We start from the raw sequence: 144179 nt of genomic DNA, 5'->3' as shown, positions 1-144179 counted from the left end.
TTATTCACAGTAATGACTTGGATGATAGTATGGAAAGGATCATTTCCAAGATTCTAGTAACTGGGAAGCACAGCGGTAATAAATACCAATGTAATCCAATAGCCGTTTCATTAATAGTTAATTTGAGAAGCAGAGAAGTTGCTTAGGGAAGTGTTTGCATGTATCATGAGGCAGGGCTGGGACACACAACAGCACAAAAACTGAATGACCTTCCCCTGGAAATGGTCATTCTAGAAGAGGCTTAAGCACCAGGCGTTGAGCAGCTCCTTGTGCTCTATTGATTGATGTCAATCTGTCCAGTTCCAGAGCGTTAACTTCACTTCAAAATGTGCCCTTTTCTGTCATTCTTTTCCTGTAACCCCCTAAACATGCCTCATTTCCTACACCAAAAAAATTACATGGTCAGATATTGATTTGTGACTCCCTGGCTGACATCTGAATAGTGAGAAAATGAATTGACTTAAAGACATGGGTGGGTAAATAAGTAAAGCAAGTAAAGGAAAGTAGAGGAAATAAGTAAAGAAAGCAAAAAACCCCACCCTGAAATTTCTGCTAAACTGCACTGACACAAGCTAGTGACTCGGAGACTTTCGTGATCATTCTCTTCCTTCAAATTATGGAAAGCTGTTCTAAAATAAGAAGACTGTCCCCAGATTCCCCAAAAGAGGAGGAAGGGTCAGATTCCATAAGCCACTGTGGACAAACCCTTGGTCCTGACAAAAAATTACATCATCGGTACGATTTTTTCTGACTGATGAAGAATTCATGTCTAGGTGATTTCACTCACCTCCCAGACCCCGTGAGGCACACACAGCCAGTCAAAGGAAGGGAAAAACCCCAAAATTACAGTGCTTCCTCTGTTCAGAATTCACTGGGGATCCCTCACAACCAACCACACACGCAAAACGACCTTGTTTGCCAACACTGGGATCACAAAAAAAGCAATTCATGCCAAAGTACAGAAGCTCCAACCAAGTCTCCCTGCCCTAGAAATTGAGGGTTGCAAACAAGCACTAAAAGCCCCCCCTTGCTGCCTTCCTCCTGCACTTCCCTTTGAGAGGGGCACCAAAGACTGACTCTGCATGTTTTGCTCAAGTTGGTGAACTAAGAAATAAGCAAATCTGAGTATTTTTAATTTTCTCTCAAAATGTACTTGGGAACTGGTGACCTAGCTTTAACCTCTCACTAAAATGAAATATTTCAGCTATTACCACTCAAAGCCACTCAAAGAATTTTAAACTTGGCAGTTCAAAAGAGTGCCAAGATTTTAAGCTACAGTGTATCACATCATGCCAGGGAGGGAGCAAGAGAAGAGAAGGATATAGAAGGGGCAAGAAAAAAGAGTGTGCAAAACTAGGAGTGATAAGAAGCAGAAATAAAGATACAAGGGCAGAAAATACGACAGTTTTTTCTCCTATATCCCTTTCATGAACCCTGCAGTCCTTATCTTACTTCTGCTTTCTATGTTTTTACATGCTTTTTTTTTTCTTCTGGCTGCTTCTTTCTTTCTAGGCATGATCACAGTACTCCTCAGTTTAGAAGAGTAGACTCTTATCCTCAAACTGCCTACCTGAGGACACCTTCTAGGAGTCTGCATCCCATAGACCTGGCAGAGGCAGGTTCAATGCTTTTCATGCAACAGAAGCACCAGTCCCTCCTGCTCTCAGCACTGCAGGCACAGGGAATAGAGGGGCCACTGCTCTGTCTGAGGAAGGAATTTCTTAGGAACTCATTAGTGATTCCATAGCCCTGTCCCTGCAGCAGGTGACAGCCAAAGTGCTGTTAGCACAGGTAAGGGTTCCCAGCACCAAAAGATCTGAGTGCCAGGGTGGGCTGCTCCCCAAAGGCACACCCACCCTGCACGCAAAAAAGGTCCTGGGACAGTGGCCAGCTCAGTGATGGAGACAGCTCCTGGAGAAACACTCAGGTGCATCCAGAAGGGAAGCCAGCAGGTCAGGGACCAGGATCAGCCCAGCACAGGCTCACCTGCAAGGCCTGAGCTCAAAGCAGCTCCTGAGCCCAGAGCAGGCAGCCCAGAGCTCCTTTCACATCAGCCATGTCCGAGGTTATGCAGCTGTGCCGTGCCACAGCCCGCAGTGCTCAGCGCAGGCAGCTCAACTTTGACAAGGTTCCTGACACTAGGAAGGAAAATGTTAGCTTAATCAAAAGGATTGCTGCAAATCTCACTTTAATGTCATCCTTAAATAGTCAAACACAATTTTTTGTCCTCCATTCAAGTATCTCATATAATCCAAAGTCACAGGCCAGTTCTGGCAATAGCAAATGGCAGAATGCCTGGCTGTGTGGTCCTTCTGCCCTCAATTTTCTTCACCTTCTTTCTCTCTTTTCAGAAGGTTCTACTTTTTTTTTTTTTTTTCTGAGTTACCTTTCAAATTGTGATCAGCTTTTTGGAGGAAAGAATACTACGCTTACATAAATGTATTTGATGTAAATACAGAACTCTTATTTACTTTAAATAAATTATTTTCCATAAATTTATCTTCTGCAAACAACATTTACAGAGTGTGAGAAATGCATATCCCAAAGCATCAGAGTGGCTAAAAAAGCAAATTATGAGAAAAGATCTCTCTCAAACTCCTTGTGACACTCTAAATAGTGAGGAGGGAGCACAGATGGCCTCTTTTGTGACATGCAGCTTCTAGACAGTTCAAAAGAGGTATTTAGGCCAATGTTGCCCCCTGAACTGCCAGAGAAGCTGGGCAGATAGCAGCTAATGGTATCTCCTGCCCATGGCAGGGAGAACCCTCAGCATGAGCCACCCCAGAGCCTCTCCAGACATCTCCTTTTCTCTGCAATCTGGGCTGTGGAGCTTTCAGCCTCCCAGGGCTTTGAGTGTTTGAGTTTGCAGAGTGGCACTGCTTGGCCACTCCCAGAATAAAGTCACCAGCTCAGCTGTAGGATTCCATAAACTCCCTGCAGGCCTGCTGGGAGATCCAGATTTTAGAGGCTCCCTGTTTGTTGTCTTTGCAAATACATCTTTTCCCCTGTCTGACTGCAGATACCACTGCCTGTTTTGGCACAGCCTGGTCAAACAGAGACCAAAATTTAATGTCTTGACCTCACAGCTGAGAAAGGCTGAGACAAACACCTTAGCAGGACCAATCTCCCACCTTCTGGGCCAGATTCCCCATTGTTTTAATTCAGAGTGAATCTCTAAAAATTGAAGGTCTGTCAGTTGATCCTAATTTATCAGTAATCGGTTACAGTCCTTTGAGTTAAAGCAGTCAGATTCTACTCCTATTAGCAGGGAAAACCCAACCAAAATGAAACCAATGAAATGCTTGTTGAACTGCACCAGACAGAGCCCAAGCTGTTAAATCTGGAGACAGTTTAGAGCAGCAAATATATTTATCTGTACCACCCATCCAGTGCCAGTTCCAGCAACACAAGTGGCCATTCCCAGGGCCAGCAGAGCTCAGCTGTGCCCTGTGCCACACGAGCAGTGTCCTCACAGCTCCCTGCACTGGAGGGACATCACTTCATCTCAGGCCAGACTAAGGACATGACACATTTTACTAATGGCCACAATGAATTAATGCTTCTGAAGTCCAGAGGTGGATCAGGTAACAACATCAGGCCTTTGTGTGAGGCTGGTTTACCTAATGAGCAGGAGGAAAGTCCAGCAGACCTGCTCAGAATCTGTCCTAGGGTGATTTGATGTGACAAGTTGGTCTTTTCTGACACTGAGGTTTTTCATTGTTTTGCACCTCATTTAGTCATCAGTAACAGCAGAAAAGGTGTGGAAAATGACTGTCAGTTTTCCTTCACATTTTACATCCACTCTGTGGAAGTGTGAATGACCGTACAAGGTAGACAGGACTGGGGAAGCAGAATGCCAAAGTCCAGAATGTCGACTTTTGCAAAACAGGCTGCTAAGGAGACTGGCTCCTACATGTGCTCTTGCTTTATTTCCAGGGGGAATCTGCCCGGGACCTCCTGCACCAGGGATAACAAAGATTTTGTTACAGCTTCTGTGGCCAAATGCTGCACTCAGGCACTGAGCAAGTCCCTCTTGAAATCAATGGGAGTTTTGTTTCTTTGCTGGCCTGCAGAGTTGGTTCCTAGGCAGATATTTGCAAGAAAATCCACTGAATTAAACACAGAAATAGCATCGTCCTTCTGAGCTGGAGGAGAGGCAGCCAGTCCCATTCCCACCAGGCAAATCCCCTCTCTGTTCTTCTGCTTATCCTGGAGGGTTAAGGGCACTGACAAAGTGAACCCACCGAGAAATGACAATGAGTGGAGGTAAATTAAATTCAACTGAACTAAGGAATAAAATGTTTACTGTCAGCTCCCCACGTCAGATCTCACATCCCACAAGACAACAGCTACACCAACAGAGTCAGGAAAACACCAAACTGTAAAAAAAAAAAAAGAGAAAGAATATGTTGAAGATAACTGCTCCATGATCAAACAAAAGGGAAGTGCCACTACCTCCTTTTTAATTTGAGTTTCTGTAAGTGCTGCCACATTAATTATTCACTAGCTGAGCTATCCTTTTTTAACCTAGTTAACAGCAAGTGGCGGTAGATAATGGAGGTAGTTAGCACTAACACTGGGCTTTTACAAAACCCTACGGGAGCTGTTTCAGGGTTCCAGGTTACCGGGCTGCGGCTGGAGCTCGGGTCTGAGCGGTCCCAGCCGCGCAGACACTGAGAGGGCGCCCCGGTTACAATCTTTCCTCCTGCCGCTAGTCTATGCTGTTGTATAAAGTTCGAGCAGGCTGGGGAAACTCGCTCCAAATGCTGGGATGATCACTTTTGTCTCATAGTCTTCTGAATTCAATTGCAGAACGGTTGGCTCTATTGTTCTGTTCTGTAAAGTATATTTAGCTTGCTTAATTAACCTATATTTCAGACAAGTCATGCAGGCATTCACCTAACTCCGTATATGCCTTTGTGATTAAACTTTAATGAAAGGGAGTCTAAAGTAAATTCCTCCACGCTGTGGTTCTGAAACAGACACACAAAAAAATCAAAATACTTCTGTCAGATAAATTATTATTATTATTATTGTTATTAGTCTGAATTTTACTGCCAAAGAGAAAAGAATATGGATCAGAATGAACACAGGGCTGAGAGGAAAAGGTGTTTCTGATTATGCTTAATAAAGGCTACTTCAACTGAAGATAGGTACAGAGATGTAAAACTGTTCCATGTGAAATCTGGATGGGGTGCAGAGCACAAGGGCTGCTACACAGCTGTCAGAAGAAAGTTTCTATTTCTCTGTGATATGTGTGAAAACCCACATAATTCTATATATGTGCATTTTCTCCTAAAGAAATACACAGTAGTGCTATTCCTAAATAAGAAAAAAAATCAATGCCAGGCAGACGAGTGCTCATAAGCAGCCCTACAATGGCAAAGCAATATGTGTCCATGAAGGAAGAAAAAGGGAATAGATAAAAAAATAGATTTCACTTTCAAGCCTCTAGTGGATTCTTAAAAACAACTGAAGGAAAAGATCATTTTATCCACTATTGGGAGAAAAATGCTTTGCCCAGTGTCCTTTAAACTTTCAATTAGAGCAGCTTGAGGGTCACAAAATAGACATTTGTATGCTCCTCTGTTTTATATTAAAAGATATTTTTTAAAGATATTTATTACTAGAATGTGATGAAGGTTAGTCTGATGAAACACTGGCATCATTATGATCTTAGTACATATTAATGAACTTTTAAAATGCAAATCATTGACCCACTAGGTGGTCTCATGGTCTCATAAATAGCAATCTTTTGCATTCCAGCATCCAAATACCTAGTTAGGAGCTTTCCAGAATGCACATTATAGGTGATACAGACCATAACAAGTACTTTGGCAAGGGAAAAAAAGCCATTCCAGCCTATTGTGTCAATTAAAATGAAGGGATTTTTATGTTATGAACCATATGTTCAAAGAACATTACATGTAAAATAACATACAATCCTTCTGACTCTGAAGAACACAATAATCCTGGGACATCAGTGGAATGCTTCTGGTGAAATTTGATACTGGTGGTGGTTTTTCCACTTAGCTTGTGTCAAACAATCATTTGGATGGCAGCCATTCCTTCCCCTGTGCTGTGATGCCACCAAACCTCCAGAGCAGGATTAGGGTAGGATTAGATGGGAGAGCAGAGCAGGGGTGAGATCCTTCTGGAAGGGATGGTGGTGAGGGTGTGACCACTCCCTTTTAGCCATAAATGAACAATTCCATTGGTGCTTCAGAGCTGGGGTTTAATGACAGGAAAAGACCCAGGTGGGCACACAGAGCCTGAGCCTGGCACTGAGCAGAGATGCTCAACTCCAGGGTAGCTGCTGCAGTGGGAGCAGCCACAGTTGTAAGGAAACATTTCAACACAGTTAGTGTTAAACTACTAGAAAATGTTTACTAGTTTTTAAAATTATTAATTTGGTTTTTACTGATCTACTTACCAAATTAAGCAATCTTTATTAATAACAATTAGAGAGGGAAGACATTAGTTTTGATATATTGGCTTATTTCCCCTTAACAAGAATTCATTTTCTGTCTTCAAATTAATACGTCTGAGGTAACTCAAGCACCACAGGGCCCAATTCCAGGCTTATTTTCAGTCAAGTTAACCTGGAGTAGCTCCAGAGCTTTCATGTAGCAAGAATTACAACTCAGAGGGGAGCAGAATCTATCCCTTCACCTCTGGGCTCTTTCCTGAAAATTCTTCTGGTCTAAACTCCAAGTCAAATTGTCCCACAGTACTGAAGAAATTAAAACTATCAGCAGCACTATCTTAGCTTGTGCTTCTGGAGCCCATGCAGCTACATATGCTGATTTTCACCATGTGAGCATCTGGCTTGGCCATAGTCATTAGAAAATTATTCCATGCACTGAAGTAGACGAAGAATTATTAAGAAAGGGCAGAAAAAAAACAAGGCCACCCTGGGAACCCTGTCTAGATTTCAGTGGATCTCAGGATGTTCCTCCTAGAGGTTTGTGTGAATGTCCTGGATCCAGCCATAGGGCTGGCCTGGGATCACTGCAGCCCTGGTGGGGACCAGCACAGCACAGCCTGTGAGAGCACAGCAAGGCCAGTTCACAACCTCTGGGGAAGGGGAAGCTGCCTGAAACCAGAGGTTTTACAGGCATAGAGCAGGGGAGACTGAAGCTCCCTGCCTGGATCCTGCCTTCACTCCTGTCACCAGCACAGCATGCCTGGCAAACTGGGCACTGCTGGTGGGGCCCAGAGGAGTCCTGACTCCCACCAGTCTTTTCACAACTTTCTGCCCCGGTTTGATGCAATTGTTTGGCTTCTGTCCATGCCTTTGAGTGGAAGAGAGCCTAAGATGAACTGCAAAGGAACGGGCGCTTGCCATTTTGTTTGGCTGTTTTTCCCTTTCCAAAGCTCTGGCTGTTGCTTTATAAATGCCCTTCTGACACACACTTGTGCTCGAGGAGGTCAAGGAACTTTTGCCTCTCAGAAATGATGTCCTCAGTTTATCCACAACCTCTGTACAGTGAAAGCAGCTGCAATCAAATACCCTCCTGTTACCCAGCATTTAGCACAGCCCTGACCTGACAGTGCCATCCTCTCTAGGGAGGAGAGGTAATTTAGACTCCCCGACAGCTTTCTGCTGCCCAACTCTATAGTACTGGATGTTGCCTAATTATATGTGGGCTGTGCTTTGCTTTGTGCTTTTTTCCAAATTAAACCTCCTCTCATCATTTTAGCACAGCTTTTGTACTCCTGCTTTGGCATCCCAAAGCTGCATCTGTACAGCATCTTCACCCGAGCATCATAAAAAATGCTAAATGACTTATGTAGGTCTTCTCACTTAAGGTCATTTCAATTATGGCAACATCAACAGATGTATATGTTCATTAATAAAAGTGTGATATGTGTTTGTGTCCCTCTGAAAGTTCAGTCAGAAAATTATAGATTATACTGAGACACTCCAGGAATTGCTGCTCTGTAAGTCAAATGCTCTATTATTAAAAATGTCATCCCATATGAATTTCATAAATAGCAAAGCCAAGAACAGAGTAACCATTTTAAAAAGTCTAGAGGGGATTCCATAACAACATTTAAATGCATTACTACTCAAACAATTTGATTGGATTATAAAATATTTAAAACTGCAGCTGTACTTGTGGTGTTTAATGTTGACTATTTTGATTTCTGGAATATCTTACCTAAGAAGTACAAGTTTACAAAACTAGTTATATAATTAAGCTATAAATATATAAGAAAATCTATAACCCATGAAAATACAGAGTTTCAGGACTACTGTGTATAGCTGAATTTTTCTACATACACAAATAGAAGAAAACTGAAAAAAGGACATTAGAGCATTAAAGTTCATTTAAGACATGACCCTGGAATTAGGCAGGAGCTTATTTTGCCAGAGGTATCCCAATGACTAAAAATAAATACCACAAGAGATGTAGGACAGTGTGTGCTAAATAGATATTATTGGCCAGATTCTCAGGTGGTGTAAACTGGCACTGATCCATTGTAGTTAATGATTATACTGACAAGTTTTGGCTTTAATTTCTTCCTGTGTCCTCTAACATTTTTTCCCCAGGATCTCTCTTACATATGTATTAGGTATGTTTGGGTTTATAATTAAATCTTCATTGACATTTTAAGCAGAAAGGACAATTTAAAAACCTATTTTTCAGGAGAATAGCTATGTATTAATCCACAAATATATACTGATGCCCATATGTTATAGATATCCTTTCATATGCTAACTGTACCCCTTCTGCCAAACTATCTGTCATCTGCACTGCTTTACCTGGACCAGTGTCAAGACATAATTCATCCACCAAAGTCATGTTATTGGTCACTGAACCTGCACAAAAAGCAGCCTCATTTCAGGAGCACAGTGACTACCCTGAGTCCATTTAGTAATGGCTGCTTTTTTTAGCTGGGACTTCCTGGGTTAGGCTGGGGTTAGAAGCCCAAAGCTTTGCAGCTCTGGGATCTGTTCTGTAGCAATTGTTAAAACACACCCACGTTCTTTGTGCCTGTACAGGATGCAGTGTGGAGTGCCTTGGTTTTGCCACAGCTGTCCAAGGAATGCTCTCATGTGGAAGTTGCCACAGGGACCTTGTTGCTGGTGTCCACTTGTCTCCTGCAGGACAGCCCAGCTCAGGAGTTCTGGCAGTGTCCAGCCCTGTCTGTCCTGCAGCAGGGGACAGCGGATGGGGCCTTCTCCACTTGGCATTGCTGCAGAGGGACGGGCTGGAGATGCACACATCTCACCAGGCCACAGGGAATGTCAGAGCTGTAGGGATTACCCAGCAGGCTATACCAAAACACACTCCTCAGGTGTATGGTTTAAACAGCAGCCTGGTTTTGGCCATAAGGGCACAACTGTGACACAGCACTTCAACTTGAAGAGGCACAGGGACATTGTCTCACACTCTCCATTCCTTTATGTGACTCTCATTTCTCAAGACATTTGGTTTAGGCTATCTGATCTGCACACATACAAATTCCAAATGCCCTTCTGAAACTTCTCTAATTGTGCCCACCATTTAGGCTTGGCACAGAAACATCCACACGGCTCAGCAAGCCAAATGACCTTGCAGACCCTGTTTTTCTGAGGGAGAGTCACCTGTATTTATTTCTATTAAACAGAAATTAACTCGGACCTCCATATGCAACCTCATTTGGCATAGTTAATTCCAGATTCCAGAGTTACCATTAAAACAAAAAGCACTTCTTAGCCATTGAAATCAGCGGGAATTAGGCTTCAGTAAAGCGCACAAGGCTATAACAAAGATAATCAAATGGCATAAGGATAATCCACTAATTGTTGAAATGAGGCGGAACATCTCCCTGGCTTCTCAACAGCTTGCCCTGGGCTGAGCTGTGTTTGGAGCTCAGGAAGTTTTTATCATTTTAAAGTATGTCAAGCCTGTGCACTTGAGGGCACAGCAGGGAGCGGAGGGAGGGCTTTGCCTGCCCTGAGGTTGGCAGTTCTACTCAAGGAAATGAAGATCACCCAGTTCCAGGCAAGCAAGGGAACGCTCCTTGTTCCAGATGAGGGCATGCAAATCCACCAGGCCTTCAAAACCAGGCCAGTGCCTAACTGGTGCACATTCTGCTTCCTCACATGGCCTCTGAAAAACCATCCAGTCTTTAAAAGGGCCACAAACTTGAAGTTTCTGTAATTTTCTTGGTTTCTATGTGATACAGAGGCCAAAGGCTGCTGAAGTAAATTAGGATCATGCTCTCAGTATATCTTTAAAACTATTTTGTTCTCATCCTGAAAGCAGAATTTGACATTCAGTAACCTCTGTAAGTCCAAAGAAACGCTATTGACTTCACTGCAACTACTATAAATTTGCACTCAATAGAAGTGACAGTGGAGCTGTGCCACCGTTTGGTCATTACTCTATGCATTCATATGATCCAGAACAAGCCCAGAAATTATTTGTGGTGTTTGTATTTTAAATGCCTGGCTTCTTGGCACATGGTCATTTTCATGAGTGGTCCCTTCCCTTGATCATTTCAAATGATGTTTGAAGCCTTTGGATCTTAAGGTTCTCACTGACTTCTAGAAATATCACCTCTCCTCTGGCTGATTCTGAAGTTAGAGCTGAGCCACACAAGACAGAAGTTCAGAAAAAGGTGTGCTGGAAATTTGTGCACAGAACTATGTCCATAGGTGAAAACATCACAAAATTCAAGAAAATGTAATGCCAACAGAGCTCTTAACTTTTGGCTGCCTTTACTCCTCACACTGTACCTATGTGTGGTCTTCTTGGAAAAATAACTAGTTATTTGAAAAATATATGAGCAAACATTTACTTTCAGGTGTAGCATGACAGAACCTGCAATACCTTTCTCCCTTACTACAATTGCTAGGATGATCTGCCAGCTTGTGGCACAGGATGGGCAGTTACACCTGGAGTAAGCTCAGTGCCCTCTGCATTTATATAATGTTAGGATATAATGGACAGATATCTCTCAACATTATGTACTTAAAAGTCTACTGTACTTTTGCAGACAATCCTGTAAATCTAAATTAGTCCGAAGACTATTTGAGAGACAAAAGGATCAGATATAAAAAGGCACCCAGTTTCACTCTTCACCATTAAAGAAGGGTTTGAGACTCAAGTGTTAGAGTGGAGCAGCTCTATTTTACCTCAGTGGAGTTATTCTTGATTTACACCAGCTTAGAATTAGTCCTCACAACTGGAAAAATTTATTCTACCAGGCTGGTGATGGAGGCATTGATCCCAAACAAATAGAATGACCTTCTCCTTCAATTACTTTGGTCTTCACTAATTAAAATAATTTTGCTAATGAAAGCTGCGAAAATATTCACACAATCTCATGCAGTCAGTCTGACCTTCTGCTGATGCTTCTGATGATGGCAAATACTTTACTCACCAGAAAATGTAAAACCTGTAGAGCCTCCTCTACAATGTAAGAAGACAGAAAATCTGAAAATAATTGTTCATTAAATACTTCAGTATCAGTGGCAGGTTCTGGGGACCTGTGCATGGTCACTTCAAGGTGCCAAAACATCCTCTGACCTCATGGCTTCATTATTTCTTCTGATCTATGGATGCAGTCCATGGGTATGATTTGCAAACCACACCTGCAGATCCTCTGCAAATAGAGGCTATTTTTGGTGACAAAGTGTTCCTAGGGATGAAACCACTGACTCAAACACAGGCAGTCAGAATTTAGGCAGAATCTCTTTTGAAATCAGAGTATTAAAATCAGAGTACTGAATGAAAACTGGTTTTTTGAGAGATATATTAATACAAGTATCTGTAATGTATGGCTTAATGTTGGAAAATAATGCCAGTCACATGCTTGTTCACCTTATACTGATAAATTGTAGGAGCTTTCACACATTCTTAAGAGTTAGAAATGTTAAGATCTCTTTTATCAGCACTAGCACAGATTGCAATGATGTTCTAAACAAAAGAGAGCATTTTGTTTGAGTGGACTTCACCACTCCACGCTGGTGAGCAAGAGAAGCACAGAGATCATTACAGAATTCTCACACTGGTCATTTCAACGTCTGTGTTCTACAGGTATCTCATTCCAAGTCCTGAGAAAATACTGTCATACAGAAGAAATTGTGTTAATCAAGCAGCTGCTTCCAATGCACAGTTCCCATTATGACTTTTCAAGTGGTCTGACACACTGACAAGCAACTTTTATTTTCAGCCTAAGGTCTACAGTTTACCCTTAGTGTTCTTCCAAGACAAAGTCAACCAGCTGCTGGTTGAGCCATGCACATGGAAGTTCTTCCCAAAGTCAAAGGAAGAAAGACAAAATGGAGGGGAATGGAGGTGAGGAAATCTTTGCAACACAGAAAAATGCCAATCCCCAAAACACTTTAGATGCTGGAAGCAACAGTTAAAAGGGCTTCAAAAATAAAGTTGGAGTTAAAGAGAGGATCATTGAAGGGATCAGCACTGACTCCAAAATTATCAATCCCCTCCCTACAGTTGTGTTTAAGTTTCACATGAATCTGTACCTTCCAAAGATTTAGCTGTATGTTTATCACTATCCAGAATGAAAAATATGTGCTAAATACCCTGTTCCACTTTGAGAATTTCAACCTCTTACTTTGTGCAAATTCAGCAATCACAATACCATATTTTAACAAACTTCTCCCCAGAAAAGTTCAGATCCCCCTCAAACTTGGCACCACTTGCCTTGCAATTGGAAGCAAGGATCACAGCCTTCAAAGTCCCAGGATTTATTACAGAATGCATAGAAATGCATGTATAAAATTCTTGTGGTCAAGAGACATCGACACATGGTCTGGTTGGCAAGGTGGTTATCAGTCAAAGGCTGGACTTGGTGATCTCAGAGGTCTGTTCCAACCTAACTGATTCTGTGATTCTGTAATTTTTCTTTTCCATTTACCAAAGTGAAGAAAAATGAAAAATATGTAAGACTGTGCAGATCAAGAACGCTGGTGTATTTAATATTTCCTAATTTTTTATTGACAAAGGTTGTCACCAATTGCTGCAGGCAGAGCAGCAGTCAGACCCCTCCCAGGGGTGATTGTGCATATTTTCTCCCCAGCCCACGTTAAGTAATGTCTGGCATATGCTTTGAAGCAGGATGGTTTATTTCCCTACAAAATTTTTTCCTCCTGTCTTTAAATATTTGCCATTAGAAATCTGGATAGTCTTGTTATATTTATATAAATGCCAGTCCTTAGACTTCACTGATATCTTCAGGCAATGAATTATTTATTCTACGAGCTCACTGTATACTCGTTTTTAATGTACAACCCTTCAATTCCATTGCAAGTTCCTTTTGCTCACATTATAAACACTGCGTGGTTGAAAATCAGCAGGGAAGAATCCCAGAAACCCCAATCCTAATAGATGCAATATTAACTACACATCCCTGAACATGTGTGTGCTTTCATACAGTGGGGTGTGTATTTTATCCCTATTTACTATTTGTCCAGCTGCAGCATGCAGAGAACCACACAACAGTGGATGAGGGTGACGTTGTTCCAGGTATTCTGGAGACTGTCACCTTGCTAAGGGCCTGGTGCAGCACAGGACAACAGAAAGTACAGGAGGCTGGCCAGATGTGCTGTCATTTACAGTGCCCCTTCCAATGGCCTTATGCTGCCATTGCTGTGGGAATTCATATTTTGAGTCTCACTTCTCTTCCTGCAGATGCTGAACTGCCTTGATTCAGGGAGGCAACAGGGCAGCTGTTATTTGGCTAAATTTTCTGTAAACTGGTGTGCAAGGAAGAGGAACGCAGTGAAGGCAGAGGAATGCAGGATGAGCTTCCAGCAAGGCTCCTCTGGTCCTTCCCTCTTTCACAGGAGACCACAGGCTGAGGGAGCGCCCTCATTTTCCAGGGACAGGGCTCTCACCCACTCACAGTCTGGTGTTGGGGCTGAGGAGAAGAAAGGGGGTTTTGTTTGGGATACCCCTCCATGTTTTACATAGCAAAGCACAGGAATTGCTACCTGCCTCCAACTGGCTCTGCATAACCCCACTGTTTTCTGCCTTTCTGGCATTTACAAAGGTTTGTGTGAGGCTACATCCTCCCTAAGCAAAGCCTTAATCAGTTTTCAGTCAGTCACTTTTTTTCTTCCTGGCAGCAGATATAAGGCCACACAGTCAAATAATGAACTTGTCTTTCATTTGGATATAGTTTATTAATGACAAAAACACTAATCCATTAATCAATTTAAAACAAGTTGGTAAATGAAAAAAATTCTCAGTCTCCTTTAGTAAGAGGATCACATGCATCTTAAAAGGGGGCCATTATCTCCATGGGTTTCTCAGCTGAAGTTAAAAATCTAAAAATGATTTTCATTCATTTCTCATTAATATGCAAAATTATTCAAATTAGATAGTAATTAACCATCTACTCAGTAGAAAACCTTTTCATGATAATTTATGATAAACTCAGTAGCAGCTTTGATTGAGATTGATTTTTGGTGTTGAGAAGCTATCGTGAATACAAAAAAGCACCTGAAAAAATATTTTTAAACACCTAACTTACAGCTCAGCTAATTATATGGGAACCATGTTCACAGATTATTTCAAAGGAAGGCCTATAGGCAAGATACTAATGCTGAATGAAACGGGCAAAACATCCTTTGGAGTTTGTCCTACATTTCATCTTAAAGCTCAGCTTTCTTCACATCTCCCAGCCTAATTCATTTAGAATGTTAAATGTTTAGCACTGTTTAATTCAGCAAACGGCTACAGTGGAACCAGGGCTTTGCTTGATAAGGCTTACAGGATTGCTTTCAAGATAAAACTGGTTTGAAAATCAAAATGCATTCAAGACAAACTGTTGTTTTACAACACAGTGTTCCTGGGAATACCACAATGATTTGTAAACAGACTCCAGGTCTGGTTTTGCAGATGGTGACGGGAGGTCAGTGGGTTATGGGGAGAATATGGTTTTGTTCTCACTACCAAAGATGAGCTGCAGGACTGGGGACTTGGTAGCTCTAAACACTGGGGACTGGTGTTCAGTAATGTGATTCTCCTGAGGTGGGAAAACCAGAGGGAAAGCAGCAGTGACCTTGTGCTGCTGAAGTGGTGCTCAGGGACAGAAAAAACCCCATTCAATACCTACTTCTCCTAGTGGGAATTGCTGCAAGCACCCATGCCAAAGAGGCAGGACTACAGAGGCAAGGAAAAACTGATATTCCTAAAGGCTTTTCTTCTGAACTTGATCACAGAACTAATGCAGCCAACAACTGACAATCTCATAATTCACATTCGGGGCATTTTGTGTTATTCAAATAATTACCAACAATAAGAGGAGAAACAGGAACCTTGATGCCAAACCTCTTGAACTCAGTCATCAGGGAGAAGGATGAGGGGAAGGATCAGGTTTCAGTTATGAGCTCTGGGACTGTCCCTGAGGTTTAGCTCCAGCCCAGATCCAGAGCTGTCTGCTCTCCAGGGTGAAATCAAGGCCATGTGTAAGCTGCATCTCACCTCAGGTAAATCTTTCCAGTCCTTAAACCAAGACTCAGAACTGAGTAAACAAGTAACTGGCAGCAATAATAAACACGTAACTAGCTGCAAAAGGAAAGCTTTGAGCAAATCTCCACTCCTTTAAGTACAATGGCATCAGCATCCACACACATTAGGGCTTGGCTGAGTTTTATTTACTGCCCCTCTGCAACCTCCAAAATCCTTTTCTCCATCAGTGCACTCTATAAACGTCCTGGTTCATCAATAATCCCCAAGTGGGTGTCTCAGCCCTGCATTATTTTTCACACTGCACTGTATTTGCCATCTCCTGACCTGGTACCTACACAAGCCAAAGCACACTGGATCTGACTGCATTGTTCCTCGTTATTCCTCCTGCCTGCAATTGCTTCCAGATGGGGCCGTGCTACAATGGCTCCATTCATTCCTCCCTGGAAGGTCCAGTGAGTGGCAATGGAGAACCTTTCCCAAGAGCCCTCCCTTCTGCAGGCATGGAAGGGACCACATTCATCCTGATCACATTCATCCATGGTCCTGACATGGGAATGTTTTCAAAGGGTAATAAAAAACTCTGTCAAGAAGTTACTGATGACACCCAAGTTAGTATTTCCTCTTCCAGGGAAATGGTGAGAGTCAGCTCAGATGTGGAACAATGGTTTTAGGATGTCGAAACCAAAATTCCTGCTCAGGTGACATGTCACAGATGGGCCTCAAAAAAAAAAGTCATTCTGGGGAAGAAAACCATCTCTCAGCTGACACATTTAACTACTGGATCAAAGTGAGGGGAGTGACACAGGGAAAGATGATAAAGAAGAATTTCAGAGGGACGGATGCAGTTAACAGTGCTTTCTGAGACAGCAGAGACTAAAAGGAACAACAAATTTGTTCCAAACTTCCACATCCATTGCTTTTCAATGATCTATTTTTCCTACATTTTGAGATTTGAATAAATTGAAGGTAGGCATATTTTTGACAAAAGCAGAAATAATAACAATTCTCTAAGCCCTTATAAGCCTCTTATTTTTTTCCTTCCATTGTAGTATCTATGGGGATTTCATAAGTATGAACTTCTCAAGTGCTGAAGTACAATTCAGCTTATTTTACTGGCGGGGAAATTGCAGCAAAGGACAGGTTTGGTTGTGTGTCCAATAGTTCACACAAGAAGCTTTTGTCAGAAGTAGAAACACTTACTTAACATTAACCTGAAACCCTCGGCATTAGCCACTGGCTGTTCTTTGTGGTTAGGAGGGAACAGATGCCAGCAGAGTTTAGCCAAGTGAGTTTGGAATTAAACAAGCCCTGATAAGCAGTGCTGATAGGCCATGGTGAACCACAGGAGCAGTAACATCACACTTCAGTGGGATGTGCACTTTTTAATCTGACAGACAAGAGCTGAATGACATCCAGTGGATGGCAGCAGCTCCTGAGGTCCAGCTGGAAACCAAGTGGGATCTCTCTGATCACTTTGCACCACTTGAACGAGACCAAAGGAACCCAAGCCAGCAAGGCAAAGCCATCACACCAGAAAGAATCCAGCTCAGAGAGGTTCTGCCTCCTCAGGAGTGCTGGAACAGCCCTTTTCCACAAAATGCTACACAGATCCTGGTGCTCAGTTTACCCAATCAAAGAGGACTCAAATGAGGTGGGATTGTGCATGGCCCAGCTGTGAAATTGGGCAGCAGGGACACCTCAGTAGCTACACTGGGCAAAACCCCCTCAATGTCAGCTTATTTACTCCCTGTCAGTGAATGAAGCTGTAGCTTTGTCCTTGTGGGTTTCCAGCTTCATTTCTTTCTGCTGCTTGTGGAAATGTGAAACAGTTAACAACCTTGTTTCAATAATATGCAATTCTGAGGGAGGAAAAATTGGGACCTAAGGAACCTGGCTTTTTTTCCTACCCTTATTATAAAGTCATTTTTCAAATCACCTTTCTGACACATTTGTCCATATTGATTAGCTGCTTTTAGAATGACATTGTCTGACCTGTCTAAATCCATCAATTGCTCTCCTGCTGATGCTTCATTCCCAGGCTACTTTAGCTTCTAATGGTATGGTATGAATATTATTCATAAAGTCTTTTTGCTGAAAAGATCAATAATCACATACATCTTAGGTTTGCATTCTGGGTGTTGTTCAAGAAGCCCTTTAACTGGCCACAGACTCCTCTATTTCCCTTTTATCACCATAGACTGTAAATGTTTCATTAGTAGCATTTAGAGAGTACATACTTGATACTATATCCCCAGGAGTTTCAAGTGAGTTATTAGGAACTTGTTCAGCATTAGGATTAATGCATATTCCCAGTAGTTTTCACTGCATTTCCATTCTGTGTGCCACAAACTCTACAGTTAAGTATGTTTTGTCCACTTAGAAACTGTTTGGTAGGGAAGGCATGCCTTAATTGTTCCCAAGACATTGGGTAATGCTCTACTGATGGGCCTAAGGTTGAACTAATAGGCAAGTAAGATGCAGTTTAGCTTCAGCAGGTTTTAAAGTACTAATGAGGCACAATATAATGAAGTTAAGAACTTGTCAAGACAGGCAGTTCATATAAAAAGTTGAAATAACCTCTACATATTTTTTTTCTTTAAAAAAAATTTCAAGATTACCCCATCACTGAGAGGATTTATTCCACTTAAATATTTTCTGGACTAATAGAATTTCTAGAAAAGGCTTTTTAAAACTAAATGCTCTGGTTGAGCAAGGGGCAAAATGTGTCTGCCTAAATATCAATAGGTCAAATATACTTGCAAAATACAGAGTTTTTTGTTTGAAGAAAGAGTGGGTTGGATATCCTGTATTCCAAGCTGCTTTTTATGCAACTGCTTGTCTATATTTAGCAGCTTTGCAGGATGGGAAATTTTAAAGCTTTAAAAGAACAAATACTGACTAGTCACCATTTTAACTTTATGACATTTTCCTGGAAGCCCTCTCAGAAGAAAATCACAACATTCTAGGTATTTTAGTAACTAGAGGATTGATTGGAACTTCATTGGATTTTAACTACTGCATGCCAGGCTGTTGTGCTCAGCGACATAAAATATTTCATTTTCATTTTCTGACATAAAAGTCTAAGTGTCCTGCTGCTGAGATGTATCAATCAAATCAGAGGTTCAAATAGAATATTATCTTTATGCTGGTATGAGAGGGAAAATGATGCTTTAGTTCCCAGTCAATCGGTACCAAATGTCTTCACAGTCACTAACAGACTTCTGCACACACTTGTGCAGAGCCATTACTTCAGGCTTCATAAAGTGGAACACAGCATTTCTGACAATGCTGTAGCTTTTTTTTTTATTTTTAGAACATAAAAATCTTGCTTGCATCAAAAATGAAAATCCAAACTCATTTTTCGAAGGTTCATTTTAAGACAGGCTTTGCAAACAATTAAAGCTCAAGTGTTTTGTGGAGAGAGATATTTCAGAGATGTTTGAAGAATGGTTGTAATCTGCCCAAGTCCATTTTTTTATGAAGACCAGTGGAGAGCTGCAGCAATGGGTAGGGACACTGCAGGCTAGAGAATTTTTTATTTTGTTTAATGTGACCACCTCTCTGGTCATGAAGCACATGATTGCTGTGGAGAGGTGGAATGAAGTATTCCCTGCACTTGAAAAGCCGAAACAATTTTAATGCAGAAGGGTGACAGAAATGTTTAATTAATAAATATTTTGACTTATATTGCATTTACACCTTAAGTGTGATTTTTCCTTCTAGCTTAGCTCACTACTCTAGCTTAGCACAGGCTTTACAAATTAAATTTAAGACTGTACACCAAATACCCCTTCTAGTGGCTCACAGACACTTTTCTTTCATGAGACCTATCCAGCAACATGTTAAATTTCCTCAGTCAGCTGAAATATTCAAATGAAAGATGCTGCTGCAATTAGAGAAAAAGAGGAGTTTGGGTTTGGTTGGGGCTTTTTCATGTCTTTCTGGTAGTAAAAGAATAAAAAGCTGACTTAAGTGCTTAAATGTTAGAAAAAGAAAGTATGACCTGCAGGTAGAAACCAGGTCTGGGAGAAAGAGAAAGAAAAGAACAACTCCAAAAGATGAAGTGCTCAGCCTCCAGGCTAGACTGCCTGCTGATTTCCCATGACTTGGTGTGGGAATGAGCACACACCAAAAGGCCTCTATCAGACAATCAACTCAAATTTGACTTTTTGCACCTCTCAGTACCAGAATCCTTCAGTTCCATGCTGTAGACAAGCAAATCCTCAATTTTGTAGGAATTCAGGATCTTCTTTAGTGACTCTCCCAATACAGAGAAGACCCAGGCTCAGCACCCTGTGCTCCTGAATAAAATCAGTCTGGTTTTATTTAATCAGTCCTGGAACACAGTGGGGCACAGGCAGCTTTTTGCACCTGGAAGCCACAAAGATCATTTCTGGCCATGCTTTTGCTGCTTCTCCAGGCACAACACCAGCTCTTCTCCAACCCTGCATACAGCCAGGCTGGGTAGGATGCCTCAGTGTTCACAGACCAGACATCTGAGACTGCCCTGCAGGGAGGCATCAGGGAGCAGAACCTACCCAGTGAAAATGTGCAAACTTTTGGTGGCATTAATTGCTTCTTATTGTTCCTTAATGAGTTGTCCTTTTCTAAGGCAGATGTGAATCAGAGACTTGAAGAGGCACAAATGAAGCTCCCCAGGACTGGATGCTAAGTGTTACTCTGGAGAATATTCCCCTTGGTACCTCCAACATGTGAAACATTTCCCTCCCACACACAGAAATAATAATAACACTTCACTTCTGCTGACCCCTCACAAGAGCATCTTCTCTGCAGCTTCTCCTACTCACACGTCAGTTTGAAAGTGCTGCTGGCCTGTGCTTAACCCCGACCCAAAGGACAAAAATCACTGCACTTCAAGGAATGCTGCAGCACTTGTGCTCACTTCCTCCTTATTCCTCACTTCTGCCCACCACATCATGGAGCTTTTCTATGAACTACCAAGGAAAAGAGGGAGAAATCCAAGTAAAGGAATTGTTCTGAAGCCTTGCTGCAGTAGAATTTATGATGCCTCCTTAGCAAATAACTGAGTAAGGCTTCATTAAATGTTATTGTTGAGATTTTCACAGTAATATCCTTTTTCATCTGAGGTAGATAATATTGACAATGTTGCCAAGTAATTACACCAACAGAGCAAATATATGGCACTGTGCCCTTACAATTCCTCTTCTGGCTGCCCAGCATGCAGCTCAGCAAGCAAGGATAGAGGCCACTGACAGTAGAAGAAATTGTTTTATTTCTTAATTGTGAAGCTCCAGGTTACAGAAATGCCACTCAGACTTGCTAAGCCTCCCAAATAAATAATTGATTATTTCATAGCTCAGTACAGTTACTGTACAAGCCCTAATGCAGAGAGGAACTGGCATTTGTTGGCACTTGAGAGTGTGTTGGCAATCCAGGGGAAGCCAGACTAAATTTGTTCATGTGGCTCCTTCTTTCCCCGACCATTTGATCAGAGCACAGGCTCAGTGTGGTTGTGGGGGCTGCCAGTTCAATCAAAACCCACCAGTAGAACACACCAGCACATCTTTTGCAAGACCATCTTGCTCTCTCCCTGCCAGTAGATTCTAGGAAATCTCTGGAACTCATGAATGTCCCTTCAAATGGTGAACATCTTGTCCCACCTTGAAGGTCAACCAGACACATTTATAAATCTTAGTCCCCAGATTCTGTTCAATGTCAAATCAATTTCCAGTTGGAAGAACAAACAGTGTTCCTCAACATGAGACACTTTTCTAAGATCCTCCATCTCAACCAACATGACAATGTACTCTGGTTAGAAAAGGTAAGGATTTTTTACTGTTTACTCTGGAAAAAACCCCAACAATTATCTGCTCAGTGGATCAGCTGCTTGGGTTATTTCTCCTACATGTGAAAACTGCCAAGTTGACAGCATGGAAGTCTAAATCCCCTACAAGACACACATGTATAGTAAAGGAACCAGCAAGGTATGTCTCCCCAGTGCTGAACCCCAGTGTTTTAAGGCTCCTTTGGAAGGACAAGCACAAAGAGCTAGGATATAAATCCCTGCAGTGCCATTCCATGCCTGGTCTGTGGCTCTCACTGCTAAGCACAGTGTCCATTAGTCCAGCTGTAGCAGTGGATTTGCACTACAAACACTCTTAGCTGGGAATTGGACTGCAAACCCATCCTCTCACTTCACACTGCAAACTAAAACAGTCATCATGCAGTAATAACTTTTGGTCACTGCTAACCCAGACCCCATCAATGCAGTGACCTTGAAATGAAAAGGTCTCATCTCACTCCCCTTCCTTCCATTTCTCCAGCAGAGCAGCAACACCAAGAGTTCTTAGGATTGGAAGGAATCCAAATGTAATGAGTATGTCATTGAACCTTGGGCTCTAAACTGGAAGCCAATGAGAATTTTTCCCTACCATTCTTCTCAAGGAAGATTAAAAACAACCCAAAAAATCAAACCCCCAAGGATTTTGTTTTCAGCAACAGGTCAGGACTGAGCAACACCTATGAAACTCCTCATCCCTGACCTCAGGACATCTCTCACCACCAGCTGATAACATCCAACATTTCCTTATGGCAACCCCCTTTGCTACTTTCTGATTTATACATGGAACATTGCAGATTTTGGAATCGGTCCACTGTAACTGACCACCTAAATGATTGGGTCCTTATTTATTTGAATTATTAGTTCAAATTAATTGAAGAGGTTTGTTCCTGAGCCAATGCTGCTCTGTTAGCCCTGTACAACTTGAGTCAAATGGCAATGCTGTTTGGAACAGCAGAGATGAAATTTTGGTTTGGTTTTTTTCATGTCTTTAATTTTTACTTTAAAAAGTTATAAATATTGCATTAACTGGGTTATAATATAGATAGTGATCTCTTTAATTTCCACTCCTTATGGTCTGGTTTTTGGTTGGCTTTTTTGGTACAACACTTGCTGCCTTTTCACTTTCAGAAAATGAAGCCCGAGAATTTAAAGTGAGATCTGTATATAACTATATATACATATATGTATAGATGTGCTATAAAAATTACAGCACAAATATCTACATATGCTGTGGGTTTTAAACACATTAATCCAAGGCTCTGAAAATATCCAGTATGTGAGCATTCTACTTTTAGGTCCATGGTATTTAAAATGGCCAAGGCGGGTTTTTGCATTGCACATAAGGCTTTTTTTCTGTTAAAAAATAATAACTATAAATCTGTTTTCTCATACCCAAGTAGTCTTTGATGAGACATGTGAGGAAATGCAGTGTGGATTGTCATGAACGGAGCAATAATCATAAAATTAGAAACAAAAGAATGAGACAGAACAAAGCTTTTTTTTTAAGATTCTAAATCACACACAAAACATTTGTTCTGCTCCAGCTCTTTGTGAACTAATTGGCTCTCCTGGAGGGACAGGTAATTGTACTTGACTACACAAGCTGTCCCGAAGCTCCCTTGGAAAGCTCCAGTAAGCTTCCAGTGTTAGCAGCCATCAAGGATTTCACAGGTCAGGCATCGGATCGATACAGCTAAAAGCAGCAGGGACTGTAATGTCGACAGCAGGTTTCAGAAAACGCTGCAAGTGCCAGTTTGTTCCCCTTCATGCAGAAGCTCAAGACAGCTTAATTAACCCTTGGAAAATACAATTTATCCAGAGGCTCTGCAGGTCTGTACTGGGCCTTATTGGTGAGCTGCTGGCAGAGATAGTGTAGCTGGCAGCTCTGAATTCCCATTTCCCCCCTTCATGCTGTTCAGTTAGGATGCAAACAAGCCGTGATTTTGGGAGGAGGTGCTCGCCCTGTCCTGGGGAGTGGCTGCTTTGTTAGAACTGCCTGTACTTGCAGCAGGAGCCTGGCCCAGCAGGAGCATTGATCACTCACCTGCATGTGTGGCTGTGTGTGTGTGTGAGGAAAAAAAGAGAGAGGGGGAAAGAGTCATCTCCCACAGGTCTAAATGCTTCTTTGCCCTCTTGTAAAGATGTTCCCTTGTTAGTTGTCTACTTTTACTGTCTTTTAATACCACATGGCCATGAAAAGTACAGACAAGGTAATTTTCCACATCCCAAAACACCTACATTTTAGAAGACAAAGAACTTGCCAGGGGTGACAGACCAGTAAGAAGTTAGCTTGTCTGATGTGATATTCAAATTTGTGTCTCCAATGTCAAGCCAACAGGCTGAAGGGTTTTCCTTCCACAGCTCTTTTCAAGCTGAGGAAATCTTCTAAGGCATGCACAGAACAACTGTGAAAAAATACTCGAGTTTCTGAGGCTTGGCAGTTTTAACAAAGAAATCTGCCTGTGAATTCGGTTAAATTATTTATAATATTAACTACTTTAAAACATTAACTATACTTTGATTATTTGTGGTTTTAATGTCTACAATTTCAATTACATCATGTAAATGTATCTTGTTCAGTTTATATTTACTTCCTTTAATGAATGTAAACCTGCTGCTTTTGTTCTGGAACAGTGAACTCTCACAGGAGAAAACAAGGTAGGCACCACTTTCTGTCTACTGGTTTGTTCCTGTTTCTGATGGTAAAATACTACCTGAATTGAGTAGGATGAGGGAGATAAAATCAAACTAGAAATTTGATTTTTTTACATGAGTGCACACAGATCATCACTTAGACTCACTCAGAGACTTGTGGCATTAACTATGCAACTCTGAATCCATATTTTCATCTTCAATAACCACTAAAGACATCGGAATTTACGATAAAATACAAAAATGATGAACAACAAGCAACAAGGATTCTAAAAAAAAGCCAAAGCAGCCCAGACTATATCCGTGCTTGTTGTATTAACACCCTCACAAAAATGGCACACTAAAAGAATTTGATAGAATTATTTAATACATCTGTGTCACAGTCCCCCTGTCCAAGAAACTAGATATTAATTTTTCAGGATACCTCATGAGAAACACTCTGCCAGAGGTAGTGAAAGATGCTGCTTGAAGGTCTGCAAGCAAAGGGGAATGACAGATGCTTGACACATTTCAACCTGGCATATTGCTACCTACTGGGGAGCCAGAAGGTTCTGAGGTGGGCCCACACTCATCCACATTCGTATTAATGACAGGCAAGAAAAAATAAACCAGTGCTGGAATGACAAATGCATGAATGAGAAAGGGCTGTGCTGTGCCCAACAGAAGTGTACAAAAGCAGAGGAAGAACTTGGGTTTCTTCTTGCAAAGGGTGGTTTCACATGAGCATCTTAACTACAGGCACATTGCACTCTCCTTGAGAAGAGGGGTTTGCAGAACAATCGGCAACAAAAAAAGACAGAAATAGGTGACAGAAAAGAAGTTTTATGGCTGCTTGCACCAACTGTGAGTCTGTCTCCAAAACTGGAGAAAAAAAAATCCATCCTGCTGTTTTCAAGTCTTTACTTGCAGTTTGGACTACAAGCAGCATGTGCTTGAAAAGACCACAGAATCCAGCTGGCTATCTCTGATTTGTGAGATGGAGCAGGATAAAAGAAGCATTGCTAAACACCTTGCCCCAGTTCCCAGGGAGGCTTGAAATTGGACTGAAAAATGTGCAAGATTTTGGTAGATGGTACTAAGGGAAGGAAATATGATTACTGCTAGAATATCAATTAAATAAGAGAACCTTTCTGACTCCACAGCACTGGAGTCCATGGAAAGATGCTGAGGTACACAGGTATGAAAAAAAGAGCTGAATTATTTTACCTCTACCACAATTCTCCTGCAGTTTCTGTTTTTCCTGTCACTGTATCTTTTTATTTTTATCTGCACTTACACTTCTGTTTTTACTGGTTTGGGATTGAGGTTCTTTTGCAATATTATCATTGTAAGGGCTTGACCTGGACTGGAGCTCCTTGGTGCCACCACAACACGCAGCAACATCTGACCAGCTGTGCAGTGTGGGAGAGCAAAGCAACAAAAACAACATGATGGAAACCTTTTCTTTAGGAAATGCAAATGATTTCCGGTGAAACACCCTGAAGTGCATGTTAGAATTTTCTGACAGTTCCAGAATATAGGAGGTAAAGATCCTTAAGGAGGGCTCTGCTCTGATGTATTCTAAGCAGTGTTATTCATTAGGATCTGGAAGAGCAAAATTTAAATCTGACAGAACTCAGGAATTCAATTTTAATAATATCAACAAAGAGCTTTTACATTCCCACAATACAATTTAAAACCAAAATCCTCCTGTTAATTATCAGGGAGTGCAGGCTCTCCAAGGTTGAGTACCTATTTCTGTTTAAAGGTCGGCACTTTAAGTGCTCTAAAATCCACATACTTGCTCAAATTGCCTTGAAATTTGGTGTGTCTCATGGGGAGCCAAGGGAAGGTTGGAGTCATATGCTGAGGGTCACGTTTGCCTGGGCTTTTCAAGATATGCTTGAAAAAGCAGCTTTTTCTAAGTGATAAAATTCTGATAAACTGGGTTTTTTTCTATTCTTGCATATCCTTAGTGGATCAAACCACATTTCTACACAATGTTTAAATGTTTGTAACATTCAACATTTGTCACCTTGAACAGGGAAGTGTCCAACTTCCTGATCCTAAGAGACTACAGAACATCAGTATTCTGAAATCAATGGTTCCCACCTCACTGGCCAACTTCTAAATGAGCCGGAGAGTACAGGAGGATGTCTGATATTAACCTGCTCTGTGCCTGGTGGCAGTTTGCATTTGGTCCTCCAAAGGAATTCTGAAACCAGCTGAGTTGATATTATGATTGATGGAAAAATCAAAGACATATTTTATCATGTGGGGTAAATACAATTAAAATTGGTTTTTTAAAAGCAAGTTACACATATGAATTCTTGGCTTAATGAGGCAGGAGAAAATGCTTGGAAATAGTGACTGGGGAGACTTCACTGTTTTTAGGAAAGTTACAGAAGACAAACTCACTCATTAGTTTTATATGACATATTTAAAATTCCTGTAGCCATCCCATAATAAAAAAAAAAAAGAAAAAAAAGCCCAAATGTTGGGCAATGTGGCATATTTGTGATTTCCCTGTTAGTAAGCAGGAATTTCTGATTACATAAAGCATCTGCTTGCTGATGGTGTTGTGAGGAAAATATGGTAGGAGCTGCTGACCATACGCTTCGTTATTCCCTGCAACAATTTGGTGAGGGGCTGTCTCAGCTCAGGGCATGTGGTGTCAGCCTCACCAGGAGAATGCAAACTTCAGCTTTAGTGCTGCTTAAGCTCAGAAATCTTATATTATACATAAAAGGCAGGCTTTGTTCATGCTCTGTGCCCTGGGATCTGTTTGTTTTTACTGAGAGCTTTGGAATTGGCAGTTTGGAAGAGGCAGTTACAGTCCAGTATCTTGGGCCTCTCCTTTTCCCATTAAACATGCCTGTAATTTTTGAGGGAGCAATGCTACCACAAAAAAAAAAACCCAAAACCTTTAAAGGCCTTCTACAATCTGTGTAGAATAGGACATCTATTTATGTTTCATTGTGATTAATCAGTAAAATGTTCTGAATAGTAATTGGCTCAATAATAAATGTGGTTAAAAGATCTCCAATCTGTCAGTGTAGTCAGGGTGAATTAACTTAGAAGTTCACGTGAAAAGAGTACTTGAAGAGAAAATTCTTATTGTGGTATTTTCCAAGAGGAAACCTGGCTAGCACCAAAAATGGGTTGTTTGAGGTTATGCTTGTACAAAATTTAGTCTAAGAAACTCCTGATAGGGATATCACTTTATTGTGTGACTTTTTCTGTCACTGTTTTAGAGAACAAACTTTGAAAATTATTCTATAACCTTTTGGATTTGGTCTAATTCGATTTTTGGTACTTCATTCATTTATTTCCCTGATGTATCACATAAAAATCATGCAAAATATAAGCTTATCATGTCACAAATTTCTTCCTTTTACTTTTTGTCTTTTTTAAGTTTAGTGATTTAACTCCTCTCACCCCTCATCATTATCGCCCACATAAGGTCAAATGATTCTGGAATGCCAAAAGGAAGATCACCAGAGCCATGAAAACTGACAGCCATTGCTCTATCCCAGAATCAGAAGCCATAGAGGAATGGTACAGAATTAGCACAAATTCAGGTCAGGAAAATTCACCCTACTGCTCCTTTGCTCACAGAGAAAGAGAAAGAGAAAGAGAAAGAGAAAGAGAAAGAGAAAGAGAAAGAGAAAGAGAAAGAGAAAGAGAAAGAGAAAGAGAAAGAGAAAGAGAAAGAGAAAAAGAGAGTTTTGGTACTTTTGGGAGGAACAACTGCCCTTTGCAGCAGTTTAGGAGATCTGGCCTAAACACTCCAGGTGAGATAACTTTTTAAATTTCACCAGTGTATACCAAGATATTCCTGAGAAGTGGAATGGCACGACATGAAGTTGTGTTCAGGCTTCCCTTCATTGCAATGGGGTGACTCAGGCAGTCTCTGACAGAAGGGTGAAGGAATAAAAAAATGATGATATTGGGATGATCAGGAGAAGTCACCAACACATTTCTGTAGGGACAGAAGAGCTCATAAAATAAGAAGTCTCTGCTAGCCACAGAAATTTGTTACTCTAGGTAACCACCCACAGGTGAAGTTAGTCCCAGTTTTCTTCTCAGAGGTGTTGTGGCTCCATTCTCTGACATTTTCCAGGCTGCCCCTGTGAAAGCCATCCTGGGAAACAAGCATATGTAAGAGGGGTTTTTTGCCTTGCTAGAAAGAACATAAGCACCATATGGTTAGAAAGGGACAGGCTTCAGTTTCTTTGTCAGCATGAGGACTGTGCACACTCCAGAACAGAATAAAGCTTCTGAAAGCTGTGGGAGAAAATGGTTACTGTTAGCTATTAACTCTGTAATTTTCTACATGTGCTGGGCAAGGATCCTGTGAAATAGCAGGAGTCTCTCTGCGGTTACAGGGACTATAAAGCAACCCTCAACAACTGTTTAGAGAGGAACCTGTTTTAAATCTTGAAAGCCTGGAATCACTTTATTTAGTCAGCAGTGGGGCAAAAGATGATTTAGAAATAGCTTCCTGGTGTGTCTGGAAAAACATCTGTATTTCATCATATAATGGAACAAACATGGCGTAGTTCAAATACAGGAATGGGTTATATAGATGATGTGTTCATTATAGGTACAAATTAGGAAGCTCCTTTGGGAAGATCAGTCTATTCTGAAGGTCACTGTCAGGTCAGATTTATTCCAAAGCAGCTTCTTTTTTACAGAACCTGGAACTAACACGCTTCTTTAATAGACTCAGCTTTTGTTCAGCTGAGTTTTTATTTGTGTTTTGCTTTCTAAGTTCAGAAAAGCCCTAAACTTAGGTATATTGCTGCTGTCTTTCCAGCATGGAAAGGCTTCATGCTGCAGCGTTACACCTGGTGAGAGCCAACACTGTCACTCTGCTCCTGCTGCTGCTCCTGAGCCTGCACTGGATCCTCTATCCCTGCAGCTCTACTCCAGCCACAGGGGACATTTGGGTGCACAGCAGGAGCAGCACATCTGTCCCCAGCTGGATCTCACAGCACAACAAAGCAGCACCACAACTTATAGAAGAACTAATGCTCAGCATGAGATGGAACAGCAGAGCTTTCCTGCAATGAAGTGAGAGTGTGAGTGGTCTAAAAAAGCATTACTGAGAGGCAAGGTGGGGTTTTTCCAAGAAGAGGGGGGTGCAATGGGAAGGGAAAAGCAAGGGAAGCAGAGGGTGAACCATGCTGGCAGAAAGACACACATGGAAGGGAAGGTCCATACATTTCTGGCTGTCCATACACATCCGTTGGTCTTTGATACTGGTTTCCTGTGGGACCCTGGAAGAGCACAGCTCCCTGTGCACATGGGAAGTGAAGACAGAGATTCTTCTGCCCCACAAGGGACTGGCAGGAATTTCAGCTCCTTGGCAGGAAACACGGCTGCTTATGTGGGCACAAACCCCAATGTTTCTGTGCTAAAAGCAGGGAGTGAAAGTAATCCATGCAAAAGTTCAAATACTGCATTGTGGCAAGCCAGGCTGAGGAAAACTACACAAAATCCAATCTTTCCTTCTTTGAGCAGTTACCCAAAAGCTCAGGAGTCTTAAGAGTTTACTCTGTCTAGAAGGCAGAACTGGCAATGGAGCTGTGTTCCCCCTCCAAGAAATTCTGTTCATCTGCAAAGAGCCTGGGATGCTCCATGTCCCTGAAGGTGGCAGGACTCAACAAGAAGCACTATTTTTTCTCAAATTCTCTAAGTCCATAAAACAGGCAGTAAGTTTTATGGCATGGTCACAGAAGATCTTTAGACTAACAAATATAATAAGACATTTGAACATGGCAAGAAGCTGTGGATATCTTCAGCCCGTGCTTCTGTTAGGAGTAGAATTTACAAATTCTGATTTTCAAACCTGCTCTTGTAGGCGGCTCCCTATCATGTGAATGTATAATTAAAAGGTCTTGTTGGCATAAATGCTTGGAAGAATCTTTGAAACCTTTCACAAGAATAAGTTGTGCAGGAAAGCTTCCTTTTGTTTAATAAACTAAGCTTCCATAATACTAGACTGAACAGATTCTTTAGATGTTACACAAACTTTAACAAAATTCAAATTATTGTAGATATTTTGTTCTAGATGTTACAATTTACTCTGTGTCTTTGTCATAGAAAAATTACAAATCATTAATAATTGTAATCCTTACATGACAATTTAACAAGGGGTAAAAACCAGAAAAGAAAGCAAAATAGTGAAAGAATTTTCACTTGATTTTAACAAAAAATTAAACTCTATCTAAAAATTTGTTTTTGTAGTGGGTTGGAATATTACATATCTGTCACAGAAGATACACTTCCATGAATTAAGATATAAAAATATAATATTTAATTATGTTTTAAACACTTTTGTTGTTATCTAGAAATCATCTGATATGTCACTACTTTCTTGAGCTAACAACAGCACTGACTATTTCAAAAACACAAAGCAAATGCACTTAAGACAGGCTTCTGGTTTGCTGCTTTTCTTGGAAATCAATGGTTTAATTTCAACAAAACAAAACAAAAACAAACAAATGTCCTGTGAAAAACCCCAAATTCCTACAAATTGTTATTATATACCTTGGATAGGCATCTGTGAAACACATACAAGGCTCATGAAAATCTAAATACTGGTAAAGGTGAGTTTGTTTGGTTCCCTTTGCTACCTCACACGGCCAAATATTCATTAATTATGTCATCAACTTGTCTCTGCTACCTGAATGAAGCAGATACCTGAGATGTGTTTGAATTACACTTAAGCCCTGGGAGTAACTTCAGTACTGTGATCACACCGCAAAAAGCACATGCTTGTACTCTCCTTTTAACTGCTTCCCCTTGCAAAAGTCCTTTACCAGGATTTTCCCCTCCTTTTTCTGATAATCCATAATCTTCAGCCTGCTGCAGACAAAAGACTTGCACCTCTGTAGTTTGATGCCTAAACTACAAAGCTTTTGCTTCTTTTGCAAAGCTGCAAAACCTTCAAATGACTCCATATATGAGCATTGTGTGTCACTTGGGACAGTCCATCCCATACCAGTCCACAGCACATTATAACACAGGAGTTGTTTTTTAAAAATCAAAAACCCCAAACTTGAAAGCCTGTTGTGTGCTTTAACAGAAGAATAAAACTCTGAAGAGCAGCAGAAGAATAATGCACTTGGACTTTTCAATGCTTTGCCTACATTTCTGTTTCATCTGCTTGTGTTCCTTGACTCATTCAAATATCAGCAAGAAAATGGCACTGATAAACACAGCCCTTTCTTTAAGCATTTGTGGTTTGTACTGTGCATTTTGAACAAGGTTTTTGATATTTTCATTTTGCAACCGATTAATGAAAGCCCATTTGGAGCTATAAAGAGGAAATAATGCCACATTCTGAAAGATGTTTTGCATGCATTCTGCATTTATTGCAGTGTTTTCACTTTAAAGTTGGAAAGAGTAACTGCAAATCAGATTTTGTTTATCCATTGCACCTTAAAAATACATTAGGGGAGCCCTCAGGAAAATAAATGAAATATCATCCCAAGACGCTGAAAACAAAGTTCCTTGAAGGTACAGAAGTCTGCAACATTCCTGCCCAAAAGTATAAGTTCTTTCTTGATCCTCTTTTAGTTCTCTTTTTACAATGTCTTTAAACCTGTGATGTAAAATATCTATTTCCCTTTTTCCACTTACTACACTTGGATGTCCTTTGCCTTCTGTTCCCTGGATTTCACTGCAGGAATCAGGAGGTGGATGATTGTCACCAGAACCTTCTCCAGAGGCTCAGCCTGTGTTTTTATCCCTGTGATTATTGCTTGCAATAGACTCATTAAGCTGTTTTGTCCCCAAATACAGAGTTCAGTTGAAAGGTGGCTTTTATGCTTTCTCTGTTTAGAAATAACCTCTTGTCTAATCCATAAAACTCCTCCTTCCCTTAAAAGTTCTTTTTAAAAAAAAGCTATTATTATGCCAGTAATTCTTCTTTTTCCATCAGGAAAACGATCTCTCCTTGCTATCACAACAAAACTTTAAAACTCAAGTTACCCTTGAACTTTCCCAAATGGCCTTGTACAAAACATCCCGGGCTGGCTGATGAAAAGAACATAAATCTTTTAACACTCAGACACTTGAGTTGTGCCTTTCCCAGCTGAAATGATAATGACTTTCCCACCACCCTGCCTCCGAGTGCTGCATTACAGCGCCACACAGCCGCTGTGTCACCGAGGGCAGCGTGGCTCCAGGAGGACACAGCTCAGCTGAGGAATTCCTCGGGGAGCAGCAGAGCAGTCCCTGGTGGAGCTCATCAGCAATCCCAGGCACAGCTCCATTAAGGCTCTCTGCACTGACAGCAGCTGCCTGCTAAAGGAGATGAGCACAGCCACGGGAGCAGGAGGTTTCCACAGGGCAAGGCAGCTTCTCTGCTATGGGCTGACACCAAGCTTTTGCTCAGTGCTGCCAAGAGCCTCCAGAGAGGCCCTTCTCAAAAGAGATCAAAGGTGATCTGGGCAGTTACCAAGCACTCACTCTCCTTTAATCAGGAAGGATGCACAGGAACACTGATAAAATTAAAGCCTTGCATTAGACAAATACAAAAGCATGACAGTATTGAGGAGTGCTCAGACAGAGTGTTTGGAATTACCTTACTCTTCCTTTTGCCAAAAAAATTAAGCCTGTAATAGTACAGAATAACTGGGGACAATAAATACCTCACAAGAACTAGAAATGAACTTCACTCCCTTGTGCATTTAGCTATTAAAAAAAGAGATTTAAAAGCCACAGTGAAACTCCACTATAGAGTCAAGGAACAAAGCACATGAGAGCTAGAGAATGACAAGATCATTGATAGCTTGAGGGAAACCTTGAGAACTTAGAAATAAAGTGAAAATTAAGCAATTCCAATTCAACCAATTGTAGGGAACAAGTACCTTCTTGCAGGGCAGCAATACAGACTGAACTGATTTCTTTTTGGATTACAAAGTCATGTTAACTACAGAGCACAACTGCTGTGAACCCAAAAACAATGAATATTTCTGATTAACAATACAATGTGCACAGTTGAAAGGTGTAGAAATTCCAGAGAGACGTGAAGGTTGTGACAGCCAGTGTGATCATCCATTCTAATAATCACAAGCTATAAAACCCTCTAATGTCCACACCCAACCTACTTAATGGGGCCAAATTTGTGGCCTGTCAAAACTTGGTAGGATGGAAGAGCTGACAGGAATTGACACAAAGATTATTTTTATAGTTGGGAAGAAAGACATTCATTTCACAAGACCCTTGCAAATCTTCCATACTTCATATTTAACAGTCAGCACACACAGCAAACCAAAATGGTTTCATGACATTTTAAAGTCACCCCAGTTTTGGAATGCTGAGGTATAGATCTGCTTCCTAGGACTTGAAATTCATCTGGAATGGCCTTTTTTGGCTGTGGTGCTCCTTATCCATATGTTCCTAGCATACTGCACAGTACACATAGCCCTTCTCTGATGTTAGTACACTGCAGGCTCCTCTGCTGTGAGGGTAACATTTACCTTGGCTGCATTATTGCTCCTTTACTTGCCTTGGGAACACATTTACAAAGAGCTTCTTTATAGATTTTCTGCCACCTATTAGAATAGGGAATGTGAGTCCATTTTCTTTATGCATATTGTTCCTCTCATTTGGATTCAGGTGCCCTTCACTCTGAAAGAGTAGGGTCAGCTCTTTAACACAGAGAAAGTGCAAGACTGTACTTCTCAATCCAGACTGGAGGAGATCTAGGCTGCACCAGGGGAGGTTTCCATTGGATATTGGGGAAAATTTCATCACTGCAAGGGTTGTCAAGCACTGAACAGGCTGCCCTGGAAGTGGTGGATTCACCATCCCTGGAGAGATTTGAAAGACCCTGTAAATGTGGAGCTCAGGGATGTGGTTTAGCAGTGAACTTGGCAGTGCTGTGGAAATTGTCAGACTTGATGATCTTAGGGGTCTTTTCCAACCTAAATGATTCTGTGATTCTATTCTGCGTGAACAAGGGGATGGACTGGGATAGATTATTAGAGCTTAATGACCCCTTGATGAATTTGTTGTTGACATTTGCTTAGAGGAAGCAGCAGAACCGAGAAAAGAGTCATAATCAAGGGGAAGGATGTCTCTGGAGACTGTCTGGGGTTTGGTGTGCATAAACAAAGTTAGTCCAAGCTTTCAATGGTTACGCTAAACAGCTGCTTCATTATTTATGTAAAAGTAGTGGCGTATGACGACTGGGATTCTTGGAAGGAAATCTTTTTTCTTTTCCTAAAGACATGCCTCTGGATTCCTGCAAGTGATATTTATATCCTTAAGGGATTTCCTCAAATGCCTTCCCATGGCAATCTACTTTCCATAAAGGCTCGATCTGATGAACCACTCAATTACAGTAGGTCATTGTAGTGATGTAATGACAATGTCAGGCACAGACACTTACACGAGGCAGTTTCATCTCAGACAAGTAGAAAAATTATAGTCATCTCAGCTGAATTTCCAGGTTTTTTCAGTCACAGTGCTTAATTCTGGAGTCTCTTTTATCCTCTTGGTGAAGTTTTCTAGGTGGAGCTTGACACAGTTACAAACAGTGCAGTCAGCACCAGGGTCTGTCACCATTGGTAGTGCTGCTGGAAAGTTCCCTGCACCACTGAGGAATTCCAAGATGGTCTAAACAACATCTGCTTCCCAAATTTGTCTGTTCCCAATGCCAGCAGCAAGCCCCTTCCTACCCACCTTACTGTGGGTGTCTCCCACAGGCTACTCTGTGACCCTGGCAGCAGGGTGAACAACACAAAGCCTTGAACATCTGCTCCCTATCTCTGCCCCTGCCCAGGAGAGAGTTTTGTAATCCACACACTCGTGATGATGCCTCTTGGGATTTGTGCACAGTCTGTAAAACTACAACGAGCTCTCCTTTGCTCCCTTGCTGCCAACTCTCCCCATTCTCATTTAATCTCATCTTTAGGAATGTTGCTGCCACTTGGACTCTCTTCTGAGTATCTCGCTACTCAAGTCCCCTTTGACGTCACATAGACCTCAAAGAAATGTCCAGAGCTGCCAGAATTATGAACAGAGAGTCACAGAATGGCCATCACAGCTCCTTACTGACCCTCAAACACTTGGCAGTGTCTAAGGAAACATTCAGCCCAACTTTCTCCTACTCAGCAATTCCATGGCAAGGTGGCCTCAGAGTTAATAACTGCTTTGCTTTTCCATGGGAGCAAAATTTATTAGCATAAAAAAAAAGACTGTCAGATAAACAGCCCCTCAACACTTACTGCCCCAGGCACTAAATTTTGTAGTTCATTCATTAGCATGTACAGATGAGTCATGAATCCAGAATGCAGAGATTGTCTGTGAGGTGCTGCACAAAAAAAGTAACAGAAAGATGGCTTCTACTGCCCTGAAACATCCCTGCCTAGTGATCATAAACTACATTCCAAAAATCTGACACTTCCACCTCCATGTTTGTGCCATGTTTGCTCTAGGAAAGATCCAGCCCTAACAAAGACCTGTGGATGCCACCGTAACATACGTCTGTTATTAGTGCAGATGAAAGCAATCAGGAAAAATGTAAATTGTTATAAAACTGCCAGACATTCAATAACAAACTGTTACAGCGTTCAAATGACAGGAAAGCTCTGGCCTCGAGCAATCTGATTGAGCTTTGAAGACTAATAAAGCTTCAGAACTGGTCCTGCTTTGTGTACTGGTGTTGGAACAGATGACCTCAAGAGATTTTTCTTGGCCTAACTTACACGATTTTATGAAATTGCAGTTAGCAAAGTGAAATATAAATAGTCTTGAACTTTTACACGGTATTAATTTACTCCTTTGAACTGTTACATGTATATATGATACAATTAATTCCATGAGCAATGTAAAAGCCTTCATTAGAGGTGCTGTGTCACAAAAATTTATGTATCATCTAAGGAATCAAATCCCCAATAAAGAAATTAATATAGTACACTACACCCTAATGCACAAAGAAATCAGATATTTCATCCAAAATCTTTATAACCACAGTCTTTTTATCATCATGTGCAACTCACAGACTCTCCTGTCTGGAGATGGTGGTTTAATAGTAATTCTTGGATCTGGACCTGTTCTTGCTTCTCCTTGTTTCCTTCTGAACTAGGGATGCATCTCCACCAGTATTTGGGTTATATCTTCAAAACAAAGCTCCTGATTGTCTCCCTTATCATGCTTTGGTTTGTGGTACAAACAAGTTGTGGAGCAGTAGAAGTAACTCCATTTGGAGTGAATGAAGCCACGTGAAATTTGGAGTGAACATATCTAGAAAGGCATTTCCTGGTGAGTTCTAAAACACTGATGCTGTAGAGCTGAGCTGTCTTTTTCAACACTGCACATCAAGCAGTACTGAAAAATAATCCTGCAATTTACCTAAAGGGTGAGGAAATCTGATCCATATATTACTGAGGATGGGAAGAGAAGCTGAATGTCATGGCCCACCCAGCCAACAGCAGAGCACTGGCAGAGCAGCTCACAGAGAGCCCAACTCCCTCCTCCCCTCCCTCCTTAGGCACCAAGATGGAACTGCAATGTCAGTAAATGAGAACTAATGCAAGCTCCTGCTCAGGGGGCCATGAGTTCTCTGAGTGCCCCAGCATGGAAGGAACAGTTTATGGCTTTCTAACAACCTCTGACACCCTATCTGCAACTTTGAGAGATGACTGCTGTAACTTGTCCTATTGCCCACCCCCTGGCTTGCTCAGGAATTCACAGTTTCACTGCTGGGTCTATATAATACCTTAAATATTGGCAATCCAGTCTCTATCCAGCAGTTAAAGCAAGTCTGGAGTGTACTGTAGCAAACCAAACAGCTGCACCCTACACAGAATAGTTCAGGCCTCCAAATGAAGCACTGAAATCAATCTCTCCAGTGCATCTTTATTGCACAGGGAGATGGCTCCAGGAAGACTCTATACACAGAAGCATTATTTTTTGATGGAAGGATCATACTCAGCTTTTAGAAAAGCAGTGCTAACTGCTTTTCCTGTGCTCCACCACTTGTAAGCACCATGGACCCAGCTGTCCCTCCCACACAGCTTTATGGAGCATTCTATGTATTATTTATTCTTGGAAGATGCAGAGCCACACAGAAGTCAGAACTTGTTTACATTTCAGTTATGGAATAAGCTATTGATTCTATTGCATCAAAGTTACTTCTGTTTGTTCAGCAGTTCTATGATCCACACACAATGAAAATAAAATTTAAACAATTAAAAATGAAGTTCCAATTAAAATAGAGTTGAGATAGTTTCCCCAAAATGTATCAGAGTTCTGTATTGATTTCATGGCCTGTTACTTTTAAAGTGACTGCTTTTAAAACTTTTGCACAGTTGCCTTCACATTACAAAAGCACTGCCAAGTGTAGCAGTATGAGATTAGTGTTCTTATGCTAAAGAAAATTAAGGTAGAATGCCCATCTTCTTAACTTTATGTTTCTTTAACAGACACTCATTCTTTATTTTTTCCTTTCAAATGTAAGAAAGCTTGAAAGACTTAAACCAGGTTTCATTTAATAAGAGAAAATAAGAAGCCTGCCACACAGAAAATTACTAAATTACACTCAGTTTAGGGGTTCCACTCTTCTCTTTTGCCTCAGGCTTTTGGGACATTAAGGCCATGATATAAATCCTGGTCAGTGCTTTTTTCTAAGTAGCAGAAATGAGAGTTTATTAGCATCACAGTGGTTGCCTCAATAATGACAAAACAGTTGCTCATTACTGCTCATTAGATTCATATTAGATTCATTTGCAATAGCAATACATCTTCTATTCATACTCGACTGCAAAACAACAGATATGATTTGACACCTGCTGTAGTACAGAATTCATTAGAAAGTAATAATACAAATAAGATTTCAATGGATGGACTTAGTCTTATGTCTCTGATGGGTCTAAAATTTGTCATTTAATGTAGAATTTATATAGGATAAATATCACAGCAGGCAGTCAGCTTCTCCAAATCATGTGCTCCAATAAAATATCACACACAGAAGCAGACAAGTAAAGAGCAGACAGACACACAAACAAGCAAATTAACAGTACCATAGGCAGGAACAGACATTAACTGTTTCTTTTGATATCCCTAATAGGTAATGTAGTTACTAATTTCTAGAGTCACAGAGAAGTGCAGAAAGTTGCATTTTCATCAAAAGATTAAGTCAACAAGTAAACAAGTTCGATTTTCCCTTGAAAACTTCTGGGACACACAGCCCAGGATGCTCCTGAAACACTTGTTAAGTGCCATTGTCATAATTTACTTGCATAGTGTAAAACCAATATTGTGGCTCTATGCTTTGGAAGCACCAAACTAATAACAGTGTTTAAATGAGCTGAAAATCTCTTCTTTTCCCTAGAAAATCCTATCAGGAAAAGACAAAATTATCTCCAAACTCATCAGTTCTTGCCTTCTTTTTTTCCTGTGCAAGGGATGAAAGTATATGGAAGTAAAAGGTCTTCACATCACGAAGCAGAGAGAGATAGGTTGATTGCACAATGTAGCCCTGCATATCATAAAATAATCCACATTATAATAAATTCAGCCTCATTATTACCTTTCCTGGTATTTCTGAAGATACAGAACAAATATCCTGTTTTTGTCCTCTGCCCAGCTCTTAATTCAACTATCAAGTTAATTAATTCCCTACTATTTACAGCTTATGCAAAGGAGTGTGTTCCTATCCCCCAGCACACCTAACATCTGAAAAAAAACCATAATTTTGCTTATTCTGCCTCTGGCAAGAAACTTCTTCACAACTGCTTATCAAATCAGTTTCTTACAAGAACTACTTCCCAGCGGATGGGTTCCTTTTCCACTCAATCCAGTCATAACCTGGCTCTGCTCTCCACAGAAAAACTGGGTATGGCCATTGCCCTTGCATTATTTGATATAAATTTCTTGATTTAACCCTCAAGGACTGTAAAGATGAATTCTCAGTTGAAGGCTACCACATAGGTATTGTGAATTTCGTAATAAAATACTTGATCTGATACAACCTAGAATCAGACCTGCCTTTTCTACACTTCTAAAATCACATTACAGCCCATACTCCTGTGCTTCACTTTTTCCTCCAAACCAGCAGTTTCCAAAGGCACAGACTTATATTTTGTATCCTAAAATTCTGGTTTACTTCTCTAACACCAATACCCCAGTACCTCACAACTTCATATTCTTCAGCAAATTGTTTAAGGATATTTTTTTTTTTGGTTTTGTTGCTCATGAAATTGGTAATACTGAATTAAACAGGGCACTGTTTTCTCAGGACCTATAGAAAATGTACAGTACTATTTAAAGGTTATTTCAATCTGTAACCTCTTATCCCTGCAGAATTTATAAAGCAGGATTTATAGAAAATTCACCTACAATTACACTGTGAGGAGTATTAAAAACTAACAGACTTGTCTTGGTTCAGCCAACCATTAGAACAGCAGTTCCAAGCCTGGATTTTCAAGAGTCACTATAAACACAAAAGAGAAGGAGGAAAAAATAAATAAAAGTCACACATGTAGGGCAAAACTTGAATCAAGGCAACTGCTTTTAAAAATCAGCTGTTAAGAAAATGACCAGGGTGATTATTGAAATGAGAGCCACAAATCACCAAATGATCCCATTTCTCCTCCCAGAACTGCAGTTCTGCACAAGGAGTTGACTGCATGGCAGTGGGAAGTGGAGCACAGTCAGGTTCAGACAGTGCCTTGCTTTCCTGGACAGGCTGGAAACACATCCCATCCCATCCCATCCCATCCCATCCCATCCCATCCCATCCCGTCCCATCCCATCCCATCCATCCCGTCCCGTCCCATCCATCCCGTCCCATCCCATCCCATCCCATCCCATCCCATCCCATCCCATCCATCCCGTCCCGTCCCATCCATCCCGTCCCATCCCATCCCATCCCATCCCATCCCATCCCATCCCATCCCATCCCATCCCATCCCGTCCCGTCCCATCCCATCCCATCCCATCCCATCCCATCCCACCCCATCTCATCCCATCCCATCCCATCCCATCCCGTCCCATCCATCCCGTCCCATCCATCCCGTCCCATCCATCCCGTCCTGTCCCATCCATCCCGTCCCATCTCATCCCATTCCACCCCATCTCATCCCATCCCGTCCCGTCCATCCCATCCCATCCCATCCCATCCCATCCCATCCCATCCCATCCCATCCCATCCCATCCCATCCCGTCCCATCCATCCCGTCCCATCCCATCCCATCCCATCCCATCCCATCCCATCCCATCCCATCCCATCCCATCCCATCCCGTCCCATCCATCCCGTCCCGTCCCATCCCATCCCATCCCAACCCATCCCAACCCATCCCACCCCATCTCATCCCATTCCACCCCATCTCATCCCATCCCATCCCATCCCTGTTTTATTAGATCTTTTATACACTCTGTTTGCCACCTCATCACTGGTTTTAATTTTTTAATTGAAAAAAAAAAAACAAAACACACCTCAAACCAAAAAAACCAAAACACAACAAGCTATAGAAAGGAGTATCAACAATGAGGAAAGCCAATGGCTCCCTGATTTCTCTTGGTAAAAGAGGCATTGGCACCCTGCCTCTTTTTTTCTGGTTGGGATTTGAGAAATAACAATGCAAATATATTAATATTGCATGGTCAGGGCTACTTTCTATTAATATGCCATTAATATAACAACCTTTGCACTACATTTAAAGATCATGAAGATCAATATTTATACTGAGGTCAGGGGAAAAAAATCAATCTTGCAGTAAAATGAGTCATATTTGATATATCCTATCAGCATAATTAAGTTTATATATAAAAAGTAGCATTGATATGTGAATAATGAATGCCATGACAGATGAGCTTCCTTTCCTGAACAACTTCATGTGGATAATCTCAGAAATTGAAAGACTTCCATGGATAAAATGAAACAAATATGAAATTATTCTTATAAGGTTAGGCAGTGGCTGAACCAGGATTAGGATCTCAGGAATTACTCCCATGAGGGGAATCTTCCTGATCCCCTTCTCTGTCTGAGCACTAGACAGTCTGCTCTCCCTGCAAACAACACAACCCATTCCCACAACACCAATAAACTTACATTACCTCTTCACACATTTCTGAAAGAAAATAAAAATGGGTAAGAAAACACTTTTTCTTCAGTGCTCAGCAATAATTGCTTTCTAAAGGCACGAGCAATAAAACCTCTGACATCCAAGAGACGAGAACATGCCCAGGCTCTGGCCACCTTTGCAGTTCTAGTGATAGGAACAGGGAGTAACAGCTCATCCCAGCAGCCATGAAAATGATGAGAGAGCAGCATTTTAAAATTAAAATAATTCCTCAGTGAGAAGAATCCTGACCCTGACTGGGCACATTCTGTAGCTCATTCAAGAGCCAGGCATTCCTTCTTACCTTTTTCAGGGCTTTTGGGTGCTTTTGTTGCCAGGAAGTTTGCCTTCCTTGTAATGGTTTCCTGAGTGAGTTCAGGGTGTAGAACTGAGTTCAGGGTGTAGAACTGACTGCACAACTCCATGGGAAGGGTAGCAAGGTGAGTGTTAAAGGAAGTTGAGTTCCAGGGCCTAAAGTGGCCCCTCTGGAACTGTGGGAGTCATTCATTCAGGCTACTTTACACTAAAGGAAATGTCACCTATTGCCATTGTCACTGTACTTTAACAGCACTTCTCAAATAAGCTTTGTTTATTCAAATGACAGTTCCCAGATCTCAAATCTTTTGTATTTTCTTTAAAGAAAGAACTAATTTCTTACCTGCCTTTTTCAAGTCTCTGCTTCTTTCTTCTGATCTTCTTAACACGTAAACACCTCTAATAGGTTGAACTTACCGTGAGATGCAAAATACAACAACTGTCTAAATGAAAAGCCTTAATCAGTCATGAGTTTGGTAAATGATGTCTCCATGCCATCCATATTGAGTGTCCATTACTGCTGGACATAGCACATTAACTGACTCATTAGCTATTTCAAACCATATGGACATAGGTTTGAGTGGGTTGCTCTGAGGTGAGCTTCCTAATTATTGTAATTACGTGATCTCAATCATGGGGCCAGCCACACAAAATAGAGTCAGGAGGCTCTGAAATGGGTGTCAGTGCACCCAGGCAGTGACTGAGCTGAGCAACACAGCCCCTGGGTGCTGCAGCTCCCTGGATACTGCAAGAATTACTCCCAAAGTTCTGAGGAGCTGGCAGGGAGCAGCAACAATGGAGCGAGCCCAGCAGGAGCACGGGATCTGCACAGATGCAGGGACACAAATAGATCTCCCAGCACAAACTGGGAAGCAGTTCCGAAACTTGATGCCTTCTTGTCAATGCTCTTAATATCGAGATGTTACATCTCTGGAGTAAATTTAGCCATGATATTTTAAGCATCAGTGAGATCTGGAGCAAAGCAGGGGAATTGAATGTGGGAGTGCTAAAATGTCAGTGTTAAATACCACAAAAGCATCACAATGCAATGGTGAGAGAAGCTACAAGTGCTCACCTACTGTAGGAAATTTAAGGGGCTTCGTGCATGTGACACTGCAAGATTTCATATAATTGACTGCAATCTTTTATATTCAAGCCTAGGTTTGAGCAAGGAGAAGAAAAAATTAAAATAAATGGAAGGTGGACCGAATATTTAATGTACAGTGCTTTAAGACAAAGACAGAAACAAATACAGCTTTAGGACAGGTTTGCTGTCTTATTAAACACTTAAAGCATTGGCTCCCTGAGAATCTTTAAATGCAGCCCATGATAAATCAGCACAGGTGATTGTTACTCTCCAGAACATGTGCTAGAAGGACGTTGATATTGGTGGGATTTGTGCATTTTTACTCTTATTAGCACATACACATTTCTCCTATTAGGATTTTTGAATTTGGCAGTAGTGGTAGCTGTATCACCTTGAAGGGAAATTGCTTCCATCATAATTGGGCTTTCCTGGAAAACCCAAACCCAAACCCCCACATCTCTAGTTACTGTGGTCATTCATCCCCTTTATCACCTCCCCAAACTGCTAATTTGTAGCAACTGCGAAGAGGGCGCTCGGCTTTATTTAACTCGCCTAAATGAAGAGCAGTTTTTTGGGAGGGCTGCAAATTGGTTGATTACAAGCAGGGGAAAAGAAAAAAGCCCCACCTCCAGTTCAGTCCAACAGGAAAAGAGGATTTCTTAGGCCCACCCACAAAACACATGCATGTGCTATTTAACATGGCCAAAAGCTCTAGAATCAAGCTCTAAGCAGATGAGAGCTTTTCTCAGTAAAGCCTTTGGTCTTTATTAATTTTTAAAAGTATGTATGTGTTAATTTCATTTTGAATTATCTGAAACCAAGCCATCAAAACTTTGCTGGTGATATACACCTTTTTGTGGGCCTGCTAGTTATGGCAGTTTGTTAATATAGATCTGGATTTACAATAGAAGCTCATTCTTCAGGAACAGCCTGGTATGTGCAGGAACTTTTCTTTTAGTATTTTCTTTTTAAATATGAGTCATATGACTAGTTTCTATTACATTCCTGTGTGGTTGTCTTTGAGGATTTTAACTTTTAATGACTGATAAAAGCTTGAAAATCAAAATCTTTAGCTTTGCATCTGTTCTCTCATTAAAAAAAAGAAAAACTCAAAACAAACAAACAAAAAAAAAAAAAACCCAGCATACAAAACAACCACACAAGCCCTCAGGTATTTCTCACAACTTGTAGGATAAATACCTTAAACCCTCTTCTACCACATGTTAATATTAAATTGCACAAGTTGTGATAGATCTCTAAGTTAATAAAGATGGTTCACTATTCCTCAGAACTCCATGAATTATTTATACTTAACTTGTTTGGGTTTGTTTTTTTCTTCTACCTCATCTGACTTGTTTCACTTTCTTATGAAACTTTGTCACTTTCTAGTGAAACTTTTGGGGGGGGAAAGAGCCTGGAAGCAGGAAGCCTTTCGATAATGCTTTCATTTCAGTTTAATCACGTGGATACCTCTTTGCAACTGCTGAGCAAAGAAGTTTTCTCCTTAAACAGAGGTTTGTCCTCTGATTCCCAGGCAATTATTTTCAGGTAATTTTCTTCTGGAAAGATCCTTTACCCAGGTAACACAGAACACTGATAAAGGTGATGGTTTCTTTGATGCTGAACTGGGCATCTGTGGTTGCTTTTTTAAATAAGTCAAACAACCCCAACACCACCCTCCTACAGTCTGTTTTGGCAATTGTTGCAAAGGGGGAAAACTCTACAAAATGCTTTATGGAAATTTTGAATTTGTTCCTTTTATGGCTGAGCTTTCTGCTGGTGATTCTTCAGCTGCTTTTTCAATAATGATAAAACCACAGGGCCTGCAAGACTGAAGCCAAAAGAGTTGGTACGTAACGCCTTAATTTACTGATGGCAATACAGGCTTTGTAGTTGTAATATGTGTTACTACTTTTAAGTTTACTTCCAAATTATGTGGTTGCTGATGCTTTGGATTTTGATTGTTCTTTTAAAAAAGACACAAGTCCTTTAAAAAAAAAAAATTAGGCTTAAACTTTTAAGTTTTATACCCTCTTTTCTGGAGAAGGACTTGTAGTCGTGCTGTGGTGGTTCCCCCTCAGGTCTGCCCAGGTGGTGTGTACCTGGGTGAAGGGACCCTATCGATAAAGCAAAGCTTGCACAAAATGGTGGCTCATGATCAAAGCTATGACCTGGGATCTTGGGGAATTAAAACGCACCTCACAGTGTCCTTTACTGCCAATTTACATGGGGATGGGCCTGATGGACTCCTGGCTCAGCAGCATTTCTCGTGTGTCCCTGCCTGGAACCAGCCTGAGGCGGCCATTACCTCTTCCACTGCGCTGTTCTGGGGTGAGTACCTGTGTTCTGGGTGGAAATGGTTACCCTTGACCGCTGCCAGGAAGGTCTTGAGGGAAAACCGACGTGGCCTGAGGGAAGCGTGGCACCACGACAGTTCTGTGACTTCGCTGCACCTCCTCAAAGTGCCTGGAGAACAGTTTGGGGGTTTTTTTGACTCCAAATCCTGTCAGCTGAGATTTCCTTTTTTCACCTCAGGCAGGAGGCCGTCTGATCTCCTACTTCTCTGTGCACGAAATAATTTTTTAAAAGTTCCTCCCTCGCGAAGCGCAGCCTCAGAAGCGGGAGAGCGGGAACGCCTGGGGCCGATGGCAGCGGACGCCATCTCCCTCACGATCTCCCTGCTCTATCTCTCTCCTTTTCCGTTCCCCCTAATGTCCCTGTTCCTCCGTGTCCCTTCTCCCGGAGCGAGGAGCCAGAACTCCCGGGACACACCGACTTCTGGGGCACCCGAAGAGACTCCCCGCTCCGTGCCCCTGAGCGGAGGCGGCGGCGCCTCAGGGCGGGGCTGAGGGGAGGCGGGAATGGCGCGCGCCCCGCCCCGCCGCGCTGAGGGCCGTGAGGGGGCGGCTGCGGGAGTCCCCGGCCCGGCCGGGGCTGCCCCGGCCCTGCCCCGATCCCCCGCCCCGGGTTTCCCCGCCTCGGGTTTCTCGGCGGGAAGACGGCGTCCCGCCAGCCATCCCTCCTCCTCCGGCTGCTGCGGAAGTGCCCGGCTGGGAAGTTTGCGGCCGGTAGCGAGGGGACGCCGGGGGGGCTCTGTGGAGGTGGGTGAAGGGGAGCGGGCTGAGGAACGTCGGCCCCTGTCCCTGCTCCGCGCTGGTGGGCAAAGCGCATCGAGGGATATTGTACCTTCTGGCAGCAATTTTTCAACAAGCTTTCTCTTTCGTTTTCCCCGTCCCTCAAGGTACGATGCCGCCCAAAGGTCCCGGCAAAGGCAAGCTGCCAGTCCCGCTCCCTAAAGACATGATCCTGAAAGACACCGAAGGCAAAACGTGGAGGCTGGGCAATCAGATCGGCCAGGGAGGATTTGGCCTGATCTATTTAGGTAAAACACCGCTGCTGATTAAGAGGGTGACTTGCAAATTGCCTTGTAACTTCCTGAACTGGAAAAGGCAGTAACTTTAAAAAGTGTGGTTTACATGCTGTTGGTCATCCTTGTTCAAGTGTGGTTTTCGGAGCTGTTTTTCCTGCTCCATTCCTTCTCATGATGCAGAGTATTCTCCATGGCCTGTCCAGCTCTTTTGCTGGATACTAACACGATTCTCTGTGGATCTTGAGTGGGGCAACCCAGGTGCCACTGTGTCAAAGCACCACCAGGTGATGCTTTTCAAAGTAAAAGTGCTTTTCTTAGCCAAGGTTTTGGCCTTATGCCAGCCTCATGCTCTGTAGCCCTCTTTCAGTTTCTGGTTATTGGAAGTGTTATTTTCTGGCCAAGAGTAAACTAGTTTTGATCCTGGAAATGAAACAGTAAAAATACTTAGCTGGGTGCTGCCTCTGAATTCACATCTTTTCAGCAGAGGTGGAAATGGTGTTCTGTATTTGCTCTGGCCTAGATAAGTTTCTGTGATTCCTTCAGAAGAAGCCACTGCATTTCAGTCAGTTTGTGCTCTGTGAGGAGTGAATAGCTCTGAAAGGCAGTTTGTAAAGCATTCTGGGTCACTGCAGAGGGTGTAATGTATGTTGCTGGTCTCTGTAAAAGAACAAATCCTATGTCCAAGGCAATATTATGAACTTGGGTGGTTTGGTTTTTCTTTTTTCTTTTTATGGCAGCATATAGAAACTAGTTCACAGTGTCTGTTTGGAGTGAAGTTGAGCTTGTATGGAGCAGTGAGGAATCACCTAGAAGCAGTTTACTGCATTGTCCATGAAGCCTAACATGATCTTTTTGAGTTACAGTAATATTAACTCTATTTGGAATATTAAGGTTTAAAACTTAATAAGCAAGTCACTCCTATACACAAAGCAGCTTCCTTTCATGCAGAAATCAGCTACACATACAGTGGCAGTACAGCCAAGAGGTTCCTGGGGTGAAGTTTCTGGTTTGGTTTCCTCTGGAATTTCTATAGTTCACACTATTCCTCACTGCTCTGCAGACAGAGCCAGTGGGAATGACAGAGGTTTCATGTAACAGATCAGATACAGAGTTGTCAAAGGGTAGGGTACTTGTTAGAGTATTTTCTTTTTCCTTCTGGTGTATCTTGTTACCTTGTTATGACCACCTTTAAAGCATTAGTTGTTTACATTTGAGAGGTGCTGTGAGCTGGGCACATGAGAGATGTTACCATGAGAAACTGGACCTTAGCATGGACTAAGAAGTAAAGGTGGCTCTAGGAACTTCCATTCCAAGGTAAAGGACAGGGAGGTGGGAACCTGCAGAAGTCTCCCACAGACAGAAAGCTGTGAGGGAGCTGGGGATGCAGTGCAGAGAGCAAATTTGTAGTGAGTGTAGCTCTCCATGTGTAGGACCAGTAATGTTGTGTTCCTGAATCACTCAGAATGTGGCTCTGTCATTTCCTGCTGCAGCCAAATCACACTGGACCTTGAGGATGGCTTAGCACGTGGCATTCAGACAGTTCCAGGCAGATTTGAGTCTTCTGCCTTATCACAGAACCCACCAAGGTGATTTCTTATATTGAGGTGTTTGTTGCAGTTTGGCTCCCTCTGAACTGAGGTTGAGAGCAGTCAGTGGATTAGAATGAGAACCGGGGACTTGTGGTATTACTATGCTCTGTAAGTTTTTCTAAGTTACAGCATGGCTGAGGAAATGCAGCTGCCACTTTTGTAATGGTATTTGTGTTCATTTAATCCCTTCTTTCAGCAGGAACAGTGAATGCTACCTGCAGCACTGCACTGAAGGCTCAGGTCCCCCTGTAGCTCATCAAAGAGAAAATGGACATTTATCCCTAAGTATTGACACTGAAGCTTTCTCTTTTTGTCCACCTTTTGATCTCTGATGTGTTTATATGAAATTATACCATTCAGCAGCTTTTTGGGGCCTTGATGCTACAAAATTCAGCTGTCTTTGAGAAGCAGGGGGAGTGAAGTGGATGACAGATTCTTGTGATTAAGACACAGGTGCTTGGAGACACCCCCTTTGCTCTGTGCTGTTCAGACCTGTTTTTAGAACATCTAGAGCAAGGTGTGAGAGAACCACTAAGTTTGAGAGAAGGAGCTCTAGAGAGGTAGGAGACAGGAGGTTCGATTGCCTGCCAGGTATGAAGAGCACAGCCCTTTTACTAAAGTAAAGGTTAACTTTGCCAGCTATATCTTTTAATAAGTATTTTTACAGTAGCAGTGTAAAGATTTTGATGTGGTTGTTATAGCTTAATTTCCCATTAAGGGTATTCCATACTCCATTAATCTATAACAACGTTCTTGAGAAATTTTACAGTATCTCTGCAAAATCTATTTACTGGGGGTGCATTTTGTGGAAGAAGGTTCTGTTCACCAAATCAAAGCTGCTGAAAGCCATTTACTGACCCTTAGTCCCAGGATGCAAATGCAGAGCTTCAGAACTTCTAATTGTGTGCATGAAAGTTACCATGCTCTTCAGGTTCTGCCCTGCCTCACAAATGCTTTCCTTTGTTTTCTGGTTATTCTTACTCTTTCCAATCTGTTCCAAATTGTTGTGTTGCTGGTGCTGCTTTGCTCTCAGGTTACCCCTTTGATAAGGGGAGCAGAATGAAGAGCACCTGTGAGAGGCTGTGACATTGGTGCTCTCACAACTCTCTGGTTTGTAGCCCTGTGGAGAGCAGTGGAAAATGAACCAAGAGCTGAGGAGCCTTACATTCTCTCATCTATCTCTCTGATCACAGCCAGTAATTAACACCAATCTTTATATAAATCATTCTCTAGTCCTGCTGCAAGCACTCTATTAATGCACAATTTGGACTGAAAATTTAAATGCAGAAAGGTCACACAATGTTTTGTTAAGGTTCCTCTGCCACGTGAAGCCTGCTCCATCCAGTGCTATTTACTTGCAGGCTTCTTTCTCATGGAAAGGGATGGTTCTGATAAATAGAATTTTTTTTTTTAATTTATGTACAAATGTTTGTTAGATGGTGTCTTTTACAATAGAACTTGCTACATTGTAAATGTGTTTTATCAGGAAAATAAGTATTGATGAAGTCATCATTGAATTGTACCCTGCTTGGAGATCAGTGTAGCCAGTGCACTTTTCCTTTACTTTTGAGGTTTTTTTCTCACAATTTCAAGGAAGAGAGAGAGAATTTCTTCCTGAGCAGTGATTAAATGTGTGAATATTGTCTTTTAATACTAGCAGTCCAGGGAGCCCTGCTACTGGAGGAGGTCTGCTAGGGCGTGTTCTTTTAAGCTGGGGTCATAGTGCAATCTAAGTGCTGGTATTCTGAGAATCAGGCTGAGGTGGGAAAGAGAGTTTGGTTCTGTTTCAGGCTAATTTCCATGGATAATTTGTATAGTTGTGAGCAGGGATGTACCTGTGTCAAGGAAGAGGAGCATCAATGGAAGCACACTTGGTCCTGTTGTTCATTCCTTGGTTTGCTTGGGAAGCTGCTTTAGCAATTGCTTTCTGAAAAGTCCTTCAGCAGTTGCCTAAATTAAAATAATTCAGCAAATTAATGAAAAATGCAGTAAAGTTATACCAAAAGATAAATTCAGCATGGCTTTTATTAGCTCAGTGGAAGGACAGATCATAATAGCAAAGCTCTGTAATTAAAAGCCCTAGCAGGTCACTCAGGGGTGGATTTTTCTCAACTTCAGGATGTTAAAATACCTGCAGGTGTGAACCTTAGTGTGAGAATAAATTTGTTAGTAGACAAACACCACTTGAGGAAAGGTTTTTTTGTCTAATCAGTAATAACTGTACAAATAGAGATACTGCAAGCACCCTGTTTGAAGGGAAACTAAATTATAAACTTAATATGATTTTGCTACTTAGAGGCTGCTTAGGGCTGACTGACTGCACCATCTCTCAAAGAGAAAATATTCCTTACCTTTACTAGCTCGTGCTGGTGAGTGCTTCCTCTAGAATCTCCCCCCCTTTCTTTTCTCTTTTGATCCCCTGTAAGCTGAAAGTCTAACTTGGAATGTGTAACTCATTTTTGTACAGTAGTGGAAAGCCTGTTACAAAGCCTACAGAGGTCATTGCTCTTACACTGCAGGGTTCTGCCACATCATGTGTTGGGATTCTTCCTCCATATGCTGAGTAATGCTGGGAGGTCAGGAGAGCAGTTTTGGCTGAATTTGTTTATTATTTACTTTCAGTGGGGGATGGAGGAGGAGCTTTGGAGGACAGCTAAGGTACCTGTTGCCTCACAGAGGGCACTCCTTCAGTTGTCTTTGGCACCTGTACCCTACTGAAACTGGCATTGTATCTTCTGAGTGGGCACCATGTCAGACCAGCAGATGGGCTGCAGCAGAATCTTGCCAGAAAACAGTTTGTGCATCAAGTTTTAAATATTGGAGGCCTGGGCTCCCATCTGAGAGTGCTGTAAGAGCAGGCCATGCAAAGCTTTTCTGCCTGGGGTTAAAGGATGTGTCATCCCTATTCCAGCTTGAAGTAATTAACTTTGAAAGTCAAACAATTGGCTTCCATTAATGTGGCACACAAAAACTCTGGTGAGTCAAGATTAGGGTTTCACAGAAACACAAGTAAGAAATGTTGTGAAATTGCTTTACCAGTACTAAATGTTCTTAACTTGGAGCCATTTGGAGTTACCTGCAAAACAGTAGAGCAGTTGAACACTATTTTGTCCCAAAATCAGTTTAGTTTGGTCTTGCAGAAGGTGGGTCTTGTGGAGGGTTATGATTCTGTAATCTGTATAAAACCCCTCTATGTTCTTAAAGCTACCTGGAGTAAGAATCATGAAGAAAACCTGGTCAAAACCCTGCTCAGCAAAGAGTCTGTCCAGGAAAAGATGCTGCATCTATAAAGTAACAGAGAAGCAGATCTTCCTTAGGCTGCAGAGAAAGTGGGGTGTAAACACCCTTCAAATGTGGAATGTTTCAGTTTTTGGGAAATACTGGATATTGCAGTGTCAGGGAGGGGGAGACAATGTGCTTTGTTTGCCTTGCCTTAGCACCTTCCCTATGTAGGAGATAGAAGAAGTCATGTTTAGCAAATGCTGCTTTTTATTTACTTGTGTACATTTTGTTTTTAGGAATTCTATTGCTGCAGCTTGGGTTCTTTTTTATCTTAGATGCTCTGATCAACACTTCTTCCCTGCTCTTACCCATTGAATTTAACACTTCTTGGCTTGACTTGCACAGGGTCAGAACTTCTCCAGCTTTTTTTATAGGTAGCCTGTAACTTCAGAAATGTGATATTTCTGAAATTACTTTTGATTTCTGCAAAAACTAAGCTGATATATCACTCCTCAGGATTAGCTAATGAATGAGACAAAGCAAAAATAAAATAGTAGCAACTAAAGAACTTCTGAAAATACTTTTATTTGTGTTTCTCAACAAATCCATCCTCAAAATATCCAACAGTGGCAAAGACACCAGCTGTGGACAGGAGCAGGGCTGTTTCTCCAAACTGCCAAATCAATGCTGTTTTCTTTTCCACTGTGTAAACTTTGTCAACAAAAGTGGTTCTGTGAGAGCCATTGAAAATATTTCACCATATTCCAAATGTGACTGCCACAAATTAACTGCTAAAACTACAACAAGCACGTTTGAACTGGCAGAGGGAATTGGCACATTCCTCTGTCAGGCTGCAATTGTGCTGTGTGTTTGTAGGAAATGGCAGTTCAGCCACAAACACCCTTTTGTTACCATAGCTGGTTAACATTTAGAGAGTGCCATTAATTAAGGATGTGGCACTCAGCAAGAGAAAGGATGAAATTCATGGTTAAAGTGGATGATAAGGCCATAACTGCTGTGCTGGGTGAAACCAGGGAATCCTGGATGTGGGTTAATTCTAGGTGAGATTTTTGTGCAGGCACAGCAGTTGGAAATCATGGCTGGGATGTGAATCTTACTGCACTGCTTTATTTAGAGGGCTTTTTAAAGCTGTGTGCCCCACTCTGGTGTGCTGGCTGTGACTGTGGATTGAAGGGGAGGGAGGGAAAGAAGAGCTGGGCCCTTTGCAAATGTTTTATGAGACTTCTCTTGGCATGAGGCAAAAACAGCCACAGCCTCCTTCACAACTGCATCCTGCACCAGTGCTCCCAGTTCTGCAGACAAGGTTTAGGTTGTGTGCCTGCATCAACAACCCCTCCCCAAATGTCAGGGGTTGTACATCTCTAGTTGACAAAAGCAGCAGAAGCTGGGAACTTGTGCACTTGTTATGCTATTTTAAGGGCTTTTTTTGCAAACATCATCTCACCATATAGTGCTCCTGGTACCCTCTGTGAGTACTTATCTGCCATCAGAGACCTCCTGCCTGTCAGCACTGCTCTCCTGCAGAGTCTCTGCTCACTGTCCTGCAGTCTAGCATTTAACTGATTGTAATATTATAAATAGCCATGTGCTACCACACAGAACGAGGCTAGCACATGGCTAATTACGAGTATACAGTAATTAACTATGAGCTAAACTCGCAGGAGAGTATGTGGTGGTGGTCTATGAGGTATGTAATCAGACTGTTTGTTAAACCTTGGGAGCCTTTCCAGTCTGTTAAATAACTATACATAGTAATGAGACAATTTTTAAAAAAACATTTATGTTTATTTATGGACAAAAAAATAGTCTGTCTCTTTTCTGAGCTGTGACTGGAGTATTGCTGGTTGGCATCTGAAAGGGTAATTAAAGTGGAGTAGCAAAAGGTGCACCTACAACTTCTGCTCACCTGTGTGGGTGAGACTGATTGTCCCAGCATTATCTGTGTAAAAAGTTTAGTGTTATTTGTGGGGACTGTAGTGCCTTGTTCCATGGATGTGTAGTAAAAGTTATACCTTTTCTCCTTTTGTATACTTGAATGGAACTCATTTTGTGGGGCACCTGTTTCAGTATCATGTTGAGCTTTGACTTTTCTCCCTTTTCACTTTGTAACCATTGCTGGTTATGTTTGGGTTTATTTTCCTGCAGGATGTGTGACTTTCAGTGTGACTCCAAAAGCATCCAAGCCAGCACAGTGTAAGAACCACGGGGGTGAAGCCCTTTTGCTGGGCTACCTCCTGTTAATTGCTGCCTCTTCATTACCCTGACAGCTGTTACTCTGTTCCAGATTACCATGAATGAGGCCTCCCTTTATAAAATATCAAGAAGTCTACAGGGAAGTTAGATCAGCCTTTTTCAAATACATTTAAATTTGATACTTGCCTACACCTATCAAACCTCTGTTAAGTAACTTGGTATTGAACTACATTTTCTTATCCAGAGGTTCTTTTCTGATCTGTGCCAGTGAAGGGAACACATCAAATTCTGTTTGGGTAATGTGATGTTGTTGGATGTAGTGAAAACATATGGGATGTGCTCCTTTTACTAATGTCTTCTATTAACACATTCTATATATGGCTGAGAAAAAAGAAATATATAAATGCCTGTGCCTTAATTCCCACTTCAGTACAAAAATATGGTAGGAGCAGAGTGTTCCAAAACTTCCCTTCTAGTAGATTTAATGTGTGTTCTGGATGTGACTGTTACTTGTGTGAGTCTATGGACAGTTCACACCTTCCAATACTACTGTTTTAATATTTTAATTTTATTTTAATGTGTTATTAGCACAGCAGCATTCACATGGGGAAGTGTCAGTGGGGAACCTGCGGGTGTTTGGGGTGTGTACCCTGCCAGATTCAACCAAGATGCTGAGTAGAATTGAAGGAAGATGGCAGCTGAAGGAGACTGTTCATTGTAGAAGTATTCTTATGCCCTGACCATCAAAAAAAGTAAGCTTGGATGGTTTGATTAGATCCAAGTTTACTTGATTTTTATTATGCGGATAAAAGGGGTCTATTTTTGTGTGTGCTCATGGTTGAAGTGTTTCACACCTGGACTGTTGTTGGTATTTGATCATTATCAGAAGTTTGAAAGGGACACTTATTTCCTAGGAATTGTATTCTTTTTACCTTTTTTTCAGTGATGATTCTAAAAGATGATTTAGTCTCATTAAATTTTAATCCCAGTGTAGCTCTATGTAGCTTCAGTAGTATCAGAGAGAGCTGATAGTTCTCTCAGGGTCAGAAGAAAATAGGATTGCATTGTCTGTGCACAGAGGTTCTGTCTCCTGGGCTGTAATTGGCACATGTGGTCAATTATTGTTTTGAAATCTCTACTTGCACTGAGAGGCACAATCCCTCAGCTCCCCTTTAGGCAGGTGGTGGCTGTGCTATCCCCAACTTAGGCCAGTGTCTAAATAATGCCAGAATAGAAATCAAGGTTCTAGGGCCAAATTAATTTGTGATAGAGGAGAGCAGACAATCCTGTCTAGAGGCATAATGTAGGTCAGAACTTTAAAGTGGTGTCTTTGTCACGACAGTAGATTGACAGCAACCAAATACAGTGGCTTTCCAATTGGCTGGAATGGCTTAAACAGGGTCTGTCCTAATGGAATGGCTCATTGTGGTGCCAGTGTGCACTGAGGACATCCTGCTTACTCCTTAATTAACATCCAGGGGACACTTCTGAAAAGAGGGCTTCAAATTGCTTCTCTACTTGTTGATTAAAACTTCTCTCTGTGTGTTGGTTTTGTTTTATATTTCTTTGAACTTGGCAAAGCTCTGACCTTTAAAAGCAGGAATTCAGACTATCTTTTGGTGTGTATTATTGGTTGCCTGACTCAGTGTTAGCACATTCTTTATTTGCAATTACATTTTGTTGCATACAGCTTGATCTCCATCTCTTTGTTCCTTTACAGCATCCCCTCAAATTCAGGTTCCTGTAGAAGATGATGCAGTGCATGTCATTAAAGTGGTAATGTGTAGATCTCATTTCTAAATTATTAACTTGCATGCAGTGCTTTCTCCTAATTATCCACCCTTATTTTCAGCATTGGGTCTTTATTGCATGCTTGTTGCTTTTGGTGCTTTGGGTTTTTTATATCCTTTCCCTGCTTGGGGATATATTTGGCATTTCCATGACACACAGTATTTCCTTGACTTGATTTTTTTCCTTGATTACAACCCCTCAACAGTTTAGTAAGGAAAATTTGACTATGATCTCAAACACACCTGATCTCCAATATTTCTGAAAATAATGTCTTAAATAATATCTGAAAGAATCTGTGTTGGTTCTGAAAATGCATTGCCACATAACTTTTCTTTTAAGCTACTTAAATTTCAGGTGACATGGAATATGGGAGGTGGGAGATAAAAGGGGTTTCATTCCCTTTCTTAAGAAAGTGTTGTCTTTCTAAGGCCTTTTATGATACCAACTTTATTTGTTTCTCAACAGGAGTATCTTGAAAATGGCCCCTTGTTTTCTGAGCTGAAGTTTTACCAGAGGGCAGCAAAACAAGAGCATAGTAAGTAATGTCTCAGGTAGAGGTAAGGCCAGGTTTAACTACTTTTGTTCAGAACTGTTGCTTTAGAGCTTGAAAGCCAGAAGCAGTGGCAGCTGGTGCTGTGGTAGTTCTGGATTGCTGTAGGTTTTGTTATTTGGGTGTTGGCCTTGTCCTTTCTGGTCAGAGGAGAGAACAGAAGCCAAGCAGCCAGAACAGGGCCACATTTATTATCTGTACACCAAGAATGGACTCCACAGACAGGCCAGCCCTAGGACAGAGCAAACACCCCACACCTGGAGTTCTCAGCTGCCTTTAACCCAATGTTATGTTCTTCTTTTTATTACAGTAAGAAAATGGATGAATCTCAAAAAAATAAGATGTTTAGGAATTCCTGTGTTTTGGGGATCAGGCCTGGCTGAGTACAAGGGAAAAAGGTAATGACATAAATGGTAATTAAGCCTCAGTTGGACTGACAACCCATTTTCAAAAATGGAGATTTAGTCCTTTCAATCTCACTCAAACTTGCAGTCATGTCTTAAAGGATTTCTCCCTTTTCTGTATTTCCTGATAGCTACAGATTCATGGTCATGGAGAGACTGGGGCAAGACCTTCAAAGAATTTTTGAAGATTGTGGCAGCAGGTTTAAGAAGGAGATTGTTCTGCAACTTGGGGCACGGATGGTAGGCACAGAGAGAGAGGAAATTGCTGTCTCTCAAATTTGCTGAGTTCAACTAGAGAATTATCTTGCCAATATAGCTCCTTTAGGTGGCTGCTGAGTTTAGAATTAAATGTGTAAATGCTATGTATTTTCTTATTTCTCTGGGGTTTTTTAGGGAAAAAGGTATTTAGTGGAAAATCAAGACTCCCCTACAGACTAAAATTTGGTCAAACCAATTTTTTTTCTAATAGGTTAAAACACAGACCATCTTAGTCTAGACACACTTCAACCTGTGTGTCTAGACTGAGATGTGTAAGCCTGTTCTCATGTTTCAACACGTATTGATTTTTTTTTCAGTGTCTGAAGGGTATTGTATTAGACATCCATATTTGTCAAAGTTCACAATTGCATACCTGAATGCCAAATTTTCAGTGTGTTTGCTGAACACACTGCTCATACAGGCCAGGATTTGGCCAGTCTGCAAATACCAGTTTTGTTCTCAAATGGGTGTCACTGGCACATCCCAACAGAAAGTTACATATGTGCTCCTTTGAAATGTGATTTGTGTTGTGAAATACTGTGAAATACTCCTGTTGCTGAGCAGAGGGACATAGAAAATGGAGTAGAGGCAATGGTCTTAAGTTAGAGAAGAGGAACTCTTAGACTGGATGCATCCAAAGCATCCCTTTAACCTAAATAATATTTTTTTTTAATTGAAGGGCTTTCATAGTCACATAATTGATAAATTTGTAACACTCCAAAAGTCAGGATTGGCTTGTCCTTTGGATGAGTTGCCAAGTGCAAATGTGTTTTTTAATAATTAGAGGAGCTGGAGGTGTTGATGCAGGGAGCTGTGACATGAGATGCTGGTCATGTCATAACTGGCAGGATCAAATGTATGCCAGACCTTTAGAAATGATGGAATATGATCTTCCCAAGAGCTTGGTGTTCTCAGCATCTCTTCTGGTGTTTGGAAAGTACTGGTTTCATTCTTGCTCTGTGATTTAGAAGCTGGTACTCAGGTAGTTCCACAGGGATATCTCAAGCAAAGTATGGCTTGTTTCTGCTTTGCCATCATTAGTCCAAACTAAATTTGTAGCTCAGTCTGTGTAGTCCTTGGTTTCCCTAAGTGAGCAATATTTGGGGGCAGAGTGGAGAAGATGATGATGTCTCTCCTCTGTTCTGAACTCTTTCCTAGTTGGATACTTTGGAGTACATACATGAAAATGAGTATGTCCATGGGGACATTAAAGCAGCAAATCTTCTTCTGGGCTACAGCAATCCACACGAGGTGAGCATGTTTACTTATCTGTACCTTTACTGTGTTTATAACCACTGAAAAGTTTTAATTTTTGCACATGTTTTGCTTGCACAATTCACATATTAAAAGGAATTTATGAACATTCACATCCCCTCACAACAGATCTGAAAGGGGCTCTGTGGAGCTTGAGGGCTGAGAAAGAAGCAGGACAAAGCTGGGCTTTGTTCCCTCTGTGTTCTGCTGACTGGGATACTGCTATGGATGAGTAAACTAATGAGGAGGATAAATTGTGGGACTTAATTGCTGCCCTAGGTTATACCAGTAAAGGATTGGATGTGGCCCATTGTACTTTCATTCTGGGAAGTCCTAGATTTCTAATATTGCCATGAATTGTTTCCATGCCCTAACTCTCCTGTCCTGCTCATTGTAGTGGATAGAGCAGGTAAGTAGGATTCAAGTTGCTGTTCTCTAGCACTCTGAAGTCAGCCTGGAAATGGAAGTCTTTGGGTGAAATGTTTTAAAACAAATCTTTTGGTCCTGTCATATTCCACGTGCTCTTCTGATGTCCTTTTTTTCTTCAGGTAATAAAATCTAAGTATGCTTTTTTAATTGGAAAACAATCATTTAGGAAAAAAGGACTTCTCCAACTTCACTTAAATATAATTAGCTGTAAGCAATACTTCTTTCAATTTTGGTTTCTCTGCTGCTGTGATAAAGAACCAGATCTTGCAAAGCAGCTCACTGCCATTGGAGGTGAACCATTTGAGTATATCTGCTCTTTTTAAAAGCTTCAAGTTAAATGGCTGAGTCAAATTTAACTTGTCAGCTTTCTGAAAGACATCATTTGAAACACAGCATGGCTGTTTAAGGCAACCCTGGTTTATACAGTGGGAGCAGCCAGTGCATAATCACAGTTTATGATGTTCTGCTGAATCCAGAGGAGGAGGCTCTTCAGAGCCAAATTGATCTGCAACAATTAGCATAACTGCAAATGACTTTTCTTTTGTCTTGGCTATTGTATAATTTTATGACAGCAAGAAATGCTGCTGTTTTTCAAATTGCAATCACTTTGGAAGTGTCCACTTTCAGTAATCATAAAATGTTAAGACTTGGAGCTGACTTGGAGTTGGGCAGGTTGCTGGGTGATTTTCTGATTTGTTTCATGTGTTATTTGTATGAAGATTGTGCTGCACTTGTAATTTGCTTTAATGATAGTCAATTCATTGACAGGTTAAAAATAAGGTACTTGTGAGTTACTGGACAGAGGTTTTGGTGTTTATTTTCTGGGGTTTATTAAATAAAAGAAATCAGTAGATGCTCCAGTTTGAGTAGCTCCTAACTCAACAGTACAAAGTGTACGTCACTGCTGGGAGGTTTGCTGTAGAATTTTGTTTCACCAAAATTTCTCTTCCACTGAAATTATTCTATAAGAGTCTTTAAAAAGTTCCCATTTGAGTTCAGAAGTGCTAATGGGGAGAATTTCTAATATTTGCTTGCATTTTTATGGTCTGAATTAAATTTTCATTCCTGTATGTGTGAAGTGTTTGTGCCACGTTTCTCTCTCTGCCAACACAGTGAGTAGCTCGATTGCCTTGGTCTTGGCTGGTTTTTGTTTTTTTTTAATGTAAAATGATCAACCTAATCTCATAAATAGGGAGTGAGAGCATCTAGCCTGTGGCAAACTCCAGCTCAGGAGTACAAGCCCAGGGGCTTCTCTAGCTCCAGTGGGAGTTGGCATAATAAAACTGCCTGACCTAACGATTTCTGTTATGAGGTTTTTCAAAAACTTAATGCTCATGGGTTCTTTCTCTTTAGGGTCTAGGATTTTAAGAGAAAATATATTGTAAGTGTAGAATATTGTAAGTATAGAATTAAAGAAACTTGTTTTTAAAAGAAACCAAAAACTCATATCTTAAAAATAATATTTATCTCTATTAAAAATATAATTCCATATTCTGTTTTGGTAAAGAAATAAATCTCTGTTCAAAAAAGCAGGTGTACCTTTATACTAAACTTTATCTTTTTTTGCAACTGCAGAAAGTCAGTGACTAATTTGTATCTAGGAACACACATCAACAGTCATTAAATGACAGAAAAAAAATGCAATTTTCCTGTGTTAGACTTCCTGCTGCTGGTCTCTCTTCTGTAAATTAACCTGGTGAATTTACACCATAGCCAATAAATAAGAGTCCCCTTTCTCAAAGGGCATGTGAAATCCATACTGCTCTCCCCTGCTTTCTGTGGCACAGCAGAATAAAGTCAAGGTGCTGTCACTGTGTGACCTCCACATGATGGTTAGAAATGGGGAGAGGCTCCAGTGAGTGCCCTCAGAGAGCTGCAGATGTGCTCAGAGGGGCGGTGGGGCAGTCCCTGAGTTCCAGGTCACAGGATCAATCCTGCACTCAATGGCTCTGAGCAGGGCCTGCACAGGGACTGCCAAAGCAGCACTGATGGACTGAGGGGACTGCACAGCCCATGAATCTCACACAGGCCTCACAGGAAACTTGAAATCATCAGAACTATCAATTACAGGTGAAGCACAGTCCAGGGCTGGGGAGAGTTAAAGATAATTCGTTGTATGGTCCTGACTGTTTGTATGATAAAGCAGAACAAGCAGCATGGATAGAGACTCTGAAAGAAATTTAAATCCATTCATCTCATTTAAATGGTGATGCTATTAAGAGGGGAAATGGTCACTAGACAGAGCTTAAAATCTGCATTTTAAATAAATGAGATTTGGGAGAGCACCTCCTGCAATCCCCTTGTAGTGTTTTTTCCCCTATGGATTTTATGGGCAGACGTGTTGCAGACTCAAGTTTGGCTTTAAAAGCTGTGCATTTTAATTGCACGTGCACCTCAGTCCTGATTTTAAGTGCTTCTTAGACAAGACAGTTACATTATAGAACTCTGACTTGATTATCAGAGATGGAAGAATACAAAATTATTTCAGAAGATGCAGAAATCATGCATTGATCTTTGGGGAAAAAGTTGAATGAAAGCAATTCTGACTTCAAGCTGTTTTTCAGTGTGAGGTGAATCATCGTGATTCCTGCTTTTTAGCCCACTGGGAGAGACTTGCTAAAGTGCAGGTGAATTGAGAAAAAAATCAGATCTTCTCTGTTCTCCTTCAGGGCAGAGATGCCTTGTGCCCCTTCCCCTCTGTCTGCTGGTAACCACAATGGACCTCAGTCTGCCTTTACCCTTTTTGTAGTCCAGTGCCCAGCTGAACCTGACAGCACTCTGGCCATTAGCAACCAATCTGCCTCTTATTAGTAGGTATCTACTTAATTATTTACAGGCATGATGTAACCTAGGAATGGAAACACGCAGAGAAAATCACCGTACTTCATCCTTCCAGCAATAAATCTCCTGCTCTGTCCTTCAAGATAAAGGGAATACCATGAGAATCCAGAGGGCCAGGCCGATAACTGCCCAGCTCAGTGCAGTTAAAGATCATCATGGGTCCAGGTTGTAAGAATTGTGTATGTTTAGCAGATATTTGGCACTTCAGACACCAAGCACTGTGAGGGAGTCGTGCACAGAAAGGGCAGAGAATGGCTGAAACTGTGGCTGGCTGCTTGTGCTCACAAATAATTATTTGTGCCTGTGATAATTCACTTGACCAAGATGGGCACATTTATGTGTGCATGAAATTAAAGGAGAAGATTTTAGAAATCTGGCTCATGGTTGGGAACAAAAATCTATTAATAACAGACCATGCTAAGCACTGGTGTAAACTGGGCTGTGTAAAGAAGAGAAACGTGAACAAAAACAAAAGCTAAAATAAGTGAGTGGGAAGGAGTTTACACTGTACCACAGCTAAACCCAGCTGTTCTGGGCTTGGCCCTGCTGCACCTTCATCATCCACAGCACCTTTTCTTATTCCAGTGTCCTGTTTGTTTTGGTTGCTCTGTTTTGTTCTTTTTTTGTTGTTGTTGTTCTTATTTGTGGTTTTTTTTTTCCCAAAACATGCAGATAAAAAATATTTATGGTGTTGAAACACCTACTAAAACTGCCTTAATTTTTGTCAGTATTCTTTAACACTCATCTGCTTTTCCCCTTCCCCATACCCTTAAAAAATCCACAACAACTATAAACTCTAAATGAGCTACCCTCTACCATGTTCTGAGCAAATTTGGAAGGGCATGCAGTATTACATTATCAAAAAGTGACAACTAGCTATAAAGAACTGTATATCTTTTTAATGATGAAAGGGTTATAATGAGAATTGATGAAATGAAATTAATGGTAATTTAAAATAACACAGTGATTCTAATAATGGCTGTGGCAAGGTTGTAACAGTGCCTTGCTGGTTTTGTACAAGCTGAAGGGGATTGATTTTTGTTGGTGGCCAAGAGGCTTTGCCTTGAGAGGCTGCCATGTTTGTGGAAAAAATCTGATGTGAAAATTATGGAAGTGATAAATGGCCCACTAGAAACAAGCTGACCTGGTACACTCATGGCCAACTTTTGAGGAGAGCTGCTGTGATCAGATGTCAGGATCACCCTGCACGTGAGTGGCTTTAGGAAGCAGTTGCTTCTTTATTTCCAGGTCTTTCCATCTTCAGTCAGTGCAGGAAAACTTAAAGTTCCTTCTCACTTCTTGGGGATTTTCAGTATAAATTGAAAACTACTCTGCTGATATGGCTACTGAAGGTGTTTTATGCAAATCCATTGGTTTAAAATTATGGAGCTGCCTTAAAAATAAAAAGTACATAGTTACTGTGATAGGATAATTGGGGGGAGGGGGGTTTAAAGTTGACTAGCAAATATTTGTGGCTGCTTTCTGGTAGGCCTGTTGTTGGTGTTGTTTAAAAGATCCCTAAGGCTGGGCTGTCACATGGGAGTCTCTATCACATAAGCTGGCATGCCCAGCCCAAACCAGAGAGCTGCCAGAGGTGCTGTGGGTGTATTTTCTTTCCTAACAGTTGAAATCTTATGTTAATGTAGGCATAGCCTTAATTTTTAAAGGTATTTTATCTTCCTTTCTATGTCAGAAACCTGTAGTCAAGCAGAATCCAAAGCACAGCACTGAGTCTGGGAAGAATGCACCTTGTAGGCTCCTCTCTCCTTCCCAGCCCACAAAGGATGCAGGAGACTCACAGAAGTTGGTTTTTAGGGTAGTTTGAGTGAGTTCTCTGGCTGTGCGCTCAGTTAGGGCAGCACCAGAGCATCAGGAATACACCAGAGAACGGATGCAGGAGAAAATCAAATCAGTCAGCCTGACCAAGCTGATGCCCTGTCCCAGATCTTGTAGAGATCCATGCCTCTGGTCCTTAATCTTGTATCCCAGTTTCGCTGGGCTGTCAGGTGAGAAACATCATCAATAATCCTAAAAGCCACCCCCCTGCAGGAAGTGAGGGCTGCAGCCTGGCTTACATGCTCCAGATAAGCTCAGATCCTGCAGCAGAAACAGTAAAACCAAGAGACCAGCAATCCTAGGATTTGAAGCTGCCTGGAGCACAAACAGGAATCAGAAGTTGAACAGAATGTGGTACAAAGTAATGCGTTACGTTCTCTTGAGGCTTTTTTGTTTGTTTGTTTTTGCCTTTACCAGGACTGACATAATTAAATAGCAAGCGAGTGCCAGGAAAGTTTGTTTCAGGACTTTTTTAGGATAAAGTATTTGGTAGCTAAAGAGGAAAGATGTTTTAAATAAGATGTTTTTCTTTATCATATAATAAGATTTAGTCGCAGTGATCTCTATGCCTTCAGATGATTTTCAGCTTTTGCCCCAAAAATCCGTGGATGGAATGGTGATTGTGGCACTATGGCAGTATACACAATTTAGGCCCTATTTTTTTTCCTCATACATTGATTTAACTCCATTTGCTTCAGAGTAACTGAGAGACCACAGTTTGGTTCTGTGTCTTTTTAAAATACTTTCTAAATTCAGGGGTGGTTTACTGGGTTGGGGAGAGCTGGTTTGCTTTGTTTTAGGCCTACTTTCAATAGTTCATGTAGGAAGTTAGTGACAGTGGCATTCCAAAGGGCTGGATTACAGGTGGCCGGTGCCCAGCAGCCCTGGGGCACTGGAGCCCCATGTCCAGTCCAACTGGGAAGCTGCTGCCCCTTCCTCTGGCTTTGAAGGTGCACAGAAGAGTTGAATGGGAAGAGTCTCAGCTGCTGGAAAATCCAAATGGGGAAGGGAGTGTGCCTGCTTAAGTCAGGGGAGGAAGGGGTCCCATAAGCAATGTGAGGCTGCATGAAAGGCATATTGCTGTTTATGATGTCTGGATGCCCACCTGGAGAGCCGAGAGCTCAGGAACAAAATGAAATGACTGAAATCCTGCTCGACTCTGAAATAAGATAAGAGTATAGTAGTGGAAGGATTTAAATGGGGAGGGCAGCTGTTATAGCCCCCAGTTGTACATATTTTATCCTGAGGCACCATTTGGTTTAATAAAATTTAGATCTAAGGCTGTCCTTAACCTATCAGTTTCTTAAGACTTAATTATAAAGGTTATACTTTCAAAGGACAAAAGCATTATTCATTTGTCTGTTCATGTCTTCCAGGTTTATCTTGCAGATTATGGACTTTGCTACAGATATTGTCCCAATGGGAACCACAAACAGTATCAGGAAAATCCTAGGAAGGGCCATAATGGGACAATAGAGTTTACCAGCATAGATGCCCACAAGGGAGTAGGTAGGTTTCTTTTTTTTATTTCAGATGAGTGATTATAGAATGAGTAATCAGGCTGTGAGTGCTGCTGTACACAGGAGAAGCAGTGATGGGGATTGCTCAGCCCCTGGTGTGGTGACCTCCTCGTGTGCCTGGGAATGCTTCCCCAGGGCTGGGGGAAGGGCAGCAGGAGGAGCCCTGAGAGGCTCTGCACACACAGCACTGGAGCAGCCCAGGACAGCCCTGAGAAGAGCTCAACATCAAACTTCATTGGTTTCTGTTGGGAGGGCTGGTTTGTGCTCGCTGTGCCCTGCAGAGGCAGGATTTGCTAATGCTGCGTTGTCAAGGAAAAAGCTTTGGAGTCTGCACTGTCCTTTAGGGAGAGCTGTGGCTGAGTGTCACCATCTGTGTTATGGGAGGGTATTTCAAGATGACATTCCTTCTGCAAGGAGAAAAACCTTTTCTGAAGCCATAAAGTGTTAACTTTCTGAAATCTTTTTCCAGTAGCCTTTCATATATCTTACTTATTTAAACTCACTTTGATGGTATTGGAAACACATTTGCAGGTAAATTACATACATAGTCCTTTTATTGGATATTGATTGTACTGCCTTGCATTCCAAGGCAGACTTAATTCAACAATTCCCTAATTAGTTAAAGTCATAACCTATGTCTTGTATTCATTTACCATTAATTAAACCTTAGCTGTTTATTACGCTGCAGTCCAAATCCAATAGCAGACCCATAGAGCCATGGAAAAGGGACTGGGAGGTCAATATTGAAAATATATGGTGTAAAGTCCCACTGATGGCTGCATTGTTCACAATCAATATGGTCAATGCAACACAACTTTCTTAGTTGCTATGTCAGCAAGACAAAAAGTCAATTCTAATGTTATGCTAGTGAAAAAAATGGTGATTATTGAAAAACTTTGACTCTTGCTACAAAAGAGTGTTTTTGTTAACTTTTCTTTCCCCTTTCCCCTCCTTCACCCCCAAGATCATCTCAAGCAGGAGGGATGGTTTGCTGCTGCCAGCCTGGTGAGCATCAGTGTCACCAGAGATAACTGCAGGAATTTGTGCTTGTTAATAGCTGCTGAACTGTTACCTTAAACTAATACTTTCTAACGAGTTTTAGTTGGCACAAACAACTGTATATTATTGCTTTTTCTATTAAAAGGACCATTGACCATGTAATGTAGAGGGTCTTGATAATTTGCTGGAGCTGTTAAAACCTGCAGTCGTTTAACTCTGGTCATTAGGAAAAATGAAATAAGACTGGCAAGTATTTCCTGCTAAGACAACTGCACCATTTCACCTGCTAGAAAATATTTTGTGGTGAGGAGAGCATCTGTTTTGGACTCTTCTGGCCTTCCCAAGTACCCAGGCTGTTTTCTGGAGACCTGACTCTGCCTGCTTTGCCTGGTAGAGTGAGTGGTGGGGCTGTGCACTGGTATTTGATGTGGATGCTCTTTGAAGGGTAGGTGGAAGCTGGAATATTTGGGATTTGGCTGTTGGATAGTTATAGCAGCCAGTTTGGTAGGGTTTGTGGATGGGTATGTGATTACAGGACAGATAATTCCTTCTATTTGAAAGTGCACGGAAATTTTACAGACTTGTGTGACAAAAGGTGTGCAGAGGAAGTGTGAGGTAAGTTCTGCAATCTGTGTCTTAGATAACCTCCTCAAAGAGCTAAATGTGCTGGAATTTGTTAAAACCAGAGGACTCCACAAAACAAAATATTCAGAAAAACAGTTTGAGAGAGCTTACCCCTTACCCCCTTACACTTGAAAAGTGTTTCCTTGATAGCTGCAAACAGAAAAACCACAGATTTTTTTTTTTTTTGTCCTCCTGCTGGAAGAGACTGCAGAACATGATGTGGGATCTGGTATGTTGCAAAGGATCCAAGCTCTTCACATGGAATGCCAGCTCTGACCTTGTGGTGGTGTCCTGCTTTTGTCTGGGGCAGAGTTAATTTCCCTGCCAGCAGCTGGTGCAGTGCTGTGGTTGGATTTAGGATGAGAATGACACTGACAGCACAGGGATGTTGTAGTTGTTGCTGAGCAGTGCTTCCCTTCAGTCAAGGACTGGTGAGTTCCCCGTGCTCTGGCAGCGAGGAGCTGCCCAGGGAGCTGTGAGGGACCTGGCCAGGACAGCTGACCTGGCCAGAGGGATGTTCCACACCTGGGATAACAGGGGCAGGGATAAACTGGGGGTGGCCAGGAGGGGCCAATCACTGCTCAGGTGGTGCTGAACAATTCTGTTGTGCATCACTTCTCTGTCAGGGAGTTTGTTCCTTTCTTTACCTTCCTTTTCATTATTATTATTATTAAATTTTTAGTTCAAGTATTAAGCTGTTGTTGTTTCAGCTCATGGGTTTTAACTTTTTTCCCTGATTCTCCTTCCTGTCCCTCCAGGGAGGTGTAGGGGGTGAATAGTCTGTGTGGTACTTTAATTGGTGGATGGGGTTAAACCACGACAAACAGCCTGAATCCATGAAGATCAAACTGCCAGAGTTTCCCCACTTGCAGCAGAGCTCTCCACATCCCAGGGAAAATCTGCATCTGCAGCGACTTCTGTTGGAGATTGCAGGGGTTCAGCAGGCAGAACACAGCAATGGGTTCCCCTGCTCTCTTGGTGTGAGGCTGAGAGGCACAGAGGTGGTTTAGGATACTGAAAGACTTCCAGCAGCTGGGGCAAAGGGTTTCTTTGCTCAGCAATCTCCTGGATTCCCTGCTCATGGTGCAGTCTCAGCACAATCTCCTGTACAAAGTGAGGTGGGGTGTTCTGAAAAGTCTTTAAAGACTGTGGGCGAATGGAAGGTGCAGAGACAGCCTTCATTCTGGTGTCACCCAGCTTTTCAGAGTGGAGGGCTTTGTTATTTCAATGCTCCTGGAATATAATTCTAACTTTTAAATGTTATTTTATATAAATGAAATCCTTTCCAGAGGGCATTTCCTGCATGTGTGTAGCAACATAAGTATTTCAGCCCCCCTGAACAGCATCAGTGGCTGTGCTGAGCCAGACAAATGAGAACATTTTGACTTGTTCATGAAGCAGCTACTGAATACATGCAGTGATTTGAGGGACATGCTGAAGCTTTAACAAAATTAGGAATTTGAAGCTTTCAAAAGTGCCTCTTGGCAATACTTGGAGCTGATACCCTCCTTGCACAGAGCCAGTCAAATGCATTCCCTTCCCAGTAATTTAGGTCGATGCTGGATTTTCCATGGTTGAATGGAGAGTTTAATGGGAGGGTATTCCCCAGGATCTTCATGGAGCTCACCAGGTGTAGAGTGTGCAGTGCACTGAGATCCAGGAAGGTTCCTACCAGTGGCCACTGCAAGGAAACACTCTGGGGTAGTGGGATTGGTCTGTGTTCTTCTGACAGCCTCTGGAAAGGCCAGATGTGATGTGGAGCTGCATCCTTGAGCTATGTTTGGAGTTCTCCTGGAACCAAGCAGAGCCCAGCCTGGCCTCTGCCTCAGGATCCTACCTGCACCATCAGCATTCCTGGATTTGTGGCAGGATCCCATCCCAGCCAGGGTGTGGGTATTTGAAATTAAAACCCTTTTTATTCTGATGCAGATTTCTGATGCAGGGCACAACTGCATCATTGGTTTTAGTGTCTCATTGGAGTGTACTCACTGTATTCATTTTTAAAGACCAGCCTGTATAAACAGTATTGCATTTTGGTTTGTTGATTGATAATTAAGGAGAATTATATCTATACTCAGTGTACATTTAAAAAGTTGTTACATAGTTAGTGTTAAAAAGTAATATTTGGATCAATGCCTCCTATGGATTTTTGTAGATTTTCTCCTCACTGAGGCATGCAGTCAATACCTAATTTCTCTGGAGATTTACTGCACTTAACATATTGAGGTTCTTTTAAATACTCCAGTCCTGTGCATTGAGTGTGTAAGCCCAGTTTTAATTTGCTATCATTGATGAACATAAGAGTATGAAGTATCTATGCTGAATTCCCTCCAGCATATATTTGTGTTTGCCATCGATTCCAAGCTGAGTCCTCTCCCTGCTCCCAGCATTTCACAGGAACTCTGAGTAGTGGGGCTGTCTCTTGCATCAGTAGAGACCCCACTGAAGTCTGTGCAGGACTGATCTCTACATCTGCAGTAGTCAAAGCTGCTTCCCACAGGAGTGGGGACTTTGGGCAAGTTTCTCTGTGCCCCTCACAGAGGTTATGAGCTCCTTGGGCTCCCTGAGCTCCATCAGACACTGGGTTTGTCCAGGGCAGTGCCAGCCTTGGGCTGTTGGCAGGGCAAGCCCTGCAGCCCTTGTGCTGGATTTCCCCACTGCTCAGTCAGAGCTGTTCCGTGGTATTAAAAACACAGCTCAATGCTTGGCCATTTTTCCTGTTCTGCTGACTAAAATATGTGCAGGGTTCATTTTGTGAGGAAGGATGTGCAGGAATATAAACACCTATGCCTGGAAACACATTCTTTGGGAGCCTGCTTCCAGAGAACAGAGCTCTGAGTGCCTCTGGATCAAGAGGTTGATTTGGCATCTGTCCATGCATAGTTAGGATTCAGAGGGAGCCTGCAGGATTTTTTTCTTTTTTTTGTCGGTCAAATGAATTATTGATCTGCTGCAGTTTGATATGTGTTTCCCAAAGACTGTGTACAGGACAAACTGTAAATCCTAAATAATAAAAGGAAAATATAACCAGTCTGGCGAAAAATGGGTGGAACTTTGCAGTGGGAAATAAATAAAAAGATGCTTTAGTTCCTGAGAGTTGGATTAGAAATGTGTGCCCAGCAGAGGAGGGAGCAGGAGGTGGTTGTGAGTGAAAGAGAGTCACTAGCAAGGAAAAGATTGGATGGGCTTCTACAGCCACCTTTGGAAGCTGCCAGGAATGTTCAGAAGAAGCAAAAATAAGAAGAGAAGCATTTACAACTCTGTCACATCTGAGGACTGTGCCTGGGAAAGGGCTGTTGTTCTCTACTCCAGGAATTCTGACAGGTAGTGAATCTGAGCTGCTTGCCCACCCCTACTTGTCAGGCCCTTACCTTTGTGATTCTTTTTTTCTGCCACGCAGATGTGAAAGAAGAGTTAAACTTCTGCCACATGTTGTCCTTACTGCAAGCCTGGAACCTTTTGCTTCCGACCAGGTACCGGCATCTCCTGCCACCACCACTGTATCTGCCACCCTGATCTCGTGGTGACATTGCCTTGCACCTCCCAGCCTTCCCACTCCATGAGCTTGTCCCCATCAGAGCAGAACCCCAACCCTCTTTCTTCCAGCACATCCCATTCCACCAGTCCTGATGATTCCCCCCCCAGATAGCTCTGCCATGTCCGTTCATCCCATCAAGTGTGTATCTGTAGGGTCCCAGTTTGGGACAGTGTCCCAGGCTGGCACAGGAGGTGTCCCTCTCTGCCATGTCACACACTGGCTTCTCTGCAAGAGCTGTGGTGGTGCCATGGAATTTTCTTTCCAGCAGTCTGTGGTGGTGGTTTTTGTCAGGGAGTCCTTTAGCAATGTGCCAAGCAGGGCTGGACACAAGGAGACCAGCAGTGCTGGCTTTTGCCCTGTCTGAGGCTGGATAACTCTGTGGAATGGCCTCCAGGCACTAAAATGTATCATTAATTCAATGCATTTCTCTAACCTCTTCTGTGGAGCCACCCACTATTCCATTGGTCATCATCCTGCTGCAGGGAGCTCCTCAGACTGGCCAGGACCTGGGGGAAGGAATACTTCCTTACCTGCTTTTTAGGGTTTTTTTTGTCTTCTCATTTCTCCTACTCCTAATAGAGGCACTGATTTTTGTCAAGTCTTGTATTTGTCTGGCTTTTAATCATCTCAGCCTTGAGTAAGTTATATCACTTTGTGATTTTTATCATTATTTTTATATTTTTATCACAATTGCATTTCCCCACGATCATGTTAACCCTCCTTTCCTTTATGGGCTTTTGCATTGCTAGCTGTGGTGTGAGTTCTCTTTGCTTGTGAGTTACCATGAATTGGTGTCCTGTAATGCCAGTGAGAATTGGAGGTGCTGCTGCACATCCATGCAATATGAGCAACCAGAATGATGAAAAATGATTTTCATGTTTATGAAAAGCTTCTAATCCAAAAAAATCACTAATAGTGAAATTATCACATAACAGTGCTAATTAAAATAAGAGAATATTTCACCTGTCACTTGTTGGATCTTTACAAAAGGCTGGAGACAATCAGCTAAACAGAGGCCATAGAGAAACCTCCCATTTTTAGTTCTGTTTCAGAGGAGTTCCTGGGAGCAGTGGAGTTTTGAGAGCATATTGTGGCTGTTGTGATATCCCTGATCTATTTGGAAATAATAGTCTGAATATAAATTAGAGTGGAGATAGCTGCCAAATTCAGTGTACAGAGATACATCATCTATTTTCTTCTAAGGTGAATGGCTTCAGTTATTCTGAGTTATTGGAGCCTGTGCCTGTGTGTTGAGTATATTTGTGGTATATTTAAAACTCTGATTTCATTGATGTGGTTGTGAGTTCATCAACTTCAGTGAAGTTGTTTCTGATTTATCTTGGCAGGACTGAGAACAGAATCAGGCCTTAAATCTCCAAATTAAAAAATTAAACTTTAAAGACATTGTGAAATAAAATACCACCAATATGTTCCCATTAAATACTATTTCATATGAGACTAAAATAACAGTAAAAAAATCCTGTGAGTAGAAAAGCAGAAATCAAACATCTATTAAAAAGAGAAGAAAAAAAAAGCAAGTTTTTTAGCAGAGAAGTAAGAATTTGATTTAAATAAGTACTGGTTGGAGTGTACACTCTTGTAACTGTGACAAGTTATCAAGCAGAATTGTTTTATTTTCACCTGGCTGTCATATTTAAAGTGAAGGCAGATTGATTTCTCTCCGTTGATGTTTATCAAGAATTCCTGTAATCTTCAATTGTGTGAGCAGATTTATTTTTGCAAGTAAACGTATCATTGAAATTTATCTATTAGTGCTGGATTTGACATGAAAATCTAATAATTCCATTGTCCATAGATAATACTAACTCGTTAAAGATTAATCAATTACTTTTTAACACGAATCTAAATGATTTAAAAGCTTGAGGGATTTCTCTTATATGGAGCAGAAGGAAATAAGCAAGTACAGGCAAAGAATCAAATGCTGACATTTTCAAGTGGTTCTACAAAACCCCCTTGTAAATGTCTGTATTTAGCAGCCCTTGTGGTGGCCTGGGAGATGAAGGGATGGGGACTGACTTACTGTCTCCTGTGGAACATTTCCTGCTGCTGCTGGGCAGAGGTGCTTTAGCTCCACGGACCTTTTTGTTGTCCCTGTGCCCGCTGTGGCTTTGGGCAGGTGTCAGCCAAGGCTTTTGCTTCGTTGTGGCTTTGTCCCAGGAGCTGCAGGTGAGAGGGAACATCATTAGTCATGGCCTAACTGTGAGGAAACTTTAATATCTGGGATTGTTTTTTCAGAAAATGACTTTTTTTGGGGTAACTTCTGAAATCTGATTGGTTTGCTGTTATTATAAATACACATCAATGAATTCCCCCCCCCCCCCCCCATGGAAAAAAGCTGTTCATTGGAATTCTGACAATTTTCCTCAAAAGGCTACTTTCTGTAGCCTCTCTCACACAAACAGGTGCCAGAAAGGCATTGTGAAAATTAGAGGATCTGCAGTCAAAAATGCTGGCTTATATGGATCGAATCTGGAATTGCCATAATGGAAAAAAGAGTTGTGAACACGTGTGTGTGAATGGAATTGTTCCACAGTTACTGGGAGATTTATGGCCAGAGAAATCACTACAGAACAGCAAGTGGTAGAGATTGTGTTTTTATTTTAATATGGGAGCCAAGTCTTGCATTAGGACGTTGCTGAATCCAGGGCAGGAAATAAACGACGCCCAAGGGACAGCGCAGCGGTGTTGGATCCAGGGCCTTTAATAATCCTGAGCCTAAGAGCAGTTAAGATAGGGAATGTATAAAAACTAATCTGCTGCTTTTACAGTAATGTGTGTACAGCAACGAGGGACAGTTATGATGTGTTGGCACCGTGGCTTTTAGCAGATGACTTCTTAAATTAAAAGATAAGTTCACCGAGTGACTTTCTGGAATTTATTTAATGAAGGCCCATAAAATATGATATCTGTTTACAGCTGGATTAACAGCACAGTACTCAGCTACTGGTCTTTACACTGGATAAAAAGTGCCAAACAAGTCTGAACTCTCCTTTCCTTCTTGGAAAGCACAAACTCATTTTGGAAAAGCATAAATTTAACTTGTACATCTGTCTGTCTTTAATCATGACAAGCAGTTTCTGGTTTTGTAGATTCCATGTGGTTTTGATGTGCAAACTGTAAGCTGCAAGTCAAAGAAATCCTGCAGTGCTCCTGCTTGTTCAGTTTTAGGAAGTTTGGTTTCCTCTGGGTAGCAGCAAGCACTAGCAATTCTGTTGATATTGCACTTTTCCCCTCCCTCTTTTTCTAGGAAAAGCCAATCTATAGATTTAACTTCAGTTTATCTGCGTAAATGATGCTCGGGGATGGGGTTAATTTTTGATTTAATTTTGCCTCCTGTATCTGTGTCTGCCTGGGGTGTGCAGAGAGTAAGTTGTCCCTGAAATAAGTTCCTTTTTGGAAGCAGCAGAGGGAAGTTCACCCAGGACTTTGCTGAACAGCGAGTGCACTTTGGGCTGTGCAGAGCTCGGCAGGCGCTGCTGGAGCCGGGAGCAGGCTCTGGTGAGTCAGTGCACACTAGATGGCACTTTTGTCCCAGCATCCGAGTTCAAACGGCTCCACGGGAGAACAGGAAAGGCCATCAGTGTTTAGTCTGCTCTCACAGAGTCCCTGCATGACCAATGTGGACCCCATGGACTTCCTGGAACATGTGTTAGCAATTTAGCAGCAGACATTTATTTCTTTGTTTTACTGCTTGGCTCTTTGAGAAAGTGTTGGTACTCAGTTATGGGCTGTCTGGATCATGTCAGAGGCCATGGGGATCAAGTCCATGTGACAGACCAGACTGAGGAAGGATGGAGTTGGAGGAGGTGAGGAAGCTGACCCTCACTTGAGCAGGAACAAGTCACTGCCTGTCTGTGGCCTGTGGCCAAATGCCGGGGCAGTTCAGGTCTAATACAGCTGAACAAACAAAACACTTTGCCCATTTGGCTTCTTCATATTTCATCAGCACCAGTTCAATCAAAGTCTTTTCTATTTCCTAAGAAGAGGTTCCTATTCTTAATTGTATTTTTTTTTTCTCTTTCCCCCTCCCCCTTTCCCACATTTTAGCCCCATCCAGACGAGGTGACCTTGAAATCCTTGGCTACTGCATGCTGCACTGGCTGTGTGGGAAGCTGCCCTGGGAGCAGAACCTCAAGGACCCTGTAGCTGTCCAGAGTGCAAAAACAAAGTAAGGACAAACCCCCCCACACATGGACACACCAGCCTGGAGCCCTGCAGCATCCTCACTGCTTCCCAGCTCTGGGAAACACAGCTTTCCATGCTGTAGAACAGCACCTTAGGAGAAAGCTAAAACAATTTTCCTTAATTAAGAGAGATGTTGGAAGCAGTTAAAATGGGAACTTTATGTGCATGTCTACTCTCCTTTGCATGTTTATGTCTGTGTTGCTGTGAGGAGAGGATGGATTCCAGTGCACAGTACACAGGCATTTTGTCTGCTGTGTATTTTTCCAATGCTCTTTTTTTTCCAAGAAATCATTTGTAAATTAGCACGGGCCTTGGTGCACATACAGAAGGTTGTTGTGTGGTTCCATTAAACTTCATGGGCACTTTGTAGAGACCGTAGTACAAACATCTCGTGGAGGTTTTTCCACATGTGCACTCAATTTATTTAACTCTCTATATGATACTGTTTTTCAGATGTTTTTCTATAGGTTTTTAATGTTACATAAGCCTACTGCCATTACAAACAATTAAATTCCAAAACACTAAGGAGCTTAGTGAAAATCTTTCCTTTTTCCCAGCATGACTTGGAGCTCACTGGAGCAACAGTGCATCAGTGTTTTCTTCCTCTGCCCTCCCAGCTGGGACTGGAGGGAGTTAGCTGCACAGGGTACCTGTAGCAGCTCCACAGCAGAGGAGTTACCCAGAGCTGGAACATCCCAATAGCAGGAGCAGCAAACTTTAAAGTAGGGCAGGTCACAGCAGAGGTACCTGTGGGGCTGGCTGATCCCCGAAATCGGCGTGGGGCAGGGGAGGGCGGCTGCAGCTGGGGATGTTGACACCCTCTGCTGTGTTTAATATTTCCCCTTTAGAAGTTCTGATCATTACACAGCCCCCTGCAAGGTAGCACTTATACAATTCAATGGGAAATCAATTTAATCAATCAAGCTGCTCCAGTGATTCTTCCCTTTCTATTAACCCTTGGATGGATCACATTTCCAGGATGCTGAGAAAAAGGAGGCTTCAAGGAAATGCACAGAAAATTACACAGATTCCACTTATCAGTATCTTCTTACTCTAATGAATTGGAATTAGGTATTTTGCCCAGGTTATTCCTCTTATTTGTCTTAATTTTCAGGTTCCTCTGGGTGCTGGACTGCCCAAGATGAGGGCTGGTGTTATTCCTGTTTTTAGGAATTGATGCTGAGCTTCTTTGCTGTTCCTGTTCCTGGATGGACAGGAATTCCACCTGTGGCCCTACTTTTTATGAAGCATGTGGGACTTTGGGTGATGTGACCTCCCTGTCCCCTTGTGGCCCTGCCGTGCCTGGGTGTAACTTTGGCAGCCATGTGCTCCATGGCAGAGGGGACCTGATGCTAAATGATAGGAAGGCAGAGCAGAACTGCTGCTTAAATTCCAAAATAGAAATTGGAATCATCAATATGAAATCAGAACAAGCCATTTGGCTCAAAGGGCTTTTGTTTTTCCTTCTAGAAAGCTTAAAATATGTGCAAAGAAAAACCTAAAGTGCAGTTTTAGGTGTCAGCCTGATCTTGGTGAAACCAGCTGTGTGCAAAGAGTTAAAAATGGAGCTGGTGAGGGGAGATCTGGGTTGAAAAGCAGTCCTGTGAATCATTAGCTATCCTGGAGGTCCACTCCCTTTGGAGCTGAGACTTGCTGTCTTCCTAAATCCCAAATGAGGAATCACCTGCTCCAAAAGCGCATTAAACTGTTGCACTCTGGTGTTGTTTCAGACTTATGGATGAGCTCCCAGATTCAGTGCTGAGGTGGGATTCTCCTGGAAGCAGCTGCAGTAAGTGTACTTGCACCTGTACCCTCTGGCTCTTCAGCCTCTTCCTAAACACAGCTCAATGTCTGACTCTGGGGGGGAGCAGAAGAGAAGGAAAGTAACACAAATTGAACAAAGTCTTTGAAAAAAAAGAATCTTGCTCAGTCTGTGCTGTATCCCATGGAGTGACATAAGGGATCTTGGCCATATGTAATCCAAGGTGTTGGGAAGCAGTGACTATCTTGGAAACAGAAGTAGCTGTTAGCATGGAAATAGTAAGCAACTGTCTACCAAAGGTTTATTGCTCATTGCTCAGAGTTTGAAAAAGCAAATGGATGCACAGTTTGTCTTGTCTTGTTTCTTCCTTCCCTGAAATACAAAAGTAACCCAGGGAAAACACCAAAGGTCAGTATCTAGTTTTGATTTACTCCATTATTTTCCTAGCACTTTTGTATTGGAATTACTGGAATGCAGTTTGTATTAGGTGAAATTTATTCATGATGTGTATACATATTTAATAAATCTTTCCCGCTGGGATTTGACCAGATGCTAATATCTGGTGTAGCACTCCAGTTTTAGGATACACTTGGGTCTTCAACTGAAAGAAAAGTTTGAACCCCCCATATGTTTTTCCTACTAGCATTATTTCTGCCCATTCAATGGTTTCCCTGTTTTTTGAACCACTTGATGGAAAAATGTTGCTGCTGTCAGACTGTTTTGGGATGCAATCAGAAAAACAATAGTAGTGTTTGAAGTAAAAAAAAAAAGTTGTATTTTTCCAAAACATTCCCAGTATAGTATTTATGCAGATTAAAATAAACTGTTCAGAGTAATTAATATTTAAGGGGATATTGTGGTCTATCAAAGACTTTCCTCTTTTACACAGAACTATCAATACTTGTTGGTAAAATGTTTTAAATTTTATCCTTGGATAGCTGTCAGTGCTGTGGGAATTAGTGCATGAACATAACAAGATGGAGCACTTCAAGTCTGCCTTGTCTATCCAAGTCTGTCTTTTCCTTTTCTCCTCCCAAAAAGACAAGACATTGTCAGTTCTGTGTTTTGAGTGTGCCTTCAGCAGAAATTGTGTTGTCTCGTTTGGCATCGGTGTTGGAATGAGATCCTATCTGAACTTCTGGGGTTGTACTCAGTGAAATTCACACTCTGATCTGCTCTGCAGGTGAAATAGCCAAGTTTCTGGCCTCTGTTTCTGGCTTAGCTTATGCTGAGAAGCCCAAGTATCACGTGCTGAAGAAGATCCTGCTGGATGGGCTGGAGTCGAGCGGGATGCGCTACGATGGCCCCCTGGAATTTTCCACAGCAGCATGCGCGCGGAATCACCTCGCTGCGAAGGTGTCCAGGGTGAGTGAGACAGCTCTGGGAGCATTCCTGACAGCTCCTGCCTCTTGCCTTCCCTCTTGCAGAGGAGGAAATAGTTAAAGCTCTCAAAATGAGACTGACACAGCAGTTCTTCTGCCTTAAATACACTATGTTTGTTAATTCCTGTTTCCCCTGGCTTTGCTAAAAAGTGGAATGTCAACCCTCAAGGAGGAAGAACTGCCATGAGTCCTTTTGACCCACAGGCTCTCACTTCAAAGCAGTAGGTCTGTGGAGAATGATTTACTTTCAGGATAATGGGGAAGTGAAGGACTTTGTTCACTAACATCTTGAAGACAGGCCTGAATGCCAGGTTTTTCCTTCGTCCCAGATTAAAAGCAAAGTTACCTTTATTAGTGCCAGCATTTAATTCATTTTCTTGCTTTCAGGCTGTTCTTTGTCATTTGCCTTTATCCTCCTGCAGCCCCAGTGTGGAGATGTTCCTGTGGCTTTAGCTGTGCTGTTGGTGTGCACTGGCACAGGGTTTTCCAAGTGACACAGCTCTCCTGTGCTATTTTCCTGCAGTGCTCTAAGTTAATAAAGCCCAGCTTCCCTAAGCAGAGAGGGAGGTAATTAGCAGTTTTGCTGGGAAATGTCAGTCCCGTTGTTCCTGTGGAAGTGCCCACATGCAGCAGCCCCGTGTGGGGCTCTGGGGCGTGTGCAATAAGGTAGGGTCAGGGTCCCATCCATTTTTAATATTCCTGGTGAACTTTGGACCATCACAAGTGTACGTGAGCCAAGAATGCAGGATGCAAACTAATGTGACTGATAGGCTGCGAGATGAATGGTGATTCAAGTATCAGTGCACAGATGGTTCTGATTTGCTGAGTTTTGTAGCTGCTGCAACTGAAGACATAAAATATCCTTCTAGTCATAAATTAGCTCTTTGGAAGCAAAACCTTGGCACCAGAGCTTTACAACCTTCAATTAGTAGGGAAAGAAGTATTTGAATGACTGTGGTATTGACATCTGTAGGCCTGCATAGTAATCATTCCTAATAGAAGAGAATATCTGTTTGAGGGGGTTTTGCATGGCTAATTAACCACCAGTGAGAATATGTAATTTTTTCATGATCTCCTGATTGTCACCTTTCTCTCATGATACAATTAGATTTTATTGTAGCAAGTGCCTCACGAACCAATTGTCAGCACTATTTACGTATTGTGGAAGGCAGAACAAAAGTTCATGTTTAATGAAAAGGTACTGGGTTTTGATCTTGGTAATTACAGATACTTAGTTTAGCACTTTTATTGACTTTTCTGGTTTTACCCCCTTTTTTCTTTTAACAAAACCAAAAGCCATTTTGGTGACTGGACTTGTGTGGCTGTGATGGTGACCACTGTGCCCTCACTCATTTGAGAAGTTCTTTTAAGCTTGCACTGTTTTGTGAACTGACTCAGAGCATCAGGTAGCTGTTAACTGATCTCCAGCTGATCCTGCTGGATCTCTGTTTCACAGGAGTCTTTGATTTCTCAAGAGTCAGACACTAAATAGTAAATCTGTTTCCTTCTTAAGCCTGGTCAAAAGCTCGACAGTCTGTAGCATAAAAGATGATTCCAGCCTTGCAGGCTGCAGGAGCTGTTGCAGCACTGGATATTTGCAGGTCACAGCCCCCTGGAAAATCCCTGGCTGAGAAGTGAATGATTATCACCATTCCTGTGCTGCAGGATTCAGTGGGATTGGGTGTGATGGCCAGGAACAGGATCAGGGGGAATGCCTGGTGTTACTAAATCTTGGCACCTGTCAGCACTTTCTCAGGGAAATCTGTAATGCTGAGTGTCTCACTTCTTGGAACAGTGAGAACACCAGGATCACCTGTGTATGACTGCAGCCTGTTCCTTCAGCCAGTTCTGCTGCTGACATGAGCCCGTTTCCTCTAGGCACTCGCTGCAAAACAGCTGCAGAAAGGCAATTTTAGGGTTATCCAAAGGATTTAAGGAGTACTTAAATACAAGTAGAGAGGGCAGGTAACTGAATTCTCTTGAAATTTATTGCTATTTTCAGCAAATGCAATGTTTCAGTGGCCTGGTGCACTTGGGGCTGCAGCTCTGACAGTGCTGGGTGACAAGCAGCTCTTCCCAAAGCATCTGTTCATGGCACTGCCTGGAGTGATCCTAGGCCTGACTCTTTTCATCTCAGTGTTCCCTTTCCCTCTCTCCTTTTCTTCACCAAACACTTCTCCTGTTGAAGAGACAACCTTGGAACAGTGGGAGCCACTGCAAACAAGCCACTGTCTCCTCACTTGTGGCTTGTGAGCAGGATCTGACTCCAGCTGATCTGTCTGATTCCTCCTGAACCGCTTTGGTACACAGGAAATGAGGGGATTTGGGGTTAATTCCCTTCTGAAGAGCTATGAACACCTGTAACAGGTTCCTGTAGCATCAGCTCCTTGATGATGTGAAGAGGATTGCATGGATTTTAGGATATTGCTCCCTGTGTAGAATCTGAATCTAATCTTGAGGTGGCATAAGAAGTGTAGCAGTGGCTATATCCTGATTCTTGGTTCCAATGGCACACCAAAGATAGGTGATAAAATATTATTTGCATTAATTCCCATATTTGTTTACCACATTTTTTTGCTCTGGATAAATATTTTCATTTTTTCCCCCTACAGTGAAAGTGCCAATGTTGGGGCAAAAGGAAAGTGGGGTAAAAGTGGGTGGAAAGCCAGGTCACTGCTTGCTTGATCTTGTAGAAATCAGACTAAAAAACAATTGCATTAATACCAACCTGTAATTTCATTAGGATGAAATATGGTCATTTTTAGATGTAAACCCACTTACTTTCTCTTCTGGAACTTTAAGTGAAAACTTGGGTTTTGCTGTAAGTCCTGTTTGGAAAGTGATGCAGTTGTTCAAGATGTGTATATATGGTGAAGATCATTCTTTTTCTGTGTGAGATCTGGACTTTTTTTCACTGTACAAAATGCTTACTGTGCACCCCAGGTTCGCCTCCCAAAGCCTCCAGCAAAACCAGCTCAGCAGAAGGGAAAAAAGCCACAAGGTGAAGAACCTGCCTATCACAACCAAGTGTGTGTGGGGGTGACAGGCACACAGCTCCTGGAAGAAGGAAAGCCAAGCACACGGAATAGGAGGCGTCCCCAGGCAGAGCTGCAGCAGGTGAGGATCTGGGTGTGGCAGCAGCACCCTGCTCTCCCTGTTCATTCGCTCCATGTCCATCTCGTGGGGTGGGTGAGGAGGAACAGGGCTGGAAAAGAGCCACGGGCTCTGTCACAGACTCCAGGGGCTGGCAGAGGCTTGCTGGCTTCCAGTATTCCAAAGAGGAACCTGAGTCTCTGGTAGCCCAGGGCATAAGTGCCAGCAGGCCAATGCCTGACCTGCCCCAAGCCTGGCACCTCCAAGTGCTGGATCAGGACCTGGGCTAGCTCTGAACTCACTGAATTCCTTTCAGCACACACAGTTACTCTCTGAACCTCAGTGGGCTCCCTTGCCCAGGCCTTCCCTAAAGCCAGAGCAGCAGAAGGAGGACATGGGGCAAGAGGACCACTCCAGCTACCTGAGCAGGCCCCAGACCCGGGGAACACGCCGGCAGTTCCACGTGGAAGAGAAGCCACTTCAATTTCACACATGTCAGGAGCCTGAGCACCCAAAAAAGGTGAGGGGTTTGGTGTTACCATACAACAGTCACAGTGCCTTGAGAAGGAAAGATCAGCTTTTCTAAAAACAAGAGTTCCAAAAACCCCTTGAGAGCTCAACTATATGTACACAAACTCTGTTTGCCACGAACACTAAAGGTTTGTGGGCAATTGCCTGTATGCACTATTGGCCAGCTACCACTGCAGTTGGTGTAGCTGCAGAGCAAAGCTCTGCATGTGGATGCAAATTGTTATTTCCCAACTCTATCTGCCTTTGTGGACCCTGTTGTTTGCTTGGTAGAAACTTCATTCAGTAGTTTCCTTCTGTGTGTAGTGGAAAACTTCATAGCACTCATTACTTAAGTCCCTAAATTCTGAGTTTTATATCAGAGGATTTTAGCAGTTAACAACCTCACCTTGAATATTGTTAATTTAGTGCATAAATGGGCTGAATGAATAGTTTTAGTCTTACTCTTCAACCATACAGGAAAAAAAAAAGAAAAAATGAATCAGTTTTAGTACAAATAATACAGCTCCACATCTACCTCCATGATCACCCTGTGCTCCTGTTCTCTGGAGCTCTGGTGATTTTTAGTGAGTGGATTCCACCCTGGTTTCCTACCATGTAAACAAATAACTTGGTTAAATGAGGACAGTTTCTAATGAGCACAAAAATGCCACTTTAAAGGTAGCTTTATGATTAATCCAAATTCTTTGCTTCAAGCAGTCTGATCATCACTGCCTGGAGACTCCGGTACAAGCTGAGAGAGGGAAGCAGCAAAAGCACAGCTGTACCTGAGAGCACCAGGCAGGACAGTGGTGAGCAGAACCATCCTGGGAGATGTTTTGGCTGCCAGCAGGGGAGATGGAGTCTGACAAGCCAAACACAACTTTGAAATAGGAAAACATTACACTGTTTCTTCCTACTCCTCAAATGTCAAGTTTTTGCAGAAAAGGGACCAAGCATTGGGCTGGTGTTTAGATGGTATTTGTGTTTGGATTTAGTTTTTCTAATGGAAAAGTTGCTATTCCAATAGGATTAAACGTGTTATTTCTATGTAGAACCATTCTGCATAGTAGGGGGGACTTTAAATGGGTGTCAGATAACATTTAAGCCATTCAAATGAGAAAGTGGAGAAGGAAGAAAGGGAGGATTCTCTTAGCTTCATTTTGCAAAATTCCTCTCATGTAATTCAGGAGCTTGGTAATGGAAAGCTCTGTAGGAAACCAGAGCTGTCCCTGGCACTAAGGGACAGTTGAAAAGAGAGTCAAATCTTGGCTAAGTGAGAAGTGGGATTGTGGTGTTTGGGGATCCCTTTCAGAGGTGGAAGACAATGCTGGCCAAGGACAGCATTGCTGTCTGAAATGCATCTGAGATGTAGAACAGCCCTGGCACCCCTGGCCAGCCAGAACAAGCCCCACTGTACAAGTTTGTTCCTTGTGATGGGCAGAAGTTTGGCTTCACTGTGAAACGCAAAATTTACACAAATCAAACCAGCACCTTCACCCTTAAAAGCATGTCTTGATTTTCCAGGATAAACCTTTATTACACAGGAGAGACTGAATATATTAAACATTTTTAGGAACAAGTCAAAGATAAAGAAGAATTTCAGCTGTAGACTTCAATAGTAAATAGAGCTATGTCTCTTCGGGAGGTGTTTAACCATGCCTTATGTTACACACTTACCATACACTATCCATACAAGTGCAAATTCCAGAGGTAAGACTCTGTAAGGACTGTAATGCTTTCTCTAGGATAACTTAAGTACCTCAATGGCATCTCTGGTTTTTTGATTCACATCTCACTTCATATTAGGTTTATAATCACAGCTATTTTTCCCCTGCAGGAAGACACTGCAAGAGAGCTGCCACCATTTGACCCCTACAGAATACTCTCAGAATTCCGAAAGAAACACAATCACCTCGTAGCTCCAGCTCCTGCAGCAGCATCCCAGCCTGGTGCTGACACCACTCCCTCTCTCTCTGCTGTGTTTAGGCTGGCATTTGCTGATCAAACCTACCCCTACACTGCAGCTGTTCTGGTGCTTCTGCTGCTCATTGTCCTGTCCTTGTATCTGCTTTGATGTTGCTCTTCCTGTGTCTTCAGTGGGAGTGCAGTGGTGCTCCCACCATGCAGCTTTTAGAGTTTCTTCATTGAAGATTTCAGTGTCAGGGGCTTGAAAAAAAAGTTTTTAAATAATCCTGTCAGCACATGTCTCGTACAGGCAAGTTCTCATCTGCACTCAATAGTTATGGAATCTCTGAACTATTTGTGTTGGCTTCTGTTATAAATGTTGAGATTCTTTTTGTTGTTTGTAACTGAACCTTTTGTTACGACATTTAAAAAGTATTAAATACATTGGAGCGTGGTCTTTAATTACCCTGGCATTAGTGTGGGGCTGTCTTTATACTGTGTCAGAAAACTTTCAGTTAAACACTGATGCATCTGCCTTTTCCACTCTAGCTCACTCCTACTCCTTGGCTTTCCTTACCTTATTACAATAGGGACATTCACCAAAGATGACATTAAAGCTCTGTCTGCTGGTAGGAAGGCCTTGTAGCCACTGCAACACAAGAAGTGGGTTAAAAGTCACGTTGGTTTCATCTCCAATTAAAGAAACATCTATTAATTACCAGAGTTCAGCTGATGAACATCTGAAAGGGTGCATGCAAAGTCAGCCTGTGCTTCCCTTTCCCAGAGAGCTCTCATGTAGGAATTGGGGGTGACAGGACACGTGACTGCCACAATGTTCCTCATGGGCTCTCGCTTAATGCAGAATGCAAGTGGCCAGTGCTTGTTGTGCAGAAGGTGCCAGCCAGTTGATGCCAGTTTGTGCCCCTGGTCCCTTTACCTCATAGAGACAGGCCTGGTGGAAAGGCTGCCCACAGCGAGGATCATCACACACGTGGTCGGGCGCGCTGCCCTCCAGCCGATAGGCGTAGCAGATCCCACAGTCCTTGGCAAAGTCCTGCAACACAACAGCACGGCTGAAAGGCAGGGCTGGGCTGCTCACACACAAACAGCTTCACCTGTGGTTTTGCTTTTGCAGTTTTTGTTGGCTAGAATTACTGTTTTTTGCTTTTAAGATATACACGTTTATGCCACAATGGCTTAGAGTGACACTGGGTTCCGGGTGTGGAAGACTTGACTGGGTTCTGTTTCATCCCTTACTGAATTACATCTCATTCAGCAAGCATTTTCATACTTTTGAGCACTTTTTGTTTATTAACCACTATGATGTGTCATTAGACACAGATCAGATCTTAATATAGAAGCTTCCTGAGTGAAAGCAAAGCTCGTAATCCAGTGTTAAAGCATTGTCAAAAATTAGTTCCCAGTTTGTTTGAAATGCACCAGTATTTGGATGGCCTCTCGTCCCCTCTAAGCAGTTCCACCTAATTAGAACTGAAGTCATCAACATCCATAACAGAATGTTTGGATTTTCCACATCTCATTAGCCACTGTGGAACATCCTCTTTTCCTTTTAATAGTGGAGCCTGTTATCAGTGCCCTCACTGCTATGAAGGCCACAGGGAAGTGTGCACCTCTAATCAAAGGTTAACAAGCTCTGACAACTGTTGCTTGAAGTTCAGAAGTCCTTGTGACAATGAATTAATCCAATTACCTCTCAAAAGTCCCTGATTGTCCCTGGCTCTTAGAAAGTGACCATTTAAATGTGACTTATTCAGCAATAACGACTGGTCGTTAACCAAAACCAACTTACACTTTTTTCCAACACAGCACGAGATGGAAAATCAATTCCTAGGAGCTCTCTCAAGTTCTGTAACAAACTGACTTCTGGATCCCTGTGGGTGGGAGAGGGGAGAGAAAAACCCACATGAGGAATGGCAACACCATTTGGGTTTCCAGCCTGCTTTACCAGGGCCACTCACCACAAGTGCATGTTGTTGTTGAGTTTAGTTCTCAGAGGGTTCACTTCTGCAAACAACAGACAGGAATAATGGCATCACCACAGTGAGCCTCCCTGGTTTCAGGTGGAGATCTGAGTCCAGAGGAGAAACCAGTGGAATTTGCTGCCTTACCGTGACCTGCTCCAAGGAAATAACACTCTGGAAGCATGTTTGGATGGCGAGGATCAACCTCTATGTTCACTGAGACATTGTTCCCTGAAAGGAGAAAGCAAGGCCATGGGGAAGCTTTGCAGTCAAGGATTTGAAAAAGGAACAATTTTTAAAGGCAGTTTTAAATTGGTTAACTCAGGCTGGTTTTCGTTAGGATAAATAATAACAAAGTTGGGAGGTACCCAAATGATTGTACAAAATATCAGTATATAGCAAATACTTACATTTCCACAAAGTGTAATTAAAAGTAGCAACTTAATTAATTAAACCTGTCAGGCTTGTGTTTCTTTTAAACTTGGCTTAACCTTTACATTTATTCAGAAAGAAGCATAATCAACCCAAGCTCGATGACAACATCCATCCAAAATCTTGGTGAAACTTTAAAGGTAGAGACATGTAACTTACTAATTCATTTTTATCTTTTCTAGTCAAAAAGAGAAACCCAAACCCAATATTAGCAGCAGAAGTCAGTCCCCTCCCCAGCAAATTCCAGGACTGAGACAACAACGCTGTATTTTTGAAACAGCAAATATTTGGCTTTACAAGACCCCCACCATCCCTGGAAGGGGATGTTCCTCAGAGGGAAGCAGCTCCAAAACATCACAGCAGAGTCTCCTCTGAACAAGCCCAGGTAAAACCCAACCTTTTCTGTAATTAAAGCTGTGTTAAGCTTTCCATCCTGGAAGAGGTGGGAATGAATGAAATCAAAGTTCAGTGGTAGCTGAGGGTTCTCTGTGCCTGACAACAAAGGGCTCAAAGCCCTGTCCCTCCTCTGCTCAGCTGCTCTGAGGCACTTTTTGAGGCTTTTCTTCCCTTTTCCTTGGCCTGTAGCAAAGGGCAGCAGGACCAGGACAAAGCCCCCCTGACTGCACACAAACTGGTGCCTGACCCACGCCATTCCAGCCACTTGCTGAACTTTTCCTGTCCTTCCCTCCAGCTCCTTCCTCCCTGCCTCTACAGCTGTCAGGGACAACGTGGGTCCACTCTGTATTCTCACATTTCTATAATTTGCTATTGGTGATGTGGATTTTTATACTTATAAATTTCCTTTTCCTATGTATGTTAAGACCTTAAAATGCCAGACATCAGCATATAAACTGAGGTACATTTTACAACTGAGGTCTTGACAGGGAGGCCTCATTTCTTTTTTATTTCTATCCTTTCCCCTTGCCTCCTTTAACTCCCTTTTTCCCTTTGGGCTGCACTCTAATAATCCTTCCACTCCAGGACAGGATAAATCTAAAGTTTAAAACTCTGGAATTTGTGACTGAGGTAAGGGCTTCACCTAATCTGATTTTTTTACAAATACTGATTTTTCTAAGGTTACCATGTAAGAGCTCAGCTGTTGACAGTTCCATGTTCATAATTCACAAATACACAACATTTTCCTGCAGAAATTTTCATTTATCTGACACCAGAAAGTTGTAATGAATTTCCCAAACAGGATCAGCATTCTGTTATTTTTTTAATATGCAAAAGAGGAGTTCTATCTTTGGTGTTAAGTGCTGTCTTTCCTTTCCTAAACCCAAAGAAGCACCATCTGATGAGACAAGCAAAACAAAACAGCTCCCTGAGTTTTAGTTCTCAAATCCACTGTATCCCTTTAAATCTTTTCCTACCTATTGCAATTCTTCTGGTTGTAGCGCTCCGTGTGGGATTTTCTGGCTCAAGCACCCATGTCTTCCCATCGATTTCATCAAGGGCATCCCAGAATTCCTTCAGGGATTCCAATGCTGCCAGGAACTGGTTGTAAATGTCCATTAAGGAGTTCTAAGAAAACAAGAAATTTAAACAGATTTCATTGAGTTTCCACCAGCAGCCTGAGAGAATATTTAAAAACCAATTTATTCATTTAAGGAGTGTTGAAATCCACGTGTGTGTCCCAGTGTATTGTGATAGCATAAAACATGGAATATCACCTAACAACCTGATCACTATCTCAAAATTAAGCAGTATAAAAACAGGTGCTTAAGATCAGCTTTCAAACCCTGTAAATAAGGCATAAAAAGGAGAAACCATTTAATAAGCAGAGGATTACACATGGGGGATTTCAATATTTGAGAGTGGATTGCACAGAATCAGAAATATCTTTCATTAGACAGGACAATATACAGGACAGCAACGCTCAAGAAATCTTTTGAAATTATCAGTGGGCAAAAAGAAATCACCATTTCCCCAGGAAAAGACTTCTCCAAGGAGAGAAAATATTTGGTGGTCAAGGGAATCCTTTGCAGGTGCAGATGCCCATCGAGGGACAGATTTCAGATATTCTGAGGTCCAAAAGAAAAAGCAAATTAAACATTCTGCTCTCAGACAGGTATTTTCTATGAATTAAACAAAATACAGAAGGAACGGTTTCCTTTAATCTGTAGTGATTATATTCTCCCTTTCTCACCTGGACAAAGAGCAGCAAATTATCTGAGTGTTCTCCGATGAAGAAATAGAATTTTTCTACATAATAACTTTTTATATTTTGTGCCTGTGTATTTTAGAAGGAACCGGCGTAGCTTGGAAATAAAATGCTACATTTTTTCCTGCTGTTGTTAAATTATATTAAAGTAGGAAAGCACCTAAGCAGAGAAGTGTGAATTCTGCCAATCTCAAAATGTAACGCTTATTATCTTTAAAAGCATTTTGTTACTTTTATAATACCTGAAGTGATATAATAGTGTCAGTCACTTAACCACATCTTAGAGTATAGTATCTTCATCTTAAGTACTATTATTTCCAGTATTTTAATAATTTTCACACAGTCCTGAAATGTGATCTTTTGTGCTCTGATGACACTTAAATTAATAGCATAATTTTCTGGTACTTGCAACAGTTGCTTTCCATTTTGATTTTTTACATTTTTCTATATCACATACAGATAAATCCTCTAATAATCATTTTTATCTTTATCTTCCGGGAATTCAAAGGGTTTCACTAGAAAAAGGAAACATCAAGGGATTATAACCCACAGATAAGTTTTAAAATCCAATTAATTTTAATACTAATTGTAATTTTTCAATGATGTTCCTTAAAAAGGTAGTTAAATCCTTTTTTTTTCTACACTGTTCATTTGATCTTATTTGCATGCTTCACTGATGTTGCCAGCTGTCTCCTGCTCTATACATAAATGCATCTATAGCTATTTAAATACATCACCTGCTTGTCATGCAAACCATGAAAACTCCAAGATTCCTTTTTATTTGATTAACCAACTAATTTTTGGTCGTAGCCCAGCACTTTTAGAACAGCCTGAGATCCCACTTTTCTTTGGTCTAAATTACACCAGGGACCATTGTTAATAACGTCAAACAGCACAACTCTGTTTCCTGGTCCCCCTTGTACAAACGAATTAGAATTTGTGTGAAATATGTCAAAATTCCTTGGAAAACAAGACATTCCTCATTCAGGCTGTCAGTGCTGCTCACCCTCGCTGTAAAAGCACTCACAAAGCCAAACTGGTTCCTCCATCCTCCATAAACACACTGGCTTTGATGGGTCCTCGGAACTGTGACCCCAATGTCACCTCTGTTATCAGATCCATGGATCCCACATCCATTCCCACCACTGACTTTGTCCAGGATGTGAAAATCAGATACCCTGGACCTCCCTGTCTGCAAGGAGAACACACCTTCTCTTTTACCAGGAAAGTATAATGAGATTTCTCAACCTCTTTATTTCCATTTCTATCCTCTGCACTCTCATCTCCTCCTCATCACCAGGACCTCCTCATGCCAGTTCCTTTCTTCTCCAATTCAAACATTCTCCCAAGCCCACCCTTATTGCCCATACACCATTCCCTCCAATCAAAGGAATAAGAAAAAATGGGGAAAAAAATCTCCCTCTACTCTTGGTTCTCATTTCTAGAGCCACAGAGGCTGGGAAGAATAAAGACAAAATCTCGAGTCTTTGCCTGCCAAAAAACCAATGAAGCCTTTCAGGAACTCCTAAGAAGTGCTGTAACCTATATGGCTGTTCTGCCAAATTTCAAGCATCTGCTCCAAATCCTGGATGAACTAAATAGTAGTCAAATGGTAGTAAAAAAAGTTCCAATTAAGATAAATACAGAACAACTGATTGCAAATTATTTTTCAAAAACAGATAAAAATGTAATCTTTGTTCTGAGATTTTTTGGCTAAAATTCTTCCTAACACAAAATTTGTTTATCCAAAATTAAAACAACTGCAAAGCCCCCTAATAAGAAAGGTGAAATAGCCTAAACTATAGGTACCATTACCTTCTTGCCCTTCACGAATTAATAAATAAAATACAATTTAATAAAGCAAACAGTCATAAAATGGAAAAGGGACCACCTAAAGAATTTATGATTCCTTAGATTTGTTTGGAAACACTTTCTCATCAACAGCAGTTTAGCAATTTCCCCTCTCCTTAACAGAAATCAAGCCAAGACACAAGCCTGAAATCTTTATAAAGTGTCTTGTCAACCATCTCCATTTTCTGCATTTACAGCTGGTGCCTGTGAAGTTCCTTTGCCAAGAAAAAGCACAATTACGATGCTTTTTATTGTGTTTTCATCTAAATAACCCAAGAATAATCTCATTCCCAGCACTCCACCTTCTGCACCTTGCATTCCCGTTTCCTTGCTGGCTGCTGCATGACCTCATTAGTCATTAATTTCCACTCCCATGACCTTCATGTAGCCAGCCAGGTGGGCAGTGGTCAGCCTGGAAACCTCACCCTGACATGAGACACCCTGAATCTGCAGAACTGCACTTCCAGCGTGTGCTAAAACTGGAGACAGCACATTTATCTGGTTCTTTAGAAAAAGGCTATAACAGAAATAAGTAGATGTTCTTGCACTTGTCATTGAGAAGCACTCTGCATTTATTTGGCACTTAGAGCAGGAGCAGCAGCAGCAGCATTGCCCTTGGTGCTGATTTCTTACTACTCTAAAACGTCTCCTCTGAGCCAGAATCCACTGGCTGTTGCTGCTCATGCTGTGAGACACCTGCACTGGCTACTGGGCTTGTCATGACGCACAAAACCCCACCATCTTCAGCTTGACATTGTGCAAGTTATAATTATTCATCCAAATGAATATGTCAGAGCAGCAGCAGCAGACCTCTCATCAGAGCAAAAGAAAAATACATCAAAACATTATCAACCCAGCAGGAAGACAGGGACCATAAGGAAAATTACCCATTTTTAATATGGATGCCATAAAGCCATGTCTATTATTATACGGAAGGGAAAAAAAAAAAGAAGAAGGAAAAAAAAAAAACAACAACCCCTCAAGTTTAAAATCCATGAGCCTGAAATAGGCAGCAGCACACACAGGGGGTGGGAAAGAAAAATCAATTACCTGCAATCTATTTATATTTTCTTTCATAGGAGTTTATATTCTAATGGTGCCATTGCACCAATTTAGTTAAGCCTTGTCAATTTATACTTTAAAGGTGTAATAATAAAAGTTTAAGACCAATTGGTACCAAAACACCACATTATTTCACTAGAGCAGAGGTGTAGCCTGTTCTTTTTCCCTTTTAGGAACCAAAATTTTCATGCACTTGAGTGTCTGCTGAATTCTGCTGCCAGTGGTGTTGCAGCATTATCTAAGCTTAACCCATATTTTATCACGGTGTGAGGGCTGCTTGCCACAGTGATTCCCACACATTTGGAAAATAAACACAATTTACACAATTACCAAAGCCATTTGTCCCCACAAGTGTTGGGTTCATGTCACCCCCACACAAAAGGTCAATTTGCAAAAGCTGCTGTACAGCTGAAGCATTTCTGTCCGCTGGTATTTGGTTCAGGAGTAGAGCAGGCTCTCTGCAGCTGGAATTAGTGTCTCACGATTCCAGAACAGGCTCTTCCCTTACACACAAACACCTTTTGTTCATGTTTTAAAGTAGTCCCCAGGTAATTCTAACTGGAAGAAGATTCTAAGCATCAGAGTGTTGTATTTTTAACAGAGGATTTTTCCTTGGCTGTAGTGCCAGTATCAGTATATCCACCCCCATTTTCAACTTGTCCAAGGCTGCTCCATGTCAGGTTTTTCCAGAACATTTTATTAAAACATGAGTCCGTCTTTAAAATTACTAACAGTAAACACAGAGAAGCAGTCACAGTCAGGGATGTTTGAAATGTTGTTAATTTGAGGCAACATAAATTGCAAGGCTGTAAAATTAATAAAACACTGTTGAAAATATATTAAGTTTGAGGTTAAAAACAGCACTTGAAATCCTGGCCAGAGTGTAGGGACTCCAGTAAAATTCAAGGGAAAAACATTTATTTAAACTGCTCCAAACCATATCAGAGAATCAAAACCTAAAATTACATAAATAAATACATTTTTCATTTGCAGTGGTTGATCCTTGCAGTTATTTTCTCTCAATATTAGTGGGTCTGAGGTGACACACAGAACCCTGAGCTCTGCAGAAAAATTATATGCCCAGCTTAAATTCATCCTGCTTAAATTCATCCTGGGAGGTTAAAAAACCTCCCAGCCATGTTCCCTATGTAAGTTTTATTTATTGCTGGGTAGAAATCCTTGTGAGAGTTAAAATTATCAGATATAATTATTTATGTAAAAACTATTTTCCCAATTTAAATGAAATATTAATTATTTTCTACATATAATTCAAATTAACTTGTATCTGAGTGGTCACATTTAAATTCATTTAATAAAGCACACATGCACTATTCAGGAAGAAAGGTACATGAAATAATGTGAAACACAAAAGACTGTGGTTTTTCATAGCAGCAATATCAGTTAAACTACGAAATTAGAATTTCATTAAATACTTTCCTACATTGATTATAACTGGAAAAGTTTCATTAAGTTATGAAAACTCTATAGGATAACTAACTCCTTTTTTCAATGTCTGTCAACTTCAGAGGGTGTTTCTTTTCTAGAAGACAATAATTTTTTCTACATTTCACTTCCTTTTCACTTTCCCACCATAATTCCTAGAGAATTTTCTGTCATATGAACAGCTTAAAAAAGCCCCAACCAGTACACACAACATGCAAGATACATCTCATGGCAAGGAAGATATTTAAGGTACTATGATAAGAATATGGAATGCAGTGCTATTCCATTTTCATGAGCATGTACAGAAATAAAATGCACACAGGGAGAAAAGCTGGAGTTAAAAACCAAAGCCAACCCCTTGTTACCACCCCTCCATTGCATATGTATTTTTATTTTAAAAAGCTGCCTAGTCCAGCAGTTACCTGTGGCATCCAGGAAACAGCAAATGGAACAGGAAAATCCACAAGGCAATCTGGTGGTTCTGTGGGATACTGAGGGAGGGAAAGAAAAGAGAGTTTGGGATTTTTTTTCGTTAGTGATTTAAAGTCAGACTGATACTCAGCTGCCAAATTTGATAACAAAATATGAGCACTTCAAGCATCTTGAGAACTTGGCTCTGAGAGGAAACAGTATGTAAAGCATTTTCAGGAATAGTTATGAATGTTAATTATCATTTAAAGAAGAAAGCTACATGTAAATGTTTTATACATCAGTATTTAGTAAAGGCAGGAGAATCCCAATTTTCTGTGTTCAGTGGTCACAAAGGAACATTAAAGAAACCTTAAGAAATAAAACATGAAATATTTTTTAAAATTTCTCCTCAATTATACATACTAGAAACCAAAGCTTAAAAATCAAACAACCCTTCCATGAGTCAAGAACTAATTTTCATTTAAGCTGAACTATTTGTTCTGAATGGTAACATTTTGTTTTTTAAAACTGAAAGTAATGCAGAGTACTTAACTATTTAAAAAGAGATGAGTGAACATAGACCCAAAATAATAAAAAACCCTCTATCCAAATTAAGAGATAACAATAAGAAAAATTTTTAAAAGGCTGTATTAAAAAAAACAAAAAAAACCAAACAAAAAACTAAACTACAAAAGGTTTGATAACTTCATGACAGCTTATTACAGTTACAACCAAATGTGTGTGTCAGAAATCATCCTACCTTTCTTAGGCCAATTTAAGCAATTATTAAATACAATATTTATATTGGTTTTCTGAGCATGCAGCTAACTTTATCTAGAGAAAGCATTTTCATAGCCCTTGCCAGATCATTCAGATAATTACCAAAGTGTCTCAATTACTGCACATCAGGCAAATCCTTCCAGTGGCCTATTTGAAGCCTTGGGGTCTGAAATGCTCCTGCACTGATCTTAATCAAAGAAACAGCATAACAGAAATAAACACACTTTTATTAAAGCATGTTATCAAAAGAAATGCCTTCCCAAAAAAGACTTCAGCCAAATCTTCTCAAATGCAGTGTCTGTGTGTATGAAGGCAAATCAAATCCCCAGGTCACCAAAACAGTATTTCACACACAGATTGTGTCTGGCAAGTTTAAATGCCAGATATGGTTTAAAAAGGACAAGCAATTGATCCTTCATCATCAAAAACACTTGAAAACAAAATGAAAAAAAATGAAAACAAAAGAAAAGTATGATCACTTATTAAAACAGCCAAGTCTGATAATCTAATCTTTTTGTTCTATACATCTTTAGTTGTTAGATGGTGTTTTTTCTGCCATGAGGAGTATTCAGCTATTTTATTACTATCAAAAAACCCCACAAGCTTGTACAAGGACAGAAAATGGGAATCTCCATTCCTTCAGGACACTGCTAAGTTAAGGCTGAACAGAACCAGCCAATGCACCAGTGCCAGTTTGACCATGGCAGCTGCATGGGAAAAATTAATTTTGCACTGTAATTTTTTCTGCATTTTTATACTTTCAAACAGTTAAAATACTTTACTTTTGTTGTCCTAAGAGCAAAAAAGCCTTAGGGCAACAGGTTGCACCAAATTTCTAGTGTCACACAAAGCATATTTATCCCTTATAAACAACAAAACCTGGTTCCTCTCCTTGCACATTAAATAGCCCATAATTGTACTTCCAGATGGATTTTTTCATCAGTGTATTTAATAATGGCCTGACTAGCAAATTAATTATGGACTCATTACTCTCTGCATGTAGGACAGTTTTACTCTTTCTAAAAATCCACTTAAGCAACACTCACTCCCAAACAGTATTTTTCCCTACAAAGGTAAAGCTTGTTCATGTAATGTAAGACTAAAAAACTTTTAAAAAACCTCCTGGTTTGTGAAGGAGTACAGGATGCCTGTGAGGGTAGATTTCATCCTGTAATACCATGTCCCTTCCTCATGCTTTCAAGATTAAAACTTGAGAGGATGGACCACAGATAGTCCCAAGCAACAACATCCAGACACTTTTAGATCCCTTTTTCCCCTGGACTTATTTTCTGAAGACAACAGTTATTGCCAGGCAATTGCCACCACACAGCCTGGATATTCACAGTCTCTGGTGGGAGATTTATGCCTTGAAATGAGACATTCTAAGAAGAAATGTTGTAATTTGAGTTCAGTGATAAGTACCAGGAAGAATTAAATTTTTTCTGTTTCTGCAAATGCCATGGGTTTGATTTGCAAGTACTGTCAAAATGAGACATTTATTTAGACTAAAAAGAAATAATTTTTCTGACTGACTTCAGTTTTTCATAAATCTTTACATCTCTGACTTTAACAGCAAGACTTGTTAATAACTAACCCAACATCCTCTAATTCTTGTTCTGTGCACAGTCTCTGGATGGAGTGATAATGAAGGAAAGTCTCCCAGATGGCTTTGTCAGTAATCCAGTAAAATGAGTACAATATCAAAGTGTTTTTCATGTAATGCACAGATGCATCTTACAGATAACCATAATCCAATATTAATTTTAAATATAGTTAGCCTGAAAACTCATGAAAAAAAAAATTAACTGACCTATTACTTTGCAGAACAGACACACCAGCAAGCAAACCAACCCTCTAAAATCCCAATGAATTAAGAAAAATCGATATATTTCAAGGAAGCCTCAAGATATTTTGCCCCACATCAATTTACCTTTGCATTTAACTTGAGAGTGATGAGATGCTGCCGACCACAAGAATCTTCAGCTTTTAACTTGACTGTGCTCAGCCCAGTGTCCACATAGGCCACTCTGGAAGAGAGAGGAAAACTCTCAGAGCCCTGCAGTTTGCAATACCCTGATTAGTCTGTTACAAATATTAATCAGAAGGAGACCTATATGCCAAGCATTTCTGCTGCTGCAGATTTACTGCTGTTAATACACCAGGCTAGTGCTTAATGCAGCCATATATCTCAGGGTTATTTACAGTGTGTGTCAGGGCTCACGCTGTGGTCAGTGAGCACCGTGTTGCAGTTTTCCATCAGCAGAACCTTTGACACACACAGCATGTTCCTGTCAGCCTCTACTTATGTACACATTAAACTTCCTGTCAAATCTTTGATCCATTTCTGCAGTTTCTTACTCTATGAGATTTTTATGCTCTTGATTTGCTTTTCTCTCCAATGAAGTTCTCTTTTATTATCCATACTATTATTGTGGGAAATTCAGTGCATATTGGTTCATATTCCAAATTTGATTTTCTGCAGAAAATAGTACCTGAACAGGTACAAAATGAGTTATTTATGATGATTTGCCTTCATTTCATGACAGTTTTACACTGTATTCATGCACCCTAGCAAGCAGAAAGTACATACTAAATGTGAAAAAGTTTTAAAACTTCTGACTCTTTGCTTAAGATGTCACTGGTTCGTGTCTCCCACCACAATGAAGATGGATACAATTGTAAAATATATTGTTCTCTACAGGTGGATTCTGCTTAGTAGTGTCAACAATTGCCAAAAAGGTTCAAACATCCCCATATATTTACCAGTAAAATGGGCAGGTGGATATTTTGGCATTTTTACTATGTCATTCCTGTGTAAAGATAAAAAGCAGTCCAAGATAATTGCACAACTTATCACCCAGACTGATGGAAAGGCCTAACAGAGTTCAGAGAGAGCATCTGCTTGCTGGCCTAAGCAACATTTATTTTTTTTTAAACCACTACATACTAGAAAAAGTCACATGGTTCTCTCAAGAGAAGCTGGCAACAGAGTTGTAGAGGCTTGTGGAAGAAAAAGCAGATGTACACTAAAGGGTTGCACGTCCCTAGGAAGGAAGTGAAAAGAAGAAAATTGTCTATATAAAAGAAATAGCCTCAACAGGAGGGAACTGAAAAATACTCATGGAAAAAGCAGTAGTGGTAGTAAGAAGGGAGAGAGAGATTATTTCATGTTTCATGCTGATTAATGCAATATTAAAGAGACCTGAAGATTTCTGGGAGTAGTTCTCCACAACAGCTGAAAGAAAAGACAAGTCTTGATAAAAGTGTAATTCAACTGGAACCAGTTAAACTTGATATACTTTGAAAGAATTAGAGGATTCTTCCTCAAACTGGGGGGAAAAACATCATTACTCCTGCTTTGTTGCAACTTTACCTCAAAAGTGCATCAGAGTTTTATAAAGATGAGAAACCACCTCTATACCACCCCTCCATCTGCTGCTTCCTGGGCTGGGGGATTCCTAAAGCAGCAGCTAAGGCCCAGCATGGATACTGCAGTGAAAAATGCAGCAGTGTCCACACCAAAGCACAACTGCTGCCTGCAGCACTGTGCTGCAAAGAGCCACAGCAAAGGAAAACATAAATTAAAGGGATGCTACCAAGGTGTCTGGGATTTTACCTGTTCTGACATTCATCTTGTTTGGACCACTTCAACCTTGATTTATAAGAAAAGTATGGATTCTTTTAGTTTAAAGTCACATTTTTTGTATAACCATATAAGGATAGGTGATATTTCACTTATACAGACTTTTATTCCTCTGTAGGCTCTGTCATTTTATCACAGAAAAAAAAAAATTTAAAAGGAATAAAAATAATCAGCATAAAGATGGAAAGCCTCATGTAAATCTCTGAAGTCCAGCATGACACACAAATGACTGAGAGCACAGGACCAGGCAGGATTCCCTGGAAATGCAGAAGGCAAGAGCAGAAGATACTTTGTAGGAAATAAATGGGGAAGTATCATGCATAAGAGCTTTGAGATTTGAGACAACATGGCAACCCTTTTGAATCCCCATGAGTATCATAAGAGTCCTACAGGTCCTATAGCTGATAGTTTGCCTTCCCGGACACTGTCACTGGCTCTACCAGCTTGATTAAGGGGAAGTATTAGAAAAGCCTTGCCTGTAACTTTACTCCTGCAGCAAAATCTCTCTCTCCCCAACCCAAATCTTTCAATTTCTCAGTTGGCTTTGGGTGCAGTCAGCTCCCAGCATGACCCAAAACTTGCCAGGAATGAGTAAATCTGGGGTACACAAGCAGCAAGGGTTTTTCCTAAGAAAAATCCTTAAATAAAGCTCAAGGTGTGAGCAGTGATTGCTCCTCACTGGCAGCACCAAACACAGGCAGCTCTGCTGAAAGATCATTGCAGGATGTTCTTAACTGCCATGCAAAATCAGCCTCAGTTAAGAGGCTTCCTCAGAGAGTCACTTCAGTGCTAAAAGCACTCTGAAATCAAAGGTGTGATTTGCTAATGGAGCTCACATGGCCTGTCCAGGTTATTCTCCTTCCAAGTCAGAGTAAACCTGATGTGATTCCCTATGTGCAGCATAGTCCTTTGATCAGTGACTGACTTCCCCAACCCTTCTTCAAGATTTTGGGTGGTTTTTTTGTTTCATTGGTGTTTTGGTTTTTTATCTATTTTGGGAGAGCAAACATAATTGAAAATATACTTCCCACGTGTTTATGAAATTTTACCTAATATTCTCAGATTTGAGTCTGTGAAATGTGAGTATGGTACAATTACATATCAACAATTGCAACCACTGACAAAAGCTTCAGCTGATTTCTCAAGGGTGTTTTAAATCTTTAAACAAAAGTGGGCCTTGAAATACCCACTTAGTGTTAATCACATGTTGTTTATCTATATAGAAATCAGGTGGGAAAACTCCAAACTGTTCTTACACCTAAGGCTTCTTTGTTCCATTTAGCACAAGATACACCTGATAAAGTTTGGGGTTGAGAGCCTTTCACATTCTCCCCTCCACTCATGAATTTTTTGGGTAGAGTTACCTTTCTGTGGAATAAATAATAAAATCCTCTAAGAAGATCCTTGTGCTGAACAAGCAGGTTCTTTAAAAATTATTATGTTAATTCTAAAAAAAGTATGAAATGTTTTTATGAAAGCATAAAGGTAAATGACGATCACCCACAATCTATAGGGTTAGTCACAACCAACTGTACAAAATAGGGAAAAAGAGAACTATAAATATTAACATTAAATATGTTTAATATACCAGTAGTTTACAGGTCAAAGAAGAAATTATTTTTTAGTAGTGTATCACCTTTCAGCTCAGTTATTTGAGACAGAAAATATGCCTAGAGTTGATACAGGTTTGTTGGGTGTTTTTAATTTAAAAACAAAGCAAAATCAGTTTCTGAATAGGGTAAATGAACAGAACAAGTACATTTGATATGTTCAGCTCACAAATACAAAAGAGCAACAGATATTCTAAAGATGATGTTTGTTAAGAACTAAAATAATCATACCTATTCCAGCCCAGTATTTCTAGATCTCTGACAAGACAGGAGTAGTATTCTGGAGGCCTTGGGATGTGCAGGTCTTGTGTGTTCTTTAAAGCAATTTCCTGTTTAAAAGAACATTAAAAACATCATTAAGAGCAATTTCAATATTTTTGCATCTATTTAGCCATGTGATTTTTGCAATTCATTTGGAAATATTAAGCTTATGTAAAATTAACTGTACACTGCATTTGTTTTGTTATAGCCTCCAGCTAAAGCAGACAAAGAAGCTGTTTGGTAAATTACTTCAGATACTGGTAATGAAAACATCTGCAATTTAAAAAAACCCCACAGATGTTGACAACGGAGTCTTCAGATGCAAATATCAAATGTGTTTCTTTTTCAGCTAATAAATCTGAAGTTAAGCATCTTGACTGAAAGAACATTTCAAAGGAAGGTTCTATTAAGCCCACAGCTGTCTCCTGGGCTCCACTGCCACAAAAGAAAACATATCTATGATATTCCCCATATTTTTAATATTTATACATATATATATATCTATATATATAAATAAACTTTATATAGCAATCAAAAAACAAAATCAGTTTCTCAGTTTTAACATCACAGGATCCCTTGGAGTAAGTTTTGGTACAGACACTCATCAAGAATGTAGTAATGTTTCAAAAAGAACTTTTTGTCAAAAAGTTAATGTTACTGTGAAAAATAAGCCCTAACCATGTGTTTCAGTTGTGTTGTGCTACTTGTTCTTTAAAAGTGCATTTGAGCTAAAACTATGCTTACAGAACACATACATTTATGACATTTAGAATAAAACTATTAATAATTTCAAATAAAATAAATTTAAATGAAAATATAATCTATAAGACAAGTTTAACAATCATTCCTGCCCAGGTCTCCTGCACCGTTGTCAGTGGTTTCATTTTCTGCAGTAAGTGAGAATCACTATTTTGCTATTTTGAATGAATTACACTTTCACTGCATTTTCATTTTCTGAGTGCTTGTGTACGTAGGCAAATAGATTGGAATAACTACTGTAAAGCATTCCAAACCAGACATTCTTATTTAGGCCTATTCCAAGCATAGCAGAGCAGCAGTGTAACGCTAGGAGGAATTTCTGCTGTGGTTTTGAAGAATGCTTCCTGTGTTTTATTCCCAAAGTAAAGTAGGTTGGGTGAAGCATTCATCAGCAAGAATGCTCACAGAATAATGTTTTACTAATAGATAAGAATTCTCAGTTACATGTTGATTAAAGGTTTGCTACTCTTCAACCCCAGACCTGCAAAACCTTTTTAAAAGAAGAATAAACAGCAGCCTCTGAAATATTAGGGAAAAAAAAAAGCTTTCTGCATTTATTTGTCAAATTGTTAGTCAGGTGAAAGCACCTTCAGCAATCCACTGCCTGTAGAGCCCATTGTACAATTACAAGCCTGCTTTACCATCTAGACAATAACAGGAATTCCAAGAAAATCACTGCAAAGAGGATGACTCTACACTGAGATCCCTTGCTGGGATTTTAAATCTTTTCCAACTTCCAAAGAATACAGTCACTCAAAATCCTAAAGGATATTTATACAGCTATTACATGAACAGCATATATACAAAATCACCTCTTCTTAAAATAGTAATTTTAAAAAAGCTATATATCTATGGGACAGTAATCTGTAAAACCCTGAAAGTGAAACCCAAAGCTCTAAGAGCATCCCATGTCCCACACATATATTCTGCCACTCACCAAAACAGTTTTCAGCTCCATCATAAAGCTGACAAGATCTGGGCAGCTGTGCAGCCTCTGGAGGAAAGAGAGGATTAGTTAATTTTCTGCAATTTCTGGTGGTTCAGCCCAACTGTTTTTTCTGGTATTGTCAAACCAAACATAAAAAAACCCAAGTGCATTCCACATGTTTAAATTTTCCAATTACAGAAGAGAAGCTCCAGGAAACTTTACTGAGAATGAAACATCCCCTGGCAGCACTCATTTATGTATTTTCTGAGATACAGTGTCTCAAGCAGCACCTGTGACAAAGGCTCCTCCTTGGAAACAAAGTATTCCTTGGGACTCCAAGGCTGCTGTATCCTCACTCCAAAGCTTCCTTTGGATACTGGGATGTAATTTAGATCCCAAGAATGAACTGAGTCTATTAATAATTAATGTGAATTCTCTCCTTTGCATTGTGAACAAATTGTAAAAAAGTAATACATTAAAAAAAACCCCCAAGATCTGTTCTAATTGAGAGAGTAAAGAAAAATTCCAGTAAAATGTCATAAGTCATTTATTTAAAATTGTTATAGCCTGATCTCAAAAAAAAGAATAAAAGTTGAATAAAAATAAATATTTACTAAATTCCATCCATTTCTCATTATATTGACTTGTAAATCCTCAGACATTTAAAAATAAATCTTGGCTCTAGAGTGAAAGGAAGATTCTTTAATCCTTTTAGAACAGGTGTGCAAGCACAAGATGTCACAGAATCATTACAAACAAAGATTTAAGACTGTTTAATAATAACAACATTTAAAGAAGTGGTTTTAAACTTGTATACCTGCTTTAAAATGTGCTGGTAGCCGTGCAGGATCCTCTTCAGATGCCAGCTGCACTCTATCCTGGACAAACAGAGTTTGTACACATTTCAAACTCACAGTACATGATTTTTCAAAGAGAGCAGAAAGCCTTCTAACAACAGCTTTTCTTGGAAAAAAACAAAGGAAGGAAACAATACTTTAAAACTCTGTTCAAAGTTACTTAAAACTTCCAAATGTCACTATGCCAAAGCCCATTAAAAATTAAGCATCAACCTGCAAAAGCCCATTCTGTGCTGAAAACAACAACATCACTCTTGCAAGCGAGTGTAACTTCATAAAATACACTAATATTTAAAAGTGATAACCAGAAAATGTCAAAGTTACCTGTAATGCAGTTTTAATTACCCAGCCTGGAATGTAATAAAGCTATGGAATGCCACATCTGCTCCCAGTTTGGAGCGGGCTGGCCTAGGCAGAGCTATGGAATACAAAGTTAAAGCTCATCCCTGTACATGGATTAGCCTCTTTCACCCACTTCCCACAGACTGCTGGGATAAACACAGAAATAAGAACAGGGCTTTTAAAGTAAGTTGGGTCATCCCAATTAATAGAAACAGCAAACAGAAAATGAAGTTAAAAAGCTCTGTTAACCATCATTGCTTAAATTGCTTACATAATTACTTAAATTTACAACTTTGCACTGAATTTGCTGTTTCCCAAATGGTGACATAGAAATGATGTATAAATACAAATTATATAAAAAATATAATTTTTCCCAAGTATATTGCTTCATATATGTAAATATAACCAATTAATTACAACATGTTTCAAAGTTAATTAACAAAATATTTTGATATAGGCAATGCTTATTGTCAGCATTTATTAACACTGATGCTGTGCAATTTTGTTGAAAGGTTAAGCTGAAACCAGTGAGAATTAATTAATAACACTGATATTGGAAAAAAGAATAACTCATTTTCATATCCATTATTGCTTTTATCAAAATTAACTTTGTTACATCCCACTTAGAAATTGCTACCATAAAAGTCTCTTACCTGGCATTTTTCAATTGCAAATCCACTGGTAGCAGTATCCTGATGTGGAAGTTTCTACCCTTGAAAAGAAGTATTTAGTTAATAAGAAGGTCAGAAAAGAAAAATATTAGACACTTGTGGGAATGATTCCCCATCAGATCAGCTACTAAGAAAGAAAATGTGTCTTTTCTGTCTTTCAGGAATATTATTCAGAATCTCTTTCCTTAGGGATAAAAAGCAGTATGAGTGACAGGTACAAATAATGTTGATTTTAATTCTGAAGCTGAAGTACTCTTGACCTTTAATTCACAATATTCAGTAAAAACTCTTCAGTACATCACATTTCATAAAGCAAACATAACGCCTTTCAGGAGAAAAAATAATAATAATAAACCTTATCCAAATCTGGACAAGACAAAAACATATAATTTAATCCAAAACATGCTACTGTACATGAAAGTTTGTCTTCAACTCCAGTAAGACAAAACAGATGCTTATCATAAAAGCAACTACATTAAAAAGAACCTTGGGCACTGATCCACAGCATATTTCAGCAGAGTTTTACAAACTGTAAACAAAAGCAGCCCCAAGTACATAAATTTAATTTTTTTTCTTGTTAGTGCAATCCACATGAGGCAGCTTCTAAATACCCTCTACTTGTATTTTCAGTCCTTATTGAGGTTCTCCTTCTACTTTCTTAATAAAACTGAAATAAAAGTCGGTGAAGCCTCGAAGCAAAGGGGGCAGATAACTGATCTTAAAACTTTTATTCCAGACCCTACCCCAGCTCAGGACACCTTGAAGTTGGGAGTACTGGGCTCCCAGCACAAGCAAGGCATGGACATACTGGAGTGAATCCAGGGAGGAGCTCTGAAGGCGACCAAGAGCTCAAAGCATCTCTCATGCCAGGAGAGCCTGAGGGAGCTTGCACTATTTAGCCTGGAGAAAAGAGAGATCATGGATGACTACAGAAGGTACAGCCAGATCTGAGTGGCACACACTAGTGACAGAAATACAGGAAATATCACCTAAAAGGAATGAAAAAAAACCTTAAATGGTTAAGGGGGGGATCAGAAACTGGAACAAGCCATCTAAGAGGTTGCACACTCTTGGTCGGAGATATTCCCAACCCGGGAATATGCAAATATGCAAATGGTCTAAAGCAACTACTTAAGGCAGAGGACCTCCTGAGGTTCCTTTCAATCTCAATGTCAGCTACATTTCTGACAATGCTAGTGGACACAGCCCACGTCTTTTGCCATCTACTTAGAGGAATAAAGCCCTACATTATTTCTACATTAAGGTGCACCCGTTCAGAGCTCGGTGTATGTGGCATTTTAAGGAGCCACAGCTGCACAGTGTCAGTGAAGGCAAAGCCGGGCTCCTCACGCTGCCTCAGGCGCTGTTCTGCCCCCTGCGCCGCGCTTTCCACATCCCGAGGGAGGATGCAGCCGCTTCAGCTGAAGCCTCAAAAGTAAACGAAAAGAAAACACCCACCATCAGCCATTTATGTCAACTTTTACCACAGGCCATGAACGCGGGCACATTCAGCCTCGCCCCAAAACCACTTTTGTCAGCACAACTAACCCAACTAACAACTAACTTCCCTAACAGGAAGCCGTTCCCTGGGCAAACCCGCGGGACGGCGGCGGGAAACGGCACTCCCCAATTCACATTCCCGGCGAGCTCAGCCAGGAACCCCGGCAGGGCTGAACCCCTCCGAGCCGGCAAGGCGGGAAGCGCTTCCCCCTCAGAGCCAGGCGCGGCACGGCGGGAACTCTCCCTCCCCAGACCCGGCAGGGCTGGAAGCATCCCCCCCTCCACCTCGGACTAAGGTCCGCCGGCCAAGCGGCGCCCGGGCCGCGGTACCTGGGCCGTGACAAAGCCCTCGTAGGCGGTGCCGTGGCGGTCCTGCGGCAGCAGCAGCGGGCATTGCCGCAACAGAGCCCGCGCCCCCGCCATGCTCCCGCCCGGCGCCGCCGCCGTTCGAACGCGAGGCCCCGCCCCTGCCCGCGGGCGGCGCACGCGCCTGAGGGGAAGGGAGGGAGGGAGAGGCGGGCGCGTGAGGGGCGGCGCGCGACGGCGAGGCGGGCGCGCACCTGAGGACAGGCGCGTGCCGCTGAGGGGAGCGCGCCTAAGGGGAGCAGCACCACCTGAGGGGACGAGCGCACCTGAAAGGAGAGCACACGAGGAGAGGAGCACACCTGAGGGGGGAGTACACCTGAGAGAGAGGTTGTGTAGCTGAGGGGAGCACAGCTGAGGAGGGGGGAGCGTACCTGAGGGGTGAGGTGCGTGTCACTGAGGGAGCGCACCTGAGGGGGAGCACACCTGAGGTGAGGGTTTTGTGGCTGAGGGAAGCACACCTGAGAAGGGGGGAGCGCACCTGAGAGGAGGGTTGCGTCGCTGAGGGGAGTACACCTGAGGAGGGGGGCGCACACCTGAGTTGAGGGTTGTGCTGTTGAGGGGAGTACGACCTGAGGGGGAGGAACACACCTGAGGGGAGAAGCGCACCTGAGAGGAGAGGAGCACACCTGAGGGGGAGTACACCTGAGAGGAGGGTTGTGTCGCTGAGGAGCACAGCTGAGCGAACCTGAGGGGAACGCACCTGAGGGGGAGCACACCTGAGGTGAGGGATGTGCGGCTGAGGGGAGTACACCTGAGGTGTGAAAGCGCACCTGAGGGGGAGTACACCTGAGAGGAGGGTTGTGTCGCTGAGGGGAGTACACCTGAGGAGGGGGGAGCGTACCTGAGGTGAGCACACCTGAGGGGGGGAGCACACCTGAGGTGAGGGTTGTGTGGCTGAGGGGAGCACACCTGAGGGGGGAGCACACCTAAGGGGAGGAACGCACTCGAGGGGTGAGGTTCGTGCCACTGAGGGGAGCGCACCTGTGGAGTGGCGAACACCTGAGGGGAGAAGCGCACCGCGCTGAGGGCTGAACACCCTCAGGGGAGGCGCGCGCGTCCCGAAGGCGGAAACCCTGAGGGAGAGTCCCCGCGGCTTCCAGAGAACCCCGAGGAGCAGCTTCCAGAATCCCGAGGAGCAGCCCTGTTTTCTCCCACAGCAGGGAGGGAGCGTCTTTTCCAGAGTGCCGAAGGAGCACGGCTTCCCTAGAGCAGAGCCGGGGTTTCCTCGCAATTTAGTACATCCTGAGGGGACTGGATTAAGTAAGGATTAGCTGTTAAGTAAGGATTAATATTAAGCAAGGGCCATAGTAGTCAGCTGACTGTGTCATGGAGATTTTCGTGCTGCCCAGGGCAAGGGGTTACTTGATTTATGCATTCTGTTTTAGGGGTCAACATTTCCTACCATAACACTTTTAGGGTCATGATAGCACTTCTGCCCTCTCACACAGGTGCTGGGATAAAAACCTTCCTCTCTTTTCTGGGTGGGTTGCTGTGAGGATCTGGCAGCCACAGTATGTGGGAAAGCCTGAGGAGAGAAACTTAAAACTTTGGGGTTTTTTGCATGTGTTTTGGAAGGCATTGAAACTTTGCACATCACTGAAGCTGAGCGTCATGCAAGAGTCAATTTCCACCCAAATAGGCATGTTTAAGAAAGAAAACGCTGCTTTTTGCCTAATTAGATTTATTTGAGGAAGAAAATTTTGTTTTATTAAGAGATAGGTGACTTACCACAGTCACCTAAAAGGTGTGTGGCACAAGCAACTGTACCTGTGTGGGACAGGAGGTGGACTGAAAGAGAAATGAAGAAAACCACACAAATGTTTACACCTGCAGCTAAATCCTGTTCCCTTAGCTTGGGAGGTCCATTCACAGGGACTGCCTGGAAATCAAAGATTCAAAAGCAGTGAAAGCCTTTGCAGCTTTATGTTGTTGTAGAGGCTATTGGAAATATAATATAGAATGCACTAGGAGGCAATAGATAGGTGAAAGAGTCCCAAGATTTGACATGTAAACTCATCATGGTAAGATTTTCAGGAATATGTGCTACTAAATATATATTCTCACCCCTGTTTAACTTTTTTTTTATACCATGGACATGTCACTGGTGATTTCCAGACTTCCAGCAAACTATCAGCGTATCTGAGAAATAAAGATTCAGTTCTGTGCAACAATGTTGCTTTACCCACCCTTTTCTGCTCCAGAACACCTTGGACAATGCAAGATCGTTACCAAGGCAAGAAACATTTTCTAACCGTATGCACGATCAGGTTTTAAATACCCCGGTGTTCAGCCCTTCTGTAGTTTGCGCCCCTGAAGCTGTTCCTGTGCATTTCACTACCCAGCATGGCTCACCACAAGCAGTTAATCCAGTGTTTCATAGCAATTTGTATCCCTCGTATTAGCTATTAATTTAATTTTGACCAAAACATTTCTCCTCTTGAGCTGTTTTCTCTCAGTATGCATTGCACTAGAAATTACCTTATTTAATTGTGAAGTAGCTCTGTACTTTACCAGGTCCACTGATCATTTCTTAATTGCATCAAGTGCAAAACTGAAGGCAGGGGGTTTTTACTTCTTTTTTTGGCCATGCTTATTTGAATCTCTGGCATTAAAAAAATGTCAAGTTCCTTTAGCCAAGTGCATTTATGGAGTAATGCATCTAAATAAAAATACCATAAGATCAGAAGCATAAAATATTCTACTACTGGAGTCCAGAAAACATTAATCATGATCTTACACTGTATATGCTGCACACTTCAAAACTTTGTAAAAAAAATGCAATTACTTGAAGCATCACGTTACTTTGAGCTGGCAGGCAGGCCAGCATTTTTAAAGCAGAAACATTGAAAAACAAGATCAGTGAGAAGTTGGACAGCTCTGCTTCTCGAGGGAAAGGAGCACTGATCTGATCTTTCAGCCACAGGCCACATATACCAATTTAATTACAATTATTGTTTGCCCGAAGAATCATAATGGAGTATGTTATTAATTACTTGTCCATTCAAATATCATATTCAGCCAGTTAAGCCATCAATAAAATCATGGCTCCAGTGGCAAAACAAGCAGTGTACAGAGCAAACACTTGAAAGCACCAATTTCTGGGCTAAATTTTGTTAGTTAAGTCATCCCACAAACAGTCAGAAAGAAAGTGCATTCATCAGTCAGAATGCACATGGAACCACATTGAAATAATGTGGATTTTTTAAGAGCTGGTTTTTTTATTTATTTAAGGATGTTATGAAAGGCAAGAAAATAACAGTGCATTGTTCTCCAGCATTAGTGTCTCCAACAAAAAACAATCCATTTAAACCCATGCAAAATGGCTAATACTGTTATTGCTGTCCTTTTTCATAACTCAGTGTCATTTTATTCATCTCGGCCCTAAGAAATGACCTTTTCTGTGCACATCCCCACCTTTTCCCACAAATCCCCTGAGTGACAGGATCTCATCCTAATCCCATTTCCATTTAGATGTTACAGGAAAGCATTGTAGACCTTGGAGGCAATAAGTAATCATAATGGAAAGATAATAATATGTTTATGAAATCTGGATTTTAGAATAGTAAATTGAAAAATTACAATAGTATTTCAAGCCACTGAAGGTCAATGTTACTAAGAGCAAAAAGCCATCGATCAAGTGTTCTCAAACTTTTCTAGTTTAGATTATTTTTTGATACAAAGCAGCTCTGTTTCAGAGAGCAGCACCTCTCTCCTGAGGTGATTCCTCATCTACCTAGCAGCCACACAATCTGGTGTTATAAACAGGATTTAATATATTTTCCTACAAACAACACTTTTAAGCAGACCTAAAAAAGAGAGAACAGCTTCCCAGGCTTCTCCAAAGGGCACTATAGGCACCGGTTTAAAAATTCCAGCCCTTATTTATTCCTAAGGGTAAAAAAGGATATGTTTGAACTCATAACTAAATATACCAAAATAGTACTTTGAGTACTGTGTAGTTATAGGCTTTTAAAATAAAGGTAAATTTGCTTCCTTGTTTCTAAAAGCTACAAAGTTGTACATATAGAAAACTACTGAAACTTAAGTACTAGACCAAAAAAAACCAAAACAAAAACAAAAACCAAAACAAACAAACAAAAAAGAAACAACACTCCAGCCTTTTTCTCAGCCAGTGAAGGTGCCAGTTTGGTCACTGACCAAGAGCTAATGTCTTTTTTTAAATTCTTTTTAAACTGGCCTGGTTTGCTGAAGCTGTGACAGAGGCACAAGAGATGACATGAAGAAAGCATCAGGAGGGCACATCCACCAGCCAAACCACCCTTTTTGGAAGCAAGATGTTAGATCAGACAGTGGAAGAGCACACAGGTGAGAACCACCAGGCTTCCACTTCTACCACCATCCTCCCAGGCCACAACCTCTTAGTGGCACAGTTTCCACAGACACATCTTCCTTTGCTTATCCCTGGAGTGACAGGACAAGGGAGAATGGCTTCAAAGTGAGAGAGGAGGTTTAGATTAGGTGTTAGGAAGAAATTATTCCCTGTGAGGGTGATGAGGCCCAGGCATAGGTTGCCCAGAAAACTGTGGCTTGCCCACCCCTGGAATTGTCCAAGACCAGGTTGGACAAGGCTTGGAACAACCTGAGATAGTGGAAGGGGTGCCTACTCATGACAGGTTTTGGAACTAGATGGTATTTAAGGTCTCTTCCAACCCAAACCATTCTGTGTTCCTATTTGCATAGAGTTGTCTTACACTCCACTTTTATTTCTGGCTATTTAAAACCATTTTTCATAGTTAACAGCTCACAAACTCAAGGACTCTGGACACCTCCCTCATAACACCAAAGCAGTGCAGCTGTTCACAGAAGTATCTAAGCAGGAAACACCTCTCTCTGATGAGTTTGAATGCAATTATTCTTCTGTATTTAAAGAACTTTACTATCATATCTAAACCAAGAGCAGTGATTGATCTATTAACAGTATAAAATGATTAAGTAAGCATTGGCTATTTTGAAAATGTCTTGGGACTAGAGGGCTCTCAAAGCTCACGTTCATCTTTGTATATATAGGCAAAGTCTTGGCACTGTTTTTGGCAGATGACCCAGCAAAATGACTGATGTATGAACATTAATGCATTCACATAAATTAACTCTGCACATAAAAAACACAGAGCCTTTAAGCCCAATTACATCTTCCCCAATTGCACAAATACTCCCTTTGCAGTCAGTGGCAGCTCAGGAAGATGAGGCCAATCCATATGTTATATTGATTCTAAAGGCACAAGAGTATGCAGTTAATCCCTTTCAAACCTTGCAGAGCACAAGCTCTTGGAGATCTTCCAGGCAGCCAGATGAAAGTTGCCTTTCAGAAGCAGGGGCTGTGTGCTGTTAGAGATTCCAAAACATGCTGGGCCAAAATCTGGCCTTGTTTTACCAGTGTAAAATGGGACTATTTCAGGAGAGTTCAGTATATGTGCATTGATATAAAACTGATCATTATCCTGCAAAAAAGTGTATAATACTAACATGCTTTCCTCTTAATGGCCAAGAAAAGCAAAGTAAAGATCAACAAATGAAAATGTTTTCTTCCAGCTAGAAGTGGTATAACAATCTAAGAGATGTCAGACAGTTTATGATAGTTTGTAGGGTCTGTTGTGCTCCTAATAGGTTTTATGTGAAGATAATTCAGATACCAGAGTGATGACTGATGTGTAAATTTTCTCAGGTAAGTAAAAAAAGGTAGGTTAAAACTTGCAAACCCACACATGAATCTCCTGTAGAGATATGGCTTGAAGCATCCAGAAGAGTCATTACAGATGAGAAACACCTTTCCTGTAAAGCTAAAGTTGAGCACCTTTAGATGCATTCATACAGCACTTCTCTCCATCAGCAGCTACCAAATCTGAGTATTTTGAACTTCTGGTGTTTCACCTGGGTTTTGGCATTGCCTTTTTATGGGATTTTCTAACTACAATACCCAAAATACAAACCCATCTCTCCAGCATAGTTCAGAAGCCAGGCTGACACCCAGAATCCAGTGCAGAATCCTCAGGTTTTACAGTGTAGCTGGATCATGCAAGGTTGCATGAGGTTGAAATGAGCCAGTTTACAAAATAAATATATCTCTATGGTGTTGAAGTACATTGTTATGGCTAAGTTACAATCCTAGAGCCCATTTTAAGTCAGTGTTGTCTAGCAAAATAAAATGAAACTCCTATTATCCAAAATGAGGGAAGTCATTAAAACAGAACTGTATCACCAAGCAGCAGTTTCAAGGTTTTTTTCAGCACACTTTAGAAAACTTCCATAACAAAAACAAATTTTGAAGCAAAACTAAATATGTTCTTTTAAAAATATCACAGTGAAATAAGCATGAAAACCAAAAAGGAGTCACAGAAAAAACCCAGCCATTATCCACACAGAGCAGTTGATAAATCAGGGCAGATCCATTGTTTGTCTTAGAAACAAAGGAGATAAAATTTTAAATTTAGACAGAACAATAAGTACTATGTGATCAGTGGCTTAAAAATTCATTGTAGATGCACCTTATGAAGAAAGTTGCTATTTGTCTAGATCAGTTTGTGAGCCACAAGATGCAACTCCAGGGATTTTGCACTAAGCAAGAAGTTTACATTATAGCACTTTATACCATTTAACTTTATAACAGTTTTAAGTTAATGCCTAAGAGGAGCACAGACCATAAGAGTAGAGAATCCTGTGCAGAAATTAGAAAGAAAAGAGGAAAATACATAATGTATGATGTAAAAAGAAACAGATAACGAAAATTAAAAGGATTTTACTAGAGGAAAACAATTTCATTTTATTGTAAAGCTCTAAATGAATAAAATAAAGTCTTTGAATGTGAAGATGATTAAAAAGACAAAATCATTAGCTAAAGATATTTACAAGTTTAGACTTTCATTTTGATTGTAATTTTAATTAGCTGGACACTAGGGGGGATGAAAATGAAAGCCTACATCATCTACTTACTCTTTAAATTGCATTCCACCTTAATTTTCTGCTCTTCAGTTCTTAATTTTCTCTATTTTTGTTCTAACTAATCCGGTTATCAGAATAAAGTGATTTTCTCTCAGCCAGGTTTAACATTCAGTATTTGAGTCTGTGAACCAAAAGTTCATCCCACTGCTTCAATTTTTATTCTTTCAATAGCAGTAACTCTCCAGGAAACTTTTCCAGTCTTTTGTCTGTACAGCAGGGTGCTTTATGTACACACGACAGTTATGCAGCTAATAACAAAGGATTCTATTTTAAAAATAATTATGTTCCATTTACACAGTTTCCCATGAAATTTGCTCATAAAATGCAGGATGCACCAAAAGATTAAATGCCATTTTCCTGTTCATTAAAATCATTTTTCTAAATGTAACCCAGTTACTTGCCTTTTTGTCTTGAAGGAACCACATGTCTAAGCAGCAGTCAGTTTATTCTTAAACAAAAGAACTCATTCCCTTTGGGCTGTCTCTGCAGTGCACAGTTAACTCACAGATTTGTGCCCTAGTCTCAGACCATGGACAGACAGACAGACACCCCTTTCATGAAAAGCTGCACTGAAGCACATTGCCTTCTCCAGAAAAGCTCTGGAAGCACAAATCCAGAGTTGAGGTGGTTGCTGCAGGTGCACAAGCAAGGCAGTCTAGCACTGTGTGAGCATCCTCACTATCAAGCCTTACCTGTTTGAAGGATTCCTCAGCTCCTGCCCTGCCCTGAAGATGCTCTGTTACCAAGGCATGTGGGATTCTTCTGCAAGTTGACTCGTAGGACACCTACCTAGTTGTGGAAAGGGTGTAAAGGGCCCATCAACACCCTGGGGATTTCATCTGCACTGACCATGGAAGGTGTTCTGTAAAAGGGAGCAAAAGCTGTATTTCAGCCCTTAACCTTGCCAGGTTAGCTGGTTTGGGCTAAAAGTAGCTAATCTGCAATTTATGTGTTCTCTTAAAGGTCAGCAGGAGAGTTAATATTATCTCAAGTATGTTCTTGTTACTTTCTGAATAATTCCTTTTAGGAGAAATGCAGTTGTAAAAGATGTTTTATATACCATTCTTATATTAGCTGGGTGAAACCCAGAAAGGATAGTTTGATCTTGACAAGATAAAATTATTTTTTTGTTTCAAGCAATTGATTCACAGGCCCTCTTGCCATGTTTTCTTCTAAAGAACAGTGAGAATTCACTCAGGGACTTTTTGTAAGAGAATGTCCACTGAGAGTATAAACAATCTTCAGCAAAGCCTACAAATAGCTCTCTGTACCTGGGAGTTCTTATTTTAGTGTCATTTTAGTTCAGATCAGCATTGTGCTTTTGAAGTGAATCTCTGATTGTCCTCATGTTCTGTGCTTTGATTCACATCATGATGTGGTATTGAACCACATGAACCAAATTCCTTTTGGATTAAGCTCAAGTGGAAAATGCTGAAATGCATCTAATGTACTCCAGCTGTAAATGTCCAGTCAGTCTTTTAAATTCAGCTACAGCTTAAAAAAAAAAAAAAAAAAAAAAATTAAAAGTGCCATAGACATCACAGCCTCATCACCACATATTTTACTTTGAATTCACATTTCCTCCTGCTCTGCTAATGTAGATGGAAGTTTAAGGATAATCTTCAAATTCAGCACTTCTCTATTTGCAGTTTTATTTCTCTCATTTTTATGGAAGTTGATGTTCATCATCTAGTCACTCTCTCCCAACTAATTCTAATAGGTTCAGAACTCTGTCTAGATACAGTTGTCTGTTCCCTGGGCAGAACAGCCAATTGCAAATGTTTTATTTAAGACCAAAGGTCCAATTACAGGACCAATTTATGATCTCGGTCGAGCCAATATAAATCTGATCTAGTTCATTGACTTTAACCTGACTGCAGTAACTTTATTCCAGATTTGCTCATGTGTAATGAAATTGAGTTCAGACAATGGCTCTGATCATTACTTTTTAAAGAATTAACTAGTAATATAAGTTGCAATACAGAGTCCTTCCACCTTTGGGACAAGGCTTCGTAATTATCACTTGTGGGTCAAAAGCATACATCCAGCCCAACACTGCTTTAAGGACCAAACTGTTTTAAAGATTTTCCTTAAGGAAGCACAAGGTGGGCATGGCAAGACATGAGGACTTCAGCAGCACCACCTGAAAATAAGGACAGAATTCCCCCCCGTTCATTCCCTTATAGAAATATAGTAGTTTTCTGATGCATCATTAAATATCTGGTAAAAACCTGTATACAGTTTGGGTTGGGTTTCTTTAAACATAGAGGAAAAAAATACACTCATTTCTTGGCCACTCTGCAGCATGTGGTTAAAAAACCCGAGCAGGCACATATGGCTTCCATAATGCACACCACTGCACAGTCATTTTCCAAATCAGAACTCAAAGTATGTCTTCAAGTTTTAGGTGTAGACTCCCCTTCAAATATTTAGCACTTATACCTTCTTTTCTCCGTTTTTTCAAGTTATTTAACTTTCTGGAATTTCCTTAACAATCACAGGCAACTTAAAGATTTTTATTCAGTTCAGGGTTTTGATTTTAGGGCATTTTTGTTTGGTTGGTTTTTTTAAAACTTCATGTAGTGGAATAGTTTAAATTTCCTTATTTCCTCGGTGGGGAAAAAAAAGGAAAAAAACTTTAAAGACAAGACAAACTCTGCCAAAGGAAGAATACAGCAGTGATACTCTTCTGGGCTTTCCCAATCAGTCTAGTATCCTGGTTTCTGTGACAGCTACTTGTGAATTGAATATAAAGGAATAAATATCCCCCTTTTTAGACTTGCAGGCTTAGACTAAGAGGGAACAGAGACAGAAACTGCTGACTGCAAGGGTTGTGGATAAATCACATAGGGATTGAAAACACAGGGTTAAACCAGGATTCAGTTGCTCACACTCAAATTACACTACATACCATATGCTAGATATAGAATATAAAATATGTACTATAAATACACATGTTGGGGCTAAAAGTGAAAGATTTGATTCTGACAAAATTATCCTACCTGAGAACCAGAATCAATGCCACAACCTGGCATAGCTCTATCAACTTATGAGTTTATGCTGGCCCTGGGCTTAAGTCTGTCTTTGAGTGCTTGAAATTAGTTTCAGGTGCAGTAATCACAGAAAGAAAACATGTGCAGGGACATAACTTTTTAAAGAAACAACAAAACTGAAACAGGTTTGGAGAATTATCCATCAAATTACATTTTTAAGAGTGGCTATTAAAATGTTGATGAAAGAATATAAGATGATGAGTCAGGGACACTAAAAGACCAAACACATGGTTCTACAAGATATTACACTGAGTAGTAAGAATTTCACTTTATAACCCAATGTGATTAAACAGCATACTGCTGAAAATGCGGATGTTATACTACTACATTAAAAAAAAAGTTTTAAAAAGATTTTTCTAATTAAATCATGAAAGATCACAAAGAATATAGGGATGAACTTTGCTAAGAGTGCAGTCATGTAGAAGGACTAGGATTTAGGGGTGGTCTTTGAAGTTTTCTTTTTCAAACTACATGGCCTTGAAGCTATTGAAAGCTTAAAAGGTTTTTCTGGTGAAATTGTGCAATGTTAGAGTTATGTTGTACTACTCAATAATATGTGTGAACTGTTTATAAGGAAGGATTATTTTTAAGGAAAATTGTTTTCATATTGACCTTGGATTCATATTTCTAAGGCAGCTAAAGCAAAGGCAACACTCCCAGCACTGAAAATTCCTGCCAGGAATGTAACATTCAAATCTCAGTTAGCGAGTTTAAAAACAGCAGTGATAGTGAAAGAGAGAAAAAGCACAATAATTCACTGATTTTTCAAAACAGAGGTGCTAATATGCAATAAATTTTCAGCAAGAGCAACAGAATTTTTCAAAGTATCATTTGTATATGAGATATTTTTATTTTAAAGTAATCCTACTTTCTTAGGCATTATACAAGAGACTTTCTTAAATAAAAGAAGTTTGACTATTCTGTAACATTTTTTAGGGTTACAAGCACATGTCAGTAAATATTTGAATAGTCCATAACACAGTTGAGATTGCAAATGATGCTTAATCTCAAAACATTCCAGTACCTGCAGAATTGTGTCTCCTGTATTCCAAATTTTTTGGAATTTTTTTTTTGGAATTTATTTCCTTCTGCTGTTCAGCCTGCTGCCATTATGTATTGTAGGAAGGAAGAGCTGAACCATAAGAAGTCATGGATGAATATGTCCAAGTATTCCATGCAGACACTTAGATCCATTTGTACAGGGTCAAGTCTAGCTTTCTGTCACTATTTTCTTCTGTGTAAACAAATTCCTCCAGGCTGAACAAAAAGTGCATTTCTGTTGAGTCTAATCTTCTTTCCCCTACAGAAATTCCACATTCTGATTTGGGAGCTGAACTTCCTCACTGCCCAGCAGGTGAGTAGTAATTACTTGATTCCATGCTGTCCCTACCCTTCAATGTCTACAACAAGATACTCCTAAAGATCAGATGAGGATGGAATTGTGAAAAATGTTAATTCTTGCAAACCTCTTCTGAAAAGAGCTGAAGGAATAAATTCTGAGTAAGACTTGCCAGGCTCCTTGGCTGATAGCCCAAACTGAAAGCTCTCTTGTGTTTGGGAGTCTAAATGTGATCCCTTCACCTCCTGCTCTAGGGAACCACTGTAGGTTGTTTGCTTTATTCCTTTCTTATGTCTAAAGCTCTTGTAAGTTTGTTTGTTGTTTCAGTACAGTGGCCATACTATTAACCCAGGCAGAAGTGTCTGAATTAACTCCAAATGATTGAGCCATCTGGAGAAGTTCAGTTGTATTAAACTCTGAGAGTTAATTGGGTTTTATGTGGCAGAGCTGCTTCAGGAAGCTCACTGGGTCCTATAGCAATGTGATATAGATGTAATGCACCCCTATGCATTAAAGCCTCCATCAGACTCATTTGCTGTGGTTTGTACATCCATTTTGGTAGATAAATTTGTTTAATCATATGCATTTGCAGTGGGCTGTGATATCTAAGTGTGCTTCCTTTTCTACTGCTAGTAACTTTAGCCAGTGGCATCTCCTCCAAGAAAGAACACATTGGCTTCATCCCCATAGCAATTTAATTGCTCACTAATGAATCATGTTTAGTATCTGAGCATTGGGTGACTGTTGGTTTCTCTGCATATATTTACCACTGTGGCATTTCACACAATTTAAAAGCAAAAGAAGAAAAAAGCAAAACTATTGCTTCTTCTAATACCATGAACTATTTCTAAATTCCTTACTTATGATCCTTTAGAGATTGGAAGTGTTGATTCTGGAATATTTTTTACATGTTTAATCTTGGATTTTGTCTTATTTGAGGAAACTGATGTGGGTTTTTTTTCTGACATGCATTTCAGTTATTTTACAGAGTTTGCTATTTCATTTTAGATTTTTTTTTTTGTTATCAGTGTTATCAATTCACTGCTTTTGTAATATCCAAATTACTTGATACAATAATCTTGTAAAATTTATAGGAAGGTATTCACTCTCCAAACAATTCCATGGAACCTAAAATGTAACAGATTTAAAAAAATATTGTAAGAGAATATTTGTTTTATACTTATCTAGACTGTATTCATTTAAAATTTTGTTGTAATAGTGTTCTTATAGTTATTTTAAGATAAAAACATTGGCAATTATTCTTACATACTTTCTCTAGATTTTTATAAAGAAGTAATGACATTTTTATAGAAAAATAGACAAATTAGAAAAGGATGTTGTCTTCCTCACAATACTTATAAGACTCAATTAAAAAAACAAACCCTGAATGAAATTGTTTTAGGCCTTCCTTCTGAATGTTCCTTGAGTAGGATATTCACATCTTAAACATTCTGCATTGTCACGCATATGTTTAAAATATCCCTTAGTGGTCTTTCCATGCTACTAGTTTAAAAAGGAAATATTACTGCTCCAGTAAATTTGGAGGGGAAGATAAATGTTTATTTGACTTTTTTTTCCTAACTGCCCAGCAATTTCCAGCAATTTCTGGCTGCAGGGAAATATGCAATAGATTTTAAACCCTCTGGGTTTATGACATGCAACAGTGTACATGATTTCTCTTTCTTTTCTCTTATTGTTTTACAATTCTCCTCCCAGGTAAATTTGGGAGTGCTTCAACTGCTCTCAGGATTGCAAGATTCCTTCCAGCACGAGGAACAAGGGTAAGTTCATATTCTCTACTTTTGTCAAGATCCCATTTACTTATGACACTTTATGATTAGGACCAAGTGGGTTTTCAATTACAAAAAGTTCTCCCCAAAACTAATTTCCTGCTCCCATTCAAAAGCAGAGATCAAGGCCATGAGAGCCTATGCTCCTCTAACATCTCAGCATGTTCTGACTCGCATGGACCCTCGACAAAATTCTAGAGCTGATACACATAAAGAAGGCATTTCTTTCATTTTTGAGACAACCCAAAGCAGAAACCCCAACCATTTAAACAGAAGTTAATGGGAGAAATTACATGTGCTCAACATACATCATCCTTAAACACCTGATATTTTAAATCTATGGCAAATTTCAAGAACATTTTTACTATCCTCCCTACATTACCTCACTTGGATCATTTGTCTTTCAAAGGACTAGTAAACCTTAATTTGCTTTAGCAGCTTTGAATGGATTTTTATTGTTTCTTACCACAGCCTTTCAACTGTAGTAATTTGAAAACTAAATATGAACTGCAAAACTCAATCAATCCTGTAGTATTCTTTTAATATCAATTTCTATATAATTAGCCCCCAAACTGTGTTCAATTACTGACAATTATTTCCATGCACTTTGAGGGACAACACTAATTTCACAGTTAGCAGCATTTAAAAGGAAGGTGATTCAAACACTATATAAAAAAGTCCCTGTCTCAAGAGCTACAGAGCATTGTTGCAGACTTTGTGAGATAAAAAGGATTTTACTGGTACAATATCAGAACTCAGATTTTACAACCCCACATGTGTGTATGATTCTGTCTGGCAGGTAGTTTGAGACAGTATTCTTTAAATGCTAACTAGGCTTATTATAACTTTGGCTGTGTCCTTTTAAAACCAATAAAATTATGGAAAAATCTACAAAAACCGATGCATCAGATAAAGACTAATGATTAAAGTGATGTAATCAGGATTTCTCACATCCAGATTTTTTCCTCTTAGGTTGTCTTACAGATATTTGAAGCATCTCTCTTATAACTGTTACAAGGTGCCTTCCCTCACATTATAAAATCATGTTTTATGACCTTCAGCCCATTTTGTGTCCCTGTCCTATAAGAATACAGGTGGAAGAGATTGGTGATATCATGATGGTTCTATGGTAATGATGTACAGCTCCTGTTCCAGTGAGGTCACTGGAACTATCAGTCACTATGTTGGGACAAATTATTTTTGTTATATCCATTTTGTTGTTGGGCTCTGATGGACCTTGTGACAACTGGAAATTGTATTTATATATGTGCATACTTAAAAGGTTATCAGTAGAGCCCAGAGCATTGACTGGGTACTCTTATTATAGAGTAGTAAATATCCAAATAAAGAAATAAATCAAATGATACCTTTCTCCAATGAGAGTTACAAAATGGAGCTAACAAATATTGATAGGCAGCAGTATTCAGAAGATCTTCTAAATTATCTTGTAAATGCTATGAAGTTTAAGCATTAACAGGAGACAAGGAAACAGAAGAGTTATCGTCAAAACAGCACACAGACACTTAACTACAAAAATAACAACCTTTTGTTGGTAAATGACAGCCAGTCTTGGCTCTAGTGTATATCTCAAGGATCCGAAGGAAAGTTATATGATAAATAAAATTGTGTACATTGTAAATTCCAAACACACAAAATAGCTGAGAAATAAAGACCAGTAACTAAATTCATGCAAAGGACAGATAAAAGCTTTTTATGGTTTAAAAGTAAATTTTGGGTAGAATCCTGCAAACACCAAGAAATGTATTGGTTTGTTTTCAAGATTCCATTCTTTATAGAAGTCTCTAATTTCAAGTGAAATGCTGATTTAAACCTTTAGATTCGTGATTTTAAGGTGAATCAAAACCAGCCCACAGTACTAAAGTTTTTCAGTATTTTTTGTTGGGTTGGTTCAATTTTTTTTTCAAAAAAAGCTGAGCAATAACTTCCTTTGCCTTTATGGCATAGCAATGCCATCATAAGTCACCAGGAAAAGGTCAAATTTTTATACAACCCTAAGAGTCAACTACAGATCACACCAGTGACTACTTGGGTAAACATGAGGGACAAGATGAGAATGGAACAATAAAACTCCAAATCATGCTCAGACAGCAGCACTAGAAAAAACAAGACCTAACTTGGGGGAAAAAGGTGACCAAAATGCAATGGGGTCCCTGAAGGACCCAAGTAAATGATGACTCATATGCTGAGTAGGACCTGTCTTTGGGGACAAAGGGGAACTGTGCATGTGTGAACCCATTGGGAAAGGTGTGTTAAAATGTAGAATAATCCAAAGCCCAGTGAAGGCTATAATTTTTTTTTCTGCTGAGAGAAAAAAGGAGGGGGAGGCTTTGGGTAATGGTCCCACAGGTGACAGGAGCAGCCTCAGAAGCTTTTGTGGACTAAGGAAAGGTAAGTTTTCTCCAGGATTCCACCACTTGTACAAGTGCAGGTCAAGGAAAGGTAAGATTTCTTCAGGATTCCACCATTTCTACAGATACAGCACAACGAAAGGTAAGATTTCTATAGGATTCTTGCATTTGTACATGTAAAGGATTGAAAATCTCAACACAGGCAATGACACTGAACAGTCCACAACTTCACAGCAGTAGTCATCCTCTCTAAAGTGAATAATGGCTATGAGAATTAGGGGCAAAAACTATTAATAAAAAACACTGCAATGTTTCTCGTAAGAGCTTGTACAGGGTATCAAGTAAGGAATAGGCATTTTAAAATTGGGTTACACTAATCTAACTAATTGCAATGATGTTTTTAGCATTGTAGATCTAAATAATTATGTGAATAATGTAATTTAAAATATTTTTAAAATATTTAATGCATTTCACAAGGGATCGCTAAGGATATTTTGTGCCAGGTCATGTAGTCTCGACAGACATTATAAAATTGAAAAACTGAAACAGCAAATGATACAATTCGGGTTTCCAAAATGAGCAAAAGACAAAAGGTCTGGTTAAAACAATGAGGCACAGAATCTTACAGGGAAGACTGAATTGTATTGTAAGTTCACCTGCTTTTGTTTACCTATTGCAGTGATCCTGGTATGTACCAAACAATATGTACAGCAATATCCAGGCACAATATAGTGAGTTAATAATGGAGCTTCAGTCTTAACTGTGAATTCCCTTGCATTACTTGGTATATTGCTGATAGAGATAGGGTTTTGTGGCTTAATTCGTGGCAGCACATAGGGTGTCAGCTGGAAATCCATTTTGTCGTTGTAGAACAATATACAGAATATAATAAACCCATTCCCACCTTCCCATTCTTTCCTTACAGTAGGAAGCCAACATTTAGAAACCCATAGCAAACAAACACCTGCTAAGCATAAATCACGAGCACAAACACAGCGCTGGACAAGTTCAGAGAAATACGATGGGAGAAAAATCCATGGAAAATCTTAATAGTCATTAGGAAAATCTAACATTTGTTTCACAAACTGACAGGTGGCTACTGAATCGACTTCAGAACAACCATAAAGAGAGAGCTGGTTATTATGCCAGTAAAACTTAAACAGCAGAGCTTTTTAATAAGCTGCACTCTGTTAGGAGTACACTGAGGGAGCCCAAGCAGGAAAAAGCAATAATCACATCTAGCAATAACATGGGGATCAACTAATATCCATCATAATTTCTCCCTGTTTTGCTTCTCCCTATTAATATGACATATAGTAGAAGTAGAAGCAGCCTAACAAGATACTGAGCAGAACAGGTGCAGAAACTAAAGCGTCTTCCATTTAGAGAGTCAGCATTTTTCTTTGAAAAAACCTCTGTGCACTGTGCAGGTTGGAGGCTGGGTTGCCCATTGCTTACACCCATTGTGTGATGTGTGCACTATTTTATCTCTTCCTGCAGAGTTTGGTTGTGACATACATAACACATGTGCCCATAAAGTTACCCAGAAAGGCACTGAAAAGGTTCAATATATGTCATGGCAAGCATATTTCTTTGTTAATTCCATAAAGACAGTCTGGAGAAGCCAAGTCTCCTACAATTTTTGTGTCCGCAGTGGGGAGAAACCAGCACATTGCATGCTATCATTATCACAGAATTATGGTGCACTATGTAATACTTTCACTCTTGCCAGAGAATGATAGTGGAAATGGCATTGCCCCATTACTAATGCTTAATGTATGACCAATCAGAAGCTGAAAATCATATGACCAGTGGCAGCTTATGCCATCCCATCAGTTCGTAAATTGGATGCAGTTTGTCAGATGGACACAATATCCCTCCACTGTAGGTGGTCTCTGTTTCATTAGGTTTCAGATTGATGGTAGTGAACAATAATCCAAAAGTGTGCAATAGGTACATCAACCTCATTTTTCATTAACAGTGCTTCCCAGACGTATTGGGAGCAGGTACAAAACATAGATTTTGTTTGGCTTACTTTGATCCGTGCAGAGACTATTGGGTATCTGACTTCGCTGTCGGAGGCTTATGGTTTCGGTTAGCAGAACCTGGTACAGCAACTGGATGAGGTGTTTCTGATATAATCTATTCATTTAGGTGTGATGCAGAAATAGTGGGTGGCAAAGCTGCTAATTTTTTCTTTTTTATGAAGTAATGAGCAACCAACAATTTATTTACATACAAGGCACTGCAGTTACTAGGGGACCTTTCTAAATTATGGGGTAGATACTAGAGTGGTAGTGATTTTTTTTTTTCTTTATTTCCCAAGAGATTAACAGAAATGTTGGTGCATTTTTGCAGCTTCTAAAAGAAATTAAAAGACTGAAAGCCTTTGCCAGGGTCGTTGAAATGACAAACAAATCAACTAAGGCTGTATCCTACACAGTTTTGACTTATAGGGATGTGTTTTACTTCACAGTGAAATAAAGTAGAATGCAATGTTGTTCAAATAGTGAGTAATTGAAAAGCCATTTTTAAAGCAGAGACTTTGAATCCCTGCAAATGATATAATATTTATAAAGCTGGCAGAAAACTGATATTAGACTCTGCAGCAGATGAGTAAGAACTGCTATCATCAGGACTGATCAGGTACCACATGCTTTCACTATCTTCAATACAGTTTTCTTCCTAATCTGTATATTAACTAAGTGCATGTACATTATTAGCAAGTTACACATACTTATTTGAAATTAAAATCAAAGCCCTAAGTAATATATTATGCAGGAAAAATCATGTTTTAATGTTCAGATAAATGGATTTTATTATGCAGACGCACATATGCTGTTAATCATGTAGCATCAAGCTATACATGTAGTCAAGATAGGCAATATGGTTTACTCTTCGAATGCACTTCTTATCTCAGTGTATGAGAAGTTTCCATCCACAATATTTCATTGTCCCTTTCTAAGAAATGTATCTCTAGGCCCTGAAGATTTAAAGAATCCTCATCATTTGCACAGCACGAACACGAGCTCTGTTCTGTGTGGGGCTGAGGGGGGGAATTCTGTGTGTGCATGTATTTGGCATGAATTTCTATGGAATATATGGACTCTCACATCACGCCACTTTTCCAACAGCATCTCTTATCATTGTTTAAGAATATCTTTTCACTTTCATGCTTTTCTCTAGTTATTTAACATAACTGGGCAACTTTTCTTCTGAAGTTCTAAAACATGTGTCCATTGCCCTGGTTTGCCAGCCTTGAGCAAATCTCTTTAATAGATCACTTTCAAGATGATGATACATTGATATTCAGCTTTAATTAGTGTCATGAAAGAGAAAAAGCCCTTCAAATGTCAATGGCTTGCAAAAGTTGTTGGAGCATCTTCTTAAAGCAAATCTGAAGGCCTGGCCCTCAATATTTTTTTCTTTCTTTCACATGATCCTATTACAGGAGTTTTTTTGTAAACTGGTGTTATAAACGATTATTTTTAGTTAAGAGAAGCACCAGGAAAGATTAAAAAATGGATATAAAGACATTCTGGTTCTTGATCTTCTTTCTTCTCATCTCAACCTTTAGAAAGTCTTGCTGGAAGAACACAAGGAACAGCGGGAAGGTTTCTAACAGATCTTTGAGACCTCCTTGCAGTCAGATCCCAGGGGAGCTAGAACAGTATACCTCTGTGGTTCAAAAACTCTTTGGGCCAGAAAAAGGGGCCTTTATCTGCTGACATTTCAAACATATTCAATCAAATATTGATCTAGAAAATCAGCCACTTTTTCTCTAGCAAAGAAATTAAATTAGTGCTACCTACTGAAGATCTACAAATGGTTCTCCTGAAGATAATGATAGTACCCTAGGCTGTTCCTAGGATCAAAAGTTTTTATGGACACCAAACTGATTTAATATTTTCTGTAATGCATGGAGAAAAAAGGGTGAAAGATCTGCGTGCCAATAGTAATGTGCTGGAGATTATCTCATGTGGCGAGTCCTTGCATCAAGGAGCCAGGTAGGTTTTTCAAATCCATCTCATCTTTGGAATAAAAGAAACAGAATGTAGCCCATTTCACCTTAGACAAAGATTTTCATCACCGGAAATATCTGACACCTCTTAAAGTTGGTGCTGGTAGCACATGCTCCTCTAAGTCATAAACATTTCCTGTTCTATTTCAAGATGTCCCTTCTGTTGCTTTGGAAGAAGTGAGAAGTCTCTTCTTCAAACTCTAAACACTAACAGACCACAAAACATGTCTAATGTGCAACAATTAGAGAAACATTTCTTAAAATATATTTCAAGTCCCATTGTTGAAACAATGTCATCATTTGTATTATGAAAAAAGGTAGGCTGTACAAAAGAGCACAAGGGTTAAATAATTTAATTAATACTCCATTCTATGAATTTACTGGAAAAAATAATGAGACATTAGTTCCTATTAAAGCATTTCTCACATTCTCACTCACAAAATCATATCTTACGGACTTAACTACACTGAGACAAAGAACTGAGTTGTTACAGGTCAGATCAGTCAAGGGTGGATTTATCACTTCTCTCACTTCTTCATGAAGTGCATCCAGTTGATGATGTTTTGAAATTCTGACAGTTTGCATTTATCACTGGACATTTATGACTGGACTAAATCTATGCACAAAGAAGAGGCACTCGGTATACATTTTACAAATGTACCAAAGCATCTCAGAGGTTTCAAAAGACTGTCTTCAAATGGAGTTAGTTCAGTGGTTTGGAAATTCAAAGCTTCACCAAAGATTCAACCAGTCCCATCTGTTATTTGGTTTGTCTGGTTTTGGATTCATAAGAATTTCATAAGAATTTTTCTGTCAGTATTTTGTATGCAGCAGATAATCCAGCAATGAGGTAGGGACTCCTTCTAAAAGGACTCCTTTGTGTAAAAATATTTCCATTCTTCATATTGAGCTCAAAGAGCTCTATGTCTAAATTAACCTGCTCTGGTAAATAAAAATTATCTTTCTGGCTTTCCATGTATATCAGGGCATCCTTTTACCCATGTATCTATTAGAACTCATTGAATATGTCATAAAAATACAGATAAATGTAAACTGTCTATTCATTTAAGTCTAACATTTCAAACCTTCAGGAAATTTGAGGATATTAAACAGTCAGAAAGCTGCAAACAAAACCAGAAATTTCATGTCCAACAAGCTTCCTGTATCAGTCAAAAAGAATTTCATTTAATTTTTGTCATGGATCAATCCAAGTAGGAGTTATAAAAAAGAGGAATAAATGAATTCTCTGTTTTCACCATAGTAGAATTTGACATCAAGCCTCTGATATTCTGCAGCAGGAGTGGTATAGTTTAATATATTTTTTTAATGAACTGGAAAAAGGGATGAGCATTGAGGTGATAAAATTTGCAGGTGACACAAAATTATTCAGGTTAATCAAATCTGGAGAGGGTAATAAGAAACTTCAGAAGAAAATAAACAAGTTAGGTGAATGATCAATCTGATGGCAGATTAAGTTCCATGTTGATATATACAAATTAATGTAATTTACAAGGTTAGGGTTTTTAAAATCTATTTTTACACCTTAGTAAGTTCTAAATTAATTGTATCAAAGGGAAAGGACCTAGAGAGCATTGTCAAGAGTGCAATAAACTCCTCCATTTGGCATGCAGCTATAGTAAAAAATTTTGCTATTCTATTTTGGTACAGGAAGGAAGAATAATATGAAAAAATCTTTAGTGTCATTAAATTGGTTGTACTCTGCATTTCAAATACCATGTGCAATCCTGTTCACCAGCTGCAAACAGAAGGTTTGCAGAAATAGAAGCAGCTCAGTTCTCTCTGGCAAAAAAATGCAAAGGATAAAGAGGAAAGACTGGAACAACTGGCATCACCAGTTTCACAGAAGCATGGTAGAAATGATAAAAAGCCATGAAATAATACCTTGATCAGGATAGTTAGGATCTTATCATATGATAAGAACACTCAGGGAAATTTAAAGCAGAAGACATACTCCTCAAACAATGTAGAGCTTGTTGCAGTGGGATTTAAGTTTGGCAAAAGTAAAAAAAAGAGATTGGACATTTATATGAACTCAGAGACCTTAAACTCTGGAGATAAATTTTCAGTTTGTTTTTTTTTTGCTTTTTAAAGACTGTTCTGCAGGAATTGCTGTTACCTAGTACATTGAGACTCTTTAATCGTAATTTTCTTCAAAGTGTTTCCTCAGGATGATAAGAACATCTGTAGTAAGATAGAGACAACTAAACTGAGAGTGAGTGATAGGAGAAGAACTGTTAGGTAAATAGAATCTAAATGCAGGTAATGGACTTTTAGTATGGGTCAGCTGTGCTTTAATTGTGAGCTAAATATAACTGAATTCATAGCCTGCAAGCAGTGACACAGATGGCTAAAGAGCCACCCTTGAGGTAATTCAGCAGCACACCAGCCCTTCTGAAGAATGTTCAGAGCATTTCTTTAAGGAGAGTTTTCACTGCTCTGTTTAGCTCTGATTGCTATTGAAATGGAATCCACAGGAGCAATTAAGAGTCAGCAGTGCTGCACTGTAACCAGGGAAGAAGCCCTATACAGAAGAAGCCACTGTACAGAGTGGTGAACATGAGGTTTAATAAATAGAAATTCCAAGGGATTTTCACAGGTTTAGTGGAGTGGTGACATATGTTATCATCTTGCTCACCATAGACTGGGATATGATTTTACACTGTCATGTCACATCGGCCCACGATAACCAGAAGTCATTTATTTCCTAACAAAATAGTAACTGGATATGACAACCTGTGCTGCCCCATGGTGAGGTTATGGTAGTATTTACTGATAATGTGAAGTATAGCTTGCATCATCCATTATATTTTTCAGTAGAAATTCAGAGCATTTCTAATGTAAAAAGAACATCCCAGCTTTTTTTAGTGTCTTTTCTTTTTGCTTGGTACTACAATAAGAACTTCCATCACTTGCATATAGCTTACACTAAAATTTATATAGCAGTTCTCAAATTAGGAATTAATACATCTTCAAAGTACAGTAAGTAATTAGACCACGCTGTTATTATCAAATTCCCACTGTTTAGCTCCATTTTTTGCAGGAGCAGGGTGTCTGTCTGTGTTTCTGCCTATCTATTTGGTCTCTTCTGCTTTTATTTTTCTAGATAAGATATACTGGTTATATTTTAATGCTACAAAATCTAAAATGAGCCCTCCATTAAACTAAGAATGCATAGTTACCATTCTGCTTTTATTTTCCTCAGAAAACATAAATAATTAAACTTGACTTCAAATAAAAAGATGAAGTTAGCCTTCCTACTGTACCACAAACATTTTTCCTTCATGGTTTGTCTAGTGGGATGGTAATCCTGTACTCTCACTAGAAATTATCACATAAGAGTTCTCTTCATTTTAGTCCTTTTGCAAGGTGGATGCAGTGGATGTCTACACCACAATTTAAAAGGCTTTTCATCAGGCTTCATTCTTGATTTCTATTGTAAATTCCACAAGCTACAGTAGTTTAATGCAGAAGCGTAGATGTCCATAAAAAGCTGGAGGGAATGGTGTAAGTTATAATGCTGTTATAAAACTGTCCGTGATATTAACACACGCTGTATATTAAATACACAAAACTGTTACAATAACTTGAAGGTTGAGACAAACTCATGAAAACAAATAAATTCTTTAGGACAGTAGGCAAAAGGTTGTTCTTTGCAAAAAGATTTAAATACAGTTGTACAGCAGTCCAAATTAAACCCCTCAAATAAAAAGCTTTTTCCACTCCTCATGAAGTCTATGCACAAAAATCCATCCACAAAATAGATTTTCCAGGGAGGTCACTCCCCTCCACACAAATTTAGGCACCTGATGTGTACTGAGGGGAAGGCAATGTCCCTATACACCAGCTGAGTGAAAGGACCCTTCACTGAGCAGTTCAGAGCAGAAGCCTGATTCAGGTGCTCTCTGACACTCTCCAGAGGAGTCTGTCTTTCCATGTGGATTTTAGAGGAAGCTTTGGGATACTGACCTCCTCACCAGGACAATGTTCTCAGTTATTGTCAAGTACCAGGAGCATGAATATTTCCTGTGGCCTGCCACATTTATACCACTGGCCCTCACAGTCAGGTACATCATGTGAAAACAAAACTTCAAAAACTACATGTAAAAACTGAGTAAGACACAAATTCATGCTCATACTCTGCTCATAGTTACATTATTGTAAATCCAGAATAACTCCTTAGTTTAAAAAACAATTATCCTATGTCACGTGAGGTGAGAGTAGGATCTTCTGTGACCATAAGTAAGAACTTCTCTGCATGGAGCACCTCAAGACAGACTGGTTATTCCATAAACCAGATGGGGTTTGCAACCCTTGTAAATGTTTTAGTTTCTTTAAGCAGAAACAACCTTGTTATTGAGTGCCTGTTAGGTACCATGAAGAACCAAATAAGGGAAGAAATCCAGTTGGTTCTGTCTTGGTTAGTTAGTTTTTTCTAGATTACACCACTGTAAGCAATGTAAGCACTTGTCTCCTGTGCTCTGCAGCTTTGGTCAGTGCCATCAGGGAAAGTGGGCTGATTATCTGTGCTGAGCTGGTTGGTAATGTTAGAGCAGATACCAATGCAGTGCTAAAGGATGTGCAAAACCTCACTGTTTTAACATTGACTTCTCAGGCACACATTACAGGTCTTTAATGTGCAGCACTGAGACAGACTTAGTTCAGGGTAGTACAAAGCACTCAAACTTAATTTACTGAATTATGAATTTTTTTCTCCTCAATTTATAGCATTACCAGCTGTGTGTAAGACTATTTTACATGGTAGGGTCTCTCATTTTTTGGCCTAGCATAGTGCCTGGCTTTTAAAATGCCTCCTAAAACCACTCCACATTCATCTTTTCATGGGTTTTTTGTCTCTTGAAACATGAATAGAGGGAAAGTACAGATGTACTTAGACACAATTGCATTAAATGAATTAAAGGTGGCTGCCATTTTAGGTAGTTCCAAGGTCATGAATAGCAAAATATGAAAATTTCATCTTTTTACTGTTGGTCGAAATCTTAATATGTTCCATGACCCTACACTAGATTCAACATATAAAATGAGAGCAGCTTAATAAATCTCTCACTGTAACAAGTATTACACATTATGAGAAGGAAAACTTAGATCAAGCTTCTCCTTTGAAGTTTTAATGGACACTCCAATTTGATGATAGCAGCTCACCTATGCTTGTAATAGGTTTGCAAAGCCTGGAGCAGCTCCAGTCATCTTGGGCTGTGGCTCTGGATGACAATGAACTCAGGCAACTGCAAGATTGGGGCTTATTCAAATAGTCCAGCTCTGACCTTACCAGGCATGGCAGGCAAACTTTTAAATACTTTTCTCCCTTTGAAAGAGTATTTCCAGTTTGAGCTGTTCATAAGAATTTTATCCTGTAATAAAACTGCAAAACCTTCCAGTCTGAAAAGGATTGATCAGTTTATGCTCCTTTGTTCCATCCTTGTGCAAGCCAGAAGAAGGGGAAGGGGAAGAAGAAAAAAAAGAGAGAGAGCACAGCAGAGAAAAGGGAAAGGAAAACTGGATCTTGGAGCTGTGTATTTCTCACTGCTCTGTGTAACTACATCAGGTCCTACCTGAGAAGTCCACCCTACTGGATGTTTTCTTCTGTGGAGGAAATTCTATATGAAATCAGGGGGTTTTGTTTAAAACAAAACTTAAATGTGAGTTTGTTAAGATTTATGCAAATATTTACCTCCCTGCATTGCAACTCTCTTGATTTTGGTGGAACTGCCAACCATGTGTACAGACAATAATTTGTGTAAGTCTGTCTGATAATGAGCATCTAAAGGCTCAGAAGTGAATTCGTTCTCTCTTTGCATAGGAAGGATGAAACCAAAGTAATTCTGTTTGTCTGGCACCATGTGTTGTAACCACAGTGTTACATGCCCTGTAGACATGAGTCTCAAGTGATTAAAAGTGCTTTAAAAGGCAAGGAAAAGTCATTCAACATCTGTAAGATTAAAAGAGAAGGCAGCACTGTACATTTTCAAAAATCAATTATGTAATAAGGATGTAGTTCACCATGAGAAAACATAAGGCAATCATTTTAGCAAGGCTGTTCTTCCTGTTAAAACATGGGAATCTGCTCCTGTCCAGGCACAGATCTCCCTCTCTTATCCTGTGAGTCAAACTTTGATTTCCTCAATGAGCCTTCCTGGGTGAATGTGACACCACATCATCTTGGCTTATATTTTTTATTCCCAGTTTAACAGTTATAAACACCTTTCAACATCACATAAGAGCAGCAGGGTAATCCAGATAAAAGAAAATTCTTCAACCCTAACAGCCTGACTCAGATTTATATGCTTGTTTCAAATTTCTGTTCCTCATTCCAAGACTTGCAACATTTCACAAGTACCATATAATGTGCTACTTGATTGGCCTTTCCAAGGATACAATGTGCTGCAACACATTGTTCAGGAGTTTTATAGGTAGGCATCCCCCCCACTTCTGGTATTCATTGAAAAAATATATCATGGGCTTCTTTTTCTGTGCTCTACAATCTTGACGTTTCTTAATATAAGGTTGTCTTCCAAGATGTCAAACTGGTTTTGAATTATTTTATGGTGTTCTCAGTTAAAACACTGTCATGTAAATCAATCACGTCCTCAGTTCTCTGTCAGGGAACTGCAATCTTGAAGTACAGCCTTCAAATGGAATCAGTACTGCTACTAGATTTCACTGTAGGAGAGCAACCATCAGTCTGGGATTTACTTGTTACTGTCCCAGGTAAAACCTTTGCCAATAAATTACTGCGAAGGATATGAACATTCCAAGTGAGGTTTCACTTGTTTAACCTTGATCCCAGCTTTGCCACTTATCACTGTTAACCAAGCAAATATCACTATTACTGTCCTCAGCAGCTTCCAACCCCCCCTGTGAGGCGTCTTGTAGCTTTTTCTCACACTGAGCAGTTCTCCCAGCACTTTATGGAGCTGCACCATACTGATTATTTTCTTAATGCTACAAAGTTTCTTTAAGGATTTTATAGAGACCCATGCTTAATAAATTATTTTCTATGTCCCAGAGCTTTAAAGTTTACAGCTGCTAGTTAGACCGTAATTTCTTAAACATCTTTGGAAACATCACCCATATGTGTTTCCACATATTGAAACATACCTACAATAACTTAGTTTTGAAGTAATTTCTATCCATCTTGTAACATTAGTTAAATATTTATAAATGTACCTTTAAGTGTCACCAATTTATTCTCAGAAGTTGGTAACTGGTGATAAATTACTGGTGAACAATAATGGTGCATTAGAGTAATCCACAGTTTTGGAGACTTCAAAGCTTCAGTGCAGTTGTTTCTCCTTCCACAGGCAATATACATGTAATTTTGCTACTTTTCCCCCTTTCAGATTCATAATGTATTTCCTGTTGTCTCTTTCAATGCCCTAAAATCCTGAGGGGGGCAATCTTGTAATTACATGCATTAACTCTATTATATTGTGAACTTGTATGATTCTGCACCCACAGAATGAGGAGCTGCTGTGTTCTTAAATGCCAGCTACTCTTTAACTGTAAAGGCACCTACTATTTTATTGGAACTATTCTTGCTTTATTACTGTAAACAACTTTGATCATAATGATGCCATTTGAAAGAGCTGATCAAGCTGAGAAAAATGACACCACAGTCATAAAGTCACACTAAATTTTGCTATTAACATTTTATAGTGCATATAAGGAAGGCGTTCCAAGTTGCAACCACAGACAAAAGAGAAAATTAATTTTACATAGAAATGTAGATTTAACCATTAGCAATATACTGGTACAATCATTTGCACCATATTCTTAAGCACAACAGATGACCCTCTCTGTAGATAAGAAAGCTTGCTGGTTGTCACATCTTAGTTGAATCTGTGCTTGCTCTGTGGCAAACAAGAGAATATATTACAGCCCTTATCCCTGCAACAAAGATAGGATGATTGAGTTAGGAGGAAAATACAGAAATGTCATACTGAACAATTTGAAAAGTTATCAGAAAGAAAACTCAGTTCACAGGAGAGCTCTTGATAGAAAAGAAAGCCTTAGCTGAAGGCTGAAACAGTTTTTCCAGCAAAACGGATCACCTGACCCCTAGGATAAGTTTGCTTTCTGAGATATATACAAAGCATAGAGTTTGGACACAACTGCTGAAGTACTATTCTTTGGCCACAATTGAAAAATAAAATAGACTGGCATCTGTACTGGGAAATTTTGTTTAAAATAGTTTAGTTTGGGCTATAAGGTAAAACAAAGGGATTTTGATACAACATATGCTGTGAATTCACCAAGGAGCTGCAAGTGACAGGTCCAAACAGTGAAGTAACTGCTAACTGTGCTGTAATACAGAGCAAACTGTAACAGGGTGAAAATAAATGGCAGTTTGTAGGAAAGATAGGCAACTGTTTAAATGTCAGTTAATGAAGTTTGATGTGCAGGGCTGGAAGCTGCCTTTCATTAGGGTAATTTTCTTTTCTCCAAACACATCCTCAAGCAGCACTAAGTGGGAAGTCCTTGGATGAGGGTGTCTTGGTGTTTCTTCACTGCAATAAATGGCAGGGGAAAAACAATGTCACACTCCTTATTCCTTGTGGTTTCCAGCTGCAGGAACAGCCTTTTTTACATCTTCTCAGTGGCCCAAAGCTATAACAGTGATTGCAGTTTCATGCAATGGGAGCTCTTGTTGGCCTTGTCTTATTGCAGCAGTCTGAACTGGACTTTGGGGGGCAAATATCCAGCAGTAGGAAAGTGAAGTAGAGGAGATCCAGTTCCAGCAACTCCTGGATCTCTCTTTGAAGGGCAAAAAGGGCTGGAAAGGAAAGAGGATGAACTTCCAAAGATCAGCAGGCAATTTGAAAGGAGTCCAGGTTCACAAAGCAGCTTTGGTGGATACCATGGTCTGGAGACAGAACCGTGGAAGTGGAATAAAATCATCTCACTTCAACCTCTGACATGGGCTAGTTGCCTTACTGGTTTCTGAATACTATAAATTTATTTTGTATACTTTTTTATATAAACTGTGAGCTTTCAAGTCAAAGGGCTACTGAGGTCTGTGTGCTTTTCTAGGTGCACTACTTTCACTTCGCCAAGCCCAAGATTCAACAGAAAATCCTTGCATTTTTCATTTAAGAATATCAGAATTTAGGAGTATCACTTTGTGGCCATTTTACTTTTTCCTAATAATGCAGAAAGTACCACTGTAGAAGTGGAATGTAGAAAGTCCTCTGTTTTGAGAATACATTTTTGGTTTTTTGTTAAGGCCTGCTAAAGGGAAAACAGGTATTTTAAACAAATACCTGGTGAACTATTAAACTTCCTAAGTTACAAAATCTCTCAACCCCAGGTGTTGAAAGTCTCTGACCTAAACCTATTAAGTAAGTCTGCTGAAGAGAGTGTCTACCAGTGCTACACATTAAAAATAGCTTATGTAAAAGACTACAAGGTATCTTTGCTAGAAGCAAGACTGCTGTCCACTAATCCATCCAGCAGCACTGATCCTCTGCTATTTTGTAACTTTTTTTAATGTAATTTTCTAGAATTATGCAATTATCAGTAATTTGGTGATTTGGTCGCTGCATTTTGGACACCTGTATTTTTCTACTGTCAAATGCAAATGTTGGTATCTCTGGCTTTGGGATCCTCCTCTTCCTGATAGCCTAAGATTTCTCTATGTACTTAAGCAAGTGAAGTAGCTGACAAACAAAACTGTGAAGAATTTACTATTTATGTGGAGGAAGAATTCTGTGTTTGAAGATTGACTAATGACACACCAAAGAGAACACAGATAAGAAGGAAAAGAAACAGCAATTTTTGAAATATCACATATCTTACAGAGAGAATAAGAAAAATAAAGCATGGGGGCTGAAAGGAGAGGAAAAGAAATAATTTTTTCTTAATTGGGATCTAGGAGACCTGAGTAATAAAGCAGGAAGCTTTGCACTGTTCCTCTGACATTCAAGTTTGATAAATGGCAGCTTGGTTATTCCACATCTCAAATGTCCCCATTCTATATAAACACAAAGTTACACATAAATGTGTAAGAAACCTGAGTGTGTCTAAACTGAACCAAACCAAACCAAACCAAACCAAACCAAACCCTAAGCAGGTCTCTCTAAAGCCACGGTAAGAAATGTGCTGATGCATGTGGAGAGACCATCTGATTTCTTACTGACACTTTTATTTCTGTAACAGGTTTTTGTTTATTCTTCAGGGCAGAAAGGCTGCATTTTCTCTTGCCTTGAGCTAAATTCTCTAAAACTGCTAGGCAGGAAATATAATATCCAATATCCTACTATTTCTCACTTCATTATACTAATATAGTTTCACATACAATGAGGCAGAAATAATGAAGAAAATATGCTGTAGCAATGAGTCTTTATGTGACTACTTTTTTAATAGAGTCTTACACAGTGCATTTTCAGGTCCTATAGATGAGATTTTCTTTCTGTATCTATTCTAATACATTTAACTGTACTTTTTAGGGAGGAATCTAACCCAGCACCACAATGGCCCTGATCCTCAGCTGTCACAGGAGAGCTCTCAGGCCTGAATGAGTTGTGATCAGGGGTGGAACATCTTCCAAGAAAAATTTTTGCTAATGCCATAGAATCAGTAGCTTGGGCTGGTGCAACTGTGCATTAAAGAAGGGCTTGAACTTCTCTAAGGACTCATCTGCAGGACAAAGTTTTAAAAACACTGTTCTGAAACTACACTGTAGTGACCTTCACTTTGCATCCTTGCTGTAAAGGTGGTTTCAATATCAGAATCATCTCTGCCCCATGACAGGCCCAGACCTGAGGCTTTCACAGCAGAAGCCCTTGGAGGGCTGTATTGACTTCAGCAACCTCAACAAAGGCTGTTCAACAGTGTCACAAACACAGTTTCCACAACAGTTTCCTTTTTCAAGGAAACAAATATGAAATATTTTCTTATTCTGTGTTGCCTGTATTTCTCTGATACTTTGCTCCTGTGAATACCTGAAGCCCTCCAATAGTCCACGGCTTTTAGGAGCCAGGAATCCCAGCTGTAAAAGGGAAATCTAGGCTGAGAAAAGGCCCTGATTGGCATCCCTGGAGGCTGATGACCTCCAACTATCTGTAAGTGATAGAGCATAGGCAGGAACTCTGCTCACTTCTGCAGAGCTCCCAGCACAACCCAGAGGAGCCCACGTGAGGCTGCCACCTCTGTTCATTCCTGTGCCCACTCAGTCCATATCGGTGTGAGACTTCCAGCAAGGATCCTAACCTGGATCACTCCAATGGTAATTCCTTCACTGTGAACACTGGGGAGACAAGAATTGGATCAAACCCAGAAAACTCACTTAATCTGGGCAACAGACAGTTGTTGGGTAGTAACTCCTCTAACTCCTCCTCTAATTGCTAACTACAGCTGAATTCAACCCACAGGCTCAGAAAGTTTCTTGTAAAGTATTTGTTAACTCAGTCCAGCTGGTCTCCCTGGATATACTTTTCTAAAGCTAAGCTTCCAACCTAGTTGTCATTATTCATGAGGCTTTCTGGAAGTGCTGATCCTTGCACTTAGCTTCATCATTCATTTTCTCCATTATATTCCATCTGAAATTGCATCTGCTACTTGTATATTGATAAACACTGGCTATATCTCCTAAGGGCTCCTACAATTTCAAAATCAGACTGGTTGCTATTATTATTTAAGGCAAACATATCATTAAAACACATATACAAATAGTGCAGACTAATACATTACATATGAGGAAAATATTTTTTTTGCTGCATGAAAAACTTATTCCAAATTTTCCAAGCTCTAAGCAAGCTTACAAACCTTGAAACCATTCTGTTGGGTGTAAAACATAAAAGCTATTTGACCATTACAAGTATTCTTTCTGTCTGTTTTCCATGAACCAGATTTAAATATATTTACATCACTCTCGTGTGGAACATAGTTTTATAATTGTGTGGTTTAAGGATGATTTTTGTGCAGCACAATGAAACAATTACATATTTTAAAGTTGTTTTTCTGTTAACTTTAAGAATTTACTTCCTCAGATTAATCTACCTTGCTTTACTTTCTCCACTGTTGACTCCTTTCTCCACAAACAGTTTGTCTTTGAGGCATTTTTATCCTTTTGTTTTCAATACTGTCAGGTCACAGTACCATAAAAACTTACAATGAATCCTGACAATTAAACAAGGCAGTTTAGATTGTATTTAGTGATTATTTGACCTACTGGATTTTATCAGCATTACTCATAGGGAAAGAGGTGTGTAGATGAGACCTCCAGATGTTGGTGGGTAAGTGTCAAATGGGAGAAAGGGATATTCCAGAATGATGACACTGGTTCTGCATCGTGTACACACATGGTTTAATGCAGAAATTCCATCTTCATCTGACACTCTCTTTGTTGCAGCTTTTTATGTAGTAAAATGGTACAGTAAAACTTGATAGTAAATAACAGTAATAGTAAAACTATATAGTAATAGTAAAATAGTAGATAGTAATAGTAGGAAAAAAAAAGTGATAGTAAAAAACCCCTAGATGGTAATAGTAAAATAGTAAAACTAGATAGTAATAGTAAAACTTGATCATAAGATGCAATGAATGAATTAAAAACAGGATAAATGGCAGAGAACAAACCATAAAGTGATAATAGATGCAAAGTGTCTCAATGGCATCTCATTTTTAATATATTACACAGTGGGAAAAATTGGCAGGTTTACTTGTCTTTGCTACAAGCAAAGGACCCCCAGGAAGTAACTTTGAGTATCTGACTGATTTTCCAGAATGGGTAAATTAAGGTTCCTTCCTTGGATAATCTAACCTGGATTGTTATAGGACTAGTACAATAGAAGACTGGAATACTGCTTCCTTAAGACATTGTTTCAGGGTGTATTTCCCACTTGTGGAGCAAGTGAAAAAAGGAGAAAAATCTGTCAAGTGAACTATCAAAAGGAACAAAATAAAAAACAAAATAGATATAATAACACTTCAGTAGAATCACATGCTCTTTTGACTATCAGTGAGTCTCACAAAAGGCTTTCCAGAACTTTGAAGGATAAAACGCTCTCACATGTTGGCGTCAGACAGCTCTGTGCAAGCCGGGCATGATGCATTTCAAATGGAAAAGCTGTCCTCTCCCAGAAATGGAACTTGATCCTGGCCTGCCTATGTCACAAATAAATACATAAGTAACTGCACAGTAATTGTCAGGCAGCAGGGAGGTCACAGAACAGAGGGAACCATCCCTTTTGGAGCAGAGATGGCTTTCCCAGCCTCATGGCACACACACATGGCAATCTGGGAAATGGAAATTCCACACTGGATCATATCAGCGGTCCAGTGCTCTGTCTCTACAGTGAGTGGCCAGGACCAGATGCTTCAGTGGAATTTGCAAGAAAACCCATAATGGACAATTATTGAATAATTTGCTCATAGGGGAAGTTTCTTCCTAATCCCAGACAGCTAATGATTGGTTTATGCCCTGAAGCATGAGGGTTCATACATCTCCACCCCCAACCATTTTTATCCTATCTAAGGTATCCCTGGGTGCTCTCATTATCCAAATAAGTGTATAATCCTTTTTTAATCCTACTAAGCTCTTGGGCATAATGATAGCTTGTTGCAGTGAGTTCAACAGGCTAATTATGCATTGTGTAAAAAAAGTATTTCTTTTTATCAGTTTTAAATTTGTTTCTTTTCAATTTAATGGATGTCACTTTGTTCTTACATTATGGGGAAGAGTAAATAGGAGCATTCAATTGACCTTCTCCATACCATTAATTATTTTATATCTCTCTATCATGTCCCCACTTATTAATTTCCTCTTCCAACTGAACACTTCTCATCTTTTAAATCTCTCTTAATATGGAGGTTTCTCCTTGTCTCTGTTACCTTCTGTTGCCTCATTTAGGGCTTCTTCTATTTCCTCTACATATTTTAAGATGGCATAACCAGACATGAATATTGTATCTGGGGAGAGTGCACCAACAATGTGTATAATTGCAGAATTACAATATTGTCATTGTTTTCCATCCCATTCTTTCCACATTCTCACATTTTATTTGCTTTTTTAACCTCCACTGCTCATTGATCAGATGTTTAATTGAGCTGCCCACAGTGACCCTCAGGTCCTTTTCCCAAGTTGTTATAGTTAATTTAGAAGCCAGCAATGTGCATGAGCAATTCAATCTGTTCCTTCCAATATGTGTATTTTCATATTTGTCAATGCTGAATTTGGCTGCCATTGCTGAATTTGGCTACCATTGTGCAGCTTATTAGGTCGCATTGAATGTCTCTGCAATGCTCTGTAGCGCTGACTAACCTAAATAATTCTTTGCTATCCAGAAAGTTTTCCACCCTCCCAAATGCTTTTTCCAAGTGACTGAATTTATTTGTCAGAATCAACCATAAGACAGTGTTTCTGGTGTGCTACGTGTAGTCTGTGGCTGGAAATGTGACTATTTTTGATTAAGTATCTGGTAGGACACAGGGGTTAGAGTAACTAGAATTTCCAAACATAAAAGCTAAACCCTACCCAGAGTTACACATGAAATTAACTCTGATTGCCTAATGAGTCCCCATTTGGACACACATCACAAGCACAGTGGATTTCCACACGACATGCAATTTTTTGTGCAGTCATAACTATCAATCAGCATCTTCTGCAAAGAGACAGAAGTTTGCTGAGAGCTGTGTGTGAGACTTTAAATAATCCTCTGCATTTCAGACTGTAAAAGCCAAAGGTGCAGACTGTCCCCTCCCAGTCTGGATTTTGCACTGGTTAATACATGGCCCCTCCCTGGTGGTAGATCAAGGCACCAGAGCCTGGAGGTCAGCAGGAGATTCCAGGTCTTTAGCTCTTGTATTTCTCTTGTGCAACAGAGACTCAAAAAGTTTCTCTTTACTTGCACGATTTTTTTTACTATTAATTAGTCTTCATAAATAAGATCACATTCGAGTTTTAAGAGTGACCTGAACTTAAGGATTGGACAAATTTAAAACACCAAGAAGTTTCTGCAAGTAAACCAGAGACTTAAGTTATCAATTCGAAATTTGTACTGACAATTCAAGTGGAGCATTATCCAAAGGCAATTTTTGTTTACAAAGAATAAGAAGTTTCTTTGGAAAACTAATTTTTTTTTGCACATGTACTTCTTTTCCAAAAGAAATCAAGATAATTGCAATGGTAAAGCTTGCTTTTATTTGTGGCCTCTTGCAACCCACTCCCCAGAAGGTTTTTCTGTTTTGCTGCATTTTTACACATCTCCAGCTAATTTACATTTTTAGAGAAGCCTCACAGGGCACAATAAAACTTCCTCAAACATGATGTTGATTTGAGGGGTCACTATGCCATGTTTTTGTTAATCTCTCATTTTCACAAACAACACATTGATATAAAATCTGAGCCGGCCCATACTTTTAGTTGTGCTGATATGAGAGCTGAGGGAGACTGGAATGTAGCACACAGCCTTACCCACTTTGGGATATTCTTGCTTCTTAGCATCTCTATCCCTCCGGCAGACAAAACCAGCCAAAATAACACAAAACAGAGGGAAAATCTGGAAAAAAAAATCTGGTAATATGGCTTGTCCATCCAGAACTTGTACTTCAGAAAATTTAAAGCAACAGACATGTAAAGCTGATTTAAAGAAGAAAACATTCATGATTAGTTTATTGTAATTAATTAAAAGGCTCTTGATAACTAATATTGTTGTAGGCACAATTTAAAAAATCACAGCAGGCTGTAAAACATCTGTGTGGAATAAGATACATGAACTCCATTCCACTATTGTTTTCATTTAACATGCCTACAAGGAAATTTATTTACTCACCATAATAACACAGAACTTCTGGATGTGCTCCCTGTTCTAATTTGCCATTTTCATGTGCACTAAAAATTAGTTGCCCTACTTCTTCCTAGTCAGTGATACAGATTGTTGCTGACAATTGCCAAGAAGGCAGTATATTAAAAACCTATCAATTATTAATTACTTCAAAATATTTTATTAAATGCATTATGAAAACTGAACAGTGGACATTTTTTTCTAATTGCAATGCATCTGTTATTTTGCACACTTGCAATTGAAAACTTAGCAAATTTCTTCAGCTGATATGAGATCTTTGATATCTGTATCTGAAGTTTCTTGTGAGTAAATATGAAGAATTAAGAGAATATTTAACAGTTACAATTAACTGGCATGTGACAATAGCTTTGTGAATGGCACTGAAGAGGTAAATTCTACACTAAAATTGCCTCTCAGGCTTTTATATTAAGTGCATTCTCAAATCAGTGTTAGGAATCTTCCAGTAAGACAGCTGATCCTAGAAGGTACTGAACAACCCAAATAAATCTGTCCTTCTAGGACTGAATCCTAAACCAAGTGACCAACAGTACCAAGCAATACTGTCCTGTTCAGCTAGGGACATATTCTAACACAAATTCATGACTCTCCACTGAAAAATCCTTTTGTTTGAAAAGAACTTTTTTGTTAACAGTCATGAAAATAAACCCATTAAAAAAAAAGCTGGATAACCTGATTTCAGATGTGATGGGATATCATGATTATTCATGATATATGATATATATGATGAATTGTCTCTTCAGAAAATGTGCCTGTAAAACCTGCTGCCCAAGAGCACCCCAGTGCTTTATTACAAAGCACAGTTTAAGAGTTTACATATATACAAGGTTAATGTGATTAAAATTAGCAATAAAACCATAAATAAAATAAATGGGTCTGCCAAGGCCTTGCTTAAAAATAAATATAACAGTCATACAGAGACGCAGCAATGACATGTTACAAAAGGAATTGGCTATTTAGCCACAGAACAGTTATAGTGCCAAAGGCCATCTGAAATGAAAGTCATTTTAAAAACAAGGAGAGAAATAATTTGTAAGAATATTAATTTATTGTGTATCTCTGTTATCCAACTTTTCCTCTCTGTAACTCTGGACCAACACCTACCTGGGCAAATAAAACTCTACATGACCAGATTTTACCATTCAGCAGCCATTCTCCTAACTGGGGAAGCAAGGGACACACTGTCTTTTAGAAAAGAAATTCTTACTTTTTCAGGAAAGGGGCTTTACATTGCCAGTTCCTAAATCTCCTTGTCTGCCTCAATTTTAATGTTGTCAGTTGTCAGGTAGTTTAAATTTTAACAAATTTCCATATCTAAGAAATATGAAATCACTTAAACTGTAGAACAAAGACAAATATTGCTAGGAATTAATAAAAAAAAAAAGACAACAATGAAGAAATCTTAATTTCCTGCATTATGGTCCATTCTGAGAGTGAAGAGAAATGCTGTTTACAAACAAGGTCTGTGAAGACTGTGCTGAGATGATATAGACTGAGTGCCCAGAAAGAGATCCTGTTATTTATTCAGGTTTTACTTTTTGAGTGTGTTCCATAATTTGATGAACTACAAAATATTTATGACAACTAAGTAACACAGTGTCCATTCAATATTGATTATTACAATTTTAATATCACATCATGAGACAGTCCTGGGAACTTTGTCAGGACACCAGATATTCCCAGAGTCTTTGGATGTCTGCTCAGACCATCACTGCAAGACTGCCCAGAGGCTGGAATTTCCAGTCAAGATTTTGCCTGGCTTTACCCCAATATATTCCAGAGATTTCTGTTCTCCAAAGAAACTCCACAGTCTTGGAAAAGTTAGGAGTGAATATTTCTAACCTCCACTAACAACCTATTTCAGTGCCCTGATCACAGATAATACTTCCAGTATTACCCCACTCTGTTCTCTTCCATCTCCTAGGTCTGTGTCTCTCTTCCTGGAATAAAACAAGGCCCAGATACATCTTCTGCCCTCTGGGCAGGGTGGGTCAGCTGGCCAAGATCGCACTGACCTTGGATCTCTCTGAGCTCTGTGTCTTGCCCCCATGTCCACACAACAGAATTATTCTTGTGTGAGTGTGTCTGTGCTCTCAGGAACCGAAGCACTGTGAGAGTTGGTTGCTGTACCATGGAGAGTGGCAGCTGGGCCTAGAGAATATTAAAGGTGGGAAGATACTGGAGGACTGGAGAATGGTGGGAGGCAAGCTTAATGCAGTCCTGTCCACACAAATCATGTCCTGGTGAGGCTTCAGAACTGAGCCAGGGAGCAAACTAGATATTGTGCAAGAAAATGTAATATAATTAACATAATATAATATAATACCCAAACAAAGAGCAGCCAGGCTTGCTTTCAGGCCCAGCACACAGTCTGTGGCACCAGCCACACAGAAGGTGAACCTGTAAGTGGCCCTGCAGATGACCTGCCTGAGTAACCCTGGCTGCTGAGTAAAGTATTGTTAGGGAATGAGGGCAAGGAAGTCTGTATGGGCGGGTGCCACAACGCAGACGTGAGGAGGTGCAGTTTCTGGGATAGATTTATCATGCTGCAGCTCCCACTTGCATTCATATGCATGCATCCTGTTAGAAATGTGATACCAGATGCTGTTTCCTGGCAACAGGCCCAACACCCCCTTTCTCTTAGGTGTGAATTTTGACAACTCCAATTCACTGGAGCCCTAGTTATGTTATCTTTTCTAAATGCTTAGAGACTAAAAAGACCTCTTGCTCTTTCTGCCATGGACTCTACGTGCCACTTGGGCCAATTTCCAATGCTGTATTACTCCAAAAATATCTTCTCTTATGTGTAGTACAATTACTACCACTAAATAGGGAAGGATGGAAACATTCTGACTCGAGCATGGATAACACAAGTCCTTTTTTGCTGTGTTGTCAGTCAGAGCTGTTGTTATGCTTGGCATATGTCACATCAATGTATAAAAAATGCCTGTGTCAGTCAAATACATGTTACGTGTAGATTGGATGTCAATCTAATGTTTTGTATTAAAATCAGTGCCACAAAACATACACAACTTTATAAACATCACTGCTGAGATTTTCATTTGGAAGTGTACAGCTGCTTGCAGCCATCATCTGCACAACACCTGAAGAGCTCGGAAATACTTAGGAAATTAAACTTCAGGAGAAGGACACTAAAATTCCAACTTCACTTCTCTATTGTTACTCACAGACCAAGGGGAGGTCACCTATGCCACTTGCTTCTCCCCATGGCTTGTCTGCTGTTAGGAAAAACACAGAGAAAAGCTGAGTTTCCAACAAAGGGAACTGCAGAGCAGGGGGTGCTGGGGCTGGCATAGGCTGACACTGTGGCCCCTGTGTGAGCTGTGCTGTGCCTATGTGAGTTCTACACACAGGAGTGGGAAAGGTGGGAGAGGTGGGGACAGGGGCCCATCCCAGCTGAGATCTGGGAGCTCAGCAGCACTTCCAACCCTACACAGACTTGCTGCCATGGGAGAAGCTGGGAGGCTTTCAGGGCAGATGGTCACTGGCTATGGACTTGGGGTCACTGTAAAGCTGGTCCCAGCGTCACTGCGGATGTTTCCTGAGGAACTTTTTCAGCCAAGCACAGCCCAGGTGTAACAGCTGCACATATTTTTGTTCACACAGATGCTGTGGCCTGGCTAATCCAACAGCAGTTTTGAGAATAAAAGCTGTTTATAAGCATTAATTAATCTTGCAATGAGGGCATTGCTATTAACCCTGTTGTATGGGGGGGTCGCAGCTGTGGTTGGTGCAGGCCCGTTCAGTGGTCTGACTCCCCTAGGATGGTTCCAGCTTGTGGCAGTATGGATTTTGTCTAGAGACACTTTAGCAAAAAACGGACTGAGGATTGTTGGACAGATATTGGGAATTCTGGTTCTGACTCTCCAGAATACTTCTGAATCTCCAGAATACTTACTGATTAATCACATGGTCAAAGAAAACAATCTTGCACTCAGACAAGAATATAAAACCATCTTTGTGGTCATTCTGAAAACTCAAGAAATGTATCATTTAATTTGCATTTGAATGACTGGGCTCAAGTGATTATTGAATTAAAGGTGGCCTGTTGTGGCCTATTGCTTGCTCATAAGTACTTATTTTCCCAGTGTGACATTCTGTTGTTAATCAAATGAAATCTATTCATGTCATCCACTAAATTAGCAGGTTTAAGCTGAAGAAACCGCTTAGTATAAAACAGCTACCCCAAAGTAGATGCATAAATGGGGAAAAGGTTGTATTTTGCTGGCTTCTAAACACCCAAAATGTTGAAGATTTACCTCTTGGTTTCACAAAGCAGTGGGCAGAACCAGTGATTCCAGTTCCAAACAGGATTCTCCGGGTTCTGTCAATGTTTTTTCTTTTTTTGATTCTAAGGCACCAGATGTTTATGAGGGAAGGAGCAGGAAATCCACTCTCTAACCCCATTCCCTAATTCAAGTTGTTACTCTTGGACAGATACCTATACATCATCTTTGTATATTAGCAAGAGGTCCCATGGTAGAGATAAAGATGCTGTGAAGGCAACAGGTCAGGATGAATGAGTGGGAAGGAGGGTGCTCAGAGGGGCCTGAAGCTACCTCCTTTCCAAACAAATAGAAACCCCCACAACAACGACCCTAAAAGGGAGACACATGGACAAGTTCACAATAAGTGGCTCTGCAAGCAATGTTCCTGAAGGCTTTAGAAAGGCAGTGGGATTGTGCTCAAGAAGTTCATCAGACAGTACAGACTCCCAATCCCCAACAAAAAGGGAGTTAATGGCCTCAAACCTCATGCCAGGGGTCGTGAATGGCAGCACACACAATTTTAAAAGGCAGAACGTAACAGTATTAGACTCATAAAAGAATACACACATTTGGCATTAAAAGGATGGCATAAATATTTTTAAATAGCTCCTGGGGCTTGGACACAGAACACTGTAAAACAGTCTCTTTATCTTTGCAAGAAAATATATGCTCATTGAAAAACTGCTGGATTGGGAAAAAAGTGATTTCCTTGCAGTGCTAGAGCCCCAAAGGTTTGGTAGCAATTTTTCATCATTTTGTTAATTTTCACTAATATGACAAGTATGCTACTAATATGATTGTTCTGTTTAAAAACTAATACCACTATTAATATGTTACAGTGATGAATTACTAACAATAATCTATCACGAAGGAAAAATAGTGACATAATTAATGCAGTGTTACTATTGTGCAATAGCAATTTGTTAACTCCATGCAAAGCACTCAAAGAAAACTTTATTTTTCATATTTTCTTCTGTAATTGCTTTTACCCATATTTACAGTGGAGAGATCTTCTTGCAAAAGAGAAAATCAGCACCTGAATCTTTTCTTTTTGGTTCAGTAGATGCAGGCTCTTAGGCTGACAGATTTAATCTCAACCTTACTTTAGAATCTGGATATTATCTTTTTAGGCAAGACTTTTACTGCTGCTTTTAAGATCTTTCCTCTACTCCCTTGTACAACAGTGCAGCTTATTACAGAGCTCTCACATTGCAACCATTTTATGACCAGGGGATACATTGTCATATTGCATTGATTAAAACACTCCCAGTCTACACATCATTGCTTTTTTACACACACATTTCAAATGCAGTCTCAGGGAAGGTAAACTAATAGAGAAAACAGCTTTGAAAAGAATCTAGTCACTTTACCAGAAAGACTTATGCTCCAAATGAGAAGAATGGAGGAAAATGTGCATATTCCCTTTACTTGAGTTTTTTCCATAGTTTTAAAAGTCTGTGACATTCTTTCAAATTTTGTCTGCAAAAGAGCCTTTTCCAGTGCCCATTTCCAGCACAAGATACCCCATCATAGACATCATAAAGATTCTTGAGTATGGATCACATTATTGCAGCTCTTTGCACACTTTCTCCTATGATCCTTCTACTTCCATCCCCATTCAGGCCAGTAATTAGTGCCCGTCTGGCAGCCTCTTCCAAAGCATGGGAAAAGCAGCCTGGTCCCTGCACAGGTGAGCAGGGCAGTCAGGATGGACTCAGCCATGGCTCTGCTGGATTTGGGCCTGCTCGCTCTCCAGACAGGCACTGCCACTTATCCCATTTGTC

The 144179-nt window shown here is 40.4% G+C and overlaps 2 protein-coding genes across 3 annotated transcripts; one reads left to right on the top strand and one right to left on the bottom strand.

Annotated features, from left to right (window-relative positions):
• The first annotated feature begins 45351 nt into the window (after positions 1–45351).
• Positions 45352–82143, top strand: VRK2 (VRK serine/threonine kinase 2). 2 transcript variants are annotated; one of them, XM_036381197.2, is made up of 15 exons: positions 45352–45480; positions 45621–45761; positions 54495–54550; positions 55031–55100; positions 55426–55513; positions 55651–55759; positions 56936–57028; positions 63514–63646; positions 72887–73007; positions 74755–74813; positions 75970–76151; positions 79112–79285; positions 79578–79781; positions 80489–80580; positions 81609–81694. In XM_036381197.2, exons 2-14 carry the CDS (start codon positions 45626–45628, stop codon positions 80558–80560), a joined length of 1497 nt encoding a protein of 498 aa, XP_036237090.1. In that variant the 5' UTR covers positions 45352–45480; positions 45621–45625; the 3' UTR covers positions 80561–80580; positions 81609–81694. The 2 variants fall into 2 exon arrangements, with proteins under 2 accessions (XP_036237090.1, XP_036237089.1); XM_036381196.2 differs by lacking the exon at positions 80489–80580 and having other exon boundaries at positions 81609–82143.
• FANCL (FA complementation group L) lies at positions 81284–102795 on the bottom strand. Its single transcript, XM_036381198.1, has 14 exons — positions 102703–102795; positions 100855–100913; positions 99820–99880; positions 99012–99068; positions 97286–97383; positions 93732–93828; positions 91033–91101; positions 85464–85614; positions 83806–83889; positions 83656–83701; positions 83487–83568; positions 82614–82730; positions 82254–82325; positions 81284–81937 (listed from the first exon to the last, which is right to left on the bottom strand). Exons 1-14 carry the CDS (start codon positions 102793–102795, stop codon positions 81902–81904), a joined length of 1122 nt encoding a protein of 373 aa, XP_036237091.1. The 3' UTR covers positions 81284–81901.
• Between the last annotated feature and the right edge of the window lie 41384 nt (positions 102796–144179).

The sequence above is a fragment of the Molothrus ater genome, chromosome 3 (genome assembly GCF_012460135.2).
Source record: "Molothrus ater isolate BHLD 08-10-18 breed brown headed cowbird chromosome 3, BPBGC_Mater_1.1, whole genome shotgun sequence".
Lineage (NCBI taxonomy): Eukaryota > Metazoa > Chordata > Aves > Passeriformes > Icteridae > Molothrus > Molothrus ater.
The sequence above is the reverse complement of the archived record's forward strand: the minus strand, read 5'-3'. Positions and strand labels throughout refer to the sequence as shown.

Bases quoted from the DNA above. Each gene is read 5' to 3' on its own strand.
- VRK2 (XM_036381196.2), top strand. From the start codon at position 45,626: ATGCCGCCCAAAGGTCCCGGCAAAGGCAAGCTGCCAGTCCCGCTCCCT. The intron at 45,762-54,494 runs GTAAAACACCGC...GTTCCTTTACAG, and splicing joins ATTTGGCCTGATCTATTTAG to CATCCCCTCAAATTCAGGTT. The intron at 74,814-75,969 runs GTAAGTGTACTT...TCTGCTCTGCAG, and splicing joins TTCTCCTGGAAGCAGCTGCA to GTGAAATAGCCAAGTTTCTG.
- FANCL (XM_036381198.1), bottom strand. From the start codon at position 102,795: ATGGCGGGGGCGCGGGCTCTGTTGCGGCAATGCCCGCTGCTGCTGCCG. The intron at 99,881-100,854 runs GTAAGAGACTTT...CTGTTTGTCCAG, and splicing joins TTGCAATTGAAAAATGCCAG to GATAGAGTGCAGCTGGCATC. The intron at 82,326-82,613 runs GTAAAGGGACCA...CTTGTGTTGCAG, and splicing joins ACCAGGCCTGTCTCTATGAG to TGGCTACAAGGCCTTCCTAC.